This window comes from Ornithodoros turicata, chromosome 3 (genome assembly GCF_037126465.1).
Source record: "Ornithodoros turicata isolate Travis chromosome 3, ASM3712646v1, whole genome shotgun sequence".
Classification (NCBI taxonomy): Eukaryota; Metazoa; Arthropoda; class Arachnida; order Ixodida; family Argasidae; genus Ornithodoros; species Ornithodoros turicata.
Genome location: NC_088203.1, coordinates 10,832,688 through 10,952,634, shown reverse-complemented (window position 1 = coordinate 10,952,634; position 119,947 = coordinate 10,832,688). Strand labels below are relative to the sequence as shown.

General features: G+C 45.8%; 12 protein-coding genes and 1 long non-coding RNA gene across 18 annotated transcripts; 6 read left to right on the top strand and 7 right to left on the bottom strand.

Moving 5' to 3' along the window:
- The first annotated feature begins 24,790 nt into the window (after positions 1-24,790).
- On the top strand, positions 24,791-27,769 carry LOC135389900 (sulfotransferase ssu-1-like). The gene is made up of 2 exons (XM_064619952.1): positions 24,791-24,900; positions 26,755-27,769. The coding sequence occupies exon 2, from the start codon at positions 26,776-26,778 to the stop codon at positions 27,730-27,732; it is 957 nt and encodes a 318-aa protein (XP_064476022.1). The 5' UTR covers positions 24,791-24,900; positions 26,755-26,775; the 3' UTR covers positions 27,733-27,769.
- A 16,118-nt stretch (positions 27,770-43,887) lies between these two features.
- On the bottom strand, positions 43,888-44,547 carry LOC135387735 (ubiquitin-conjugating enzyme E2 J2-like). The gene has a single exon (XM_064616833.1). The coding sequence runs from the start codon at positions 44,545-44,547 to the stop codon at positions 43,888-43,890; it is 660 nt and encodes a 219-aa protein (XP_064472903.1).
- Positions 44,548-46,468: 1,921 nt separating this feature from the next.
- LOC135389899 (ubiquitin-conjugating enzyme E2 J2-like) lies at positions 46,469-48,538 on the bottom strand. The gene is made up of 3 exons (XM_064619951.1): positions 48,512-48,538; positions 47,896-48,062; positions 46,469-47,059 (listed from the first exon to the last, which is right to left on the bottom strand). The coding sequence occupies exons 2-3, from the start codon at positions 48,058-48,060 to the stop codon at positions 46,577-46,579; spliced, it is 648 nt and encodes a 215-aa protein (XP_064476021.1). The 5' UTR covers positions 48,061-48,062; positions 48,512-48,538; the 3' UTR covers positions 46,469-46,576.
- Positions 48,539-48,851: 313 nt separating this feature from the next.
- LOC135389898 (ubiquitin-conjugating enzyme E2 J2-like) lies at positions 48,852-51,343 on the bottom strand. The gene is made up of 2 exons (XM_064619950.1): positions 51,200-51,343; positions 48,852-49,558 (listed from the first exon to the last, which is right to left on the bottom strand). The coding sequence occupies exon 2, from the start codon at positions 49,534-49,536 to the stop codon at positions 48,997-48,999; it is 540 nt and encodes a 179-aa protein (XP_064476020.1). The 5' UTR covers positions 49,537-49,558; positions 51,200-51,343; the 3' UTR covers positions 48,852-48,996.
- A 356-nt stretch (positions 51,344-51,699) lies between these two features.
- Positions 51,700-53,446, top strand: LOC135388064 (probable U3 small nucleolar RNA-associated protein 11). The gene is made up of 8 exons (XM_064617364.1): positions 51,700-51,842; positions 51,986-52,047; positions 52,131-52,233; positions 52,288-52,401; positions 52,479-52,572; positions 52,649-52,776; positions 52,914-53,024; positions 53,335-53,446. The coding sequence occupies exons 1-8, from the start codon at positions 51,783-51,785 to the stop codon at positions 53,422-53,424; spliced, it is 762 nt and encodes a 253-aa protein (XP_064473434.1). The 5' UTR covers positions 51,700-51,782; the 3' UTR covers positions 53,425-53,446.
- Positions 53,023-53,703, bottom strand: LOC135388065 (uncharacterized). The gene is made up of 2 exons (XR_010421280.1): positions 53,508-53,703; positions 53,023-53,397 (listed from the first exon to the last, which is right to left on the bottom strand). It is a non-coding gene; the product is annotated as an uncharacterized LOC135388065 (long non-coding RNA).
- Positions 53,704-53,935: 232 nt separating this feature from the next.
- Positions 53,936-63,408, top strand: LOC135388061 (organic cation transporter protein-like). Its single transcript, XM_064617362.1, has 11 exons — positions 53,936-54,382; positions 54,980-55,208; positions 55,538-55,641; positions 57,729-57,883; positions 58,536-58,704; positions 59,348-59,468; positions 59,546-59,646; positions 60,922-61,136; positions 61,660-61,844; positions 62,463-62,605; positions 62,661-63,408. The coding sequence occupies exons 1-11, from the start codon at positions 54,240-54,242 to the stop codon at positions 62,731-62,733; spliced, it is 1,638 nt and encodes a 545-aa protein (XP_064473432.1). The 5' UTR covers positions 53,936-54,239; the 3' UTR covers positions 62,734-63,408.
- LOC135388063 (peroxisomal targeting signal 2 receptor-like) lies at positions 62,834-66,008 on the bottom strand. Its single transcript, XM_064617363.1, has 10 exons — positions 65,707-66,008; positions 65,449-65,624; positions 65,339-65,374; positions 65,199-65,276; positions 64,877-64,985; positions 64,234-64,340; positions 64,049-64,162; positions 63,461-63,516; positions 63,280-63,379; positions 62,834-63,222 (listed from the first exon to the last, which is right to left on the bottom strand). The coding sequence occupies exons 1-10, from the start codon at positions 65,816-65,818 to the stop codon at positions 63,160-63,162; spliced, it is 951 nt and encodes a 316-aa protein (XP_064473433.1). The 5' UTR covers positions 65,819-66,008; the 3' UTR covers positions 62,834-63,159.
- LOC135388060 (proline-rich protein 36-like) lies at positions 65,939-78,735 on the top strand. Of its 2 annotated transcripts, none has more exons than XM_064617361.1 (15): positions 65,939-66,104; positions 66,671-66,792; positions 67,007-67,180; positions 67,323-67,432; positions 69,577-69,667; positions 69,744-70,606; positions 71,126-71,370; positions 72,230-72,332; positions 72,541-72,714; positions 73,581-73,677; positions 74,120-75,640; positions 77,005-77,112; positions 77,181-77,638; positions 78,452-78,487; positions 78,581-78,735. In XM_064617361.1, the coding sequence occupies exons 2-15, from the start codon at positions 66,750-66,752 to the stop codon at positions 78,683-78,685; spliced, it is 4,128 nt and encodes a 1,375-aa protein (XP_064473431.1). In that variant the 5' UTR covers positions 65,939-66,104; positions 66,671-66,749; the 3' UTR covers positions 78,686-78,735. The 2 variants fall into 2 exon arrangements, with proteins under 2 accessions (XP_064473431.1, XP_064473430.1); XM_064617360.1 differs by having other exon boundaries at positions 66,053-66,190.
- A 1,191-nt stretch (positions 78,736-79,926) lies between these two features.
- LOC135388058 (adenosine 3'-phospho 5'-phosphosulfate transporter 2-like) lies at positions 79,927-84,808 on the top strand. Of its 4 annotated transcripts, XM_064617356.1 has the most exons (9): positions 79,927-80,111; positions 80,222-80,327; positions 80,619-80,740; positions 81,567-81,721; positions 81,830-81,937; positions 82,377-82,474; positions 82,844-82,936; positions 83,010-83,191; positions 84,476-84,808. In XM_064617356.1, the coding sequence occupies exons 1-9, from the start codon at positions 80,065-80,067 to the stop codon at positions 84,588-84,590; spliced, it is 1,026 nt and encodes a 341-aa protein (XP_064473426.1). In that variant the 5' UTR covers positions 79,927-80,064; the 3' UTR covers positions 84,591-84,808. The 4 variants fall into 4 exon arrangements, with proteins under 4 accessions (XP_064473426.1, XP_064473425.1, XP_064473428.1 ...); XM_064617355.1 differs by having other exon boundaries at positions 79,927-80,327; XM_064617358.1 differs by lacking the exon at positions 81,567-81,721 and having other exon boundaries at positions 79,931-80,111.
- Positions 84,496-85,681, bottom strand: LOC135388059 (transmembrane protein 14C-like). Its single transcript, XM_064617359.1, has 5 exons — positions 85,507-85,681; positions 85,338-85,439; positions 85,179-85,266; positions 84,679-84,741; positions 84,496-84,612 (listed from the first exon to the last, which is right to left on the bottom strand). Exons 1-5 carry the CDS (start codon positions 85,586-85,588, stop codon positions 84,579-84,581), a joined length of 369 nt encoding a protein of 122 aa, XP_064473429.1. The 5' UTR covers positions 85,589-85,681; the 3' UTR covers positions 84,496-84,578.
- An 825-nt stretch (positions 85,682-86,506) lies between these two features.
- On the bottom strand, positions 86,507-89,857 carry LOC135389897 (nuclear inhibitor of protein phosphatase 1-like). The gene is made up of 7 exons (XM_064619949.1): positions 89,785-89,857; positions 89,409-89,469; positions 89,146-89,299; positions 88,878-89,086; positions 88,680-88,818; positions 88,504-88,568; positions 86,507-87,150 (listed from the first exon to the last, which is right to left on the bottom strand). The coding sequence occupies exons 1-7, from the start codon at positions 89,811-89,813 to the stop codon at positions 86,824-86,826; spliced, it is 984 nt and encodes a 327-aa protein (XP_064476019.1). The 5' UTR covers positions 89,814-89,857; the 3' UTR covers positions 86,507-86,823.
- Positions 89,858-90,242: 385 nt separating this feature from the next.
- Positions 90,243-119,590, top strand: LOC135388057 (macoilin-1-like). Of its 2 annotated transcripts, XM_064617353.1 has the most exons (13): positions 90,243-90,436; positions 91,275-91,298; positions 94,569-94,710; positions 95,917-96,043; positions 97,472-97,601; positions 97,799-97,865; positions 98,903-99,008; positions 100,763-101,204; positions 114,131-114,289; positions 115,480-115,662; positions 116,100-116,220; positions 116,298-116,472; positions 119,088-119,590. In XM_064617353.1, exons 1-13 carry the CDS (start codon positions 90,357-90,359, stop codon positions 119,324-119,326), a joined length of 1,995 nt encoding a protein of 664 aa, XP_064473423.1. In that variant the 5' UTR covers positions 90,243-90,356; the 3' UTR covers positions 119,327-119,590. The 2 variants fall into 2 exon arrangements, with proteins under 2 accessions (XP_064473423.1, XP_064473424.1); XM_064617354.1 differs by lacking the exon at positions 91,275-91,298.
- The last annotated feature ends 357 nt before the right edge of the window (positions 119,591-119,947 follow it).

Genomic DNA, 119,947 nt, shown 5'->3' with positions numbered 1-119,947 from the left:
TGTTTCTGTTTTAATTTATTTCGGTTTTGCGTACAAGGGAATGAAACTAGTATTGTCGTACACATCTGAAATATACAGCACAAGTACTGAAATAGTTTTTCACTTGTTCCCATCATCATCATCAACAACAACAACAACATGAAGTTGTGAAATACCTTGGTCGACAATACTTGGTCGACAGGCCCATATGAGATCGTAAGGAAGTTTGTGAGGGTTTTTACAGTAACAAGTAAAAAATTAACGATGAAAGATGGAAATCACTGAAAAGGTTAGCCAACTGTAGGACTCGAACCCACATCTTCTGGATTACCGGTCCAGGGCTCTACCAATTGAGCTAAGCAAAGGTAACTTGAGGCCTTGTATGTGAATGTCCCTTCTATGTTGTTCCAGCCTCAGAACATCAGTTCTCTCTTGTTCTCTCAAGTAAAAAATGTTTCAAGTGTCGTGAAGTATAACATATAAAAAGTGTCAATGAAGTAAAGAAGACCAGGTGAAGAGAATATTCGTATTCAACCCCTTTAGTACTCCTTAATACTCAGCTGAAGTTGATACGTTACATAATCTGATCCCTGATAGACGATTTTACAAAGACGCTCGCGCCACCAAGCACGCGGCGCAAAGCAGCATGGGAACTTTGAGGGACACTGCTCTGTCGTCTGCTTCGGTTATGGCATCTCGGCTGACTCTGCTACTGCGCACACCGGGAATGTTGGCGATACAAGGTCTATTAGGTTGGCGATACAAGGTCTATTAGGAAAGATGATGGATTTAGTGTTCGTGGTGCTAACACGGAACCAAAAAAGAATAAAATATTTAGTGTATTACCCCAAATTATTTTGCGCGACCCCACCCGGTTAGAGCTGGCACAAGAAATACGCCGTGTTAGCTGTTAGCTGTTGTGTCTACAAGTGACATGTGAAATTGCTACACTACCTTCTCCCATCATGTTGACCTGCTACTGATTTCGACGTAAGGGCACTTTTCTCTTTCGCATAACGTGCACGTAAATATAAATGTAAGCGTGTCCCAGTAAATGTGACAGTTTCCCAAGTCAAGGACACCGCAACATCTTGTAAAGTCGCGAGGTTGTAATGATGTGTTCCATGCACATTTCACATCGATGGTACGTGCCTATATGTGTGATTGGCTGGCGCACGGTTATAATTAGGGAGTGACTTTTTCGGGTTAAACTCGATTCCGCCCGACTATTCCCCCCCCCCCCCACACACACACACCACCACCATTTTGTGTGCGAATTTAAGTACGCGAATAACAGTAAAATAAAGACAAGATGAAACAAGGTTACGTGATGAGAGGAATAAGCTACGCATGTGGTCCAGGCGGGGCCGTGGGATATCCCACTTCTCCGCGTCTCTCACCGGAGTGTTTTTCTGTCTGGCCACAGTGTGTGTATATTTTTCCTCGCGTATAGAAAGAACCCCCTTTGATGGCTCGAAACAAACCATAAAGTATAGCGCAGTTTGGAGGGGCGCCTTCAAGGAGACTCGCTATAAAGTCTGGTGCAAGACAATCGGGTGAAGTATAGGTGGCTGGGAAATGTCGCGTTTTGGAAGTTTTCTGTAAGAGTGCGTTCTCTACTAAAAAAAAGGGGGGGGGCGAGGGCACACGTTTAGAAATGTCTTCATGTATCTGTTTCGTTCTAGTATATGCGATGGATCACGTGGCACGTACCTATTAGGTTCTCTATAACCTTCAGTCAAAGATCATTTAGCAACGTCGGGCTTCACCACTATCGGTAAAGAGCCTGCGAACTTCTCTTTCTAGCATGTTTTCCCTGTTCTTTCAAACAATACTGCATGTATGTTAGCTGCAATATAGGCCCTTGTCAGGACATTGTGCAACACCGTTGAGGTCTTCAAATGTTTGCGCAGTTCCCGAAAACCACCGGTTTTCTCCAGATGCTTGAAGTGTTGCACTCTGTTTTCCAATGACCATTCGGTGCCATTTTCATTATTTCTCTCTATCTATCTCTCTTCATTTCGTACTCTTTTTGTTCTGTATAGCACTGTCACCCGAGGACCCCTCATTTGTTCCGTGAACCCCAGCGGTGAGACACCCTTTGCCATCATCATCTATTTGTTTTTATTGTTGCCGCTGCACGTAATATTACATCACTTCTGCAACCACGCATATAATTACTTTCCCAGGCGTTGCAGAACAAATCAGGAACGCCTCCTAATTGCAATCACGTCTCTTGCTCCCGCGTTACAGCCAAACGGGAAGAAACGAAACCGTTGTTCGGACTCGACGAGAGCAACAAAAGTTACCGACGTCCCAGCACGTCAAGCTGCAGCCACGCCCCCTCATGGGACTACCGGCCTAACGACCTGTGTGTTCTCACCTACGCAGCGCCACCCGATAAAAAAATAATAAAAAGAAACAGTTGCAGACGACACCCGTATAGGGGTTAAAACCCTGGAGTAAGATTTTGGCAAAGAGCGTCTGTCGCGCAGGTTAGATTATAGGCAGTGAGAACAGTCCACGCTCTTTTTGTGACCCTGTGCTATAATTGCGTCTGGCAACATCCACAGTGTCGTCTGCGTGAATTATTTGTGCGCCCTCCTTGAGGAGGCCGTACGAGCTGGGATTACATCGCGACACGGAATGTGTGATTCGGTGCATGTATACAGAAATGCTCCTATAGTAGGGAAAAACATCGTAGAGTTTATAGGGTGTGTGTGTGTGTGTGGTCATGAAATAGGAACCGTACCTGTGGAGATAGACCCCTTCTTCTCATCATGGACTGCTGGAACGAAAGAGTTTGTTGGAACTGTTGGAAGTTGGAACTGTTGAAGAACTGTTGGAACGAAAGTTTCGCAATCAACCATTCAGGTTGTAATCAGTGTGTGAATGTAGACCAGCGGGTAACGGACTCTCCGATGATGGTGAAGAAGGTAAATAATAAAGAAACACACAAAGCATGCTGTTCCTCTTAAGACCGCCCCCCTCCCCCGTAGAGCAGCATTCGCAGATGATCACCTGCATGTTTACCGGGGTTGGCAAATACACCTCTGTACTGCACACCATCGAAATTATGCGACTGCAACTCCACGGGTCACCTCTGGTGACTGTTTCGGGAATGTAATGATAACAATACATACTTGACAATACGATGTGGCCGGTCTTCCGTTTGATGCCAATACACACAGGAGGAGATCTATCGGAATTTTGGGGTGAGTTAACTGTAAAGCACAGGAGTAAAGCACAAGCGGGATCAATGGTTAGGGAAAGCTTAGGAAGATGAGTACACAATCTTCTGTGGCTCATCTCATAGAGTCAACAATACAAAAAAGCACAGGAGTGTTGATGCTCTTCTGAAGCACACGATACAGCGTTACACTCAAGTGCAAAAGCAATGGGGCAGAGTTTTAGAACTGGCCTCAGTTGTTGACTTGGTTGGGGAAAATAAAGCAAATCAGTAAATTAAGGATATAGGGAGGGGTAGGCTAAAAGATAAGGAAGATGGGCTCACTAACTTTGTGACTCATCTAATCAGTCAACAATACAATACACACAGTTTTCTTCTAACTATATAAATCTGGGAAGATTTTTCCCAGAAAAGTATACCGGGTGTTTCAGTTAAATCCCCGGGCTAAATAATTCGCAAACCGGTGCACCAATCGAATAACTTTCTTTTTTACAAGTATCTGTCCAATACCGCCTACAAGATGCGCACCGCGTGAACGAGCGGGAGGCGCTCATTATTTAAATAAAAGTTCAAATGAGTTTCGTGAAAAAAGCTAATTTCTAAAGCAGGGCGCTGTCGGCATTAAAATGGGTACTACTCCTTTTGGGACCTTCAGTGGACACCTTTTAGAGAAAAATCTGCCACCGAAGCGGGTCATTTATTGCAGTAATTAATTGGTTTCGGTTTACGTGTTTTTGTCGCGGCTGGTCGCGGCGAAGCGCAAAAGGACGTAATTCATTGGTGTAATTCATTGGTGTAAGGACGTAATTCATTGGTGGACATGGGAGTGAAAGAGCGTCCTTTTGCGCTTCACCGCGACCAGCCGCGACAAAAATATGTAAACCGAAACCAATTAATTACTGCAACAAATGACCCGCTTCGGTTGCAGATTTTTCTCTAAAAGGTATCTACTGAAGGTCCCAGAAGGGGTAGTACCCATTTTAATGCCGAGGGCGCCCTGCTTTAGAAGTTATATTTTTTCGCGAAACTCATTTGAATTTTTATTTAAATAATGAGCGCCTCCCGCTCATTCACGCGGTGCGCATCTTGTAGGCGGTATTGGACAGATACTTGTAAAAAGAAAGTTATTCGATTGGTGCACCGGTTCGCGAATTATTTAGCCCGGGGATTTAACTGAAACACCCGGTATAGTCCCCGGGAGTAGTTGTGTGGGATTCCCTGCCTGCCCAATGTAGTCTGCTCTCCGTTTTTAGGGCGAAGGCGTTCCCGGGAAGATTGTTTCTAAAATCGTCGTCTCCTACTTGATGACAACACAGACAAGTATGTCGTCAGCAAGCAATTCCCCTTGGGAGCGTTGTTATCTGTTATGTAAGATAGAGTCGGTGTAAAAGGGTCTACCTCCATAGGAAGTTCCCCTACTTGACGACAACACACATGTATGCAACATTGCTTGCGGTACTGCTCCATGAAAGATTTTTCTCGATTTTCATCGGGAAGTATTGCTTATAGTACTGCTCCTGGAAAAAGTTTTACAGCGATAGCTGTAAAGTGGAGGTATAAAGGGAGGGGGGGGGGTGATTCTGGAGGGGACGGAAGAGTGTCTGAAGCAGGGTTGCGGAGTTGCCACTCCGGGGTTGGAATGATTCCGGAATCATTCCAGATTTATCAGAGCCCGGAATGGAATTGGAAAGGAGTGGCGGAAACTGTCCTAGGAATGGAATGGAATTATAGGCATTTTTTTCGCAGGCGGAATGGAATTGGAATGAACTGGTCTGGGTGCCGTGCCACACGGTCAAGGCCGAAACAACCCTGTCTTTTTGCTTTTTCCATGATGGGTAATGTGAATCTCCTCTATATAGCACTGCTGGGCTGCTCAGCACGGTTATCGGTCCCTTTTCTTATATTGATGGAATTAAAGGGATGGAATGGGGTTGCCAAGCCATTCCAGGAATGAGAATTGGCCATACCTTTTCATTCGGAGGAATTGAAAGGAATGGAATTGTCACAAAACTCCATTCCTCGGAATAGAATTGGAATGGAATGGGTGATCCCATTCCGCAACCCTAGTCTGAAGCACTGTGGTCTGAAGCATCCAGTAAAGCGCTTCAGCCCGTGCCTCTCACAGAGGGCGCCTCAGGCTCAGGTTGTATGTTGTAACGTCTCAGGTCGACCCGACAGCTATCGCTGTTGGTGAAATAGCGCGAAAGATTCGCGTTAGTTCTGCCATAGTTTTTTTCCTGAATCTTCACCTGGGAGCGTTCTTTTCTTCTTAGGGTGAGAGGACTTTCGTTAACGCGGTCTGCCCTGGTGGACCGTGTCTTGGAATACGGCCATACGGTCGTGGGGCAGTATTGCTTGCAGTACTGCTCCTGGAAAGATATTTTCTTAAAATTACATTAGTCTCCTGAGTCTATACCTTCAAATCCGCGAGCGCCATGAATAGGGCAAAAGCCTGCTCTGCTTCTTAAGGCGAGAGAAGAGAACCTCCGTTAACGCGGTCTGCTAGGGTTTCTTGGAATACTTGGAATTTTCTTGGAGTACTGCCGAACAGTCGCGGGACATTATTGCTTGCAGTACTGCACCTGGAAAGCTTTTTCCTAATATGTCCATATGTCTCTCTGGTCCCATCCAACAGGTGGCAATACAAAGGGGCCTACCTCCATAGCTAGGATCCCTACTTGATGACAATAGATACATCTGCTAGCACTGTTGTTCCTGGAAATATTTTTCTTAAATATCCCCTTGTTATGTAAGATTTTTGTGAGGTTTTTGTAACGCGATGTCCTCAAGCATTGCGGCTTGTCCCATCCTCCAAGTACCAATAAAGAGTTGTCGTCGGTGTAAAGGGGTCTACCTCCATAGGTAGTTCGCCAACTTGATGACTAGACGACGATGCGCCATTAAAACTCGAATCATCATCATCATCGATCCCCCTGCTTGATGATAATACACAATGGTATTTGATTAGCATCGACGTCGTCCAGGCGGTAGAGGCATTCATGGAAAGTGGCATCAAAGTAAAACCGCAGTTATCGCAATGGTTAGGGTAAGTCCTGAAGTACAGTATATGTATTGTCATCAAGTCCAGTCCAGTTCATCGGCCATATGGACTAGACTGAGCTATAAACTTAATGATAAGATGATAATTGCTGTTAGTGCACGAACAGTACTATTTTTGCAATGGTCAAACATTGCGTACCCTCCCCCTGCCGATCCCGGCCGGAGTCTGACCAGCCTGAAGATGTTATGAACTCACAAGGCCCTGCCACGCCTCCAGTCGGTGAGGTTGCGCTCAGTTACTTGTGATCGGCACCGCCGTTCCCCATTGAAACGGTATGATTCGTCAGAAGTGTTCCTGGGCAGAGAGAGAGCACCCCTCATTTAATGTCCTTCCCTATAGGGTCCCTTGGGTGTACTGAAGCAAGCAAATACCTAAGTCAACTTCGTCAATGCAGTCAGTGCCATCAGTGAACTTTGCGTGCTACCACATCTCGTCGAAAAAAAGCTGCAAAACTTCGTGGTCTCGGGTTCTCCAAGAGTAAGTGACGTCACCGAGGAAGTCCGTGAATCTCTGTCACCTAGCGACAGTCTCCCCTCTCCTCTCCACGTTGGAAGACTGCCAGTAGTCCTGCGGCGAAGAGACGAAAATCGGCCTTGGAGGAGCAACGTTGCCAGACGCGTGCCGCTTTCTGCAGCTTATGACATATGATACTCCTCGAAATTAGAAATTAATGTCATGATAAATCCACGTCACTAAGAGAAGCAATATTTGGGAGATTGTGTAATTGTATAGTTTGGGGTTTACGCCGCGAGACAACTGGGATCATGAGCGACGCCACAGCGGTCGGTCTGTGGATTGCTTTTGCCCACCTGAGGGTTCTTTAACGTGCGATGAAAGCTCATCACACGGCACCCCGTATCTAACGTCCCTCGCGGAAAATATTTGGGAGAACATAGAACAGAACAGTAGGTGAAAGATATTTTGGGGGTGGCAGGCAATAGAGAAGAGACGAAAAATGTGGGTAGATGAACCCGATAACCCTGTACCACCCGGAGGTATCGCGTCAGTAACGACTGGAAAACAGAAGTGCTCATATCCCTGTGTCGTTCTCTGTTTGGTTACCTGTCGAGAGAGGCCCGCACAAGGGTAATTAACCCTATACAGTCAACCCTCGATTTATGAACACCCTCGGTTCCCCGAAAAATCGTTCATAAATCGAGGGATTCATAAATTGAAAATTCCGTTAAGTGCGTACTATCAAGTAAATGGAACAGTATTTTCGAGTTGATATTGTGTTTATAATGCAATATATTGTGTAATTTTGCTTTGGACCATGGCTTCTGCTGTATCAGTCTCACAAAACACAGATGTTAGCGCATTCACACTCTGTTTATTATGCGATACTAAATAGTTTAATTTTGCTTTGGACCATGCCTTCCGCTGTGTCAATCTTGGAAAGAGGAGATGTCAGCACATTCGCACTCAACTGGTCTCGGATTTCGAGGGGTTAAGAACCGAGGGTGCAATACCTCGAAAATGTTTTGTCTGTTGAGGCGTCATTCATAAGACCACGAATAATCCTCTTGAAGGTTTTTGTTGGCCTCGGAACGATCCGTTGATAAATTGAGGGCAAAAACGCCGGGCAACTCCTAGTTGGTTCCCAGAAATTCCATTCATTATTCGAATATCGAGGTTCATAAAACGAGGGGAAAATGCATGTAAAAAGTTTGGTTCCTCGTGCTAGTGTTCATAAAACGAGGGAATTCACAAATCGAAGGTTCATAAATCGAGGATTGACTGTATTTTCAAAGCAAAACCGCCTCATACGACCTTGTTATATCTACAAACAAACAGGCAACTCTACCAACCAAGACCGATCCCCTTACACATTAGAGAATGAAGGAGACAAAACGTCCCATTTCAAGACACGGGCTGGTCGCCGTACGGGACGATCGACTGGAGGGAAACCTTTCCGACATGCACCCCTCTTCTCCTCTGGAGGAGGGCAGTGGCGACAACGGCGTCTCCGGGACGGGATCGATGCGGGATGGCGCCTCCACGACCACCGTCCCTGTGGGGTCCAAGCATTGATTGCCGTGTCGTCAGCCTTCTCTCGGTAACTGCGGTGATTTTATAGCGCCCTTTATAATGTGCTCTCTTTATTAAGTAATCCTCTTCCGAATTGAATGTGCCTGAATTGTCTCTGCACCGGCGTCTTTTGACTCAACGTCGTCTCATTTGCACGGACGCTGCAGGGCAAATGTCAGCGTTTCCCAGACGGCCCACGAGACACGATGCCCTAGAGCGATAGGCGACCATATCGGCCGACAAGCGGCTCGGCAACAACATGAGCAACATCGCCTTCATACGTTGTACGTGCGCCATACTCCTATGTGCAGTGCGGATTCCGAACGGCTGACCAACCACTATAAAAGAAGTCTTGGCGCAAAATAATTGCATTAATTATAATTAAACATTATTATTTGTTATTACTATTGGAATAATAATGGATTATGTCATTGCTAAAATGGCCATTTGTTATAAGACAAAAGGTCGCGACCGATTGACACTTTTGGTCATAGCGGTTTCTGTCATATTAATGTTCATAGAAGGGCACATTTGTCGTAGTGACTTTCCCCTCCATATGGAGCAACTTCCATGTGTCCCCCTAGAGAGAAGTGTCACCCTACTACATGTCGCTCCACATACGATGACGTGCCAGACGAACGCAATGCACTCTGGGCAAGTCCTGGTCACACTTCATTGCAAATGTCAACACGCCCGTGACTGTCGACAAAACCGTTTGCACAACAACACGATTTCTGTTTTTCTGTTTCTGCGCATCTTTTTCTTCTTAGCCTTTGTAGTCAGCGTAGAGTGTTAGTATGCTAGATTTAGAAGTGTGGCAGTTTGCCGCTGGACTAAAGCAATTAAAAGTTACTCTCTATAAGGAAGAGTAACTAGTTATACAGTTCATCATTATAACTATATTGTGAATACCTAAGTTATTTCCCAAGACACCTCTGGGCGGCGCCAGCCCTGTCGCGCTAAACCATTCGAAAGCTGAAGAACGCCCCCATATCTCGATCTCGCGTCTCGAGAGAAAATGCGTTTATATAGTGTTCGGCACAAAGGAAGCCCCCTTCCGAACGGCGCTCTGATAAGCTTTTCTCGGGCTTAGATTGGCGTGACCTTTGTTGTCGATGTCGATTGCAAGTCTGTGAAACGGCACTTAATCCCTGCTATGGAGTCTGGCAACAATAGAGGAGCTCTTTGGCTCCGCGTTCCCTCGCTTTAGTATGCCAAGATATATTGGATCCCTGCCGAGAAAATAGGGACAGAGGTTGATAGTGAAGGTGTCGACGGAGATTCAAAGAGGAGCCCAGAGGTGGACTTGATTGGAATCTGCCCTTTGAATAGTGCATGTTACACAGCCGGCAGAGCTGGTGCTGGGTTCATGGAGGAGAGCCGTAAATGCCTGCCCTGCGGGGAAATGTCGCCCAAAACGATAAGAAGCCACGACGGTTTAACGGTTGTAACAACGAGGAAGCGCCGCACACGCTAATATAGTCAGTTGAAGTCAGAGAAAAACATAGTAATAGCGACGTCTAAGAGAGCAATAAGTGTCAGCAGTTTCGTACCCAATCCACATCTATGACCTAATCTATGAGCTGATAAATATCGACCGGAGGATGGAATCTATTGCTGACAAGCGTAGATAGTGGTTTCTAGCCGTAAAACGATGTTGGTCTCACACTCTAAGAAAAAAAAAGGAGTAAAACGGTGAGTAATTGCAGCTTCTACTCCCCTAGTCTGCAATTGCTCCCCATTTTAGTCCCCTAACTCAACATTTAGTCCCGACGTATACTCCCCAGGACTGCAAATTGTCACTAAACTTCGCGAATGGTCTCCTGAATGCAAAAGTCTACGTAAATATGTGCCCTTGGTCAATTTGAACGACATAAGGCTGTATAACTCACACAACGTAGCAATTTTCCAGCCACACAGAGTAAGAAATAGTTAGCTTATCTTTCTTCGCAAATTGTGCCCTAGTATGGCGCAAGATTTTATATCACTCGATATATCACGGTTGACGGTTTGCTTCAAAGTATATTCATGCATGCGCACCAATTATGTACCTGGGACTCTTACAACAGCGCGTGAAATGCGGTCTTCAGTCTGTGACATTCATTTACTCCCGTGCATTTACTCCCGAAAGGGACTATTTTTTGTGGCAATGCAATTACTCCCCAAAAGGAGTAAAAGTACTCCTTTTTTTTCTTAGAGTGCAGGAGGGTTGACTCGTAGAGTGCTACGTTTTACGGACGTTTGGAGGCACAGTGCGTGAGGCGGTTACCGTTCCTCGAATCGTTCTCCGAATAATATCTCACGATTACAGTCGAAGGAAGAAAAAAAAGGGAGGAAAATGGGGAGTAAACGCAGCTTCTATAGTCGCCTAGACTGCCCCCACCCCAATACTCCTCATTTTAGTCCCCTAGCCCCGACATTTACTCCCCAGGACTGCAAAATATAGTCACTGAACTTCGCAAACGGTCTGCCGAATGCAACAGTCTATACGTAAATATGTGTTTTTCGTCAATTTGCTGGCATAATGCTGTACACGTGACCCAGCCAACTTAGCAATTTTCCACCCACACAGACTAAGAAACAATTTGCGCTTCTGTCTTCCCAACTTGTGTCCTATGTATGTCGCAAGATTTTATATCACGCGATATATAACGGTTGGCGGTTTGATTCAAAGTATTTTCATGCATGCACACGAATTATATACCAGGGACTCTTTGAACAGAGCATGAAATGCAGTCTTCACTCTGTGACATTTATTGACTCCCACGCATTTATTCTCGAAAGGGACTATTTTTTGTGGCAATGCATTTAGTCCCCAAAATGAGTAAAATTACTCTCTTTTTTTCTTAGAGTGTACCAAAACTCCCTAATGTGGTGTCACAAACAAGGAAAGCATCTTGAGGCATTGTAACTTGTAGCCAGTGGATCAACATGTAGATCAAGACCAACGCATTCACCTTTAAATATTCTCGAGTCACGCTCCTGGGCTCTTGGAGTGCGCGCCGCATCACCACTGCCAATACAAAGCATTCAATACACACAAGCAACCGCCTCGGCGATTTTTGGCCCACGCTTCCACACGGGCACCGCAAAAAAGGCGGAAAAGCGAAAAAAAAAAAAAAAAACTTGGAGTGCTCTCACAAAACAAAGCGCCTCAGTGATATCCCTGTAACGTAATGTCTTCTCTCGTACAGCATAACGTGCACTATGTTACTTTGTTCCTGGAAGAAAGCGTCCATTTACGCGGAGTCACGGCGGTGCAAAGAGGCAGCGCGCGTGACCCATAAATCATCCATATCGAGACATCCACGTACGCGAACAGTGATTCTCCGATAACAGCTGTTGTTTGATCGTCGCCACGATGTGTGGTTCCGAGTCGATAAATCTGGCCGCAAGTACCACAAAGATAAAGATGAATGTTCGGAGACACGCATAGGAAGAAGTCTTACACTCAGAGCCCCCGAATAATCCTGTTGGTCGACTTACACCATCATTTGGATCGGAAGCCTCCCCTCCGAAGGATGCCAGAGGACATCTATATCCATTCGGGAAAGGTACTTAGGAGACGCCTTGACCGTGCTCCCAGGCATGACTGCAGGGAAGGAGAAAAGGAAAAAAAAAAAAAAAAGGAAGGAGACGTCGGAAATCGCACGTTCCGATCGGGTCCTTATATTCGCCCGTATGTGTTTTGTCGGAAGCATTTGCGCAAAGAAATGACGTGAAAGGTCGGTGTCCGACCATGTTTTATTTTCTCTCTTTATCTAAACCCTCACTAGCTGAGAGAAAGACCTCCCGGAAAGACTTCGTGATTTTACAAGTTTTTGGTGCGGCTATTTTTTTTTTTTTTTTTCAGAGTATGAACCTCACACACGATATGTTCCCAGTTCAATAGAAACTTTCTTCATGGTGCTTTTTCACAGGGCATTCGTAGTGCGTTGGAGATTGTTACTATTTAGGGAAAAGATATGTTGTGTGTGTGAAATTGGGTTCTAGCTAAAAACCTGGTACTGCTATCCTATGATTCGATGTCTCGTCTGGTTTATCTCTAGATCGAAGATTATGAAGTTTGTGTCCCCCCCCCCCCCCCCCCCATGTACCTCATAACCTGTCAGTTACCAAAAAAGGAAAAATTGCAAGAGAAACGATTTGAGTTATGTCCAATTTTCGACGCCTAGAATTGCTCCAAAATGGTTCATCCACCTTGGTTACGCTGCCCCTCTTGTTGCGTACCCCAGATAGAGCACCAGCTTCCCTTCGGCTAACCTACCCACATAAGACTTCCTAGGGCAAGACAAACCTGCCTAACAGCTCAAGCACAGACTGTGACAAAGATGGGGACAGGAGTACCTTAGCCATGTACCTTACCGGCAAGTTCACCTACACGAATGAGCATAAAGCCCCCCAACTGCTCATCCGTTCATGTCAGTCTGCATACATTACTCAGCCATGCTGTTAGATATGGACCTTAAATATCGCTTTAATTCTGATATAGAACGCCTAATCTTTCTGCGATGCTGCATCCAATATACTATACATCGCCCAATTTCACCCGCTTTTCACGTTTCTTCTTCCACTTGAGGCAGCGTGGAACGAACTTGAACTTTTTCTTATTCTTCTTCCCCGCATTCTGCGGTCGCTGCGCCTCCTCGTCTGCCATCAGACTTTCTCCCGCACCGCGATCGACAACATCCGCCTGCGCGGTCGCCCGCTCGCTGTCCGGCGACCTCGTGCCAGAACGCGTCTTCAACGAATCATTGGAGTCGTTGCCGTCCAAATTCTCGACCTCGAGTATAACCCACTGGGGAACCGGCACGACCTGGCGCTGATGGTCACTGGAACTTGCAATGGACGCCTCGCTGGCGCCGTTGCTCGAGCTGCGACTCACGGGGCTCCAGATTGAGGTTCTCGGGGCGTTGGTATTCTTCCAATCTTGCTTGTCATCAATTGACGCGTCGGCCGAGACTGTCCTATTCACGTTGGTAGCACTAGCGTCAAGGGCAACGGTCAAGTTAGACGATGGCAGCGGTAGCAGTGGCGACGTCGCGTTAGTTCCCGATGATGGTCCTCCAAGTGATAGCGACCTCGCGTACAGTAAAGAATGGCTAGTTAACGTACTTTTGGAAGTCGATATTCTTAGACTGGGAAGGGTGAATCCTTCCGATGGGTGTCTGTCGAGGCAGACTACATCTTTTTGGTAGATCCTTTCAAGTTCGGCTCCCATCTCGTCGTTGCTCGGTAGATGGAAACTGGCGTCGTCTGTTAGGACCGTTAGCGTCGTATTCAAAAGGTCTTCAGACGCACCGAAATCGTCTTTTAATCCAACTGTAGCCGGCAGAAGACTCGTTTCAAGACTCTCGCCCATAAGTTCGTTTTCAACCGAATCGGGTTTTATCGCCATCCCATGCTGCTCAGTCGTACAAACCCCTTCTTCGACTTTGAGGCCTCCAAACTGGGGGAACGCCAGCGTAACCCTCCGTCCACGACCCGAAGAACTCTTGTAGGCGAAGAGCGCCCGGTTACTAGGCCAAGCATCCCCGAAAACGCTGTAGATAATGGCGTTGTTATAAGTGGGCGACGCGTTCCTGCAACCTTGTCGGCTTTCTTCGAGCTTGTCACCGCCGCTCCTCTTGGGCATCAACCATGGTGGCGGAAGTGCAGACACACTTTCGGGACGCGCCGGAAGCTTCGGGGACGAGGACGAACGTCGAGGGACAGCGTAAAGTCTGGAGCAAAGACAGGGTTCGGAGGTGACGCCTCGTGCGAAGTTGTGGCCCGGCGGATAGACGGTAGACTTCTCTTCGAAGTAGACCGGGGAGTGGGTCTCCATCTTGGGTTCGCATAGCTGGCCGTACGAGACGCGGTACCTGGATTTGTATTGGTCGGCGAGGAGTGTGGACGTCAGAATTCCGACCACGATGAGGAAGCAGAAGAGCGGGTTGACGGTGACTGAGAGGGTGACGGAGGCAGCCAGGAACGCCAAGAAGGTGACCAACCAGATGAGGACGGGAAGCATGGGGTACTTGCGTTGCGACGCTAGATCGATGAACCGCGTAAGGGATGCCATCGTCCTATTTTGCTGACGAATTTTTCAGACGGTGCAATCGGCACCGGATGAGGACATGATGCCTTGAAGTGGCGGTGGGGACGAAGAACGTTAGAATAATGATGACAATGATGATGGGTGATGGAATGAAAGGCGGGAGCGGCTCGCGATTTTGAATGTACCTAACGCTTCTTTTTCTTCCTGACTTTTTGTTTTTCGGTATGTCCAACGACATCTGGTGATCTTAGCGAGTTTAGCGACGAAATATTTCACCTGGCTTGCGTGCGAAATATATCTAACCTGCTTGGCATGCTAAACTTGCGCACACAAAAGGATTGCCAGACGTATTTATGTTCAGGTATACTGTCTCACAATCAACTGACGCCAATGCTATCCTTCAACATGGGGTCTGGAACACACTTTTCTTTAAGTGTTAGAAAGGGAAATTGTGTCAGAAGCGGAAACAGCAGCGCCGCCGCCAGTAGGCTGCTTGCAGTGAAACGCATCTGACGCACCAAGCACCGCTTCGAGCGCACGCTGTTGCTATTGTCCTATTAACTCTTTCAACGCATATCAGCGTTATATCTTATCCACAGCACCCGGCTGAGATCCTCACATACCCCACTTTGACATTGCTCCCCGCAATCGTCCCCAGCTACTGTACTGCACAGTTTCCGCCGAAAGAAGATACAACATCCTTGCCCGTGTTATAAGCACCCTTCCCGTCATCCGTCAGTCCAACACCACGGGCAACTCGCGCGTCACAAAAGAATTCGACCAAAGCCAATGTCCTGCCATATATCAAAGCTGTTTGACACTTCATCTTCTGAACGCATCCCTGTCTCTCCTCTCCTTCTCTCCACTGTTTTCGGAGTCCCCTGTCGCATAATACGGTCGTCGTCCCAGGTCTTAGAAGGATCACGGAGATGGCACCCCGCAAAAATCAGACTCGCGCCCTAAGACTCCCTCTTCCGCTGCCTCCCCCCCCCCCTCATCGATTCGCAAGGGAAGAAGAAGAAGAAGTAATCCTTCCACCATCCTCACTCTCGGGGGTCCTTCCTCCTCACAACGAATAACTTTGTGTGAGAGGCTTATATTATGCTACCGAGGAAAAGTTTCACCCTCTTCTTCTTTACGTAGGCGATGTGGAAGCTCGAAAAGCTTTACACCGCCGAGCAGTATGCAGGAAACGTATGAGAGACAAGACCTTAGTAAAGTTACTCCGGATACCTCCTGGTTTCCAGTTTTTGCGAAGCCGCTTAGTGTGGCCCTGTTTCTTTGTTTTCCTGTTTGTCGCGTCTGAACTACCGAGAGAAAGCGCTCCTTCTGCATGGGACGCGTCGTTGCTCTCGTTGACGTCAACTCCACCACCCTTCGGAGAATATGGAATACTTTTAATGATCTAACCATCGCCTGTTATACCATGTGGCAGTCGTCGAAAAAGCCAGACAGCGGCGGGAGTCGAACCATGCACCTCTCGATTGTCGGTCGAGTGCGATAACCAACTACGCCACGCTGACATCCGCTTTCCGGTGACTTACCACGGGACCCCATTGAACCAACGGGACACGCACTCACTGTCTTCACGTTCCTGCTACATTTCTTCTCATACAACAAACAACTCTATTTTGAGATGCCGGCTGGGGAGTTCTCATATATGTGTATATACATGCTTCTCATTCATGTTCATGTTCTTCGTGAGGCTTATGTTCGTCTGTGTGTTTCAGCCTCAGAACAGTCACTTTCATAACCCTGACACGCAGACACTGAAAAAGCCTTTTCAGAGGAAGACACCTTGCGGAACGGCGTTTGTGCCCACTGACACATGATAACTGCGATTCTCCTTTTAGATTAATGGCCTTTTCGAAAAAAAAAAAAAAACGGAGATCGAGAATCTCCTTTCCGACCGAAAGGGCGTATAGCCTCGATAGCAGAATCCGCCGATGATTAGCAGATCCCGATTATTTAGCGCACAGATACCTATGTTCAACATTTTTATCAGTCGTCAAAATAGTTTCCCAAACTTATAACCCTGCCACACGGCACACTGAATGGCATTCCCAGCGAATGCCAGTCGTACCGAATGTCATTCGCTTGTAATTGCTTCGAGTTACACGGAAAAAACAGAATGTCATTCGCAAATGATGTCACTGTCGATAATTAACTGTCACTGTCAGGGCCGAACAGCATTATACAGGTACATTAGTTATATTTTTATTTCTTTTTCTCGAAACTAGCGAAGCATTAGATTATTTTACAAAAGTGTTGCGTTTTAGACGGCGGTCAGTTGCCATTCGCATGTATTGCCATTTGGTTTCACTGTGTGACACGGAACGAATGTCATTCAGTGCGAATGTCATTTACTGGGAATGGCATTCTATTCAGTACAGGGTATTACAGGAGCCTTTTATCATATATTTTGCGAGTGATAATAAATTCAATAATTTCACGCCCAAAAAGGCCCCCGTGTATACAGTGGCAAGAAAGTTATGGGAAGACAGTTTAGGTGACTGCGTTGACAGAAACATAATGGTGAAGTCTACGCCCGTATCGCCGAGGCATTGAGCAATTCCGGAGCGCGCTGAGTGTTACACTAATGCGACATCGCCACGGTCTTGTGCTAGCGGCGTGAACTCCTTTCCCTAAGGGGTCCTTCAAAGCTGTAAAGGATCCCTATTTCAAAGGAGTTCTAGCCTGCCCGTGAGCCCAGTCAAGATATTCTTGTCTTCTTCTTTTCTAGTCTCTGGTCCTTACAGTCCATGCAGTATTCGACCTGTGCATAACGGCGGTCTAGGGGGAAGATTGGTGGTCCGGATGTCATGAACCCCTCAATTTCTGTCATTACATAGAATTTCCATTGACCTTACGTAGTGTAGTGGGATGCTGTCCAAACCAGGACCCCCCTCAGAAATATCCTGGATCCCGTGTAAGCTATCCATTACACCTACTTCACTTTACCAAAGAATGCAGCAAAAGTTCTGACCAGCACCCTTCGAGGTTTTCCTTCGTATAGCCCACTTCTGCTGAGATGTTCTGGGATTTTAGGACTCAGCAAGTACTAGGTTTTCATTGTCCCCGGTGAATCACGTCTCCATGCGAACACAACAGAGCTCTAGCAAGGCCTCTCTATGCATCTATTACATGGGCATGAGCCCTAATCGCCGGTCCCATAACCGTCACAGAGCTACAAGTCTCTCTCTGTTATCCGATTAGGAGAAGTACAGCCATTTCAGAAACGCTATATACTGCGCTGTGCTACGTTTTCAACCAGGTAACTGCACTGAATATTCAAGAAAAAAAAAGAAAAAAAGTAATTGTATGTCGCTGCGTTTGCTCCCTCGTCAGTGTTACGACAAGTCGTTACGATGATATTCTACTTCACATGGTAAGCTCGTCGCTCTGTGATGTAACTCAGAAATTGCGACTCCTCCGTGTCTGTTTCCGCTTTCGGCAGCGCGTGTACACATACACGCTGCTGTCCATATCGATTCCTCCAAAAGAGGGAACGGAGCATTACATGTAGAAAAGCAGCGGCTTCATGAATATCAAATGAGTTTAGGAGTGACTCCCGCCGGCGACCATTGCACAGTCTTCTTACTTTAACTTCTTTTCCGCCACAGTGAGGTTCCGCGGAAAGCGAGGCTTGATTAGCGTGTTTTAAAAGAGGCTTTCGGGGCAGAAATAAGAGCCTTTTTTCTTCTTTTTTTATACTGCAGGACGGTCGGGGTAATTGGCTATTGATAAGGGGGTGCGAAAATTAAGTTTGCGCTCTTTTTGCATTGTGTGAAGTCGTGGTGTTTAGCATGGAGCGAGCTACTTATCGCGAATTCAGCGACGAAATGAGAATAGTATACGAGTTTCAAGATCCTGCGCCCTCATATACGGAAGTGCTCATAACGTTCGCGCCCACTCTCAGTTGCGCACGAATCGTAAGGAGGGAGGAAGAGGAAAGCCTGGGAGGAAGAGAGATAGAGAGAACAGAGCACAGCAAGACGTTTCTAAGACGCCCTCGCCCAACGTCGTAGTATGGCAATCTCCACGATGAATGAGACCATGTGCTGCAATGCTAGTTCTTTAGGTCAAAGCTAAAGTTAGCGGAATTGAATTCGATAAAATAGCAACATCATTGACCATTCCAGGAATCCTAGGAGTTTTATTCACGAGTCTTGTTTTCCCCCCGAAGCCCGTGCGTGAGCCGTGTTTGCCGGAGTGTCTTGAGGGTGTGCTTGTATTCCTTCTTTTCCATTGTAGGAAGCGTTTTTCACTGAAAAAAAAAAAAAAAAAAAAACTGGTGACGGTGTACAGAAATTCCAGGTGCAATTGCGATAATAGGCAGCTGTAGAATAGGGAACCCAAGCACTCTTGGGGCTCAAAGAAATTTGGAGATGTCACTGGACGACGCGCAAAACAATGTTTCTGTTCAGGACATGCGTCCTGAACAGAAAGACCTCTGAGGTGGTGTGAAGACCTGAGAGGTGAAGACCTCTTATCCCTTCGAGGCCCCAGAGACAGTTTCTACGAAAGGCTTCGATGTTTGAGCATGAGAATGCATGGAGGAAAATAAAGAAGACAAGGTGGCCAGTGTGAATGTGTGTGTGTGTCCATGTTTTCTTGAACGAGGCCGTGGTGTGTTGATGAGAGCGCCATGTCGGCGTAGAAAAAAATGGCAGCGCACCTGACCGGCCATCAGAAATGTGTGACTTCGACTCCCGCAACAAGAGCTCGCGTGTGTCCTTGATCCAATGAAATTTTTCAGCCTCCTTTCGAAGTTACCCAAGCAGCACAATGTACTGAAAGTCGAGTGCAATAGGGGTAGGACGGGTAGTTGGAAGATCTTGAACAGACTCTTGAAACTAAGGAACATTGATAAGACACATACCGTCCACCCCTTTTGCACTCGACTTTCAGTACATTGTGCTGCTTGGGTAGCTCACGCGTACGTCACAGCCATTACAATCAGAGATGGCACCGACTGCACTAGACAACTCCATTATGGCTGTCACCCCATGACACACTATACAATCACCTCGTACAGGCGCGTGCCGTGATATCGCGCTCTTTTCTATTGTGTGCCTATATACTTGACTGCAACTCCGAAGATAACACTCTGATCTTGCCGAACACAGAGCTCGTTATCTTGAGGTGTTTAGGCGATATAGGCTTGTGCAGTAAAGGACATATGTCCTTAGCTTGTTTTCTTCCGATGTTGCTTGTTTCCTGTTTCACTGTGAAGCACATTCAAGGACGCACATTCTAGGACATAAGGTACGTTCGATTAGGCCTGTACTCCCTGAACCAGTTCCGGGCGGTGCAGGGCCAGTTCTGAACTAGCGCAGCACTAGGCCAGCTCCAGTTCAACAGTGCAACACTAGTGCCGCCGCGAAACGAATATCGAAGTGCAGCGCTAGTACAGGCCTTCTGTTCTCCGCGAGTCTTAACACCGCTACGGATTGTAAGAACGCGTGTGACATTTCAATCACATGTGCATTGCTGCTTTTTAATTTCGAACACAATGAACTGTTTAACAATTGTGCAAACAGCCATGGAACTTGTGGATTCTGACAGCGAGGACTAAGAATTCGACGACCTGGTAACCGTGATAGCGTTGAATCTTCTGCGAACTGACAGGAACCGTGTACCAATGTACACCGAAACTGTAGTGAATCGTTATTTCGACTTCGAATTCAAACGTCTCTTCCACGGCTCTCTCGGGATACGTTCGACAATTTACATTAACTATATTATTTGCCTTGTGTCGTCTGCTGCCATTGCCGCCCTTACTCTGCACTACCGTTGAACTGACCCCTGCGGGAGTGCAGAGTTTACTTACACTAGGGCTACACTTGGCGTGCACTGGTTTGAAACGAACGAGACAGTGCAGGGGGCGCTCGGCTGCACTGGCGAAACGAACGGGCGAGTGCAGCGCTACGGGAACTGGTTCAGGCAGTGCAGGCCTAATCGAACGTACTAAGGTGACAACTTGCCCTGATGCAACGCAACAGACTGGAGGCAATTCGCTGATGCAACGCAGAATTCACCAATAAAACATACAGACGTCTGTAAAGTTACAACCTGCTGTGCGACTGAAATGGTTGGTTCCTCTTATATTTTTTACTTCTATGTGGCCCGCGCTTTCGGAGAACAGGGCCGGGCACTTTGAAGATGCCACCCTCGTTCCTAGCATGTATGGTGTCTGGACACTGCTCCTAGAGTTTGGCGCAGAAACACGGAAGATCGGGTTACCATGAGGGGTTCTCCCAATAGTACTGTGTAGCAAACAAGAAGCTATAAATCTCAGGGTTCAAGGATGGTTTGGTCAGCCGAGGGAACGTTTGTACGGGGTGTATTTTTTTTTTTTTTTTTTTCGTCAAGTGTGTAACTTAAGCCGAGCAAAGGGAAGGGCAGCATTGGGGACTGGAAAACAACGCCATGAGCGGAAGAGTTGAAACAAAGAAAAGGTGGACATGGCCTGCGGACTCCGTAGCAAACGAACCTGCTCGGAGGCTCAGGGTGACTTTGCCTTATCATGTAAATTTTGTCCACTTAAAATCTAATGCTGTAAATAAACCTGTTACCAACTATTGAAGATCTGCTGTCGAGTACCTGCAACTCAACCGTCATCATCACCGACAACTGGCCAGCCACGGGGATTACATAGAGATGGAGAAAGAACCACCTTTACTACGTCCCAGGGATGTTCATAAGGCGTTGTGGTTTTGGAACGCCTGCGACGTATTTGGGATCATATCATGGATGTTCCCTGGACGTGCGGACAACATTGCGATATTCCCGATGTTCGCGACCTATCCCTGGCATATTAGTGGTTTGCTGGGATGCTCTTCAGTCAGTTGTCAATTGCTCGCAATGTGCTCCCTTCAATTAAATTTGAGTACAGGTACATTGTGCCCATGTGCATCAAGTACTTGATACACCTCCTCGCGTATAATATGAGGTGATGCTTCTCTTGTTCTACCTCCCGAGAAAAATTATCTCCCGTTAATATGGTAAGCTAGAATGTCCTGGGAGTAACATTGTTGTGCAGCTATATACATTTTAGATGTTATCTTGTGGAAGCAGCAGTTCCAAAAACTAAAAGTACTCTGCCAACGGAATGCCCTGTACCGGAGACTGAGCTCAAGAGCAGCAGCCTGGCAACCTTTTACCGAGACGAGTGCGAAGAGTGGGATATCGGAGGATTGGTTGCCATGGTAACACCGACAGTTAACCGCATAAGTAGAGGGAGATAAAGATCGGATTAAGACGCTGCCACAGATCGGAAAATTAATGGCTATATAATCCGTACTTGCGGGCCGCAGCAAAGACGTGACCGCCGTGCTAGAATTTACCCTGCCCTGCACTTTTTGCTGTTCTTGCCACTTTTCTAATGGCCTGCGCTTGCATCCTGTGCAGCATGAGGCGTTCTTAGTGATTCAGCGTCAACATATTGGCGCCGTTTCTAGCACTCGAGGTGTATATGGCGACGCAAGGGTGTAGCCAACGACCTTCTTCTTCTTCTTCTTCTACCTGGTGTGGCACACAACCAAAGATAATACGCCACGGGTCAATGGGTCGGGGCAAGTGAGGATGAGGGGATGAGATTACTTTAGTTCACCATAAGACTACTTCTGATGAGAATGGGTTAGACTTCTTCCTCTCTATTCTGTTCTCCAAGTACCAGAGCTTCTTCTGCTTTCTATTCTGGTGAAGGTGAAAAGCGGAAGTACGTATGTCGTACAAGCTGTGATCGTTAAGATTAGAGGGAATACACTTTATCTGTTTCGTTTCTGTTTCGTTTCGTTTCTGTTTCGTTTTCCGAAATGTCTCTTATTTCCGGCAGCACGCGTGTTCTGGAGGAGCTTGAGGCTCCGTGAAGTATTTTCCGCGTACCTTTTACATTCCGTCATTGTAATCACTGGGATTGTTTGCCAAAAACAATAACAACAACTTTATTACGGGATGATGGCCGGGGGCGATGCTCTACCCCATTGCTGGTGGTGATGTGGGGAATGAAATAATGAGCCCCTTCACAATAAGCATCGAAGTCCTGTGGTGTCCAGAAAAGGTGAAGAGAGCCTTGAGGGCAGAGCCTTGTTGTGCTGAACGTGGCCAGGGACCAAGCAATGTTGTGAGAGAGAGAGGGGGCGGGAGTCTAGCTCGTTGAGGGATGCGGAGAGTTCGGGAAGGTTGGTAGTGTGAGCAATGGAGAAGAATGTGCTGTATGTCCTCAACAGCGCCGCAGTGGCTGCAGTGGGGAGAGGCAACTTGTCTCAAGCGGTAGCACCACTGTGCTGCGAAGGCCACGTCGACTCGCATTGAATGCTGTGAATGACATTGCCCTCCCAGATGTAAAAGCGACTTCCCACTTGATATTACTTTTTGAGCTAAGGCGGCGAGTGATCGGACACCTGGTGACCCTGGGACCCCTTTCTCGTGGATATCGCGGTTCCTCCACATCTATTGATAGCTATCTTTTCTCCTCTCTCTCTCTCTCACTCTCACACACATACAAACATTACAAACATTTGTGAAAATATACATACTCATTTACTTTCACATACGAGTGCCCTTGAGGCTAGGAGTCAACACCTCCATAGTTTTCTTCTTGTACCTTACCTTACCTCGCCTTATGTCTTGATTCAATGCGTCGATAACTTGCAGAAAAATAAGATCTTGGCAACAAATAGCAAAATTTATTCGGTACTACTATAGGTTCAATTACGAAAATGTTTTCGCACGTTTGGAATGACCGTCAAGCTCCCAGCATTATTGTTTTTTATCCTCTTCTTTCCCGCTTGTTGGTGGTAGCCAAAGTCGTGCTGAAGATTGTGAGGTGGTGGGCTGGAGTCTTACCACCGGCTGTGCATTGCTGAGTTTTTTCCCTGGGTTTTCCGAAGGCTTTCCAGACGAATGTCGGCACAGTTCCCCCTGAAGTCGGCCTAGGACGCATACTAACCCTCCACTCCTTCCTGCTGTCCTCTCTCCATCTGTCCACATCTGAACGCCGCTCATAGCCACAGTCGCTTCGAGGCGCTACCACGGAATAAAAAAAAATCCCCTTCTTCTGGAGCCTCCTCCTGTTGCTTGGGTCATTGGCGCCATCTCCTTTTTCCGCGTTATATTCCGCTGACCCGTGGAACCGAAGATAAAGGCTATGGAGCCTTCTCAGCGAGTCGCTGTACTAGTAAGTCCCACAGTACCGACGCCACACATGTGACAGAACTCTCAAGCCAAGCCCTAAGTATCAAGCTTCCTGAACTCTACCCAAGCAGCACAATGTACTGAAAGTCGAGTGCAATAGGGGTGGACGGCAGGGATGGGCATAAATACATTTTTTGAGTATTTAAATATAAATACAAAATACTTTGTTGAAAGAGGTATTTAAATACTCTGCATAAATACTTTTCAACATGAGTATTTAAATACAAAATATAAATACAGTATTTAAATACCGTAACTACTACCATAAATACTGTGTGGAAAATGTCATCTGGAATTACAGAAATAACGATGATCATAACCACAAATCAGCAGCGAATAATACCATTTATTTGTTAGATTATCATGGCGATTTTAATATTAGAAGTTTCTCGAATACTGCATCTTTTAGGAATCTTCTGTTCGACCGTACAATCAGATACGCAAAGGAGAAGGGCATCTCCACAGGTGCCGATGAACAAGTGCTTGTATTAAATTTGATGAAGATGCTTCGTACAACGAGGGAATTGGCTCGTCACGACCGTTGTCCTCAACAACAGTGAAAAACTTGCCATCTAAAATTTTTTGTCGCATGCGCATGGTAGCGCAAACACAGCATAACTGCGCCCCAAACTCTCTCGTCTTCCCGAAAGGTCAAATGGAGGGCAAGTTTAAGGTATGAGTCAGTATATACTGTATTTAGGAGTATTTTTAAAGTATTTACAAGAATAAATACCCAAAAATTGGTATTTAAATATAATTATAAATACATTTTTCAAGTCTGTATTTAAATACAAAATATAAATACATGTATTTATATTTTAAATAGTATTTTAATTACAATGTATTTAAATACTGCCCATCCCTGGTGGACGGTATGTGTCTTATCAATGTTCTTTAGATTCACGAGTTTGTTCAAGGCCTTCCACCTACCCGTCCACCCCTATTGCACTCGAATTTCAGTACATTGTGCTGCTTGGGATATAGCTTGACTCCTGCACCTGCGAAGGGGAGACGCCCCACGCGAAAAAAGTGGTAATCTTTCCAAACATTGACAAACATTTGTAACATTAACACCTTGAACGCACGTACTCTTCAGGGACGGACCTTGTGCTTTTCCCGTTAAATGAGCCAGCACTATCATCTTACACGCAAACAATGGACTTAAACAAACATCTACACGTTCCATTCCATCCTCGCTGCAGTGGTCAACGCGCAGTAAAGTTATTGCCTATGTCATTGTTTTCGTTGTTAACAATTAACTCGTGTCTCCGTAGCGATAGCGCTCTCGGAAACCGGGGCTGATATGTTATCGGTGTATCACAAGTGGGCTTCACAGTAAAGGCTTGCGTTGGGGCATCCGGCGCCCTGGTCGTTCGGAAAGAAGCGTCGAACTGTGTCGAGGTGAGTGAACGTTGAGTGTGTTCCGCATACCTTCGAGTGTCTATCAATAACATTCCCAAGCAGCAAAATGTACTGAAAGTCGGGTGCAATAGGGGTGGACGGGTAGGTGGAAGGCCTTGAACAGACTCGTGAAACTAAGGAACATCGATAAGACAAATACTGTCCACCCCTATTGCACTCGACTTTCAGTACATTGTGCTGCTGGGGTTCACACGATGTGTTCCAAAAACAGAACTGCGTGGCATAATACGCTATGAGTCATAGGTCGAATGACATGATTGTGTCTCCTGATGTCTTCGGCGTACAGCTCTCTCTGACACTTTGTTGCACTGCTGTCAGGCCTTTCATGTGTACGCCCAACAACCACATATAGATTCAATCACCGCAGTGTGTCGCAAGTGTCGCGTATACATAAACGCGTACAAGCTAATTTCTTAGCAAGTCAAAATCGACATTGGTATCAGTGATTGGCGTGTTGCTGGCCAACATGTGATAGTGAGCCAGCAAAGGATTTTTCCTGGGTTTTCCTCAGACGTTTCAAGACATATGTCGGCACAGTTCCCTTAGAAGTCGGCCATTCATTCCCAGGGCGTTAGTCGTGACGTTGCCCACCACTGTGAGGCCAACAACGGCGAGCCCTTTCACGAGCACCGCCACCACCCTGAGCCAGCAAGATGGCTGGTCATAATCTGGGTTGGACAGGTCTTAAGTTGTTACTAGTAACTGGATACTTGCTATGTGTAACTGCTGTGGGTCTACCTTCTGCGGGTTGCCTGATTCATAAAGCTCCTAAGTGATTTTAAAAACCAGTAACCTGACTTGGTGTAATGGTAATTTCAATGTAAGGTGTTTAAGGATAAATGAACAACAACAGCAGCAGATAAACTAATGATGATGAATGGGGAAATTCGCTACATGAAGGGAGGATAAACGAAAATGGCGCATCGTTGCCCACATTCTTGTTCCTTGCCATGTTCTGTCACATTTTTAAGGTTCCTTGCGGTTATCCTAAATCGTTTCGTGCTGGCGTATGGTTCATAAAAAACAAAAGAACGTTTTTGGTGTACGCCTAGCTTCAGAGCTCGATGCAGAGGCAATAATCCATTAGGAAAACAGCATTACATGCAATAATAAGCGAGCAATAATAATAATACTAAAACTGTCGGTCACTAATAATAAAACTGTCGGTATTGTGCTGGTCACAGGCAAAGCACCTTGTTTCTGTTTACCTATCAATAGCTCAGCGTACTGTTTCTTCGGATTTCAGGACAACAGTCCTACGTCATCATCATATCTACGTTTATGTTAATCAGTATATGGGTGTGCATATTCCTCAGATTTGTCAATCTGTATCTGCTCCTCAGCTTAAAAAATAAACGGAGCAACGAAAACGTCGGCCTCCGTTCGTCAGAATAGGGCAACATATATGGTGGACGTCGGAGAGTTGTGTTCAAGCACCGCTAGGGGAGCTATCGGTGCATAAATCGAAACGATGTCCCACATGGATGCTCATCGGCAGCTCGGGCGCCCTCGTCCGCAGGATCTCCGCCCCCTACGGATGCAGAGCAACGTTCTTGGCGTCAAACGATGGGGAATTTATCCTTCTAACACGTATCAAAATTTCGCGCTTCTAGCCCAACCGGTTCGGGAGGGAGGGTTTGAAAATCGGACCCGGAACATTCATCTTCATCATCACTCACCATCTTCTCCCCCTCAAGCAATGGGATAAGGTACTGCCCCAACGGCGAGACATTCCACTACATCATCATTACTTATTTATTGTTGTTGTTCGACGTGTGTTATTTTTCGTCCTGGTTGTTTCGCAACTAAATAATAATCCGACCGTCGTTACAGGCTTCGTAACATAACAGCACAATGACAGACACAAGACCCGTCCCGGCAACGCACGTCGTCAACGGCGTCCGCCTGCCCATCTTCTTCGACGCCGACACGGCTCGCGCGAGCATGACGTACACACCTAAAGACACCGACGTCTTCATCGCCACGTACCCGAAATGTGGCACGACATGGATGCAGCACATTGTCTACCTTATTCAGAACCACGGGAAGCCACCACAGAAAGCCGGTGATTTTTTCCGCTCAAGCACGTACCTCGAAATGCTCGGCAAGAAAGCTGCGGACGAAGTGACGGTACCAGGAGCCATCAAGACGCACTTGCCATTCGACAAAGTTCCCTTCTCGCCCAAGGCCAAGTACATCTACGTCTATCGGAACCCGTGGGATTGTGTAGTGTCTTACTTTAACCACGTTAAGACTATCCCTCCGTACAAGTTCCAGGGCGGAACGTTCGACGACCTGTTCGAAGCTTTCATGCGAGGCGAGGTTGAAGACGGCGACTACTTCGACCATTTCCTTGGCTGGTACGCGCACAGAAGCGACCAAAATGTATTCCCCGTATCGTACGAAGAAATGCACGTTGATCCAACAACAGCGATACGGCGGGTTGGACAGTTTCTGGGTGAGGAGTACGAAAAATCGTTGCAGGACGACAATGTTCTTCAAGAAGTCTTGAAGTGCAGTAGCCTCGACTACATGAAGGTCCATGCGAACGAGTATATGAGAGACTTTTTTAGGAAGGACATGCGAGATGTTTTGGAAGACCCTGCGTTGACACCGAGCATAAAGAATATTCGGAGGGGTTTCTCGGAAGATGATGTTGATTCGTTCGGGTTGGTGAAGAAAGGTGGGATCGGCAAAGCGGCAGACGTCCTCAAGCCGGACCACGTGCTCAGATTGAGAAAGAAGTTAGAAGAGAAGCTTTCGGGTGTGGAGTTGCCAGATTCGTGGAAGAACTTGCCCTACTTGTTGTGAGATGGTGGTAATAAAAGAAAAAGTGTGTATAAATGCATGTGAAGGACAGATTTCTTTGGCGAAACTTGGAGCTTCTTGCGAGTGGAGTTGTAGTCCGGCGTTAAGGACATACGAAACGTAAGACAGCGTCGACAAATTCTTACCGTGACTACTCGATATGAACAAACCATCATATGAAAAAAAAAAAGGTTGCTATTCGTACGCATGCATTCGTGAGCACTCAGAGTGCAATTCCGTGCATCCGGAGACACAATGTGCAGGACACGTATACGCATTGTTATTACTGACTTTATTCCACCATCACACAACTTCGCCGTTCATAATCGCTTGCACTGCTACTTTCGCATTCTTAAATTCCGTACACCCATTCATGTCAACAAGGTATTTCCTATTTACAGGCAACAAAAAACACAAGAAAAAACACCGTACTATCTGGCAGTTGCTTTAGCGTACCAGAGTCCGTCATCCTTGACACTTCCGTTGGAGCTCAGTAAGAGCGGTTGACTGAAATAGTCTACTCTCCTTGGTTGTACCTCGTCTTCACGGGTCTTCGGAACCGTCACAGCACCGCTGTCTTCCGGTACATCTAGAATGTACCCCAAGCTTTCCAACACAGGTCTCGCCAGTTCGATTTCTTGGTGTGCTGCCGCTTTAGCATCATGCCGCGGCGTTACGTCGGTGTAATATCTTTGTTGCGTTGAACTGTTATGCGGGAGCTGGAAGGCTGGAGTCTTGAAAGGCTTGTCATTGGTGGTGGTTGAGTTACCTTGCTTCCTTGTTTGTTTTTGCCTTCGGCGATGTTTCCTGCCCCTCTCAGCAACATACCTCTGCTGAGAAACCTCAACGGGATTTTTACGACGAATCGTGGGAGCCTCGTAAGTTGAGGTAGCATTGTTTGAGTTACCTTGCTCCCTTGTTTGCTTTTGCCTTCGGCGCTGTTTTCTACCTCCCTCAGCAACAGTACGTAGCTGAGGAACCACAGCGGAGATTTTAAAAAGACCCGGGGGAGCCTCGTAAGTTGAGGTAGCATTGTTTGAGTTACCTTGCTTTCTTGTTTGCTTTTGCCTTCGGCGCTGTTTCCTACCTCCCTCAGCAACAGTACGTAGCTGAGGAACCGCAGCGGAGTTTTTAAGAAGACCCGTGGGAGCCTCGTAAGTTGAGGTAGCATTGTTTCCAAAATTCCACGTCTTTGAACACAATGTTTCATTATGTTGTGCGCTACTGTTAAGATTCACGCAGTTGATCTTGTTATGTCTGCCTTCATTAAGCGAGTTCGTAGGCGCGGTCAGTCCAGTGGCTCCTGGACTTGCCGAGCCTCTTCCAAGGGGTGTTCCACTTAACGTGCTTACGTAAACAATTTTTCGTGATGTCGAAGGCACGACACCTTCTTCGTTCAGCCTTCCACCGAAAGTGCTGAAGAGCAGTTTCGGCTGCACAATGTGCGATGGCCGATGAAGCCTTTCGATGGGAAGACTTTGGACCTGCTGCGATGGTTGTCCTGGGGCGTTCTGCCCGTAGGGCGTGGGCTGAGTCCTGACAGCGTTGGCGTGATAGTTATAACCCGATGTACCTTGTGGTTGCACGTACGTTACGCCTAGACCTCCGAACTGTGCTCTGTACTCGTCTATGGTAAGAGGTCTTCCGTTGATTTCGAGCGGATAAGAGGCAACTTCTTGGTCTATATTCGAGGTAGGCTGCGGCGGTACCCCTTCGTAAGTATATGGCTGCTGTGGTTGCAGTTGAACAGCAGGTATCGTTTGTTGAGGTGCTTGGGCATTATGGCTTGCGGAGAAATCTTGCTGTGCGGGAACATGGTAAGATATCTGGTCATAAGGTCCTTGGTTCGTGTGTCTGCTTCTTTGGACCTGAACAGGAGGCGCACTAAGCGCTGGGTATGGACTCGGCTGCGCAGCAGCATAGTAAAGTCCTTGATCGTTTGGCGTGGTGCCCTCGGCAGGAAGAGGCGGAATGTTTTGCTGATTTAGTTCTGGGTAGTTGCTTGCTACAGGTGACGGACCAGCATTGGGGTGCAGATGCGCCGGCGGAGGTTGGTATCCAACTTCTGTTGAACCTACGCTACCAGCATTGGCCTGATTTACAGCAGGATTGTAATCGGCATCGTTCTCGTTGTACCGTGATTGCGGGTTGTAATAACCCTGGACAGGCCTACTAGAAGGTGGAAGGTCGTTTACATTTCCGGTTGCATCTCGTGCATCGCTGGGACTTGCAGCTAACGTAGACACAGGATTCCCGTACACAGTATGCTGTGGAAGGTTTGCTTGAGGAATACCAAGACGTCCTGGTTCCTGCGTAGAGTATCCTCCCGGATGCCTTGGTCTCTTCGTCTTGACTCGAGCACGAACGACCTTAACGACTTTGTTTTCATGAGGTGATGCCACAGCATTCGTCACTGGACTCTCTGGCACGGCATTCGTAGCCTCAGGGTTGGAACTAGACCCGTGATCTAAAGGCCCATGAGGCGGCGGTGCGTGTGCGGTCGTCTTATCATGACCTGTGCCGTACGCGTAGTGTTCGTCGTATCCATCCTGGCTGTTCTTATGCTGTCTCTCCTGATGCGCTGAGTCATGGACGCCCTTCTCGTAATGCTCTTTAGCATTGGCAACGTCGTGGTGGCCCGCGTGATGGCCGTGGCTTCCGTGAGACTTCACGTGGTGTCCCTGTTCCTTGTTGTCGACACCGTACGCTTTGTCGTGATGCTTGTCTGGAAGAGTTTGAAAGAGGACATATCTGCACATTGCTTTGACTGCAGGAAGAATTTCCATCATCGCTCAATACAATAAATGGGACAAGGACATTGAAGAAGAATTCATTTTAGATTAACAATGGCGAGTACAGTACAGGCATGAGGAGAGTCGCGACGAGGGTGGTGGTGCCTCTGACTTGGCCTTCAAGTTCAGGTAAACAGAGAGGACTCTCGTTTCAAACACAGTCGAGGGAAAAGTGATCGTTAAGGAGCCCAACTTGATAAGCAGTAGTACTGTCTGCGCTAAGGCTACCAACGAAGTCCACCGATAGAAAGACTATGATACCTCTGTCGATGTATTCCTTCTCAGCCACGATCCTGTAACCTCGTTCCCTCCACCCGGCACGGCTGTGACCCTTGTCTTTATCCGTGTAACCCCTGGAACCGCCGTGGTTGTGGTACTCCTGGTGGTCTTCAAAGTCTTTGTGTCCAAAGTTCTTGCTTCCAGCGTCCTGACCGTGAGATCCTCCTCCTGGTTGGACATGACCGTGCGCGTATTGTGGGTGATGACCTGTTCCGACGCCCTGTTGTGGATGCGAGGTGGGACCTCGTGAGTTACAGATAACCCGACACTACATATGGGCGCTTACATGACTGTCTTGCACGTGTCCGCCGAAAGTGTTTTGATGCGAGTCGTGGGAGTGTGCTGAATGGGCTTCCACGTGCTTCACAGCGTCGGTGTCAATCTTGCTTGCGTGAGCTGCCTTGAGCTTGTCGTGTTCGTCATCTTTGAACTTTTCTGTGAAAAACGGAATGTCGCATTGACACTTCCATCAAACCTCCCAGGAAAAAGTGCCCACGTTGCTGAACAGGTCACATTTTTATTCTGCAACAGAGCTTACATGGAGGCAGACAGGTTCAGCAAGTTCACCTCCAGCTTATTTAGCTGCGCAACTCACCTGGGGTCTACACGGCATGATAAGACACGTGACTTTCTCACAGGCATGCAAAAACAGCTCATGAAATTTTTATTGGAAACTATGTGGTAACTATCGTCACTTCTACCATAGGTAAGATTCGCTTTCAATGACAATGTTTAGGTGAGAAAGAAAAATGAACTGGTCAACTGGTCAAGGTCTATTAACTATCCGTACTTTGCATCGAAGTCGCCACGAAGAACAATTTTCATAACAGTGATGCACTTTAAGATTTTGCTAATGTCATGGTGGTACACGTACCCCTTTCGAAGTACTCGATCTCTGTGCGCACTCTGTATTTTCTCTCAGCCTGACCACCGCGGTCGTGTCCTTTGGCGTGGTGCGACTGTGCCTTGGCCTTCTCCTCGTGCTGCCTCTCACCTTCCGAGCCCTCGGTGCCGCTTTGTTCGTTGAACTTTGCCCGAGATCCCTTTGCCCATTTACCATACCGATAACCCTGGCTTTCTTTCCCTGCCGAACTGCCACGGAAAGAAGTGAGTTGACTATGCCGGTGGCTTTTCCGCTGTCAAACCTACTCTAGGTGATGTCCTGATGGAGATATGTACCCATGGATATTTCCTGCCTCTGTCTTCAGGTCATGCGAAGAAGTGTTACCAGGCATGATGTGGTACTCTCGCTGCATTGTAGGCATGGCCTCACCTAGAAGGTAGAACGCGAATAATTTGCCGACATGGTTCAGAACATCTATATGGGACTACGTCATTCCTCCTTCTCTTGTGTTTTGCTATTGACAGCAAGTTCGATTATGTAATCTGGTGAGGTTGTGGTCCCTATAAACATTCCATTTAAATAGGAAGCTCTGAGCTCCTTGCGAGAGTAAAGAGGGTCAAATAAGCGACATCCAGTGTAAGTAGAAAGTGTCAGGCACTGGCCAAAAGAAACAATTGGCATGCCCCGTACTCCAAGTCAGAGACAAGACCTTCGTCCGTCGGACTTGAGGAAGCTACGGGGTGGCTGGCCGGTTGTGCTAAGAGGGTTAGCTATCAGAGCCCTGGTGATATTTCTTGTGGACAGCACACACATATGTAAACCACGACCTGCTAGATTATAACGACCATGTCATGATCGGCAACCCATATGAAGAGCTCGACCGCACGATCCGCTAGGGGCGCTACTCATCGGCCCGCGAGATCTACATCATGACTGGACAATGGAAATTTGAATTTTGAATGCGCAGAAGCGGACGTACAACTACCGTAGCAGACGACAGCAACAGCTCCTATGAAAACGTGTAGAATGATGATGATAATTAACATTAGAAAGAAGCGTCTCTCTTGGGACGTCCACCGCTTGTATAAACATACTAAGATAAGCTGGAGTACAAAGTGTTGCAGAAATTGAGGAAGCAATAACCGGGCCGATGAGTAACGCCACCGAGCTGGGAAGGGGTGCCCACGACCTACTAGATCATAACGACCTACTAGATCATGTCATAGGCACCCCTTCCCAGTGCCGTATTTTTGGAAGGTAGCTGGCGCTACTCATCGTCCCAGTTATTGCTTCCTGAACTTCTGCAATACTTTGTACTTCAGCTTACCTTAGTATTTCTGTACAAGCGGTGGATATCCCACAGATGTATTCTGAGGTTGATTATCATCGTTCTGTTCGTTTTCATAGGAGCTAGGAGCTATTGCGCGTCGTCTGCTACGGTAGTCGTACATCCGCTTCTGCGCGTTCAGAATTCAAATTTCCATCGTCCAAAAGTGATGCAGGTCTCACGTGCCGATCAGTAGCGCCCCTAGCGGATCGTGCGTTATAATCTAGTAGGTCGTGATGTAAACGTAACTCCGTTACTTTCACCAACAAGTGAGTTTAAGTAGGTTGGCTCTTATAGGTTGTAGGAGCCAATAATCTCGATGCCCTTACCTTGCCCTTACGAAGTCCGACCCGGCCCGCGTTCAAGTGCATATCAGCACAGCACTGTGATACGTGGATGTCTAACAGATCTTCAGCGATGACGCTACGCTAATAACGCTTTATAGTTTTCTATTAGTTTCTCACCTCCATTTTCTGGTGAGGCGTATACTGTGACCCGGAGTGTTGCGTTGTCTTGCGCTCCCTTCTTCAGGTCCTCCAGCGTTTCCTTGAGCGCCGGAATTTTGTTGTCCGCGTCTTTCGGGTTCTTTGCTAGGTTCTCTAGCTGTGGCACGTTGTCCAGCTTGTCCAGTAGATGCATGAGGTGCGAAAGTACTAGGCTACTTTCTGTCTCGATTGCTGTTTCATTTGTGTCCGATAACGCTTCAATGACTGGAAGCGTCGTGATGTTTCTGGCGTGATCCGGATGATTTCTAGAGGTCTCTTTTGAAGTGCGTTTTGCTTCAACTGTCATTAACGACTACGGAAGAAATGTCACAATAGATTTATAAGCAGGCCAAGGACGGTAACATCGGTAACCTATGGTCACATTCCGAAGAAGGGCATCATTTCTCTTGTGGTTGTGACTCGGCACCATGAGGATCAACAACATGAACTGGAGCAGGAAGCGGGGGGAGCACTCTCTCAACAACCTCTCCCTAGTATTTTTCTTCATCAACATCAATATCAACTCTCTCAACACTCAAGAACAACAACAACAACACTCCGTAACATCATCATTTATCATTTAACTGTTGTCAACCAAAAGGTGTGCCATAGTACATGATGAAACCCAAACATAAATCCCGGAGAACTGGTTTGCTTTAGTCTACAAAAGAAGAAGCATATGGCGAGGTTTGCCTTCAAGTTGAAAATTGTGGCGAATACTGTACTGACTTCAGCCTCCCTGGAGGTTGTAGTACCAAATTCCGCTCTTGAGTGCCGAAATACTGTTTTCATCGTTACTTTTCTTTCATAACCCTGTTCCTAAAAAACGTATCGATATCCTTATCAGTATCACCTCCGTAATCACCGCCTCAAAACACACGGCCACAGGAACCCAAAGAAGACGCTCCACACACTCGCTAACCACATCCGGTCTAGTGCCAAAACAACTCATCCCGTCTCGCCAGTCAAGCGTACCGTTTTCCAAAAGGTTGACCAGCACAAGTCTTGGACACCTCGCTCTGGCGAAATTTCGTTTCCGGTATACGGCTTTCTTCGTAGTTTATCGGGCATATGAGTTTCCTTCTGCAACGTCCGTTGTCCTCGAACATGGTGACAACGCTTTTTAACCAGCTGCGTGCTCAAGAAAGAGGGAAAAGAAAACGGCCATACAACACGTCAACGACGACAAGTATACTCTATTTGACCGGTAGAGCGAGTCGATGTGCGCCGATGTGTGGCGAGAAAGTCTTCGCCTCCTTATATAGTGTACCTAAGTGGATAAAGATATTGTCGCGCGAATTTGTTTTGAAGTAAGGAATTTAGTGATGCTACTCTTTCAGTTGCGAACGCTGTTGTAGTTCACTACTGAAATACTTTTCGAGTATCGTGTATGTTTCGGCCATAGATGTGCCACCACGTGGACAATCTCGACGCAATTTGTGGCCAACATTAACTATCTCACAAATGTGTATTACTTATATATCTACAGGGAGTCAACTAACATATAAACCAAATCTCTTTACGCGAATAGAACAACTACTGAATGTTGTTTAGGACCTAGCGGTTAGTTTATAATTAGCGGTCAAACATGCCAAGAAATATCGGTCGCATATTTTTTTGGAAATTCTGCATGTTCGGAAAAACTCCGAATTATACTTTCGCAAATAGTATTAGATGCCGAAAATGGCAGTACCCGATTGCACTTTTCTGCCTCCGGAGCATCACATTTTCTTTTTTCCATTACCTCGTTCCCAGGTGGAATGTGGTGAATACCACCCTGCGGAGCTACTAGACTCTATAGTTCGGGGGAACCCTCTGATCAGTGGGTTCAAGTGCACATGGAACACCGAAAGGAATTATTCTTTGCGTTCTCAATGTCGTCCTGCCAAGCTGGTCTCCCTCAACGGTCCTATTCTCCCTATAGTGATTATAGCTGCCGATTTTTCGGCAACTATTTTTGGTGCAAATGTTTAAAACGCCGAAAACATTCGAATTTGACGTAGCATATCAATGCCGAAAAACACCCGCAGAGTCTCCCCGCGAATAAATGCCCCCAAACCCGGAACCCTATCTATAATAGCCCTGCCCTTATTTATCCAGTGGGCAGCATGCGATGAAGCTTATGACACTGCGCTGTCAATGAATACAATCACACGAATTAGAAGACTCACCCAAGCCAGACATGCGGCCTGAACAACCAGTATCCAATGCGTCAGTTTAACCATGCTTGTGCGTGCAGTTTATCACCATCGCAGTGGCACTGTCGCGACGGCTGTCCTCTTCAAGACAGTTCCCATTCTGCGGGAAACAACGCTTACCCAATGCCTTCTCTACGCACAGGAGAGGAGGACAGGTGGACCTATTGGCCCGAGGAGGACATTGAGTAAAAGACGTTGTTTCGAACCAATGAGCACGGAAGAGGTGTCCGACGAGAGATATTGCTTGCCGAACCCTGTTGCAATTGCAAATCCAGACTTTCACGCGACTTCAGCTCACATTATTGTTCATCATACGTCATGTTGTTCATGTTAATTCTAATAAAACGTTCCTACCCGTTTTACCTTCCCTCGGTCCAGTGTAATCACAGTTAATAGAACTTTGGCATTGCTTTATAGTTCGTGTACTTCGTTCGTTGACGCTGCTTCCTTTAATGAAAGGATCGAGGCTTAGAGGATATGCTTGTGGAATCCATTGGCTTCCATCATCTTGTAACCTGTATCACAACAACGTGGCTCTGTGCTTAAGAAGGTGATTACATATCCACCTTCCTTCTCACCCCATCTCATCGTCATCATCAATTGTTGTTGTTGTTCCTTCTCCTTATAGTTCCTAATGGACCATGGTACCAGTACATGGGCTCATAATGACGACTGATGATCTCGAGTACTTGTAAATCTGCTCCCACTTATCTACTTATTATTATTACTATACTACTACTATTATTATTATTATTATTATTATTATTAATGCTGCTGCTGAATTGGTATCCAACACGATATCGTTTTCAAAAAAGGTGTTCCTAAGTTCATTAATTTCACAGATATAAGACGAAAGTCTGTGGCGGGAAGATGACCCGGGTTCGAAACCCGGCACCGGCTATCCTGTTAAGAGTGTTTCTACTGGATTTTCCTCAGATGCTGTAAGGAAAATGTCCGCACAGTTCCTCGTGAAGTGGATCCAGGGCTTACGATCCCTCGAGCAGCATATTGACAGGCGGATATCGCAACCGTCTCCCTCCAACCTTATCAATTTGCTATTCATGACTCTATTTCGTTAATGTGCGTGATACGCTGCACGCAATCAACCTTTTCTACCCGTCCGCGCAAGGTTGGAAGAAGGCCTTTTGTCATCTCCGACATCTCTAATATTCACGGCTGCTATCTCAGTGGACATCAACTGCAAGTCCAGCAGACACTATATTTAGTTTCTATATAAGGACAGAGATCAAGTGGAAATATTTTCCACTTGCCCGGTTGTTAATGTATGTTTCGTCTCTTTTGCAAAGTGCACATCAGATACAAATGAACGGAAAGGATGACACAACAATTTCTGTTTTCCTTCATCACGTGTCTCCAGCGCTTTGACGCTTCTTCGTAGGGATCGAAACGTACCCTACACCGTACGTTGCATCGCAGACCCGAATACAGGGACGTCAAGACGCTAACAGGTGCTAAAATGCGACCATATGTAAAGGTTATGTTATTGTATGTATATGTTAATGTTATTCTTCAGTGCAATATTCAGAAGAGTATTCATCGCCTGTACTTCTGAAATAACTATATTTTTCTTCTGTCATTATGCTCCAGGAGCATTCAACTCCACACCGCGGTACCATGTACTGTGGTATACTATGGACTATGGTACTATACGACTACGGTGCTATGGTACGATGGGCTACACTGTTAGAAGAAAAGGTATAGAAGAGGTGCAACGAAGGTATAAACCAGGACTACACTACCATATTTATACCTCATCACCAACGTCTATACCCCGTTTAAACCATGTGGGAGGTATAAATCGCGGAGGCTATACCTTCCACGCCAGTTGAGGGTATAATAAGGTACTTCTCTCTTGCGTTTATACCTTCTGTATTTTGTATACCTTCAGATATGAACCTGTAGTACCACATTAATTTGTGGTGGAGACAGTATAACATATCATCTAAGCAGTAATTTAATTAGGAAACACAGTCAGCAATACAGTTGCATCGTAATTAATAAGGGGCATGGTTTATAGCAGCGTGATTTTTGTTCCTGAAATGACCAAATCTACGCGTCCTCACTCATATTGTTGCTCGCCGGGCGAATGTGCCCCACATTTTGCGAAGCCGCGACGTATTATCTGTTATATAGCCAGTATCTGTTCTCCACCAAATCCTCCCACGTCGCTTCTTGCGTGGCGAGTAATCTGCATGAGCTCTCCTCTACGTTTTACACATGCACCCTGTGAATATGAGTTTGTGGGTACGTTTGTATGCGTGCGTGTCCAGGTATTTCCTTTCTCTCCTTCCTTCTCGGGGTAGTTGTTGTTATTAAAGCACTTGTCACTCAATATTATTTTGTTCTAATTTTGTTACGTGCTGGATCAGGAAAGTGCAACCCTTATATGGCACTGAAAAAAATCAAATATTCAAATTTTTCAAAATTACACCCGGGTTCGAAAATATACCTTCAAGGGGATATATGTTTATACCATGAGGTGCAAATAATATACCTTCAGGGAGGTATAAAGTTATTATACCTCGAAGGAGGTATATCGTTTATACCTCAAAAGGTATGCGCCCTGGGACAAGCCGTTTATACCTTATAAGGTATAAATTTTTCTAACAGTGTATGGTACCATGTACTACGTGGTAACTATATGTACCCGGTACCACTTCGTATCGTCACCACTGACATCCTCCCTCTAAGTGTCATTGCCCCTGTGCTTTCTCTAGTCATATTTCAACGTGCGCCGAAGAACAATCGAGCACGCCTATATGACGTAAACTAGGCCTCTTCCAGTACACCTATACATGTCTCGCTAGCAGAAACGCTTTTTCTTCCAGAACGCTGAATGTGTACAACTTTCCAGCGGCCTCATATGTACGCACGGTTCTGCACTTCCTGCATCCTAAGCCTAACTGAGCCTCAAATCTTTGCAGACGACAGCTTTCGACGCCAGGCACAAGAGACATCGCCTCATTACTTTGCTCGCCTCCCAGCAGTAGTTCTCACACACCTGACACATTTCCCAAAAGGAGACGAGTATATATGGTTCCCAACAACTTTCCAACTGCCTCGTTTGTCATTGCTTCGGTGAATTCACTTTTTTTCCCCTTTTCGTTTGTTGAATCGTTGTTAGCTCAGCGTCCTCGGCCCTTTTCGACAGGTCAGTAATTATTGTTCGCGGAGTGATGACATTTCCGTGTTTCACTGTCGAGTGCCTAATCAAGCAGCCTTGAGCTGTCTGCTGTTCCGTTGGGGACGGACTTGTGCTGCTATACCGCAGCGTTCAATTTGACGTCTGCCGCGCGTGAAGCGTGCTGTTTTGAGTTTGAGTTTGATTATAGAAGAAAAAAAAAAAAGGAAGACATTGAATTCGTCACCTGACTAATTCTGCAACTCCCACAAATGAAGTGCTGTGCGTGCTGTTTTATTCTTGTTGACCATGTTTACTTATTGTGTGCTGTTCACACGGTCAAGTTGCGCCTGGCAGTGCGGTGGGGGGATAAACGGCACAACTCCTACAAGTGCATCAGCAGTATAGGACACCTGAAGCTGTCTTAATAGTTGTTTTGGGCGTCGCACTATTCGAGGGAGTCTGCGCTTTTGTGTTGTCTATATACCGTCGTAAAAAATTGATTTACTTTGACATCGGGGCACAGATATAGTTACATAGGGAAGCGGACAAGTTTCAGATAAGATTTAAAAAAATATACGTGATATTAACAACAGGCAACTGCTTGGTTACAAAATATTCAAAGTGCGACATAATCACAAAATGGCGCTCTTGAACAGATTAGTGGATGGAACATTGATGTCGAACCACCGGAACGGTGGTTCCAATCAAGGAAGGTACACGAAAAAAAGACAGAGAGAGAGAGAATAATCGACTAAGTATTTAATTGGGCAAGTTGGAATTGGTCCCTTTTTACGATGACAAGTGCGTCTGTGCGTCGTGTGTGGCCAGCAACGGCAAACTATTTCGGCACCGCCCCTGGAGAAGTAATATATGTTATGTGTTTTGATATTTGGTGACTTTATCTGATAGGTGTTATGGGCGTCACATGACCGATGTTGTATAGATGTTTCCATGAGTTTCCAAAGCTATAATGCAAGATAATATGTAGTTATACGTGTCTCTTTGCTGCTTGTCAGCCTTGCAGCAACCTTGGGTCCTTGTTCTATAACCCTGTGCAGCACCGTCAATGTCTGCACTCATTCTATATCTGTTCGTGACGTCTGACGAGTCTGTTTGAACTCCTCTGATGTCAGAGCTTTCGCCATGAATGCGGAGATGAGATCTTCACAGCACTTCATCTCTGGTGGCCGACCGGATGAACTATACTATCCCCATCAGTTATTTGCGTGTGTCATGTGTGTGTGCGAGTGTGTATGACTCATCTTTTTCATCGTCATCCCACTCGTATATTAACCCACATGCACTGAGGTACGGCACCGCAATTGTTGCGGTGAATCACCTCATCCCGTCGTCATTCATGTAGTAGTAGTTGTTGTTGCTCTTTATTGCGGCTTTTACGTTGCTTTGATTGTAAAAGGTCAAAAAGTTATTGACGCAAGTACTTATACAACGCTCAAACAACCGTACAACAATACACTTTATTTACTTATCTATTTATTTGTAAGTATACCCCTCAGGGCAGAGCACTACAGACGGGAGTCGGTTAACACATCGAGCAAAGCAAAGAGGCAACAATAACACAACAAAACCCGTATATGATGAATGATGACGTCAAAGAGGCAACAACACTTAATTCGTCACCTGACCAATTCTGCAACTCCCACAAATGAAATGCTGTGCGTGCTGTTTTATTCTTGTTGAACATGTTTATTGCTGTTCACACGGTCAAGTTGTGCATGGCAGTGCGATGGAGGGATAAACGGCACAACTCCTAATAATAATAATGATACACAATACAATACAATAATGATTACACTTAAATCATGATGATGACGTCATGGGGTCAAAGCAGGCAATAAGATAACTATATGCTGAAGTACAGCATGTGTGTACCGAGTCGATTGACAATGAATTAGTACTATCGGTTATTAATGGAATAGAAACATTACAGGTTACTTACGGAACCTCAACAACAACAACAACAACAACTTTATTGGAGATGATGAATGGGGAGTTTCACCGCGCCAGGGGCGATACTCTACCCCATTATAGTGGTGATGGGGATGAGCCCCTTGACAATAAAGATCGAAGTCCTATGGTATCCAGAAAGGTGAAGAGAGCGTTGAGGGCAGAACGTTGGTGGGCTGGATGTGGCCAGGGACCAAGCAATTTTGTGAGAGAGGGAGGGGGGCGAGAGTACGGTACGGGAAGGTTGGTAGTGTGGGCAATGGAGAAGAATATGCTCTAGATCTTTTAAAGCACCGTAGTGACTGCATTAGGGAGAGTCAACTTGCCTCAAGCGGTAACGCCACTGCGCTGTAAAAGCCACGTCGAGGCGCATTCGATGAACTAATGCGGCATCTTGACGAGAGGTATGTCGAGGCATGCGGAAAGCGATTGCTGGATCAACTCTGCTCAACATGGCTGGGGGCAGAATGTCAGCGGTCCATTGGAGGGAAGCCAGAGGAGTCACGAGACGTCGTAGTACGGAACGACGATCTCCCCTCAGCAGTGCAACACGCGTCCGTGTCCGGGACGAGAGAGCTGCTTCTGCGGCGCTGTCGGCCTGTTCGATCCCTTCGACACCGCAATGGGCTGGAACCCATTGGAGAACCAGCCTGTGCCCTGCTTCATAGACAAGGCTGTAAGCCATTAACACGTCCAACACCAACGGTGCGGATGAGCCTCGGATGCCCGAATTTTCAATAATGCAACAAAGTTCACTACTGAAATACGAGTACTTTTCGAGTATCGTGTATGTTATAGTTAGATGTGCCACCACGTGGGCAAACTCAATGCAATTTGTGGCCAACATTAACTGTCTCACAGATGTGTATTACTTATATATGTCTACAGTGAGTTAACTAACATGTAAACCAGTTCTCTTTACGCGAATAAAACAACTACTGGATGTTGTTCAGCAGCTAGTGGTTAGTTTATAAGTACGATGCCTATGTCCTGTCCGCTTCCTCTCTGTAATTGTCCTCGTCTGCGCCCTTCTTCTCTCGGCTACCGTATATACTGATCAGAGAGCGGACCATTAGAAAAAGCTACTACAACAGGTGCTTCCGCCAGTGATAACAACGCACATTCACGATGACACTATACTTCGAACCACCACCCGGTATGCCTATACTCGTTGTCTAAGAAAAGAACAAAAATCAGACGGAAAATTCTTATACTGTCCTTGTATTAACCCGTTTCGAGATTTGGGGCACTGCAAATGTTATCTATGTGTTCTTCGAAAGTCAAAAGAACAATGACATGCGTCATATTTGATATTGTCTAGACATGAATGATTCACGAGATTGTTTGTCAGAGAAGAACAATATTGACACAATATCAGGAACACAGAAGATCGATAACGTTCAGAGTATTCAGTGTATTTTTAAATTGTTTATTCAGCGAGTCTTGCGTAAGTAACGAATGTCCATTTCATCATCTAGAAACAGGGCACGTGTATTAAACACTGCAGTCGCCAAAAGCATAAAAACTCATCAACACGATTCGCCGTTCTCACAAACGATTTCTCTCTTTGTGTATCTCTGGAGGTTGCTGGGGCATGATAAACAAATGCGATATAGATCTCAAAAGCAGCGGGATAATTTTATTACTTTCCCGCTTTCGGTCACAAGCGACACCGTTATTTTCTTGTCTTTTCGTTGCGTCTTTTTTTTTTTTTTTCATCGGAGATGGCACACCGGGTACCGTGTTCCTCGAGTTACGCTCGTTGCAGATGGCTTTAAGTTGATATTTGCACGCTTTTCGACACCTCAATAACTTCGGAAATATTAGTTTTCCTCCAACAGTTTTCCTCCAGGCACGCAGCCATGGATGAAACAAACTGAACCGGAATTTGTAAGATATCATGTGGGCAGGCATTGCACTTTTCTCATCCTACAGTTGGCTATTCAAAAATTAATGTCCTGCTTTTTTCTTTTTTTTTTTATTAAGTTCTTTTAAGCTTGCATAGATATGCATAGATATGTACAGTGATTCATCGAAGACTGCTTCTTTACATCAATTTAAGCACCGAAAATTCTTATATTAAATAAACGACTGATAAGACGGTGACTATAGGATAAAGAATTCTGTTACTCGTGTCTGACGACACGTTTACGTAAATGCGACAAATCCGTACCGTATCCACTTATCGCGGCGAGTCCTCTCCCACCAGGTTATGTCAACCAATTCGCTGGAGGGGATCGATGTAATGAGATGCGATAACTGGATACGATCCGCTTTTGTCGCATACACTCTTAGAAATGAACTTCACCACATAGCACGCTCCTAGCCAACCATCATACCGAATGACAACGTTCTCGCCTTAGATTTGTTGAAAACGGGAGGAGGAGCCTATTTTGTGCCGTGCATAATGGCACAAAATAGGCTCCTCCTCCCGTTTTCAACAAATCAGGGGCGAGAACGTTGTCATTCGGTATGATGGTTGGCTAGGAGCGTGGTATGTGATGAAGTTCATTTCTAAGAGTGTACGTGCAAACACGGTCTAAGAGTAGAATTTCAAACAAAGGTAAATAAATGCAGACAGCACGAAGCCTCTACACTCTCAGAAATGAACTTCACCGCATAGCACGGTCTTATCCAACCATCATCTCGAATGATATCGTTATCTGCCCTGATTCGTTGAAAACGGGAGGCGTACGCCTTTTTGTGACACTTATGCTGTTCATAATTGTCACAAAAAAGGCGTACGCCTCCCGTTTCCAACAAATCAGGGCAGATAGCGATATCATTCGAGATGATGGTTGGGTAAGACCGTGCTATGCGGTGAAGTTCATTTTTAAGAGTATACGATAGGAAAAGTTTGAAGGACAGCGACTGTCCTTTTTCCCGTTCTCTATCTCCTCTTGGCTATGCCATATAATTCGCTGTCCTCGTTCCCATGACGGCGCATGCAGCCCACCTGGAATTGGTTTTTCGCGCACCAGTTACGATGATGGCGCATGTATAGTAACAGGCCAACATAAAACATCACGAACGACACAACGAAACAGGAATGACAACGAAAGCTCTGCCACATCATATCGCGTCACCTATAGGTAGCACCGACTCTTGAAACATTCAGCGTTATTTCATCAGACAAACAAGTGTTACAACTCCTGTCACGCCGGCCATCAGAAAGAACACGAACACAAAAACCACCATCCCCATATCGTCGCAGCCAATCCTCTCGTCTCCGCTCTTGCCACATCCTTTGCCGACGCTCTTTCTCATCGCCTCCACCTCCTTCGTCCAGCGTTCTTCAATCCGCCTTCTGCAAGACTGAGCCAGATCTGGAAACAGCTCGCAGAAGACCGGGTCCTGAAGGTTAAACCGCAAGCTGTCTTCCGCCAGATGGCGTTTGTGACGATCCGTCGTGAACCACACGCTTCCAATGGTCAGCTCGCCATGAACCATGAACTCTCGGAAGCCGCTCAGAACGGAAGCCACGCTCCAGGCTGGATCCCAAGTGAACCTTTTCAAATGCAGAAGACAGATGGGCATGTTGGTCTTGAAGCGTCCGGTGGGTGTCAGCATCTGAATCTCCGGTGGACCGGACGGGTAGGACGATGGGAAGATAAGCTTGCCCTGATAAAGACCTCCCTGATAAGGAGTTCCTTTGGGACCATCAAGAGCAAATCGCCATTCTAAGATGTTGGTGGAGAGGGGTTCAGCATAGATTCCTGGTTCGGGACATCGAACGATTTGCAAGTATTCTTGACGCAGACGCTGAACGGTCTTCGACATGACTGACGCCGGTAATTAAGTAAGGCAGAATCGCTAATGTTCAGCGCTGCGGTCTTTATAGGTGGGAAATCTAGGGCAGCTTCATGCCGGAAACGATGGAAAATGAGTGTCTGATATCAGTATTCTAACAAGCGAATTGGTGCGAAAGTGAAATTCGATGTAACGTGACCTGGCTTCCGACGATTCAGTCGACTGACAACCTGTCCATCAAATGGATGAGCCGTGCGAAGAGCAAGCAAATGGAGCAAGCAGATGGAGCCTTGCAACGTAATAATCCATAAGCTATATCATGTATCAAGCTGTATCAGCTATTTGTTGTACATACCACAAAGAGGTGTGTGACACGGCAGTAAAGTACTCCCTGCAAGCCCTTACAGTCTTCAGAATTCTATACCGACACTGCATTCTCCTTTCCCTATGTGACATGTCGTAAAACTAATTTCTAATAAACGAGTCATGAAGTGCCCCACCCACACCCCCACCCCCTATATCTACCCACGCGTCTTGTTACACTGCTCTCAGTCGTGGGGTGATGTAGAGAAGAAGGTGCGGTCAGCCTGCTCTGGAGTGGCGGCTCCGACTCGGTGCACCCAGGTGAGGGAGAAGAGGGGATGGTGAAAGAGGGATGGGAGAGATGATGGTGGCACAGGAGAGGGAGAGATATGCTATCCTTCTTGCTCTGGGATTTGAGCAGTCCAAGAGAATCGTATCATAATTGGGTGTTTACGTCGCGAGACAACTGAGATCGTGAGCGACGCCACAGCGGTCGGTCTGAGGATTGCTTTTGCCCACCTGACGGTTCTTTAACGTGCGATGAAAGCTCGTCACACGGCACCCCGTATTTAACGTCCCTCGCGGAAGACGGCGTGTCTAAGCAACTTGTACCCTGCCACCAAGTTGCTGGCGTGTCCAAGAGACATGCGACCCGCCACAAGACCCGCCACAGAAGACATGCGAGCATCCCTCAGCAGTCTTCGTTGGGATGCTCCCGGTACTGCGGGAGCCGCGAGGATTATTAGCGAAGTCACCCCATGACACTGCTCTCCGAATGTGATTTCGCGTCTCCTCCCCACAGCTGCTGGCAGTCTTCCAACGTGGGGCAGAGAGCGGAGACGCGGGCTGTTGCTGGGAGAGACAGACACCAGAGTTTCTGGTGGTGTCACCAGACTCCGAAACTATGAAGTTGTGCTAGTTACTTCGAGAATAGAGGTCCCCGTGTTATGTAAACATTGCAGGGACTGGGAGTCAGAATGCTGGGTGCGGGCCACCCTTGGAACTGTTCGCGTGCTCTGGCGTATATGACTACGTGTGTTTGTTTTGCCCACCAGAGGGCATGTCTCGTGACAGTGACGTAGTTCTGTAGGAACTATATATGCGTGGAAGCGCGCAATGTTCGCTAACGGCATTTATATTTTACGCACTGAGCCTTCGAATGACGTTGATTTATAATACAAATTAAAATAAATATATCATTTGCTAGTCTGTCTGTACTTTGACACTTTATTTTGTAGCTCTGTCTACTTTACGATGAATTCTGAACCTGAATCTGAGCGGTCGGCAACTGACAACAGTGATTAGAGTTCCGGCTGATTTCGAGCTTCCTCGGCGGTGCATGAAACAGTGCTCAGTCGTAGAGCGAGTAACATGTGAATCCAATCCAGATTGACCAATAAAACAAGTCTTCTCCGCCACGGAGCAGAAAAAGAAAAGAAAAGCGCTCCAGTTCATTCATTAATGCCTAATTCTAGAAAAGGCACCAAAGCACACATTCATATACATCGATGTTCACCTAGAGGCAGTGAACTGCCATAACACCGGATATTGAACCCTAAGAACGACCTGTGCGGTGTGCCAGCAGCACCTGGTCCAAGTGTCTTTGTCTTCCTGGACAGATTTGGCAAAAATGACACAGTAATCGGCATCAGCGATTGAGCTTATTTAATAGTACAAAACCTATTAACGCCATTGCATGCGAGAACGTACATTCTGTCACATGACAGCATATCCACATATATGATATAATATCTCTTCACATAAACGACCGTATTATAACAGCGAGGACAGCAATTATACCAGCGATCCCACCATATCCCAGCACCATAAAAATCAGACCCGAGGAATGGTGCTGAGCTTGTGGCACGTCATGTTGCCGCTGGGAGTTTTCGAGCTCCGCTCGCAGCTCTTGCAGACGACGCCGTGACTGTTCTGCCAGAGCGGGAAACATTTCGCAGAAGACAGGATCGTTCGTGTTGAACTGCAGACTGGCTTCGATAAAACGTTTCTGTTCGTAGTCTGTAGCAAACCAGACACGTCCTTCCAGCACATCGTCCCTCACCATGAAGTCTCTAAAGCCGCTGAGGACGTCAGATAAACTCATCGCGGGTTGCCAGGCGTGTTGTTCGAGGTCTTCGATGCATATGTTCTGGTTATCGACGAATCGCCCACCGGTTGGGGTTACCATCTTGATCCGAGGAGCCGTGCAAGGGTAGTTGGTGGGGAAGTTGATGGTACCCTGCAATACCGTGGTGCAAGCGCACTATTTTACAGGTCTGTGATGTGGAGTTATTAGAGGGTGTTTGTAGACCGTTGACAACCTTGTACAGAGCAGCCTTGGAAGTATTACATCTGTCGCATCCAAGGGACAAATAAGATTCTGAGCCACGCACACTAGCATACGGCAGGCACGATCACCTATGTCTGGGCCGGCGTCTACAGGGGGTGCAGGGGGCAATTGCCCCCCCCCCCCCTGAGCCCGCCGAAAGGGGCGCCAAGAATACGGGAGGGGGACGCAAGCTTGCCACTTGTCCCCCTGGAAGCGAAAAGTAGGCGTCGCCTTACTTAACGGTCACGTTACCAGCGGTCTACTAAACCTGCCTGTCAGTACCAAAACAGTACCAAAACTAAAACTGAATGCATGCTCAGGGACAGGAACAGCAGATATCTACAAATATTGTTGTCGGTTATTTGCGTTCAGGTGCAGAAAATGCTGTGTAAAATCGCGTGCCATAATGCAGACAATAACCTCACGTTATGACCACCCTCGTTTCAGGTTATCGGGTGACTGGGTGGTGAGGATTAGCGTATCTCGGCGACTGCTCTTTAATGGTTCATTCACTTAGGTGCACTCCACTTCACTCTAACTTACTGTCCATTCTGGTTTTGCAAGGAACTGCAACGGGCATGCTCCTGTTACCAACTCTCTCTACGTAAACGGCTCCATCAGTAACAGGAACATGTCTGTTGCAGTCCCTTGCAAAACCAGAATGGACAGTGAACTGCACAAGGCTGCCACTCTCTTATATGCTCCCCGCCACAAAGTGCGATGAAGTGAAGTCAATAAAAATGTACCTGGAAGAGCCCTCCTGAAAAGGCGGTTCCCGGAGGTCCCTCTATGACGAACCGCCATTCTCGCATGTCATTGGGGATTGGGTGAGCCCAAATCCCTTGCAGAGGATTCCGTTGAAGCTGCTGATACTCCTGCCGAATTCTTCTTATGGCCAAGTAATCGCTCATTCCTGAAAATAGTGAGAGTTTTGAGAGCCACGTCGGTTGCCGTGGAACAATGTTGTGCTTCTTCTTCTTCTTCTTCTTCGTCCAATGAGATGATGGCCGTGAGCCACTAAGGGAGATTGGCCAGGACGAAAGGGGCAAACGATGTTTGTCTATGTCTATGTCTGTGCAGTAATGGTAGGGACTAAGGCCAGGTCAAACCCAAGTAACTTATGACATATATATGAATTGCGATGACTAATACATGAACAAAAGGGTATGATGCGTATGACGACTATATACATAGCCAAAAGTATGACTGTATGAATGTGTGTGTAGGTGAAAGTGTATGAGAGGAGAAAGGAAGTGCCTAGAAGCGGTTGGAGAGCACGAGTTTCTGACCCCCTCCTTCTTCCTCACAGATACTGGTCACTGGTCGTGATCCTGAACCTGAACACCTGAACCATACCTGTACCTTGTCGTGATCCTCGATATATATGGTTCGCCAAACTCGATAGGGCCGAATACAGAGATCATCTTCGTCGTCGATATAACGCCGTACTCAACACGAGGTTCACGTGCCAACTTCACTAAGCGGCCGGTTCTGTTTCACCGGCATCACGACAAGTTCTATCAACGGGCTCAATATGAGTTAATGAACCGTTAAATGAACGTTAAACAGCCAATCGCGCCAAGAACAGAAAGATTTTCTAAGGAGAAACGGTTTTTTTTTTTTTTTTTTTTTTTTCAGATCAGTTTCACGCATGGCTGAACTGACAGAACTGAAGTACCAGAGAAATGCACCTTAGACGAAGTTCAGTTGCAAATGTACGACATATACAGCATTTATTCGGTTCTGCCAACACATCACCCTCGGCTTGCATCAGCACGGTGCGGGAATGGAACAACCAATACGCAATTTTGTTACACACTAATCGTCACGACCACATAGGGAACACGTCACGGCTTCCTCTCTTTGTCGCCGTTACCCTTGTCCGAAAATAACTTCTCACGAACTTCACAGACGATTTCCGGAAACAACTCGCAGAAGACCTTGTCTTCCAGGTTAAACCTGAGGCTCTCCTTCGCCAGCTTCTGTTTCTGCTCGTCCGTCGTGTCTAGGCTGCCAGAAGTGGGTGCGCTGTCCAGCATAAAACTCAGCAGTCCCGTCAGTATGGACGCCATGGACCAGGAAGGGTTCCAGGTCTCGGGATGAAAGTCGGAGATGCTCAGACACAGACGCTTGTTGCATTCGAAGCGGCCGTTCGGGGTCATGATGTAGATGGACGGTGGCGAGAAGGGAAAGTCTTGAGGGAAGCGTAGCTTGCCGTGATAGACACCGCCTTCGAGGGGAGTCTTTTCGGGCCCTCGGACTACGAAGTGCCACTCGAGGATATCTGCTGGAATTGGCCGGGCTGTGACGTAAGGGATGGGGTCTTCATTGAGCTTGGTGTACTCTCGCCGCAGACGCTGGACAGCTCTGGAGCCGGCGACGTACATGGCTACCGCGGGTTCCTAAGCCCTGGGTGGATTGCCGAACAGCAGGTTAACGTCGAGTAGATCATATAAGCAAAATTGGCGGCCCCTTTGGGAATTGTGCCAAATTATGGTGTCATTGTTGGCGGTAAATCTTTAGGGTACTCCCTTTGTGATTCTGTTATCACCTGGTGGTGCACGTGAGAGGTCACGTGGCCCTATAAAGCCACTGACGCACCTACACGCTGGCCCTATAAGGCTCATGTAAAGTAAGGTGATTCCATTGGTTTGCCCTTGTTCTCGCAAGGGAGCACAAGGTCAGAATACGAAGCTATTATTGGAAAGAAGGGCGCGTGCCTTCGCGATTATAACACAGGTTCCACTTATTTGTAGAAAGCAAACCTGTTCCTGTATGTGTCAAGCTGGGGCAGTGGATGATTTTTTTAAAGTCCTGAACAGCTTGCAACACACACCGCCTAAAGTCAATAGACCTCTACCCGAGAAACGTCATCATGTCGAAGGTAGACAGACTGAAACCGAAACAAGTCGGAAGAGGAGGGCTGGGTTCCACGAATGGGCACTTGTTCGCTGCCTCCTATTGAAAGAAAGGTAGGACCGAAGGTCGCGTCCCTTTCAGAGACCATCGTAATCCCCTCAAGACCGTGGCTTTCGGGCGCGACCTTGTTCGCCCCTAGCTTCGAGCATAGTTCAACTCTACCAAATTGGTGGCGCTTTCGAACACTATGACGTCATTTGTTTACAAACAGGGAGAGGTCTATTGAAGCACGCGGTGACAACAGAAATTGAGGGGGTGTCATTCGTCAGGGCATGTGGACTCCCTAGATCCGTGCCCGGTGTGAAGGTCCAGTGTATTCAAAATGACTCCCAGGGTGTGACTCCCTAGTGAGAAGGAAAAAGATGACAACGGTTGAACTCTGGCGATGCTCGAGAGAATAAAAGACAGTTTAGAATGGGACGATGAGTGGGTTGGCCTATAACGAAGTTTATCCGGATATATACGACCGTGTATGTATGGCATTGAAGAAACCGCGTCGTTTGTGCGACCAGTTCAAGTTGTCGACAGCTGACTAATGCAAAAATGAACAAGAGTTATAAAACAAATTCTTCATTTGCACGGCCGAAAGTTAAAACGCAAAGCGTCTGGAATTCACGAAAGAGAGAACTTTTTGTTTTACGTTTTATCATTTTACTTATTTATTTATTCAGTACTGCTGGCTTCCTGTTGACCATTGGCACCAAAGTGTGAAAATTTTGGTCGGTGCAGTCGCCATTATAATCTACATGGCTGGGCTGGCATTAGTGACCACACTGCTAGTAGTGATAGTACTGTTCGCCTGGTTGATCACTATATATTCAGACCATGCCCTTCGTAGCTTGAGAGGAGAGCTATCGGATGTAGTTCCGCATGGGCACTGGTTGATCTTTAACAGGTACCGATACTACGCAGTACGTACAAACTATGACATTCTGCAAATACCATGTTCCTGGAGCTCCTGGACAACGGTCTCACTAGCTAAACGAAAAATCGGCTGGTTGCGTACTGGCCTCGAGACGTTAATCGGTACTTCACGCAAACTACTACGCGAAAAATTATATGCCAGGCTGAATTGCGACGTGATCTGAGCAACGGTAGTAATTCGTGCAGGGCTATGGACTAAACACGTACCTCTACCTCAGCGTGAAGTGGCTCTGAGGACTTTCCCAAGGCAACCGCTACTTGCACCTCGCGACCCAGTCAGAGTACCCTGAAGAGAACACACCGCTTCATCTTCGTCTCATCGTATGATCTTCAAGGTACCTTGTGATATACGTATAGGTGGCGTGCATATGACGTCACACCATAGCTTTACCCGTGCTTTTTCCCTCTTTGTGGTGAACCGGCGCACCCTGCCTATCTGCTGCCTATACGCGTGCTTCTTTTCACTCTTTCTGGTGATCCGGCTTACGCAAATGCACCCCACCTATAGGTTCAGGTTCGTATAATCGTTAAAAACATAAAAGGGGAAAAAATATGCACGACACCTTACAGATGTGGAGTGAATTTTCTGTTTTATCATGATATTTATTCAGTTGGTTTACATCTCCGTGCCGTTTTGTCGAAGCGCGCACTTGCTTCCTTCCTCCGTGGTTGTTTCGAATTCACATGGGCCGACGCGACAGGAGGAGCGTCCATCGCTACCGACATCACGGATCATGGCGGCGCCCACGGCGTCGTAGCGTGTTTTCGTGTGTTGACAGAAGTATTCGCGATGTCTTCGTTCACAAAAGCTGCAAAAGCGAACCAGCGCGTTCACAAAGAACGGCAGCAGGTAAGGTTGCAGGTGTAGTCATCTGAGGTTCATAAACGTGCTCTGTTTTCTCTGACAACAACGATAACCTTCTTTGACTGCACGCCAAAGACTTGACGTGTTTGAATGAGAATAAAAGAAAAACTCACCTATGTTTGTCGCAGCCTGAAAGTAGGAAGCATTTAGGATACCTTGAAAAGAAAAAGGACTACAAAGTACGAGCGAGGTATGTTACGTTCCCTTTCTTTTTCTTACTAGTTTGTGTCAGTAAACTGATTGTGGTGCGATTGACCTTCTTCTCATCCTCAGAGACTTCCAGAACAAGCAGCAAAAGCTAAAACGTCTGCAGCAACGAGCTCTTTCTAGGAACCCCGATGAATTCTATTTTCACATGATCAACTCCAAGATAAAGGTAAAAGGTTCAGTTGAAGCTAGACATTGTCATTTATCTATTTTTCTGCAACAGGATGGGGAACATCACGAGAGATTGAAAGGAGAAGAATTCACAGACACACAGCTGAAGCTCATGCAGACGCAAGATTTGAATTATATCACTATGAAGCGTAACGCAGAGAGCAAGGTAAGGAGATGTGTTCGTTCACTCTGCAAAGCTCTCTAAGCCATGTGGTTGATGACACATTTTTTACGGCTGTCTAGAAAATAGACAAGTTGCAAGCCAGCTTGCATTTCCTGGAGGCTGACACCGGAGTAAAAAACAAACACACCTTCTTTGTGGACTCAAAGAAAGAAGGTACACGAAGGTTATATTGCAGGAAATAGGTCATAGTTGACATACGGCACTTCATTTCATTATTTTTTTTGCACAGCAAAAAATTTTGACTTTGCAAAGCGTCTGGAAACACATCCTGCTATGCTTGATCGGACGTATAACAGACCAAGGATCGAAACACTCCAGGAGAAACATTTGGGAGAGGTCTCTGATGATGTCCTCAAGGTAAAAAAGACATAATGAACATTAATAATGTTAATATATATATATAATGTCACATTGGCATACGAGGTTGTTTCTATAGCGAGCGTATCTAGGCTTTTGCTGATGTGTAATCCATTAGATCATGTTCACCCTGACAGGAAGCCAGAAGGGAAATGAAGAAGAGCTATCACGAACTCACAAAAAGAATCGGAAGGGAGAAAGAGTTGGCAGTCGTGGAGGCCAAGATGGAGATGAAGAAGCGATTGCTCGTAAGAGATGTTTTATTATTTCCTTTCTTGCTTGCTTAATCATCTGTTGAGTGTCTGTATCTCATGCTGAGATATATAGACTGCTTGAGAAATCCTGACCTGCAAATCCATTTTTTGTATGAGAGTCATTTTACGAAAATCCAAAAGGGCTGCCAGGTACACGTACACTCCCTGGCTCCCCTCTTCGGTACACCAGTTCCCCCCTTTTCTTCTCTCAGTCATTTTATGGTCAGGGAGTATTTAAAGGACCATGTAGTGATATCAGATGTGCTATATGTCTCACACTAATTGCTATTAATATATGTTTCAGGACAGGAAGCAACCTCCTATCAAGAAAGTAAAGGATGGCACAAAAGTGTCAGCACCAATATATCTGTGGAAAAAAGAAAGGAAGCGATAAATAAAGGAACGATACGCTCTCATTGTTGTCGTATTTAGTCTTCTGTTGTAGCTCAACTAGTCAATCAAAGTTAGTTGACATACCAACTGGAGACCATTAGTGCTGCTCTGACCTTGTAGTTGTTTAAAAATCGCGCGCTGTGAGTAGGGTAGTAGGTGCCACGCGCATTATGCCTTCTGGTACAGAGCAGGTCACAGGTGCGAAAAATAATGAAATGTATGCAAACAAAACGCGCGCGCGCACACAGCACAATCTGAAAAGTCAGCTCTCGAAACAAATTGTGAGTTGCACCTTGCAACGGAGTCACAGGCGCGACCTCGCTGGGAACGGAGGTTCCAAATTTCTCTCCAAAGCAGAGTAGAGTAGAGTAGTGAGCACCTAAACCCTTTTGATGCAGGGCAGACCCCTAAGTGGAATCGTGGAATCCTAGGTGCACTGTAAAAAATAACTCTCTCCATTTCCGCTCGATGTCGCCAATGTCGCGGCAGTCGAAAGTGATGTCAGTGATGTTGCTCACGTCAGGCTCACGTGATCAATCCTACGCTTCTCAAACCAGCTCAAACGCTCCGAACCGCGGCATCAGAGTGCAAGAAGTGGTTGAAGCCTTTGAATCTGAATGACAATACCGATATTATCTTTTGAGCACTCAATCCCTGCGGCCTGTTCGAGCCATGTGGTTTCTCTGCGACCCTGACGCACAGTGTCACCTAATATGAAGCAGCTGGATAACACCTACGGAGTACCTGTACCCCCATCGTGCTCCGACTAGCGATTAGCAAACGCGACATTATATCAAACACTCGTGAGGCAGCGCGATGGATACTGACGAAGTCTTTGAACATATAGGGCCGTTTGGCAAATACCAGTTCTATGTGTACGCGCTAGGATGGGTCCCGTCTATCTTGGCCGGTGTTCACCAGCTTGCAAACGTCTTCCTGACAGCAACACCGCACCACAGGTGGGTACGTCAGCTGATCTTTTTGTCACACTGATCCTCAGTTCCGTGAACATTTATTTGCAACGGGTGGTTGATTAGTTGTGAAGGCATGACATAATCGCTGAACGGTTGTGACGTTGTCATGCTTTTCTCATGATGAAGGATGAAAGATGTAAGTCACTGAAAAGGTCAGCCAGCTGTAGGACTCGAAGAGTTTATTTAGCGATAAAGAACCAAAAAGTCATTCATTTCGTGACAGCGGATGCCAGTGTGTTGAAGAACAATAAATGCAGTGTGAACGAAAGATGCAGTGTGAACGAAGAACAATAAATTTATTAATTAAAAAGAATCTATGTAGCGCTCAAAAAAATTTGCAAATCATATCCCGACGAACTAGCATCAGTGGCGCTTATCTCTGGTGGGAGAAAGACTTGTTTGAATGCCAGGACAAAGATAATGTTTTATGAATGCAATCTGTTTTTACCACTCTGCTTCACGCACAAAACGCATGCCTTTGACAAGACAAACTGATAAGATAAAATTTTACAAACTTTCAGGAAGCGCACTTTCCTTGTCCCAAAATATGTGTCTCTGAAAACATTGCTTTCTTTCTTACAGGTGTTACGTAAATGGTTGTGATTCAAAATCATCATCCTACGACAATGCAAGCTGGATCAGTTTTGCACTTCCCGAGCAACCTCCAGGAAAGTTGCAATGCTACGCAAACGACAGGGTCAACAGTACGGGAAATGATACGTGCTTGCCGTCGGACTTCGTGAATTCAACGCATCAGTGCGACCGGTGGGTCTGGGACCAGTCCGAGTTTCACAGCACTGTAGTTAGTGAGGTAACTTTCATCAAGCCTACGACGTCGCCTACGTAAATAATCCACGTTATTGCAGTTTCTTTGTTAGTCGTAGTCTGCGGGATGTTCCGTTCTCTGCCGGTTGCACGTTCAGTGGCTAGCGGATATCACTGCAGACGGGTTGTCTCCTGGAATCATTCCAGGGGTTATGGATCCAGTAATGAACCCGACTCCGAACGAACTGTGTTTCCTGAAAAGAAACTCCGAAATTGATCATAAGATTCTGCTCGGCTCGGAGAATTCAAATGTGTTAGAAATTTATTGTTAGAATTGGTTTATATATATATATGTTTTGTTTTTTTTTCTTTCAGTTTAACCTAGTGTGCAACGATGGTTGGCTGGCGAGTCTGTCACAGTCCGTCCTCATGGTGGGCGTGTTAGTCGCGGCCCTTCTCGTTGGCAACCTCACCGACAAGTATGGTTCTGCAGCTTTCGTAGATTTTCTGTGTTGTTGTAGATTGTGAATTTTCGCGAATACTATATAAGTAGTAATTTTCGTGAGGAACTAATTTTTGCGAAATTCACGAGCAATCTTTTCTTCGCCACGAAATATTCGAACCAATGACAGAAAAATACGCGAACGAAATATGTAAGAAATTTTACCCAGGACCAGGGTGTCGAACCACAAAAAATACGGGTTCGGTTCGGGTTCGTGTTGTTCTGATTTCGTTCCGGTTCTGTTCCGGTTTGGCCACGCCAGAAATCGAACCGGTTCGCAAACCGGTTCGCAGCCCCGAACCGGTTCGCGAACCGGTTCAACGCTTCCGTTTTATATGTTCCATAAAACTGCTTTTATCAGGAAATGCGTGGCTAGTAGCTTACTGCTGTTGCCTGCATTGACGTCTCTAGCGGTGAGGTAGCCCTTTAGCGAGAGAAATGAGGAATGGATGAACACTTTTGCAACTAGAGGCACGCTGTTCACGCTGTTGAAGCGGTGTAGTCCTGCTACTTTCTGTTCCCAAAATCTCTTTTTTCACACTCACAGTGCCAGCAAGATACACTTAAAGGAAGCCTAATAAGATGGACAGCGTAACATAGACGACAGTACTTGCCGGCACACTGCCTTCGCAGCGTGAATCGATCTAAAACCGTACTGAAGCATGTCGAAAATAACCCTGCCAGCCTTACTCTGTACGAGCTCACAGCAGTGTGCTAGTTAATCCACAACACAACGGCAATGTGTCACGACACAACTGCGCTACCAATAAGCATAACCACATTTACTTTTCAAAGCACGACCAATCAAACAGGCACCGTTCTGCGTACGCTCCTTCTCCACTTCTCATGTTTCTGACTTGTTTAATTTGTACTGCTCACGTGTAAAGGGAAATCTTGGGCGCTTATTTGATCACATATTCGTCCTGTAGAGCTATATAACTGGCCTACTCCAGTCGTGTTTCATTCGTCCGCGTGGCACCTCGTCTCTGAAGAGTAGACGCCGCACCGCGTGGGGCGCTAGCCGCGGCGCTCACAAGGACAACTGCGCTTCAACATGTTAAAAAGACGCTGAAAGTATACTTACTATACGTCGTCGTCTGACTGCTAGGTGAACCTTTCTGAAATTCATAGGCGCGTGATGATTATACCAATGTGTTTTCGTTCGGAGGAACTCTTATGCTGACTTCTTTTATGTCCGAACCGTTTTGTTGCGAACCGGTTACCGCTATTATTTTTTACGGTTCTGCTCCGGTTCGGGTTCAACAGTGTCATGAAAATTTCGGTTCGGGTTCGGGTTCGGTTCCGGCAAAAATAGCGGTTCGGGTACGGTTTTCGGTTCGGGTTCGGGTTGGGTTCGACACCCTGCCCAGGACGCTGAGGCAACTTATGTGCACGTTTTTGTTACGCAATTACGCTGCTTTGAATGCCAATCGTATCTGCTCGATGCGGTGAGAGGAATGACGGGAGACAGGGCAATTCGGCAATGACCCTGAGTAAGTAAGTAATTAAGTAAGGACCCTGAGTAAGGACCCCCTAATCTCAGCCCTCTCAGTCAGAAGGGCGCAGAAGGAAGACAAATGCGAAGGGTTATTACCTAGTTGTGATTCCTGTTGTTAACTTCTTCCTGGATTTTCAAAGTGGAGGGCCCCTAAGACGAGTGGTGCAGGGTCAACGCACCGTGGTACTGCGAATTCGAGGTTCCACGAATAATTGCCCGATCCTGGCTACTCACGAATTTGCGAATTATTGAGCCCGTGAATTTAACCTCTTATACAGTATTCGAAAATATATTCCAAAAGCAGGGGAGAGGCATACTTTAAAAGGTCTTTGGAGAGACGCTTACGTTTTCGATGATTCTTTGACTGTTGCGTTAAGCCGAAGAAAAAAAGACCTCTTAAAGTATTTCACGAGTACGCGCATCGTAATTTATCCATAATGTCATAAAAATACTACGGAATATTAGTTTTCTGTAAAACTGTCGCGAGAAAAGGTCGATCATTGTAGGAATATTGAACTGTACAGCATTGTTTTATTTTTTGTGTATTGAAAACTTGTTCTCTTTAGGTACGGCAGACGACTGGCCTTTCTAATCATTCCGCCCCTGTATCTGGCGTCTACGCTTGCCACAGCGTTTTCTCAAAACTATGCCACGTTTGTGGTGCTCCGATTTCTCTCTGCGTTTTGCTCGAGTGCAGTGTTTCAGACGTCATACGTGCTCTGTAAGTCGACAGCAGTTACCGTATTTTCACGCGTATTAGCCGCGGCTTATGCGCGATTTTTTTTTCTCACGGGCGCCCTGCGGCTTATCCACCAGTGCGGCTTATCTGATGACAATTTTTTCCTGGTATTTTCCCCATACGCCGATTTTAACGAAAGGGCCGACAGTGTCTCTGGAACAGCACTGCCCTGCCGATGCACGAACAGTGCGTAACAGGGACGGGTCCACATTCGAGTAGATTGATCTTCCTGGTGCATTCCCCCAAGCAGCTTTAAGGAAAGTGGTGACAGTGATTCACGTCTTCTGGAAGATCACAGACCCATCAGTCCACGAAAAACACCTGACAAGGGCACAATCCGATCTTGGTAGAACTCCAGAACTGACCTCCTCTGTTGTACACTGTGCCGATCCCGGAGTATGGACCACAGGGTTTATGGCCTTCTCTATGGCCTCCTTTGTCGCACAAATCAGTCGTCTCGTATTGCCCGCGGCTTATCTGCGGGTGCGGCTTATCTTCCAGAAAATTTTGAAAACGTCCCAAAAAACGCGTCCTGCGGCTTATCTGCGGTGCGGCTAATACGCGTGAAATTACGGTACATTTTGTCTCTCTTCCTTTCCTTATATTTCTTTTTTTTTTTTTTTTTTTCATTCAGGCATTGAGTTTGTCGCCTCATCTCATCGTTTGTGGGGAGTCCAACTCTACCAGTTGGCGTTCTCGATTGGAGAATCCTTCCTCGCAGTGACCGCATTCTGCATTAGAGACTGGAGGATGCTGGCTGTGGTGCTCTCTGTACCCGTGACCATTATGTTGCCTTTCTATTGGTGAGTACGGATCCATCCCTGAAGAACAGTACGTCTGCAACGTTCAACCACTTTTTTAGGACAAAATTTGCAGTAGAACCTCTTTGTAGTGAAGGTGGCCAGGCCACTAAAAAACTTCACTAAATCAGTATCTTGAATTCATCACTAGTTTATGGGTAGGGTTTCAATAGATTGGGAGTGCAGGTTTACTTCACGATAACCACATGTTCACTATATCTGGGTTTTTGTATATCCAGGTTCACAATATCCAGGTTCACTATATCCAGGTTCACTATATCCAGGTTCACTATATCCAGGTTCACTATATCCAGGTTCACTATATCCAGATTCACTATATCCAGATTCACTATATCCAGATTCACTATATCCAGGTTCACTATATAGGGTCCTACTGTAAAGAAGAAAACTGTAAGAAACCAAAGCAGCTGGAGAACAGTCCCGGTCAAAAATTTACGGAACATGAAAACGGCAACCCTAATCGGAACGCTCCGTTTCCACAAGCTGAACAAACGCATCACACCAGAGCGCGCTTTAGAGGAGTCTGGCTACAAATCGAAGATACCATAGGAGCGTTGAACTGTAACGAAAATCTGTTGCAAAGGCACCATGCTGGTTGATTGCTGCAAGAACCCTTTTCTGACAGGTTACTTCCCGAGAGCCTTTCTTGGTGTCTGGCAAATAACCGACATAGTGAGGCCATGCGAATCATGAAGAAAGTTGCCAGGTGGAACGGAAGATCTCTGCCTGAAGATTTTGTTATCCAAGTGGGTGTAGGTCCATCAAGCACTTCGAAGGTTGCGTAAATCTGTTACACAGAGGGCCTGTGCTTGCTTTTTTTCAGCCCTCCAGTCCGTCCAGCGAAAAGAGGGAACAGTCTTCAATATGCGATCTTTTCAGAACCCCACGCATGAGCTTCCGGTCTGTTAATCTCAGCTTCAACTGGTGAGCTTGGTCTCGGTGTTTATTTATTGATTTGAATGTCCTCCGCAGGCACAAGCAACAATGCCTTAGAAAGCGAGGGAGAGCTCTCCGCCATGATTATACTTAGAGCCTGAAGTTTTCGGGAAATATTTTATTCCAAATTCGGGGGGTAAAAAACTGGTAAATAAATGTGCGCACTAAATTCATGCGAATTTGGGTGAAAAAAGCTTCCATTACGCTAAAATCGGGGGGGGGGGAATCGGGCTCAGTAATTCAAACTAACTGTAGCGGTTTGGTACAAACGGTGATGTGACTGCATTTTTCTGCCAAACAAGTAAGTTGGTGCATTCCTACAGACATCACAGAGAGGGCAATTTGCCTGGTAAAAATCGGGTTTCGCCCAAAAGAGGCAACCTTCAATTCGGGGTGCAAATTCAGGGAAGAATCGGGTAAAACCCTAAAACTTCAGGCTCTAATTATACTGCAGTAGACTCTCGTTGATTCAAACTCCGGCAAACCACAGATTTTTGTTTGAATTACCAGAAAGTTATCAAAATATGTGTCTTAAGACAAAATTATGGGCAGCTGCACATACCGAGAACTTTTTTTTTCCTTTTTGGTACCAAGTTTCAGCATTCTGTGAATGGAGAGCTACGTCAAAGAAACTTATCTGTCGTCGACTGCTTAGTCAGTAGATGGTGAATCCTAGAATTATTTGAATTCCGAGACAACTCTTTGAAAGACATATGTGAGGAGTGTGTTCAGTTCAAAGGCCTGAAGAGATGGCGTTACCAACAGGCAGAAGCCGTTTTGTGCCAGCAGGAACATTTTACGAGGGAACAAAAAGTATGGACTAGGCAGATTCAGCATTTCAATTAAGCGTCTATCCACCCGACATTGAAAACATAGCGAGGTAAACAAAAGTTTAAAATATGTCTATGAATTAACTGTAAGGATGCAATATTCACGAGCTTGAATTAATGAGAGTATACCGTACTTATTATTTATTAGTACACCCAAGTTGTACATTGGTAAATCCCCTAGCTTTCTGCGGTGGAAAGTTAAAGGGGCACTAAACCGATATAAGAGCAATTATGTATCAGTAGGAATATGTCTACGTCTGAAAAGGGAAGCAAAAAAGAGAAACAATGTCAAGGAGCCCGCGATGAGGGAAATCACACACGTAACATGAAAAACGGTTAGAAGCAACTAAGATTTATTTGAACAAGAACTTTCGTGTAAGTGTAACCTGAAGAAGTGCAGTCACAAAGTACACATACGGCGTTCTGCTTTCAGGCTCGTAAACTCCCTCGTTTACTACGGGCTGAGCCTGAGTGCCGGAAGCCTCGCAGGCGACACCTACGTCAACTTTGCAGCCATGTCGCTGGTCGAGATACCCGCAGTGCTGCTCTGCACCACTGCTCTGCACTGGGTGGGCAGAAGAAAAGTGCTCTCAACGCTGTTGCTTCTGGCAGGGACTTTCTGTACAGTCGTCGCCGTCCTTCCAGGACGTGAGAACAGTGTCACCACACAAGGCCTTGCGTTTTATGTCTTTTGAAAACCGCGGAGTAAAAATCTGGGCCCGTTTGCATAAAAGTTGAGTAAGAGTCTCAGACTCAATCTGAATAGCCTTTGGCTGTGCATTGAGCACGCGCTCGCTGCAAAAAGCGCTGCCAAAGCTATTGAGAATGGGTCTGACACTCGTACTCAACTGTTACGCAAACGGGGCCCCGATCTTATTTTAGGAGCCGTAAGACTGGGTAAAATCGGGTGATGTCGGCGGAAAAGCGGATTTCAGAGTGGAAAATTAAAACAAAGAGCACTTGTTGCATTTTAGGTTAACACATGATGCGAAATGGCCGTGCTGAACGTGCCGTGCGTTGCCCGTATTGGTAGCTGAAACGGCACTTTGCCAAGTTAGTTTTCGGGTTTAACCATACAACGCAAGGCCCTATCCTTACAGGACTAGCCATGCTGCTATAATCGCATCACGGTGCGGTCGATGCTTGACACTAAGAATTTTTTTTTTTTCAGATATGCCGGTGTTAAAAACTTCCCTGGCAACAATGGGAAAAAGCAGTATCGCGGGTTCATTCGCCCTCATCTACATGTACTCCGCCGAAATCTACCCGACGTCCCTGCGGAATACCGGCATCGGGTTGGGCAGCATGGCTGCGCGCATAGGGAGCATAGCTGCGCCGTTCGTGGCTTCTGATTTGGTCAGTTACTTTCCCATATATTTTTTTTGCGTGTCTTGCATGGTGATTATGATGCTGTAGATATTGGTGTATATGTTTGATCCGGTTTCAGGGACATAACGTTAAACGGCATTCAAATAAAAAGTATGTGTAATCAGGGTGTCGTACCAAACCCGAAAACCGTACCAGAACCATTATTTTTGCCGGAACTGAACCCGAAACGAAATTTTCGTGACAGTTGAACCCGAATCAAAGCAGCGCTGGAACAAATAATAGCGGTAACCGGTTAGCAACAAAACGGTTCCCATTAGCAACTGGTGCACATACTGAAAACACACGAATATAACCACTGAATATAACGTAGTGCATGAATATAAAAGGTGTAAATAATACGATAAAGAACGCTCCAAATGTGAACATCATGGGGACGTTTGCAAAAGTGTGGTACTGTGAAAAGCCTGGTGACCTTGAGGGTGGTGGTGATGTAAACAAAAAAAAATTGCTATTGTTTTTAGGTTGCAGCCAAAGGTGCCCATAAAAATCTGGCACATTCATTTCAGTTTCAAAAACTACCATACCTGCACAAGCTTTAAAAACATTTATGCTACCTTCTACTCATGTGACACAATTAAACTGCAGGGCAAACTTCATCCGAGATTGCCCATGGTGGTCTTCGGAGGTATGTCTCTGCTGGCTGGGCTGCTCACCTTGGCCCTACCAGAGACAAGAGGAATGAAGTTGCCCCAAACGCTGGAGGACGCAGAGAAGCTCGGAACGTCGAGGTACACAATTGTCTTTCAAAGCTCCGTTGGTCTTAACGTGGTCTTAATATTTCAGTCCGTCTGTCAGCGAGGAGAACGTATGCCTTATCGACGAAGCGGGCGACACCGGCGTGTCGTCTGCAACGTGACTTTTTAGTAACGATTTTTTTTGCATGATTTTTTTTCCTAACTGAGCATACTCAGTAATTTTGTCATAGTCACCTCTTTTTTTAAATGACACAGGGCACAATTCTTCTCTTAATTTAATGACAATGTACTGTTACGACAGTTATGCCATAGTGTATTTTGTGACATTCGCCACAATTTTACGTTCGACACAATATTCCCACTTTCAGTGACGCAAGGTAAATTTTTCTCAATTTCATGACAATGTCGCATTAGTATAATGGTTGTGCCTTACTTCCCCGTGGACAGTATTGCATTTTTTATGTACAGCGTTTATTATATGCAATTTCTAAAAACATATTTACACAATTTGTTTTATAATTATATGTACAACTACTGCTTGTATATATTTTTGCTGTCAAGCTCTGAAACGTCGCCTTTGGCACAACTCAGAAATAGTTGGCAGGCAGGTGCGAGATGCAGACACTCTGGTCCCAACTGCAATCCGCAATCTGCAAAGAATTATCATTCTATAAAGATAACACGGAAGCGAAACGTAGAGAGAATACCTGTCCCCTGACGTGAAGGTTAAAATCTAGCCCGAAGACAAATTCCTTGTGGTTTTGGAGAACCATCAGCGCTTCTGGTGATTTCTTCCAGTCCCATATCCTGAGTTGCAATAAAATTGTTACATTAGAGACATGGAGTACTCATTTGTGCTGTGCTAAGTTAACAGTTCAAAAATCCCACCGTGTTGTGAAGTCGTAAGACACCGACGCCAGGACGGAATCGTTATGCGGAGAAAACTGTGGAGAGAGGGAAGGCCAAAAGCGCAGTTTCAAATTGATTGTTCAAATTAACGAATGAATTGTTTTAGTATTGAAATGGCAGTACTATATGTGTTTTCAGCCTGATCAGATTTATTTATTTATTTTTATAACCTCAGGGCATATGCGTTACAGAGGGGAGTGGGTGACATACAGAATATGCATAACAAAACTGCAAACATGCACAATAGTACATAACTAATTAATTGAATGATTTGAAAGATTGGAATGCTTCCATATTTGCTGTGTATCAAACTAATAGTAATACTATTACTACTCATACTAATATTACTAATACTACTCAAAGTAATACAGGTTTTCCCGGCGATTTTAATCCGAGTTCCAGCTAAACTAATCCATGCCCCATAAAGTTTGCATGGCACGTGGATTAATTTCGATGGCGCTTGGATTAAAATCACCGGGAAAACCTGCTGTACTCAAATGAGTTTGCTCTCCGATAGGCATTATTATTACTAAGCCTTACTTAAAAGCAAGAAGTACCATTATTCACCTTGATCCGCCTTATCGCGTAGTTGTGTCCGCGCAACTCAAATGCGGGGCGCTTAATGTTTCTGATATCCCACCCTCGGATTAAGCCATCTATGCCGCTCGTAGCAATAATGCTCTGAAACGTGAAATAAATAATTCAATTAATAAAATGAAATGTGCAGAATAAAAGTCAAATGTTTAGTGCACCTGGCTGTACTTTGACCAATCGCAGCTAAGCACTTCGCACGGATGTGCTGGAATGGTCGCAACTGGAACAGGTTCGGGCAGGTTCCACAAACGTAGGGTACCATCGCCTAGATTGGAAAAAAGAGGGTATTTATGGGTGCTTAATACCCGCACCACGTGGACAGAATGAATGACATTATCATCTAATGCCATTAGGACCGTGAATGGCATTATTCGCAAAGGTCGTGCCACACGTCAGTCCGTAATGACATTGAACGTCATGATGTCAATGTGGTGCGGTCATGTGTTCTTTTGCATTTGCCAGTGAAAATTTGAAACTCCAGCTTTTCCTGCGTCAACCTCAATTTACAAAATAATCTTGTCATGCACGGTACAAAGCGGTTTTCTCCAAGAATAAAATTGTTACTCTGCGAAGGCAATGGGAGCAAGAGGTAGGCATTTCGTCGGCAAATGAGTTCTGCTGACCTCATTAGGCAGAGACTGTCATTCGGACAAACGTCATTAAATATATCGGTGTAGCACCAGACGTATGACATCAACACGTTAAGGCATTAGGTTCTTCGTCTCATTCTTTATAGCCATATGACCCGTGTGGCCCATTTTTGGGCCCGTATGACTTTAGATCCAGAATACAGTAGAGTACCAGACGTAGAAGCCAGCAGCCTTGGAATGTGGGGTGACCAGGTGGCGCAGTACACTTTGTTGGTGTGGCCTTCATAAGTGTGCAGCAAGCTTCCAGTTTGTGGGTCCCACTAAATTTACAGAGCAAAGTATGAAGAAATGAGGATGCATTAGTCTTCATCATTGGCTGACCACTAACAAGAAATGCCAGTTGCCAAAACCTCACATAGAAACCATCTCGACACTCTTTCAGGCGTGTCGATAAAATCTTGCTAGGCTATTGTACAGTGGTATCATAACCAATGTTATTGTTCAAGAACTTATGCATTACAACTACTACTCACAACTTTGATGAGCTGGTCCCAGGAAGCCGTTGCGAGCAATTGTTCTTGCCGTGTTTGATTCCATTCTATGTTGCTTACCTAGGTTTGTTATTTCTCTGTTAGTATCTTACCTGCGCTGTAAAATTAAACTGTTTCATTACCTCCTTTGTGTGTCCTTTTAGAACCAAACGTGGCGCCTGTCAAATATGAAAGCAATTTATACATGTATCTAAAAAAATTGCAAACTGCGTGTTACACATTCGGTGCTTACATTATGACCAACCAGGTCCAAGAAAATGATGTTGCCATCAGCACCTGCCAGAACCACGACATGATCCTGTATCTCACTCCAGGTGACGTCGTACAAGCCGTCGGGCCACTCAAACGTCTTCACCAACCGGATTGGTTCTCCGTGGACTGATTCCAGGATAAAAAGCGTACCATTTCCTTGAATAAGAGGAATGCCAGCACACGTTTAGTAACTTTGGGGACCACACGCCTCCGTTCGATACGAAAGATCTGGACCCACCTTGCAAACCGTAGTTTTGCGCAGTGGAACATGCTAGCCTTGTCGGATTGAAAGGAGAATACCTCACGGAGTAACCGTGGCGTGAAGTTGTGCGGAACTTCTCTTGCTGCATTGCGACTCGAAGTGATTGGTGAGGCACAAACGCAACATAAAGTTAGCGGACCTTGTCGTCAACCTCCCACAAGTGCATAAAATGTGTCACAGCGAGAAATGCATTATTCAAAACTCCTAAAAAGGGGGTCCACGCGACCCGCAAATGCATACCAAAACAAATGGGCGGAGCGAATATGTAGTTCGAATGCAATCCGAATGAGGGTGCGAAAGCAGACGACGACAAACATCATCATCGCCTGTTCCGGTTCCGGAAAGTTGCAGAAAGTACAATGAGCTAAAAGAAAGTGAGAAACTTTTGTGTCCACCGAAAGTTTTTAACTCCAAGCATGTGAAGAAGCTCCATTTCTGGAACAAAACACCACATTGGAAGGTAGGGTAGTAAGTACAACACACAACAGAACAGCGGTGTTGGTACCTGAGAGATTTTGGTCTGTTTACAGCTGTCGAATGTGGCGGGAAATCTTGCCCCAGAGCAAGTACTGAGACTGTTTTGCTTTTTCTGACGATCTTGTTGCTCTGTGGTTTCCGTATTGGTTAGATCTCGTCCTGCTGTTTAGGAACGACAAAGAGCTGAATAAAGTGTACGAATCCAGAGTTTGCATTCCCATGTTCCTATTTCTCTGGACTTGTTTGGTCGTGGGAAAACAAAACTTGCACATGGCGCTCTCACCTTGAGGTGAAATTAGATCGCTTCCTCGGTCTTTTGTTTTTTCGATTTTTCATCAGTTAGATATGATTGGGTTTGCTGTTACTGCTCTTGACTGTCACTTATAAGTATGTACTTGTTTAAAATGAAATGTCTTGCATACCCCATTGACTGGTGTATCTTTTTTGCCTGTTTTTTGTTTAGGGTCGTCATGGAGATGGATCGCCCAGGAAAGGCATCACCACCGTTCAACCTTTTTAACTACTAAACAAACCCAGAAGACATGGAGAACTTGATGCCATCTGAGGTGGCCCGACTTGTTCTGGGTAAGGCATTTTTATTTTTTACTTTCTTTTTGCCATTTTTACCATCATCATTCGTTGTGGGAGAGAGTGCAAACAACTCTGCCTGTCTGCAATGTTTTGGACATCATTTTGGGATGATTGGGTTCCCGAGAACAGTAGGGACTGGAAAGGCTGAACAGGCATGAAAAAAAAAAAAAAGGTTTGTAGATTGTTGTAAACATTGTTTCTAAATTAGGCTACCTAAAGTCAAGTGGATGCCACGCTTCCTGGGAGACCTTCCTCAAGGAAAGCCCGGACCTGAAAGAATATGCGGAATGTGTACGAAGGGGTCGAGAGTATCCGACTAACATTGCCGGAAGAAATTTATTGCAGTTCCTGGATGCTGGTCACCAGGTACTTCAATGCCAAGGTGAGAATCTTTATAAATGCACAGATCAATTAGCAGTACCTGAAACACAGGGAAGGAATTGGAACACATTTGATCTGACACACTCACTACTGTCTGCAACCCATGTTCTGTGGGTGACGTTGAACAGGGGTTTTGTTTCCAGGCGGAGAACATGGCAATTCTTCCGTGGAGCTGGTGTCCAACCTGGAAAGGGTGGTGAATCAGCTGAAAGGCGTCCTCTCTCAGATACAGCCCTCTCAGACCGAAAGTCAGGTGAGAGGGAAAGGGTGTTACAGTTTTTGGGGGAGTCAAGCTGAAGCGTATGCTTTACCACATTACGTTAAAGGGGTCGTGAAACCATTTCCAAACACTTGAAGAAATACCATTGTAAATATTGATTTACGTAAGCTAAACGTGCACATCAAAATGCTAATTAAGTTTCTGTGATCCTGCTTCACCAAATATTGCACTCTGAAGGTCGCAACTCTTCTCCTTTTCCGTTTTTGGAGTGGCGTTCCATAGTGGAGAAAGGAAGTAAATTCTTTTTCGTTTCTGTGACGACGTAGGCGCTTGTAAGAGGGAGCTGGCCACCGGAGAACTGCCTTCAGTACAGTGACCTTTGGGTACTTTGGGCAACTTCGGGTACTTTGGGTACTTCGGGCAAGCGTGCACTACTGTCACTGTGTCAAACGTCACCTCCGATTTGTCTGCCGACCTCTCAGCGCTGCTCGGCACCACCGTCGGCGGTTGCTTGAAAAAATTGTAGTTTAAAACCCAACAAGTTAAAAAAAACTGTTCAAATGAGGGATCTGGCATTTTGCGTGTCGAATTCATGGCCTACAACGTATGAAACGCAGCCGTATATTTAGTGGGTCGTTTCTCAACCCCTTTAACTCCAACCTATGATTAAGGCCCCCGGTTCTCTGCTGCAGCAAGTTCAAAATTCCGCAGCACCGACTTGTAAATTCCGCGATTTTACGTGGCAAGGAGTCAACAGCTGCTTGAAATGGGAAGCACTTTATTTATTTTTTGTTGGATAATGTGGGAACAGAAAATATTTTATAAATATACAGGTTCAAAGCACTATCGTCGCTCAGCATTACGTATGATATCTTGTGTTCTCATCTGACAATGAATGCCGTCTGTCGCCTGCAATCATTTTATACATTTTATATATATTTTATATACACTTTCAGCATCTATAGAGTTTATAGGAACTGACAAATACTTGATGCCAATAGAGGCTAAATATAAATTTGGAGCAAGCACCCTCATTCCGTTCCAAAACCCAATTACATAATTTGCGACTTTTTCTCCCAACAAAAGTCGGGAAAGTTGAGGGCGCGCAAATTGCGCGGGAATGTTCGTTGCGATATTCACACGGCGCAACATTTTAGTGTGCCCGTCACATAGGCTTTCGGTAGAGTCGATATTGACGTTACCACTGCATTGTGCAAGCGCGAAAGAAGTACCCAAATACCGCCGACGGTCGAGAGGCAAAATGCCGGCCCACTACCGCTCATATACCGGTGAAATACGTTGAAACGCTGCTGCAAGACGCCGCTAGCCGCACTTGACAACCGAAAGCATGCTATATTGGTCAACTTTGTCATGTTGTGATGTAAGGTTTGTCATGGCGTGTTTGTCCACCGTTTCTTTCCGCATTTTGTAGTTCGAGTGACAGTATCGTCCATTGTGTTAGCGGACCATTACCCGAAAGTGTGCACAAATCAAACAAAAGCACAGCAATCTCGTCGGTACACCAGCTCACTGTTTTTTTTTTTTTGCAATTCTTTCATTGGTTTTTTCATGGTAACCAGAGACTCTATATACAGGGTGTCCAGTGAGAAAGTGTCATTAAATTTCTAAAAATAGATTTAACTTCAGAAAATTATGAAACTACTTGGAATACACACACACAGACTTTTGCCACAGATTCAGGCTGTTTGCATTTGCGTCATACATTGATTAAGCTAATTTTGCTAATTGAACTCGAAAATTAGCAAAGCAGAGGTAACGTTTTTCTTTATGGTCGGTAGCACCGACGGCGTTGCGAAAAGCAATCGCCACGATCGTTGAGACGCGCGTCCCAGGTATCCGCACGGGCCTGAGCCCAGCCTTCCTCTGATTTACCCGCCCGGGCCCGGGCCGACATCTCCATACCTGCCCTTGGCCTGGGCTAAGCTCGGCAAGTGTCCGATAAATTTATAGGCTACCCGGCTCGACCCACTGTAGTGGGCTGTAAAGAGTTGACCGTTGCTAACTAACAGTGGGGTAACGCAGGCTCGAGCCTGATCTAAGCCCGGCAATGTATCAGCCTATAATCGGCTCTTGCTTTGGGGTAAGCCTGTGCTGTGCCCCAATAGGGTTTTTCTTTTAATATACGTTCGAATCTAAGTAATCCTAAACCTCCGCAGGGAAGGTCCGGTGATGCATCCTCGTACGTGCTCAACCAGAGCCACGGCACACCTAACGGAGGCGCAGGGCCCACAAACTATTCCCGACCAGGTAGATATGAAACTTTATTCTCTTTGCTGTTCTAGCCGGAGCCGTATTGAATTCAAACGGAAACACCCTCTCTTAGACAGGACCGCGGAAGGATCGTTACGGACGACACCGAATCAATCTGCACCTTCAGCCCCACCATCCTCACGGGCACGCTCCTTTCACCCTAACGGAGACACGGCGACGTACCACCTCCAGGCGATCGTTCCGCCTCTGCACTTCCTCCCGACGTCCACTCCGCTGGACAAATATCCGGAAAAGGCGCGGCTGAAGGACAGCATCCCTCTGGACCCGCCGGAAAAGGATCTCAGTGGCACCTCAGTTCGCAACCCGGCATTGGACCACTCTTCGCCGATGAAAACCCAACTGTCCGAGATATTTCCGTTCGGCAGGCTGTCGGACATCGGCTGCGGGCCGGCGTACGGAGAGAGCAGTTACTACGCCTTCATGAATCCCCTGCCGTGCGGCGCGACGTTGAGGCGGTACGTCACTAACGAGGAGCCCGTCCGAGACACCGGAATGGATTTGCGGAGGAAGCCCAAAGACGGTTGTGCGGCCGACCAGCAAGCCGAATCCGCAGACCGAACGACGCAGGCGTACGACACGAGCTATCTGCCGCGGATGAGCATTCCTCCCGTGCATCCGCTGTGGAGAGAGGACGAAGTGAACAGCCACGAGCCGGAATCGAGAAAGGAGGACGTTACGGAAAAGGAGGTGTCACCGGTGAGCCAAGGGTTTGAGGTTGAGACGGGGACAACGGTGAGCGAGGAAATCGATGTAGACGGGACCTCGCGTGATCCGTCACCCATGGTCGTGATGACGAGTGAAGCTGCGGAAACGCCACCGACGTCCACGCAGAGTTTGATGACGACAGCATCAATGTCCGCGGCGGTGACGTCGGAACATCCAGCGTCAGTTTCATCAAATCACGAGTCGCATCAGGTGAGCTTGAGCCTACACGTTAAATACTCTAGCATAGTTTGGTAGCATTACTCGCATCTACCCACATCAAATTAAACAGCAATTAATTAAAAAAAGTAATTTGTTGTGACATAGTTTTGGTCTCCTACGAAACTACGTAAACTTGCGTACACTTGAGGCACGGCAAGGTGGTGGTAGAGGTCATTGGAAATGTTGAGAGGGCACCCGTCTTTTTAATTTCATCATCATCATCATCGTCAGCTACAGTCGTGGCAATGCCCACAGCTGTGAGGCCAAACAATTGCAAACTGCCTCCAGCACCACCTAACTTTCACAATTTATTGACAAAGGACTGGACAAACTGGCAATTTTTATATAAAATTTTACTGCACGTTGCCTACATCCTTCAGTGAATAATTTAGCTTCCTAAGAGCTTTTTTTTATTATTAATTGTATCATCACACACCTTTTACTTTTATCGACTACGCTTCATCCGACTTCATTTACTCATTATATACTCAACCATTTTTTCCACGAAAGGAGCGGAGTCCTGCACCAGAACGCAACGACAGCATGACTGCACCAACGCCAGCGTCGCTGATCGGGGACGCAGATGTGGAAACGCCGGCAGGAACGGAACCTCCTCCTCTTCCCACCAGGGTGCCCAGCGAGACATCGCCCCGTTGCTTCCTCTCCAACGAGCGCTCCCTAGCACCATCCCTTACGACCCCGATCAAGGAAACGCGCTTTTCGCCCAGCCGATTTTACTCCCCACGGAGGAAGAGGTGAGAAATGTTGAATACGCGAATACAGTCAACCCTCGATTTATGAACCTTCGATTTATGAATTCCCTCGTTTTATGAACACGAGCATGAGGAACCAAACTTTTTACATGCATTCTTTCCTCGTTTTATGAACCTCCATACCTGAATAATGAATGGAATTTCTGGGAACCAACTAGGAGTTGCCCACCGTTTTTGCCCTCAATTTATGAACGGATCGTTCCGAGGTCAACAGAAACCTTCAAAGGGATTATTCCGTGGTCTTATGAATGACGCCTGAATGGACAAAACGTTTTCTAGGTATTGCACCCTCGGTTCTTAACCCCTCGAAATCCGAACAACAAACGGGTTTTCCGGGGGCGCACAAGGGGCGACCGAGTGTTCCTGACCTCAGTTGATGAATAAGGTGGCCGCTGTCACCCGGAAATTTTAATACGTAAACGGATGTTAAAAATCCCGGAGGAAATCCGAGACCAGTCGAGTGCGAATGTGCTGACATCTCTTCTTTCCAAGATAGACACAGCGGAAGGTCCAAAGCAAAATTAAACAATTTTAGTATCGCATAATAAACAGAGTGTGAATGTGCTAAAGTCTGTTCTTTGTGAGATTGATACAGCAGAAGGCGTGGTCGAAAGCAAAATTACACAATATATTACATTATAAACAAAATCCCAACACGGAAATACTGTTCCATTTGCTCGATAGTACTCACTTCGCGGATTTTTCGATTTATGAATTTCTCGATTTATGAACAATTTTTTCGGGGAACCGAGGGTGTTCATAAATCGAGGCTGTTGACTGTATTATATGGGACTCTATAATAAGCCTAAACTAAACAAAAACGCATCACCATTTTCTTCAGTCTGATTCCGAGACGACGTCTCTTAACCGGGAACTCCCCAGCAGCTAAGCAGGGCGAAGATCCGGGCAGTGCCAACGCGTCCGAGGAGCATCGAGAAGTCGGCGTAAGCAACGTTTCCGCAGAATAACCTTGACATGACCTTCGCCATATCTTGCTTTCTACGCTCAAGTTAATCTCTGAATCTTTGTGGACTGTCTTTCGCCACTTTCGTTTTGTGACGCACCTATACTGGTCTGCATGCTGACCCTTGCTGTGTTGGTGAATAGGGGATTTTGTAAATACGTATCTCCCTCCGTTTACTTTGTGCACAGACTGTCCTGGAAGAACTGCTCAGCAACTTTCCTTTCCTGGAGAAGCTAGCCGACAACATAAATCGTGTGGTTAGCACAGAGCCGGCTACACACGGCGAAGAGCGTATGCTAGGACCGATACCCGAAGAGCAAGTCTCGCCCGAGAAACTGGCCTCTACCTCATCTAACTCCCAAGTATGTTCTTTGAAGTAGTAACGTTGCAGTGATGGGTGAAGTACCTTTAAATTCTAGTTGCATCACTGGTACCGTAAGTGCACTATTAAAAAGTGTACCACACAAGTACAAGTAGGTAAAGTACAAACTGCTTGCCAAGGTACTTGAAAGTAACTGCCAAGTACATCGCAGATTCATTTGCATCACTCCATGCTTCACCATTTGCTGATGACCAAAAGTGAGGAAGAAAATATGTTTCGATCTATAATTACAGAACATTTTTTCACAATCATTTTTATATATTTTTCATAGAGCACAGCATTTTGCAATATGAATGGTGGACATGGATTGCATTATCAATGTGTTGTAACCTTTATGTTTTTCAATTTTGTCTTTGCATTATCAACTGGCTACTTCAGTACCCAAACTTAAAGTAAAGTACAAAGTGCTTGCCAAGGTACTTTTAAAGTAGCTGCCAAGTACATTGGAGATTTGTTTGCATCACTTCATGTTTCACCATTTGCTGACGAAAAAAAAAAATGGAGAAAGTAATTATGTTTTGATCTACAATTACACAAAATGTTTTGCAATCATTTCGATATATTTGTCATAGAGCACAGCATTTTGCAATATGGATGGTGGACATGGTGTTACCGATGTGTTGTAACATTTATGTTTTTCAATTTTGTCTTTCCATTATCAACTGGCTACTTCAGTACCCAAACTAATACCCAAAATTCGAGACAAAGTACGCAATTTGAAATGCCCCTGACTAAAGTAAAGCACTCAGAAATGTACTAAAAAGGTACCTAGTACTTTATGTAACCCCATCACGGTAATGTTGATGCATTCATTGACCACGCATTAATTTACGCCACGTACTTCAGGACCTCAACCTCAACTTACCCGAGTCTGTCGTCAAGGACATCATGAGCAGGACAGAAAGTGACCCCGCCTTCGAGGAACTTGTCGCGCAGATGTGTGGTAATAAGGCTTATGCTTGTTCACAGTGAGAGATAATCTGTAGAGCCTGAAGTTTTTGGGAAATATTTTTTTCTAAATTCGGAGGGTAACAATCGGGTAAATAAACATGTGCTCTAAATTCATGCAAATTCGGGTGGAAAAACTTCCAGTACGCTAAATTCGGGGAGAAATCGGGCTCAGTTACTCAAACCAACTGTACTGGTTTGGTATAAACTGCGATGTAACTGCATTTGCTGCTAAACAAGCTAAGTGTGCATTCCTACGGATTTCTCAGCGAGGGCAATTAGCCGGGTAAAAATCGGGTGTCACCCTAAAGAGGCAACCTTCAATTCGGGGTGCAAATTCGGGGAAGAATCCGGTTAAACCCTAAAACTTCAGGCTCTAATAATCAGCTCACGCTGCGCACGTGGGCTTACATGATTCTTGTTGACACGCTTTTCAGACAAAATCGACACAACACCCGGTATAGATGCGGTGCTGGTAACGCCAAAAAGCAAGCACCTATGTCGCACCCCATCCTCACGTCAGAAGCAAGGAACCCCTTTCAAGAGTCCCCTCACGACCCCTCTTCGACCCCCCCTGGCGACGGACACGCCCTCACGACACCGAAGGAGCCCGTACGTCACCTCACCCTTCGACACCTCCCCGTGCTCGTCCGGAATATTTCAGAGGACAAGATCGCGCGCCTCGCCGCGTTCCCTGGACTTTCAAAGCCCCGTAGCTCCGCAATCTCCTCGTGCACAGCGAAAGGGACAATCTAATCCGCCGTCCGTTTCAATGCTGGACAGCTTGACGAATGCGGACTCACATTCAAACGCGTCGTCGCTTGAGTCATCACAGCCGGAGGTGCCCTCGAAGTCACGGTCAAACGGAGAGCCAAATTCAAGCCCCAGGACCGACCGGTCATCCGGTGCGTCGTCGGGGAATGATGCTCTCTCCAGTCCTTCTCGAAATACCCGTCTGTCAAACGGCGCGGCACATAACAAGCAGGTTCAAAACCCATTACAAGGTCAGGAGCCGCAGCTCAAATCCCCGACTCCGACTCCACCGTCGAGTAGAGCACGAAATGCACCATCCGAAGCAGGAGCTGAGCTGGATTCATTTACTAATCCACCGTCAAACAGGTCTCGTAATACGCCATCCCACGTCCCAGCTGAGCTGGCTACGTTCCCTAATCCACCATCGATTGCAACTGTGGCAGACGTACTGCCAAATCGAAACTCCGATTCGGACGAAAGGGGCCAGTCCGAGCCATATTCGAGCCAACCTTCGACAGTGCCACCACAGTGTAATCCTCCTTCAAGTCCACCATCCAGCGAATCTTCTTCAAACGCGCAACACAGTTGTGAAGCTTCCGTTAATCCGTCATCGGATATCGTCCCCAGCCCTGCTCGGATTGTGCCACCACCTCATTGCTCAGAACATGTGCAGAGCCAGTCCAAAGGTTTAGCCCCTCTGCAGCATCAGCATCCAGTCCCATCACCCTTGCCAGTAAATGCCTCCGTGATTCAGATCACAGCTCCCACACAACAGGTTCCCTCCCCGTCGGTAAATCCGAAGAAGTCCCCAGTCAAAATCATCTCGAGGACTACAGAAGGCGGAAACACCGTTACCTGCATCGCGATTCCGGATCCAACTCCGGAGAAGCGGGGCGCGTCGCTCTGCAACTCCTTGGCGGATCTCGTAGACATGGTGCTGACCCCGAAGAGCAAGGCACAGTTGGAAGCCGGGGCGGGAGAATCGAATGGCCCAGCGGTGCAGCACTCTGCGGTGTTGATCACGGAGAATGGAACGCAAGTGATGTACTGCGCGGGCGATACCGTCACGACCCAGCTACAGTCGGGAGCGGGACCTCCGATGCTGGTTTATCCCAGCGGGACGGTGGTCTTGGGAATGAACCCCGGGTGCAGTCCAGCAAAAGTGGCGATGCCCCAAGTGGCCGTTATCACGGACATGTCAGTCGGTAAGCCCCCCCTCAGATGTGAACCTCGTTGTGCTGTTTGTTAGTGCTTATTTTGTGATTTCTATGTTTTACTCGCAACATATGAGATTGTTCCGACTATGTCGTGACAATGGGAAATTTGTGTTCCAATTTTGGATGGCCCAAGCAGGCACGTTGCCATAGCAGACGACAGCAGTGGTATATCTCCCATCAAAGTTTGTAGAATGATGATGATAACGAATTTATAACTTCTCCAAGAACACATACCTCGTGGGCCGTGCACACAAAAATCCGAGTACAAATCTGAACAAAATCCGTACAAAAAAATCTGAGCTTTAGTGCATATTTTAGTGATCAAGGAGAAATAAACGGGCTGATGACCATCTGCTGCTAGTATCCTCCAAACTGTGGCGCAGGGGCAGGATCCAGATGATATGGTCGCTATAATCTGGTACCGTAATACGATTCTGCGCGCGCACAAAACATAGAGCTTCGCGCATTGTGCAGAACCATCAACGCATCTTTTGCGTACGCAAAGCCGATGGCGTACGATGCACTAAAACTCAATCCATTTGGTGGTGGTTCGCGATTCTGACGGGTGCCGGGTGAGGAGGAAATGTCTCCTTTCGTGTTTTTTCTCCCCGTTTTTTTGTTTCACGTTTCACCGGGCTTTCGTTCGGAAACCGTTGGTGTAACGAGACTCCGACACACAACGCGCGCTTGGTGAGTTTCGATGACTTCGCGGAAGTGGACAACATCGTTGTCCGACGTGTCATCATTCCTCTGCTGTCGCTCGCGCTTGAAACGTGCATCTGGAAACTTTGCACACAGAGCTCTCTCTCGCGCTACAACATCGTTGTTGGACGTGACCTGCCCGCACAAGATGGCGGAAGCGAAACTGAAGACGATTTCGCGGAGAGTTCGCAGTGTGCACGCCACACACACTCTGAATGCTCTCGGCGAAATCGTCTTCAGTTTCGCTTCCGCCATCTTGCGCGGGCAGGTCACGTCCGACAACGTTGTTGTAGCGCGAGAGAGAGCTCTGTGTGCAACGTTTCCGGATGCGCGTTTCAAGCGCGAGTGACAGCAGAGGAAAGCCCAAAGGTGGCAATGACCTCTATAATTTTTCCGCCTATTCTTTAATTCGACCTTCGGACAATTCGATCAAATTTCGCGTTCCCGTCAGGGTCGAATTAACGCAAGTTTACTGTACCGCACATTTCTCGGCATGCCGAGATAGAAGACCAGAGGTGGCGATTTAAGAAATCCGGTCCACCTCGCAAAATCCCGGATGCCTAGAAATGAGCAGCAATGCTGTAGGTCATGATAGGCCAAGTCATGGTCGTGACTCAACCAAGTGTTTAATAATCTCTACCTTTTCACAGGACAAGGACACACCGGCTTATTACCGGCGCAAACAAGGCAGTTACCACTCCTGCAACCCAAGGGTCCACTGCCACCGAAACCTCAGTTCACACTCTCTCACGCTACACGTAATAACGTCCAACACTTGAAAACGTGCAGGACATGTACTTCACTCATTCAGCTTCGTTTTTCGCAGAGCCCAGGAGACCTACACCAAGTGCAGTGCAGGCAGATCGCGTCAAGAAATCGAAACGCCAACGAAACGCGTCGTCGTCGTCTGCTCTATCGTCGTCGACCAGTCGCGTGTCAAACGGTGTCCCCCAGCCATCAACATCGGGAAATCAGCAACGCAAGGATCGCAGTCCGCAGCTTAAAAAGTTGATGCAGACCGTGTCTTCTCGACGCAAAAGGTCCGGTGCTCACGTGCGCGCTCTGGATTTTGGTGCTGACGCGAGCACGTCTGGTGGTCGGCGTGAGGAAGAACACCCGGAATCGGACGAGCAGTTTGACTTGTCCAGAACTCTCGAGTCCATCGGAACGTCGCTCACTGGAGTCGTGCAGCGAGTGATGAGGACGTCCACAAGAGACGGTTCTACGCAGGAACGCGTAAAGGGTGCCGCGGAAGATCAAAAAAAGAGGAAAGGAGCACCTCTGGTAAGTCGATTTTTAATTTTAAAGTAATTTTTATTGCATTAACGTAATCTCAAAATGGATTTACCAGATGCTATCCAGAAAGAATATCTTTCTGTTTGATTTCCGTGTTCGGGTAGTTCTGCGGGACTACCCGAACTCCGGGATATCCCGAATCTGAAGCAACACTGAGAAGAGGAAGGGGCGGGTCACGATCCTCTCACGTAGCGTCTTGCGTTAATTTGACGGAGAACTTGGCAATGCTGACATTTTGCGTATTACTGAAACGACGATTTTTGTTTTGTTTCTTATCACCTGTTATCTTATCGTAGGAAGTGTATTTTGTGATGTAATGGAGGTACATCAGACACGTATTTTCTGTTTGTGACAAAAAGAAAATGTTATGCTGGCTTGCAAATTTCGGAGTTCAGTTAGGAAAATTCAGTTTGGCACTACTGGAGTTTTCGGTGTATAACAAGCACCCGTTGATTTTTGCCCTATAGGAAATTTTTTCTTTCGGGGTGTCCCACTGAAAAAGGGACATGGGCTAAAGAAAAACGGAGTGCTCTACACAAATGGAACCAACTGTACGTACTTGGCAGTTGTGTGGTCTATCCAAAAAAATTTTTTTCATCGCCTCTTGTCAATTAATTTGCGGTGATCAATTTTCTAACTTTTTAATTATCACTTTTAGCTCTCAGATGTCAAGTTGTGGTACATGTCGAAAAAGACACAGCTGAAGTGATTTAATCTGTCTTATCATATCTAATCCATTCTCCCCTATCACACTTCAAGTTACCTCAAGCATACACATGTTTCAAACCTTTCTCTGTGCAGGAAAATGGAACAAACCAGAAGAAAAGTCGCTGTGATGTATGTTCTTTGCTCTCTCTCTTTTTCTCCAGCTAGTACGTGCACATTTTCCTTGCTTTGTATTGAATTTCTAAATTTTATTTCTGCTTTTAGGACAGCCTTAAACGGATGGACGTCAGCAAATTTCTGGAAGCAATCCACAATATTTCACATCGTCAAGCAGCTCATCAGTCTGGGTTGACTCAGCCCAAATCATAGCGAATTTCCATGTGCCTCTTGTATATATCAGCCCCATTCTCGCACCAAAATATTGTGCTATGCTCATTTAAAATTTAACCCTTCATATCATTTATATGTACATATATGTGTATCGCTTTCAGAGTACCACATCTTAAGCTGTATCATAAAGATAACATTTTTAAAGTAAATGTCATTTCATAAAAGTGTGTGATATTCTTGCATGATTGGAAATACTGCCTTGCAAGGTCTTGCTTTTGCTCTGTAAACTTGTTTCATTTCCCTAGTCTTTTCATTGATATGTATTTCTTTTTCTTTCTTTTTGTTAAATGTGTCGGCATTTGGATTTTTTGCAGTAACTTCGTATCATTTGAGGACAAATACGATGTGTATGTTTGAATATACAATGTATGGTATGCTGTTACCTCAGGCTGGAACTCTATTTTTATATTCCACTGGCGTTATCAATTGTTATAAATAAATGTGTGCCTAATCAAAAACGTTGCAAATTCTAGCAGGTTTTCGTTTTCTTTTTAATGTCACATTGAGCAGTTTTTTTATCGGCGTGCATGATTGCCGTAAGTTAAAGGTGGTTTTAGAGCTTGTGGTATGTAGGTACGAGATTGTCAGAACGTAATGCCAGAGCAAAACCAAAACTAAAATTCTGCACTGATGGGTAGTAGATGAACTCCTCTTTTATAGGACATTATCAGTTGATACACCTCGTCTATTTTGCGGATTGACCGTCTTGTTTTTATTGTAATAATGTCTTGTTGGTAATGGTAGTCGGATGTTTGCTCTAGTCTAGAGTTGCTCTGTGGTTCTAATGGATTTCGCCAGTCCGCGAGTTTCGTCGGGCAACAATGTGATGTTATGCGAGAGCGGAGATACGGAGTCTACATAACTACATGTTATACTTCAATGCGCGGCCCTAGGAACACCAAGGACATGCCCACTGGAAACAGCGCTTGGTTTTGTTGGTTGCGAGATTGCGGGAAGACCCTGATGTCTTAACAATCAAGGCACCGGTCAAGGCTATGGGCCACCAAGAGCAAACAGCTGCAAAGGAAAGACAGAAGTGCCGGAACAAACACATTAGGGCGCACACGAGCAATTAAAAATTTTAACGAAACGGAGACAAGGAATCCTCAAATCTCACCACGCGACAACAGCGCCACAACATCTGAACGGGCAATTTTGAAAGCACCGGAAGTTGATCTTGGATCTTCAAATACATCGGGCGAAAAAGAACATCCGGGGATAATAAATACGAGTGCACATCAGAAAGGACGAAGAAACATTTAGGATCTCCAATCTACCGGCATATCCGCACTTTCGTGCTGGATCCTCGTTACAAAGAAGCCCACCAGGGGTGCCACTACAATCCATTCATCCAATGCATGAATGTCTTCTGCTTCAGTTTCCACACCGGTGCTGGCGTTGGAAGGTGTGTGCACTTAGTATGATACAAAAATTGCTTTCTGATCGTGGTGACGCACATGAACATTCACGATCAGAATTGTCCAAAGAACGGGCGTCCTCTCATGTTACATCTAGGGTCGTATTCTGCGTCCTCGACATTGGCCAGTTCTCTCAATGCGCGCAAGTTGTATTGTGCACGCTGGGCGTGTTCGTGCTCTTCGTTGTATACGGATACGTACAGGTAAGCACCCCTGTTTGCCATAGTTGCGAGTTTCATCTGACAGACTTGCAGAAACTGTGTCTGAGAAGGGCGATTCTTCACCGCTCTGTAGGCTCCACTTTGGCACTTGTCACGTAACGGCGCATATCTTCGAACACGTTAAATTTTAGAGAAGTCGGGAATAATTGTAAAAGTTGAGGGACAAGACACCATACACCTTGTTATCACGAATCATGGAATGCCCCCGATGGCACCAACGCCCAACTTGCATCTTGTAACATGTTGATGAGACGTGTCATGCTTTATTTTCAGGAGCTCATATTCCAGCTGGATGGCTTCAAGCCTTTCGGATTCTATCTTACACTCATCCAATTTTGTGCCTACGCTTTTCTATCTCACGTCGAGCGCATCGTTCGGGGTGACACCACTCGCAAGTATGCTCTCCACCTGCATGATTAGCTGTGTCACAGCATCTGCGCGTGCCATGATTGCTGCATGGTGCGCGCCCCGTATAAAGCTTCCACTAACACAGCTGAATGCTGAGCACAGCTGAACAAAAACAGCTGTCCTCGTGGCTTTTGAGGACACTGTGGCAAACTAGGTAGCAGAACTGCAAACTGTAGCAGAACTAGGTTCTCCAGATGGGTGTTATACCATCTGCTTCTGAGCACGGCCCAATTGCACAGGAGTGTTATATCATCCCCAGCAGCAGTGCAGCAGTTGACTGTCCTAGTAATGCAATGGATCGTGCACATTGACACACCATTTTGTATTTGCGGATCCAGGATTTTTCTGAGGGGTAGGGTGGGGGTACTACCTTGGACTGCATGCTATTACACCACCAAGGTCAATTGAAACTCTATGTAGCAACTGAAATTGAGGAGGGGGGGGAGGTCAGGACATCCGGACCCCTCCCCCTAAATCCGCCCATGCATCAAGGGGACATCGACAAAAGCAGTAATGCTTATCTGCAGGTGAAATGCGGGTATCCGCTGAGGCGCATGGTTTTATTCGCAGCTTATTGGCGCAGATTTCAAGTCGTTCCATTTCCATCCGCAAAGCGGGATGTTGTAGCGATCCGCAGATACAAACACACCAGTGTATACCTCAAACCATGACTAATAATAATACCTGTAGTAATGACTAATAATGACTAGTAACCAAAGCTTGGACCCCAGGGCTTGTCTACGCTGCCCTAACCGCTCTGGGTATTTACTAACTAACCGTTACTAACAGTGGCCTTTTTTTTTTAATTTCCAGAGCCCCTTTCAAAGTGCACTTGATTCTGTCATTACTCAGTATTGGAACCATGGGATTCTCAAATGCATCATTGGGTTACCTTAACTACCCTACGCAAGTGGTGTTCAAGTGTTGCAAACTAATTCCGGTTCTTCTGGGTGGTATTCTTATTCAAGGTTGCTAACCTTTCCTCTCTACTAATCAGATTGCTTTGTGAACGGGCACAAATCGGGTGTGTCAGTGTGAAAGTCCCGCTTGCATCAGAGTCTCACGTTTTCTTACAGGAAAAAAATATGGTGCCCTCGATTTTCTAGCAGCTGTCTGCATGAGCACAGGGTTGGCAGCTTTCGTTTTGGCTGACAGTCAGATCTCGCCATCGTTTTCGATCCTGGGTAAGAATGGGGAACTGCATGTGATGCGAAAAAGAAAAAGTGTGTCTTCGTGGCGTGATTAATGTTCAATCTCGTAGCAGAAACAAAATTTAAATATAGGATGCACATAGTATGTACAGGTTGGGACAAAAAAAGTTTACGGAACACGCGAGCGACATACTTTTTCTTCGGTGCGACACCCTAGCGGCTGCCGGAAGGGGGGGGTGTTCACCGTTTCAGTGGAGTGGAAGGGTGCACTGTTAGTGACACACAGTGTTTAGTTCCGGTGTCGCTTGGGTGTGTCTGGGAAGTGCAAGCTACCGCTGTGTGTCGCTAACAGGGCACCCTTCCACACCTCTGAAACAGTGGACTCACCCGCTTCCGGCAGCCGCTAGGGTTACAGTTACTTGGTTACCACAAGGCGACACATGACATTAATACTTTTTTCCTGCACGTGTAGGCGTGTGCCTAATTTCATTTGCACTACTAATGGATGCGTGCATAGGAAACGTGCAAGAGAAAGCAATGAAGTCTTATTCTGCATCTGATGTTGAGATTGTGAGTAATTCTTGCTTTTACATAATTTGTAATTGCATTTTGCAATTGTAATTTGTAATTGCATTCTCATGAGGGCAGATGGGGATGACGACACCTTCACCTTGCAGCTGAGGAAAATTTTCTGAAAAAAGGTCGGGGTGAAGAAATTCTTTTAAAACAATCTGAAGCAAGGAGAAATCCCTGGTGGCAAAATTGATACACCCATGTTAGTTAACAAATCATACTTTTTAATTAGGGATGGAGATTCGGAGGGGGGGGGGGGTCCGCTGCAAAAATAAGGAAAAACTTAAGAAACGAAGGTAGCGAGGGCATTTTCCCACCTCGAAAAACATTCCATCACGTCACTGACGCTCTTACTACTTCATTCAGATATTCTTCTCCTATTCGTTCGGAGCCGTATGGTTGCTAACGAGCCTTCTAGTCTCTGGACAACTGTCCTGTGCAGTGAACTTTTGTCATGAGGTAAACCACGACTTCCGTAGTGTTTTAGCGTGGCATTAACTCAAGGGCGCACTTGCGCGATTCACGATTCCAGCACCCTGTGGAAACATACGGCTACGGCTTGGTGTACTCTCTGACGGGGTACTTTGGGGTCCAGCTCGTCCTGACGCTGGTCCACATAGCTGGTGCATTTGTTGCCGCCGTCATAACGACGGGGAGGAAAGTTGTGACGGTCACGCTGTCGTTTGTGCTGTTCAGCAAGCCTTTTTCTATTCAGTAAGTTTGCGATTTACGATTGTTACGTTCAGCAGTTTAACCAGAATCGCGACGGGCACTGCGTCATTATTGCAGTTACGTTAAAGGTACTGTAAAGCGGCACTGATCAAATGTCATTTAGTGTGGCTATTCGATAGTCCAAGCCACCAGGACAAAAACTGTGCAAGTTTCATTCCAATCGACGAAACAATTAATTAGAAAATTATAATTAAAGATTACGGGCAACACTGTACTAGGTATTCGAAATGAATCCGTACTCCTGCCGCATACGGGGGCCAACCACATTGCATGCGTATAACACTGGGCCCGACATAACAATCCACCATAAAATCCGCCCCTGCAATCCACACAACGATCCACATCTGAGGATAGACGGATAAGCGAACTGAAATGAAATGCTGAGCCGTTGAAAAAAATGTGTCAGACGTTCAAGAAGCCAGACAGCGTCGGGACTTGTTTGTTCACAGAGGTTCACAGAGAGAGTTTGTTCGTTCGAAAGGGGCCGCGAACAGAAGGAGCGCGCAGGCGCAGCAGAGAAGTAGGGAGAGCCCCCATCGAAGAGCGGCCAGCACTGGGTTACTTCGCAAAAACAGGGGTTAACAGGTTAAACTGTTAACAGGGGTTTCAGAATGCATAGGTAAACAGGAAAACTAATAATATGGTTACTAAAGTTCCGATGTCATATTGTGTAATACCAATTTTCAGTGTTGCCCGCTGTACAGGGGGTTGTTTGACGCCAGGCGTCGCACCGCTCCACTATGCCGCATCTTTCATGGCAAATTAAAAACATTTATAGCGCGTTGTCGGTCGTGTGGTTATGCATATGGCATTTAGAAGCAACAAAGTCTCTAGACACATCACCAGCATATCATGCTTGTCTACTGCTTTACAGCTGCCACAACTTTAAAGGTACTTACCTTTAAAGTTGTGGCAGCTTTATGTATCATTACCAACACATGTCTAAGGCTGAAATAACAGTGGCCCTCTACCGGTAGGGGGCGCACACAAACATTTAGGGGCGTAGATGAAGGGGGGGGGTTCGGATAAACCACCGGTGACGTTCTATACAGGTTTAACTTTGGTAGTGTCCATTTCATGTAACTTCAATATGACTGTGCACAGAAATCGTCTTAGACTTGAAATGCCTACCACTTTGATTTAACTTTGTCGGCATTCATGCACCTAGCTCATGAACTTTAGGCCCCCATTAGCTTTTAGAATATCTCGCGAATACACTTAGCAGATCTGGATGCGACTGACAAATTGACGTTTCTCTTTCATCAGTTACGTGTGGTCTGGACTGCTTGTGCTCTTGGGTGTTTATCTGCACTCTATACACAAAATGCACTCCAAGAAAAAGCCCGTGCTGGCTTCCACGAAGGGATCTTCAAACGTGTAGCCGCACTTCATCCACGCTCCTCCTGCCAAAGAACATTTAGTCATGTTTCTGAAAAAGTGTTTATTTTTGTGAAAGAAACATCGTTTACTGTTTGACGGGTCCACCAGATGGGCCGTACGCACGACAGAGTATTCTGCAACACATGGCAATGCTGAAAAAAAATGACATATTTTTACAATGTACAACTATGTATAGAAATATATTTACTATTATACTTATACTATACTATTACATTTACTGTTTATATCTATATATCTGCCATTTCACATGCTGTGAACAGTACGGTTGGAACGCATGGTAATAGAAATCTTGGCAATAAGACTACCCCTGATGCATGACGTTTGTAACAACTAGTGGGAACAGAATGGTTGAAATGTTGACCGACAGGAATAAACCGAATCTCTCAATGCGATGTGTGGAAACAATGCCCATCTTTTCCTGGTCAACTCTGTGCATGTCCAGTGTGGGCATCTAAGAAATCAGTGATCAACTACAATAAATCACGTGCCAATTTTGCTGCCTTCTTTCGGTTGGGCTTTGACTTCTGTACATTGCATTGAAGAATTGCCACGGAATCCCATATCTTACCTCAAGACCGCTACCAATCCAGCGGGCATGAGTTTGGACGTCTTTATATACCTGTAGCCCATAAGTCCCGAAAGCAACGCCGACACAGCTGAAAGTTTCACCCAAACAGAATGAATGAACAAGCAACGACAGCACGCGCTTAGTGCGGGTGTAGCTCACCGATTGATAGGAGAAATTTCTTTGGATCGAGAGATGTCTGATAAGCCCCGATTAGAGCAAGGCCGCCGAAAAGGACTCCAGCCAGCAGGGACATCATGCTTCCTTGAAAGCAATATGCCATAGCGTTTTATGTCACGCGTTGGTGGAATGGCGATTATCGCGATGTTACCTGCTTTGACGTAGCCCATAATTCCTCCCAGAACGACAGCAAGGGCATATCCGAATGACCAGTAATCCGTGTCCATGTTCATCGAGGCGAAATAGGAAATTTTGAAACGAGAATTAGGAGTGCTCACTGATTTTGATTAGCGATCACCACGCCCCCTCCATATGTAAACAAAGAACTGCGCATGTTGTTGCCAGACGACTATTCGCTGATGGTCCACGTTTAGCAGTTAAATTTTTCGCACTTTTCATCGTTTCGTAGAGAAGAAATCTGCTTGAATACAAATTCCGGTCTAGGAAATTTTGTTCTTTTTTGTTTTTTAAATACAACAACAACATCCGTTCTGCATGCCACGCTTATAACGATATGCGGATACAGCGATGACGCGCCAAGAACCCCAAGAACGATGTATGTGGATTCATGACCGTCGGTTTGCCAACCGTGTTGAACGGAGCATAATGGAGAGGAGGCTTCTATAGTGAAGTGACTGAACAAACAATAATTTCAACTGTATTCAGGGTTTGATGCCTGTTTCAGGGTTAAACTTTGTTTGATGAGCCAAAAGATAGCTAAAGCAATCCTGTTGCTAAGAGTTCCTTCACAGATTAAGTTTATAAAGCAACTCTCACGAGTAATGCTTTCTCATGAAAGGTTGCTCAGGTGTGTTGGGCAATTTGCCCCTCCTATACCAGATATCCACCGCCCCTCAAAAGCTGGTGGTGATGATGATGATGATTTGATTTTTCTGGCGCAAAAGCAACAAGGACCATAGAGTGCCAAGACTGTTGTTCAAAAGCTGGTGGTGCTGTTGTCTTATAGGGAGGGGGGGTCACCCATATCTGCTGCTTTTATTGCATTTTTTGCCTTTCTGGGCAGTATCTTGGGGATGCTTGCAAGATTATTGGGGGAGTGCTGGGAAAATCCCTGCTCAAATGTATCCTCAAAGATGCAGCTGTATATACACACGCTATGAACAATCTGTACAAAAAAAAGTATGATACACTTAATGTGAAATTGTAATTTATTACAGTGAAATGAAGTCTACATGTGGCACCATTTTGTTTCCAGCAACTTACTATTTCATTTACTTTCTTTGTCGGTACCTTTGCCAGCCACTCTCACAGATCGCTGGTATAGCCAGCACTCAATGCATGTCATGCTTTTATGGAGTAATGTACACGATGGAGAATAGTGTATAGTGGCGCAAAACAACAAGAACATTTTGAACGTCTGCTGACAAAAAAAAAAAAGTAAAGAAAAGAAACAGGTTAAAATAGTACACATAATCACTGCACATGGCACACGTCCCTTTTCGTCCCTTCACATGAGCAGCGAGGGTGCTGGTTTCTTTCCCGGCCAGGCTTCTTTCGCGTATTTCTTTTTCCTCGGCTCGGGCGGAAGGTTCGACTCTATGGAGGGCACCGGGTGAATGACGGGTACTGGGTCCGGAATCGTAGGAACGGCGGACTCGATATCCGGAGCGGGATTGGGCAGGTGCAGTCCGAGCTTGGAGGACAGCGTGGAAGAGAAGATGGTACCCAGGTGAGACACGTGGCCCGAGTCGGGTTTCGTGTGTTGGTGCAAGCTGTTGGACTTCTGTTCTCTGAAGAGGCTGTCCAGCGGATCGCTGTTGTCCAGTCGGGATTTCTGGGGGACGAATGGGTGAAGTTCAAGTGCCTTTCCTTTTGCCCATGATCAGTAAATATTTAAAGGATCCCAGAAAGTCATCCAAAAGATTTTCTGTTTCTGACCAGTTACGAAAGGATGTAACTTGACGTGACAACTAACATAGAAAAAAATTATCTGTACGCAGTATTTTTCTCAGAATGAAACGCCCCCGAACGTCAAAGTGCGCGTTCCCGCTCGACTCGCTCTGCAGGCCGAAACGAGGAGGAGGAGGATTGTGATGTCATCACGGTTACAGGAGTCACCACGTTCCAATCGGGGCCGGCGCTTTTCACAGTTTTTTTTTCTTTTTCGTTTCTGCTCCCAGTTCTCTCTCTGTGTAGCAGACGACGCTTCTCCAAACAAGCAAACCAGTTATCGGGGTGTACCGTGATGACGTCAAAGCGACTCTGGTTGCGATTTTCAAAATCGAGTTCCGAGATATTTATGCGTCTGTCGAGTGAATCACTTCGCATGGTGTATTTTACCAGTCAGGTTAACGGCTTGTTTTGAAAAAATGGTCGTGACTGAAGCGCTTTCTGTGCTCCTTTAAAGGAGGATAAGTGACCCCAAAAATATTTTTGATTTTTTGCTGTGGCGCGTTCTGCAATGAATAAAATGAGCTCCCGCGAAAGAGCGATGAGCGCAGGTGACCTACAGAACCGTTTCTACATCACGCGAGAATCGTCTCTGTCATCCGCGGCTGCTTTCTCAGATTGTTTTTAGAAATTCGATGGCGCAGTGACAATACACCACAGAGCAAAAATATTTTGCACAGTGACTGCTGGTGGACAGCTTTACAGATGAGGCAGGGTTTCAAGCCATGTTAGACGTCACTTTTGTGCTTCTCTAAGAGCCATACCCATATAAAAAAAAGATGTCTTCCAACTTATCGAATATCGGAACGTGATGTTGAGCGCTGCTGATCAGACTGCTGAAGCAATCAAACTTAGATACATTTTTCTTGGATATGATGGTCTGGGTAGCCAATGAGAGGCAGTCTCCTGTTTACAATGCGGTCCAGTACCCTGTAAACATGGACACTTTCTTTTCTTCTTGCATAGCTTCGTGAAAAGCATTTTGACTTAACAGCTTTGAAACTGCGTACATTGATGCATAGCCAATGTATCGAACGAGGGCCATTTTTGTGAACAAGAAAATATTAGACTGTACAGCCGTAGTGGACACTTTGGGCACATTTCATCTTGCATGTGTCTGTGCTTTGCAGATAGTTCATAAAGAGTGGTGTTTAATGGTGTTTGTGCACTTTCCCCTACTGTCCACATTGTTCTCAGCCCTCATACTTTTCAGAAATATAACGTTGAGAGGAATTACCTTACGAGGAACAACAGCCGTATGGACGAGGTTACGAAACCTGCCTATGGATGGATCAACGTCCTCTGAAATAAATACATAATGCAAACCAATTTCAAAATGATACGTAACGAAATGGTTCTACAAATATTCAGGGCACACTTGTAAGGACAATCCTCATTATCTGTCAACAGTACCTGGGTTGATTATGTCTTCTTCTTCGTTGAATTTGACGCTGAGATTTTTTTGTTTCCTATTCGGTGGCTTCAACTCTTCATCCGGTATTCCGAGCATCGTTATCCGTCGATTGTGCGCCGTGTTGTACTCTGTGAGGTTCTGAAAAGACACGGTTTTCTTTAGCTGCAGTCGCACGACCTCCTCTCCGACCATCTTACGTCCAACTCCGTTTCCGTTTCGGGCAGCCCGAGGAGTCCCCCCTCTCCATCCTCCCCCACTTTGTCGTCGTCTCCTCTGGAGATCTTTTGCGGACGCTCTCGGATGACGTAAGACCGGGTGGACGCTCCGAAGTGGAAGATGCTGTCAATTGGTAGCTGCGTCGGCTTGCGGGATTCCAATCGGATCGTGCCAATGAAGGTTCCATGAGCTGCAGGATGACCGCACATTTGAAGAAAACGGTGTGTTGTACGCGTCGGAGAAACTTACTGCTCCCCAGGTCCACTAGGAATGCCCGCTGGAGATGTTTGTGATAGACAAGAGCTGAGTGTACACGTGAACAGGACTGGTGATCGATGACAAAGTCGTTCAAGTCGGGGTTGCGACCAAACAAGTAGCATTTCTTTTCATCTATCATGAGCTTCTGCAAAGGAAATGATGCTGTCGTAAACGTGATAAGTCGCCGTGGAACTCTGATGACTAACTAAGATCTGGAACAATATTCTCTTTATTTTTCCATAAAAATGGCATACCTGAATCATTTTTTCGCCCTTCATAACGTCCAGATGTAGCCCAACAGGCGGCTTGCCTGCCCTGCAGGAAAAAAAAGAAGTGCAGTAGGATTGCAAGGATCGCCTTTAACAAGAGAATCGTTACATAAAAACACAGCAAACTAGCGGTTCTGTGACAGCGTGAGCTACGGATTACTAGGTAAAATATGAAAGGACAGAGCGACACATCACAGATCAGTACTGGAAATGAGATGCGCTCTTTTGTAGTATTTGATGCTCTTTTATGAATCAAGTGATATATTATGACGGTTGATCACCAAATTCACTTTGAAAACAAAGTACACAGTTGTGAGGACTGTAAATACAGAGTTATAAGAGAATTTTATTGTCCGTTTACCAAGAAGGCACTTCGTAGTGATTCGCCATGTTGGTTTACGCGTATTGTTGCCAGCAGGTTTTTTGGTACCGGCTACGGTGTCTAACCGGTCGATCATATTCTAAATTACATACAAAATAGTAATGCTTTGCTCGGCACCACAATCATTCGAAAACACAGTTTGTTCCTAGAATAAACAATTATGTCACCAAAATAATTTCATCCTCAAAACGTCAAAACCGTGCGCTACAGTGCGCTATGTTTCCCGCTTGACGCGCAACTATGCTTCTGCTCCACGTAAATGTTCCACGAGAAGCATTTGCTTGCATTTACCCTATCATTACCTTACCTACAATAATCAGAACCTATATTGCAACACTTCAACGATTTTATAACGGCACTCTGCAGGCTAATTACAATACGACGTCATTATGACGTAGGAAAGCATGCGCAATGGGGGTGTGTTGTGGGAGAACGAAAACAAATAAAACAAAATAAAAAATACTGAAACGGTGTGGTACATCTCCTGTTTTCGTACATATTTCTCTGTGCCAGAGGATATCTAATAGTGAACTGTGCTGGTATACAGAAATATGAAGAGACGAAATGCCGAGTGTGGGAAAATCAGACGGCCTGGTAAACGAGCTAAAATAACAGACGGCATTTACGGCAGGTAAGAACCATTGTCGCAATATAAGCCTAATGGCGGTGCAAATATGGCGCGTTTTCCACATATACAGACGCCGTGGTACCCTTCACCTTTCTCATTAGCGCGAAAAGCTTGCAGCTGTTTTGAAACACAATCAAACAGACGACGCGTAGCTGCTCAGTACTGTGCATCAGCGGGGTCAATAAACCGAAACCAACCGCAGCGTCCTTATCTGGCCATTGCGTGCTTCCGCACACGCCGTGCAAAGTTTGTTTATGGAGTTTTTTCACAACGTCACGGAATTACGTATTGCAATACTGTTGATCTTGTACAGAAATGAATGCCTCGCTTGTTTTGACACGCATGAGGAAGCTAGTGACCGCATGCTCGTGTCATTTTCAATGGGCGCGAAAAGTGTTCAGCTGATGTGAACTTCGGGTAGCGTTCCCGGTTTCTAGCTTTGCGACTATCGGATTCTTGCGTGTTGCTTATTTGCCGTTGAGTCCAGCAGCTGCCCCATATGAGGTATTGCACAACTGAGCTCGCGTGAGCGTCCAAACGTGATATGTAAACAGAGAAACGTGTTTGCAGGGCGCAGGAAGTTCACGTTGCCCGCCTATGCCTTTCGCGCCGGCCAATATCGCACTGTTTTGGCTGCTTTGCGAATGACCTTTTCTGCCATAACACCGCTTCACCGTGTGTTTTTATGCTCCAATAAAGAGTCATGTTACGTATTGACCTTCAGCATGTGCAGAAATGTTAACGCTGGTAATGTGTTATGTATTGTCCTTGTGATGTTGGCAGTGTTGTTGGTTGTGTCATTCGATGCGTTCTCGGCATATAATCATCTGTTTGCGCACAGCTCAACCATCGTTATCAGAAAGTCGTAAGTATACCAATGACCTCAATCTGACATCTCTATCTTATCCAAGAATAGACAATATCGGTTGGTGTGTAGTTTTCGCACCCACTCGCTGTGTTGCATCACAGAAGCGTTCTGTGTGTTGTGTTGCTATTTTTAGCTTTCCAGCATGTCAAGACGACACAGCACGCAGATCAAGTGAAAGTGTCTTCATATGTAATAAGGAGCAAGGTGTTAGTGACAGGTTTATGGAAAGAGAGTGTACTTGCGCATATTCCACGCATAGACAGTGCACAGTGGAGGGAAGGGATGCATTGCAGCTCCAAAAATTTTGTGCTTGTAGCGAGGAGCTGTGATACCTGGCCCCCAAAAAAACCCGCATCAAAATAAACCAAATTATTTTTAAAACTTCACGCTGCAGTGCACTTTTAGTGCAGTATCTTCATGCAAATTTACTCGTGGCGGTAGTAATTGCCCTTGAACTGCATGGTTCTGAAACGGTGTGCTTCTATAACTCTATTGCTCTTAAACTATATGTTGCATGAAAGGAGCTGCCTCCAGCTGTTTCGCTGCAATAAACAAGTCCCCGGAGTGGGATGCCCCATCTTGTAGGTCAGCAGCTGTGCCGTCGGTATATTGCAGGGCGATACACGTGCACAGCCTTTCCATCTACAGCGATAGTAAATTGATGCGTGCTGACGGCAGACGTTGCGAGGGTAGCAATTATGCCTTCTCGTACATTAGTAATCATACATCGTTAGAGTAGGTGGCTGTGGGGAGAGAAGTCTCAGATAGGTCAATTAGAAGAAACATCTCGTGAAGAGAAAAAATAGGACCGTAATTGGCAGCAGGGAATGTGGTATAACGTAGTGGTTTTGCATGAGTAATGCTATAATATTATTATTATAACACCTGCTCAGATGCAGGTGATGCTAGAGGTGTCATATGATCACGTCAAAGGTCAATGCTGATGCTTGTTTATTTGTAAATCCGTTTGTGGTGACTTTCTTTTAATTTTTTGTGTGTCGTATGCTCTTTTTTGTGCATATTGTGAACAGGCACATACAGGGTGGTCCACCAACCATGATAGAAATCCATAGTAAATAACTAGGGTTCCACGTTTTCTGTTGTAATCTGAAAAACAGCGAAAAACATACGCCGGGTAAATTTTCCCTTATCCGGTTTTAATAGAAAAACACTGACTACAGAAGGACGTTCCAGGAACAGTGACAGAGATGCACATGCCCAGCAAGTTGTTGATGCAGACCAGAAAACCATACAGAAGTACGATGGTTGTGAAAAATGTCCGTTTTCTGTCTCGTTAGCCATAAAACGCCAGCACTGCAAACAACGCCATGTTGAATGAGCGTCTTGCGGAAATTACGTTCTGATTTCTATTCGCCGATAACTGTCGGGTAAACTATGTACACGCCAGGAAAAAGATCGAAAAATGCAGATTTCGTGAAAATCAATAAACACCGAAAAACATACGCCGAATCTGCTCAAAAATGAGAACCGAAAACGCGGAACTCTATAAATAACGTAGTCGATGGAGAGACATGCGGTCAAGGGGGATTTTTTTCTGCCAGGAACATTTGCCACATATTTTTACCATTTTTATTTTATTTCAATCGATAGAAATTTAATTTCTTGAATTGAACTCCGAAATTTCCCCAGTGAACCTAACGTTTTCTTTGCGGAAATGCGTTCCTCGTGGTCATCTTACTCACTATAGCACCTGATAAGACACACGTACAGACAACGACGCTAACTGAAATAAATTTGCCAAAAATCTGTGGTAATGAGTTCTTGGCTCCGCCTCTTTTTTGTCGGCTCCAGTTTGAGCGCCAAAATGTGACGCAAGGAGGTTATATTGACACGCCATACGAGAGGGAGAGAGAGAGGGTTAGAATCCCAACTCACAGAGCAGACACCTGCAGTGAGTGCAGGAATCAGTAGAGCTGTCTTATCAGAAACAAGGTCACTTGACATTTTGACAGGCAGGGAAGGAAATCAATTTTTGGCACTCAAACTGGAGCCGACAAAAAAGAGGCGGAGCCAAGGACTCATTTCCGTGGATTTTTGGCAAATTTATTCCAGCAATTACCGATGCGTTACGTGTCTTACCAGGTGCTGTAGTGAGTAAAATGACCACGAGGAACGCATTTCCACAAAGAAAACGTTAGGTTGACTTGGGAAATTTCGAAGTTCAATTTAAGAAGTTAAATTTCAATCAATTGAAATGAAATAAAAATGGTGAAAACATGTGGCAAATGTTCCTGGCAGAAAAAAAATCCTTCGAGCGCACGCCTCTCCATTGTTTACGTTATTTACTGTGAATTTCTATCATGGTTGGTGGACCACCCTGTATGTGTGATATACAGGGTGTATCATGTAAAGTGTCAATAAATTTTATTTAAAGGGAGCAATAAAAGAAAAAATGACCGTTACTTTTCTGCTACTTGAGTTACAACTTTTGATACTTTTGGTGGAACTATCTAACTATCTATCTAACTATTTTGGTGATACTATCAGTGATACCTTTGATGTAGCACCTGCTTGTAACTCAAGTAGCAGAGAAGTAGTGGTCGTTTTACTTTTATTGCTCTCTTCAAATAAAATTTATTGACACATTACGTGAGACACCCTGTATGCAGTTACGTAGGGGTTACACATTGTGAGACTGTACATTTGAAACGGTGTAGGTGCAACTTTTCGTAAAGCAGTTAACAGTAATTGACAACAGTTGAGACTTCGTGTTGTGTCTGTCCTTTCGTGTTCCCTAGTCTCGGGGTTTTACATTATGCATGAGTGATTTTCTTGTGCTGCTGTACTGGTAACCTTTCTGTGAATAATTTAGGCATACCCCCCCCCCCCCCCCTTTACTGTGTAAGTAGTAATTCTCGTGAAGACTTAATTTTCGTGAATTTCACGAATACTATTCTTCCGCGAAATTAAGGTCCCGCGAAGTTAGTGACACCATGAAGAACTCTGCGGCGCAGGATCAACCTGCCGCAAAATTGAGGTCCCATGAAACATTCCCCGGTCGTGCCTCCATTTGAATTTGTGAATTATTAAGACAAGCGAAATTAACCACTTGTACAGTATCCAAATCGTTGATGAGGACAGCATCAACAATGAGGGATAGCATTGTTGAGGAGCGTCGGGACATCCCCGTAATTTTTGCTCCTATATTATGTTATCTCTTTGAATTTGTGTCACTCGTAACAAGCAAACCCTTGCTCAGTATTGCTGCAGGTAATTTTGTGATCGTGAAACATTTCTGCTTGCCAGCACATTCATCTACTTGAAGTTCTTGCTGGTATGGGCACTGGTGCTACTAGCCGACTTCATTCTGGAGCTGCGCTTCGAGTACCTCTGGCCATTCTGGCTTCTTCTACGGAGCGTATATGACTCCTTCAAATACCAAGGATTGGTAAGGGTCACTATACGTGACATGCAGTCCTTGTGTCGTCATTGTTTTCATCATTTCTAGGGCTGTGCGAACATTGGGGTTCTTCGAATACCAAAATGAATAACTGTGTATCTGATTCGAAATTCTGAATCAAATATTGATTTCTCTAGTTGAATTTCAAGTGGAAATAATGTCTCGAATGCATTCGAATGATTCTGACGTGCAGCATGTGCTGTGTAAGTGTTACGTTCGGTTATGTAGGTGTTGGCTTCATGTTGATTCCTGTTATGGAGGGTGTTCCCCATAAATCCCCTGGCTGAATAATTCGCAAACAGGTGGCGCCACCGAAGAACATTTTTTCTGATAAAGATCCTTGAGACATCAGCCAAGATCCGAGCAGTGAGCAACTCATTTGCATATGCTCATTAATTAAATAAAAATCCTGACTTTTACATTTACATTTACATTACTTCGGACGCTTTCGGAACCTGTACTCTACGTGTCAGGACCCTCGGCAAAACATATTCCAGGACAAAACTCGCTTGAACACTTAGTGATTTTTTCGAGCAATGAATTGGTTCCAGTTTACATATTTCTTGCGTGGAGTAACGTAATAATGGGCTCTCTTGCTCAACTATCTGGCACTAGATTATGTGTTCATCCGCATCCGTTCAACCGCTCGAGGGCTCCGATAGGCTTGCGTGTAAGTGTTATCGTGAAAGTACGTTTGTTGTTGGACCTTCTACAAGTAATTCGAGTGTTTGTGTGTCCAAAAGTTTGCACAGCTTGTTCGTATATTTTTGTCTGTCCCTGAAATCAGTCTATAGTTTAGTTGTGTCAAGCCTCTTTTTCTTTGCTGAGCTCTAAGCTTTACAATTGGCAAACCCTTTCAAGTGCAACAGAGGTAATATGGGACAGTGATTTTAGCTAATCATGTCTCCCAACAGTACATAGCAGAATTGTGTCCCATATGCAGAGTTGGCAAAAAACTCTTGCGCGTTTCTGCTACTATAGTCTAGCGTATTTTGTCATATTCGCATATTTTGTTCCGTACCTTTCTTGCTTGGTTTCCTTTACACTTTTTGGTGTTTAATATGGCAATCTCTTATTGCTGCTGTGAATCTGTGCCTATCTTAAACACTTTCATGACTGCCCTACTGTGCCTAACAATCCTACCAAAGTAATGCTGCAGTGGAGTATCTGGTAACATACTTGAATCTTTTTCAGGCATTTTCAGTGTTTTTCGTGTTCATCGCCCTCACATCAGACATGATTTGCTTCCTCTTCATACCGGTTCATTGGCTGTTTTTTGCGGCTAGCACATACGTGTGGGTGCAGTACGTCTGGCATACAGGTATTAACTTCGGCACGTGTCAGAACTTTATTGATTGAATGGTTGACCCAGTGATGTCCTGTGCTCGTATCGCTTCATGTGTTAGTGTACATTCCTCCTCGGGCTGTGGAAATAGTGCATATTTTGGACACAAATGATTGAACTGCTATGCAATTTAATTGAGGCAGCATACGTAACGGGCATATTTTCGTTACCATGCACCCTGAAGTAGCCGTTAAGCAGCAGGGGGTGCTGAGACAGCTGTACACCCGCAGGTCCGTGAGAGCTGTTCCGTTACCGAAAATAGTCACGAAAAGGAAATTGAAAGTCTGGTGTTGGAAACGGACACAGAAATACTTGGATACAAGGAACATGAATGGAAGTTACTCGTCCCCAAGTATTTCTGTTTCCGTTTCTGACACCAGACTTTCAATTTCGTTTTTGTGATTATTTTTGGTAACGGAACAGCTCTTACGGGCCTGCGGGTGTACACAACTTTGAGCTGTCTCAGCACTCCCTCCTGCCTAAGGGGCTGCTTTAGGGTGCATAGTACGTATACACCACATAAGTAATTTTGCTTCTTTAAAACTGTAAATTCAAAGAAAAGATTTAAAGAAAAATCTGTAGAGAGACATCTTCATCCTGTATTGTGCCCCGTGAACACCTAAGAATTAAGTGGACGAGAACGGAACCTCATTACTTCTCTTGCTTGATGCATTTCTGCAACTGCACATATTAGAAATCTGTAACAATGCATTTATTACATTGAGTCGCATTCGAAATAACAATAATATCTGTATTCAAAATGTGAGCTATTTGTACATCCCTTATCTTCGTTTCTTCTTAAAATGGCTGCCGGTCATGCAGACTATGCAGCGTCTGAAAATTTTGCTTTGTCTGCAAAATGTAATTCTCCCTTCGCTCCAAATTTTAACGTGCCTTGTACCGTGATACAGGATTGTTCTCGAGACTTCATCCTGACATGTTTGGTTCAGTGATTGTGTGTGCATCATGTCTGATAAAGTCAGATAGCTACTAATAATGTCCAGTGTGATACGGTAATGAGGCCGAAGATGATGCCACCACTGCTGAACCGGCAACCATTCAACAGTGCGTGGAGAAACGAAGCAGACGACGGCTCTTCTTGCCCTATCCCTGTCACGACGTTCGCGGCAGCGTCGAGAATTCGGACTTGCACGCAAAACTTATTAGTGTTGGTCCCCAAATTTTGGACCACGTTCTTGCAGAGCCATCATGTACAGGTTTTCCCGGCGATTTTAATCCAAGTGCCAGCTAAATTAATCCACGTGCCATGCAAACTTTATGGGGCATGGATTAATTTAGCTGGCACTTGGATTAAAATCACTGGGAAAACCTGTAGAAGCATCGCAAACCATATCCTGTGGACCTTAACGTCTAATGGGGGGCAACCCTGTGCGTCTTTTGCAGAAAGGGGGATATGCCTCCCCACCATTTCACTGTGGCTCCTGTTTGTATATATAGAGGCATCAGTGAGGCTCAAAGAAATAAAGAATATGCCCTTTCATTTAGACCTCTGCAGACCCTTTGCGGCACATTGGTAGGTGCTTCTCTTTCTTGCCCTCTCGAGTGATTGTACCCGCTGCCCCCTTCCGAGGGGTTCATTATATTTGCCTTCTCTCATTTTTCTGCTTGTGTGTCAAGAAACGATTGTCGCATGTAAGAGCCAGAGAGAGAGAGAGCTCTGTGAAATGGAACTGTGCGCATAAACTTGTGTCCTCTGTTTGTGTCTTTCAGCATAGGTTACCCTGTGGTCACATTGGGCTTTGGTTTCAAAAGCTACATTGGTTACAGGATGAGGCTTGTGAGTATGAGAATTAAAAGTAATTGTGGCTGTAAAGTAAGCTGTAAAGTAAGATTGTAAAGTAAGCTGGGTGTCTTTGGCGCTGGAGAATATGCGGGGCAGTGTTTTCAGTGAAACAGTCTAAAGAATACTAGTTTAGATGTTGGCACGAAATTTTTGCAGCAGTGTTCTGTCACAAAGGAACATTTGTTACAGCGACTTTCTTACTTTGATTAGGTAATGGACGTTTTAATTAACCCACATTATATCTAGTACCTGACTGTAAGGTGGGCGCTTATTTACGCTTCCACTAAATGCTGATAAAGTGCAGGCTAAAATGTGATAGTATGTAGAATGTGATAAATATGAGCAGGGGCGGCACAACGTCCTGAACCCAGGGGGACCCCAGATCCCAACCAGCAGCCCCACTTCCGTCCCCCGCCGCCACCGCCAATTCGTGCCCGAGTCCCAAAAATTCGGGGTTTTATTCAGGAAAAGGGTTTACGGCATTTTATTTGCACGCGGCACCTGAGATAACACTTTGACGCCTCTCCTCCGCGGGAATTTTGCGCCCCTTTCACAAATTCAGGGGTCTACAGGTACATGGGAGTACTGATGTTCTGAGGCTGGAACAACATAGAAGGGACAAATACATACAAGGCCTCAGTTTGCCTAAGAAATTATCAATGAAAGATGAAAGTCACTGAAAAGGTTAGCCAGCTGTAAGAGTCGAACCCACATCTTCTGGGTTTCGCCGTTTGCTGGATTGCCGATTGCCTGGATCTTCTGGAAGTCGATGAGAAGGCGTGTTAGCTTAGCTCAATTGGTAGAGCCCTGGACCGGCAATCCAGAAGATGTGGGTTCGACTCCTACAGCTGGCTAACCTTTTCAGTGACTTTCATCTTTCATCGTCTACAGGTACCCCGGTAAAGCCCTGTCTTGTTGAAAGGTGATCCCAGTTCCTGAATGCTGTATTCTGCACTTCATTGTGTGCCTCGCATTAAAGTGGGGTGGAAATAAATCTTGTTTGTTTGTTTGTTTTGCTTCTCTGCCTGCAGAGAAAACAGAAAGAAGTGGCCAAAGAAAACGACTTTTACCAGCACCTCTTACAGCAGGCTTTACCTCCTGAGCCGCCAAGCAGCACAACGAGTGCTTCCGACAAAGGTACCGGCCCTGCTAACATTCCCTCCCCTGGAAGTTCGCAAAAAAGTACAGGAAATTCACAATGTAAACATAGAGATGAGGAGATTCACACAAGGCAGGCTCCGTGGATCATGTTGACTAACTCTCAATGCGGTTCATCCCACTAATGCAGTCTACCATACACAACACAGAGGAACCCTTCTCTCACGATATATTACGCTGGGTAAGAATGCTCACAAGTTTGGAGCAGAACGTCATCGAACGAGCACAACACCGCAAAAAATATTTCACCACGAGGTATTCGAAATTATTCGAATTGGGCCTTCTCTGATTATTCGAATTCGATTCGGCTTCTGAATCAATTATTCGGATTCGATTCGCCTTCTGAAGAAATTATTCGGATTGTTGCTATTCGCACAGCTCTAGTTCTTAGGGGTGAGAGGGAAATCTGGAATACTCCCAACATCCATCGTCTGCTCTTGTCATGTATCCCACCGCATAACAGTCAGCTCGGCCACTGTTTCGTGTGGGTTCTTTCGATACTGTGGTCGGTGGTCCAGGAGTAGAGCTGTGCGAATAGCAAACTTTCCATTGCGAATAGTTTACGAATTTGTGGTTCGAACGAAGTTCGCTTTCACTGGGGATCGAATCCGAATACTGGTTTCTTCAGACGGCGAATCGAATTTGACTAATCAGATAAGGCCCAATTCGAATAATTTCGAATACTTCGTGGTGAAATATTTTTTGGTGTTGTGCTCGTTCAGTGATGTTCTGCTCCAAACTTATGGGCCTTTTCACCAAGCGTAACATACCGTGAGAGAAGGGTCCCTCCGTGTTGTGTATGGTAGACTGCATTAGTGGGGTGAACAGCATTGAGAGTTGGTCAACATGTTCCATGCAGCCTGCTTTGTGTGCATCTCCTCATTTGTATGTTTACATTGTGAATTTCCTGTACTTTTTTAGAAACTGCGCATATTTCCATCTGTTACTGAGCATAACTCTGAAAGTTGGGAGTACATTTCCTGGAACATGCAGTGCCCAAAGTACAGTGCTGACCATGAGCTCGCAAAATGTGTAGACTATAGTGACAGAAAATTGTAAACAGTGTAAAGCGGGCTTCACCTAACACTCGAGTGTAACGAGGTGAAGCCGATTTGCAAAATGGAGGCACACACCAAAAAAACAATGGCGGTAACGTGAAGTGGGCTTCACCTAACTCTTGGATGTAATGAGGCGAAGCCCACTTGCAGAATCGTGATAACGATACCTCGCTTCAGTACTATTCGAAAAACTTTCGAAAATTTCTAATATGCACTGACAATAAGTTGCGAATAGCATACAGATATTCATTTCATGTTAGAAATTTCGAATATTTTCACAGCTCTATCCAGGAGGAATAAAATGACACCATAGTTTCAAAATCGACTGAAACAGATGTGATAGTTCCTTTAAATGTAATCAAATTAATCGAAAAGTCGACTTGCTTGAAGTCAAGTTTCTCAATTTCAAATAGCATTTACTGTCTGTTTTTCACTTCATTTGTGCTGTTCTCTTATGATGTGCCTTCTGCAAACACTTGTGTGCGTTTGTTGCGTCAGGAGGCAATGTAAAAAATTCTACCTTAACGCAGTGAAGATTAACCCCGTATGGCAACTGTGTATTCCAGTAATATCTTGCTAGTTGATCCAATCATGTCGCGAGACTCTGTGCCGTCGGCATAGTACATCACGTGTCCGCACTTGCGAAACGGTGACATACGTCCTCCCCTTTTTCAGCACTGTGTAAAATGAGCGAAGAAACTCCTCCGAGCAACGGAACGTGCGGCGGACGCAAGGCGACCGCGAAGCTCTACGCCGAGGCGGACGCCAAGAATAACGTGACCGTCGCCGCGGCACTCATGGACAAACACGAGTTTCAGTGCGTGGAATCTCCGACGCCTCGCCGATTGTCGAGCGTGAACGACTTTGACGCGACGGAAGAAGTGCACGACAAGACTGCTTTCAAAGTGAACGGCGTGTGCAGTTCACCGACGTCGCGGTCGCCCTCCGTTGCCAAGTGGAACGGCAAGGAGGTGACCGCGGCCAATGGAACCATCAGTTCAGGGGGGGGCGGCGGCAACAAGAAGACGGGAAGTGGCCGCAACATCAATAACAACAATAATTGTGCGACGGCCAACAACCTGGCCGTCAGTCATCCCAAGGATGATCATTATCAACGGTGAGTACCAGTGCCAGCAAAAGTGCAGTTAAGTGTGGATCGTCCTCGGCGTAGGTTACCTGCCTCCAGGCGCACACACACTGACCACACCATGCTTATTGTTAGAGCCTGAAGTTTTAGGGTTTTACCCGATTCTTCCCCGAATTGAAGGTTGCCCATTTAGGGTGAAACCCGATTTTTTACCCGGCAAACTGCCCTCACTGGGACATCTGTAGGAAGGCACTAACTTAATTGTTTGGCAGCAAATGCAGCTACATCACCGTTTGTACCAAACCACTACAGTTAGTCTGAGTAGCTGAGCCCGAGCTCTCCTCGAATTTAGCACACTGGAAGGTTTTCCACACGAATTTGCATGAATTTAGTGCGCACGTTTATTTACCCGGTTTTTACCCCCCGAATTTCGAAAAAAATATTTCCCGAAAACTTCAGGCTCTATTTATCGTGCAATGTGTATCTTGAAGCGTGCAGACATGTGTAAATCGTGGAGATCGTCGGGGGTGCCTGAACTTCACGGGGAAGAGGGAGAACCCCACCACTCCGTACCTTGTAAAAGAGACGAGCGCATTATTTACATCGGGAAGGGAGACGGACTGAGGCGTCGGTGTTAGGATGGTGAGAGCCACCTCTCAAGAAACCTTGCTTCGGGTTTAGGTTACACCGGCTCTCGTTCGAGGACGTTCTTACGAAGGGCGCAGGTGCAACCCGCCAACATAGCCAACAACATTGACTAGCATGTTGTTACAAAAACTCTGATCTTTGCCGCACATGTTAAACAACTATGGTGTAAGCAGTAAGAGGCACGCTGCAACTTAAAAACAACGTCCACAGACGCATGTTGAAGATGGTCATGCACATGTTAAACAACTATGGTGTAAGCAGTAAGAGGCACGTTGCATCTTAAAAACAACGTCCACAGACGCATGTTGAAGATGGTCATGCCGCAGTTCATTGTACAGAAATTTGTTAAAGAACTTACCATGCTGGGATATAAACACAACAGAAATATACGGTGGACTTTCGTTAATTCGAACTCGAGGGGGGGGGGATATTTGTTCAAATAAAGCGGAGTTCGAATAACGGGAGATGCTCTCCTGGAAGGGGGTTTGGGCATAGGGAGCATGTGCGGACGCGTTGCGGCGCAATTCGAGTCGTGTTATACGTTTGCAGTACCAGTGTCACTTTAAGAGGCATTTATACCGGACTAATTCAAATCATTACTGCTGCCGAACTCCGCCACGAACACCATTACGTCCCCGACGCCCAACCGATGTTACGGTGGAGAAAACTGCCAGAGCGTCGTGGCCGTTACGACTTTGAAGGAAGTACAGGACTTATGTGTTCACGAAAATTCACTTACAGAAATTATGAAGCAAGTTGGAGTTGAAAGCAGCCAGTAATTGGCTCTCAGTTTGGATGCAAGTTCGAGCCCTGTGTCCGCATTTTCCTCAGAAGAAAAAATACCGCACTGTCATATCGAGCGCCGATGCTACATTAGATGCACTTGGTAAAGGCACTAGTTCGCTGCTTGGGTCATTCGAATTACTGGGAGTTTCTCCCCATTTAAATACGTACGGCTTAGAAGGGACCCAGACGAGAGCCTGAAGTGTGAGGAGGTTCGAATTAAGCGATTTCGAATTAACGAGATCCTACTGTAGTAAGAAACGAGGCAAGTTGGCTTATGCTGAAATGTTTGTCAAGCCTAGTTACAAAGAAACATTGTACGGTAGAAATTCACAATTTAATGGAATAGTTCACATTCCCTGTCGAGGCCACACTTGGGAACAATGCGTTTGCCTCCTCTAGAAAGAGAGTTGAACTGGTATCTCGATACAACGAAAGAAAAGCTCCCAAGACAGCATTTACTCCATCCCTAACACATGCATGAAGGCCAAAGAAACAAGCAAAGGGTGCAAGCACGTACACATACTATTTTTGAGTTGCTTATAAGCGCGGACCCCATAACAAGCGACACGCTGCAGAATTTGTCGCTGTCGCATCTGCTCATGGGCGCGACTTTCCGGTCCACTTGAGCAGCGACATTTCGTCGCCGAGAAATGATGTTTTTGGTGAAGCAATGCCTATTTTATTCGAGCAAAGTTGTAAATTGACATAAATATATCAAAAATAGCATTTCATTCGTCAAAACGTGGAGAACTTGTAACGAAGGCGCCACGTAATTTTCCCTGAAACGCAGCGGCGCTGCGGATTGCAGTTCCCAACGCCCCGCCCACTTCTTCGTCCGCTACTTTTGTTGGTTGCCCCCCTCCACCCTTTCCCTTGCCCACGCGTTCAGTTCTTGTTTCACGCCTACCAATTCTAGCTGGTTTTGTCCAACAACGGGCAACGAACGCGGCGACATGCTACAAATATCTACTGGGAGTAGATGAAGAAATATTCAGCCGTGACAAAGCAATTTTTTGACGCTCGTGTGGCGGCAGTGACGTCGATTTTGTCGCTTCTAGCGTGTGTCTGCCGGGTGTCGCTTGTTATGGGATTCGGGCTTTGTTCCGTCTCTCTTCAACCGTTCTTTGTCGGCAAGGCAAAATATCACTGCCCGGTCGCAACCAATAGGACCGCCGATTTGTGAAGTGCCGTTTCTGGCGCAAGCGCGAGTGATGCACACAACCTACGCTGCAGCTTGGTTGTTCGTATCATTCATAGTGGCCCAGAAAAGCGTTTGTACTGCTCATCTTGAAACATAGCACGTTACGTACAGGGCACCACCCACGGCGAGACTCTAAAAAAATTTTTGTGACCATGTAATTGGGATTCTACCGCATATACACATTTACGTTGCTTGCCTCCTCACAACTTGCGGTGTAAATCTTTTCAAATTTCATCAGTTTGGATGCGGTGAAAGAAATCGCGATACTCGTAAATTTTGTAAAACGGTAAGACCCCGTTAATTTGGATCTCGCGGGGGACTCACAAAAATGTCCGAATGTTGAGTTATTGGCCACATAAAAAGGGCGTATTTGCCATTATGAAGACACCTTTAATTTAAGAAAAACTGTGATTAATATAGCAGTTTTTCTTTTGAGAGCTCATTTGCGCCGTTAGAAGTTCCCGGAGCTCGAACGTCGTCCACATCTTCATCCGCAAGAGACCACAGGAATGGCTGTTGTCCTCTTCGGCAGTCGTGCACCCCATTGCAGACAAAGTCCTGCGATCGCGTAATACCTCTGTCAGACGGGCACATATACGGCCTTAACGGTCACGGCTGTAAATGCATACTGTCATTAACTTCCTACCAGACGGTCAGCAATAAGGCCTTTGCGACAAAACTGACGTAGAAGGGCAACGGCGTTCCCGCAAGACAGTCTACGGCATTCCATCGAAACTGCCCAAGCCTCGTTACCAAGCACACCATAAACAGGATTTAGCACATTTAATTCAATTCAAAATAAAATGCTTTTTACCCGACGTAATGTTATCTTTTTTTTTTGTGTGTGTTTTTCTAGCGTTTTTGCACTTTGCTTCGCTTTTATCCCATCTGTACAAGTGTTACGTTTGTAGGCACACCCTCGAACCACTGCACGCGGCATCGCACCGTGTCGTCTGCATCCAAAAAGTCGGACGCCACTCAAAAAAATGTCCAAAGCACTTAAAAGCAAATATAGTTTGCTGTTGTCTTTTGAAAATACCAACAAAACGTTGTTTTCGTGTACTTTCAGTAAGAAAAAGTGTGATTTCACTACATTACATTCAACGTTCACAGACTTGTTTATCGACGTGGACATCATCGACAAAATGCCTTCACGGATACCGTCTGGCAGCTCCCAGAGCTTAGGGCCGTATGTAACTTACGGCCATTTCTTAATGCCTTAATTTTAAGGGCTGTATGTGCCCGTCTGACAGAGGTATAAAACTGCAATGAAGAAAGCAGTTTGCGTTTTTTTTTTTCGAAGTCGCTATGGCAGCTTGGTGTGCAGTGCCGAAACGAGAGTGTGAGACACGTGGTTGCTTCGCAGATGCTTGAAGGGAGAGAGACGACGTCACAGCGCTGATAACCATAGCGAGTACACCTGTTCGTGGTTGTAGAGTGGCGCCACACTTTGCCTTCTTTGCCCGTGTGATCGTTTGGGGGTTCGGGCGTACGCTGTTTACGGAGGTTCGCCACAATGTTGTGCCGTCCAAATTATGTGGTGGGCGCGCAACTGCTTCCGAATAAACGAGTGTTACTTACCATAGACTTATGTAGGCATCTGTCAGGACCGCACGAGTAGTCGGAATTTCTTAATTAATGGGGGGTCGAATTATCGAGGTTTAGCTGTAGTAGATTGCCTCGAGTCATCTTTAGGTTTCAGACTAGTATTCATCAGTTTTCAGGAGATTTGATTTGGCCTTTAGTAGCATAGGCAATGGTATTATAATGCAATTATTCCAATGTTAAAAAAAAAGTTTACGCCTTTGTCGACTGGTACCTCATGTGCCGCAATCGGCTGCACCAATTGTAAAACATGGAACAGATAGAAATGAGAACAAAATCAGTGGACATAATGTCGGCAGTATAAATGAAAGCAATACACACTTTTCCTGGAGCACGTTTCGCTGAGGCATTCTGTAGTCAGTAGAAAAGCGAACTTAGGACGACATTGTTCCTTTCTCTCACCCTTGTTAAAAATAATCTTGGCACTGAATGAACTGGTCAAATCTTTTTCTGACATTGAGTGTATGTTACGGAAATGGTTCAGTACATCGGGGAATGCTCTCTCTGATGAGAGTGCAGTGTAAACAACCTGTAAAGTTGAGCTTCTTCTTTTACTAGGGTACTTTTATAGGGTTGCACAGGCATAGAATTATGTCATCACGTTGTGCTCAATTGACCTCAGGTATTGTATTTAGCATGCTTTCCGAGGCTGGACCCCCTCCTCAGAAAAATCCTGGATCTGCCTCTAAATTTACATATTACAAAGACACCAAATTTTGTTCAGTGCTTGTCATTTGCTCAGTATGGCTCAGTAACTTTAGTGCAGTATATATGGTTTAGACATGCTTTGGAGCTGACGTGAGAGGTTTCATAGTGTACGTCACAGTCTTAGTGGGCGTTGTGTGGAAAAAATGGCCACCGACAAGGGGGAGTACCATGGAACACTCGCAAAACTGTGACGCTGCCTTAATGGATCAGTAGCAATGGTGCCTTTGTCTACGGACCTTTTCCCACATGCACGTCATGTCCTAGTGGCTGTCCAGTGAACCATGTTCGGCGCGCGCCAAAACAAATCCACGTGGGTGGTACAAACGTCCAAAACCAGTCCAGACCGTGAATGATGAGCTCACGCCGTTCGTGCAATCTCCCCATTGGTCCCTGCTTCTGTCGTCCCCATACCGGGCCATCTTGTGAAGACAAAGATAACCCTCTCTGGCACCTAAAAGTCACATGCATGCACATAGGCCGTTGTAAAAAAAGGTCAATTAAAGCATCTTGCTAGTTTATGTCTGGAGAGCACTGCAATATCATTCTCATGAACATTTGTGTAACATATGGGTAGGGAGTGACTTTTTCGGGTTAAACCCGATTCCGCCCGGTTATTCCCCCCCCGCCGAACTGACCTCCGACCAATTCAAGTTAAACCCGATTTCTCCCCGAATTCTAGTCACTATGACATCCTCAAGTGACGTTTCCACTGAAGACGAACAAAGGTCGCCACGTGTAACACATGTAAGAACGGGTCACTTACGTTCCCAGCAATACACCCATGTGTGTCAACACTGTCCATGCCTTCGGGGATTACCGCTGGTAGGTCACGATTCCGCAAAGAAACAAAAAACAGAGATTAGGGAAGGACTTAATAGACAAGAGGAGAAACAAAAACACCAGATAACACCTGAAGGCGCAATTATCGCCCGATTTCTCCCCGAATTACATATTTAAAAATAGCGCCCGATTTTTACCCCCCCCCCCTCCCCCCCGAATCTGAGAAAGGCATTTAACCCGAAAAAGTCACTCCCTACATATGGGGCATGCAGGACGCTTTGCATCACACAACATTTTATTCACAGTTCAGTGGTAGTCTTTTTTTTTTTTTGTTTTTTTTCTTTCTTTCTTTCGGCATCAGTATTATGTTTCTGTGTGTGCACATTCTCTTGAACCCCTTTCAGTTCCATGTGGGTCTTTCATATAGATGGTTGGAAGAGGTGTATCGTGATATTTCCTATTTGTGCGTTGTGCTTAGCAGTCATAATTAAGGCCTCTAGTTTTGCTGCTGCGGCAAATTAAAAATTCTGCGGCACTGACTCGTAAATTCTGCGATTTTCCGTGGCAAGGAGTCAATGGCTGCTTGAAACAGGGAACACTTTATTTTCTCGGATAATGTGGGAACAAAAAGTACTTTATAAACTTACAGATTCAAAGCACTGTTGTGGCTCAGCGTTACATGACATCTTGTGTTCTCCTCTGACAGCGAATGCCGTCTGTCGCCTACAATCATTTTATACCTGCCGACAGATCTTTCAGCACCTACAGAGTTTATAGGAATTGACAGATACACTTGATCGTACATGACAAGTACTTGATCGCAATAGACGCTAAATTCGGAGCAAGCACCCTCATTCCATCAGTGGTCACATGTACCATGGAGCAGTCGGGAGTGTGCACAGCACGCGCTTTTATTCGACGCTCTTTTTGCGTGGGCGTGCAATACTTCTCCTGAGACGTTGCATGTTGTAGTAACCAACATTCATAGAGTAGGTCAGCTTCACAGCTCCCTATACACAAAAACGCGATTCAAGGAATGGGCACCGCCATTAGTGCTGTCACCCCCGTGGTAGTCACAGGAACTTCCTTCATTTTCCCACGTGTGTTTTTGTTCATTTTCGTTTCCGTTCGTGTTCATTTTGTGCCGGTTCATTTTCTCCCGCTTGGGAACCGGTGTAGAACAGATATCGCGTCGGCCAGCACTTCTCACGTGAACAACTGTGCATATCGCACGCGGAAGCAAGCAATCTTCTTTTTCTTTGATCTTTGAAACGTTGATACGCTACTCAGATTAGAGCACTGCACGGGCCTAATTTTCGGGCCCGTGCCCTTCCCAGGCCCGGCTGCTACGGCCAGCACCCGGCCCGAGCCCGACGTCTTCTATTGATTTCCAGCCTGGGCCCGGCCCAGGCCCAGCCTGTACCCGACTGTTTCCATGCTCAGGCCCAGTCCCAGCCCACATCTGCTCTATGCGTTCTTGAGGCCCGGAGGTGTATTTAGATTTTGGTAAAGAGCACAGCGCAGCGAGGAAAAGGATGCAGGTAATTGAATTGGTGGAGAATGAGGAGGTACACTCACTGTGAGGAGGCTGTGTTTTTCTGCAGGCAAGCCGCTCTGTGCTTGGTGGAATATATTTAGTCAGCTATCGAGGATTTATACCTTCTCCGTCAGAACATTCGACCAGCAGCCCACAAAAACGGCATCTGTGCTGATTTCATAGCTTTTTTAGTAAAATCAGAAAACGTCATTGCAAACTTTTCTACTATTACCAACATGGTCCGCTATTGTATCCTTTGCATGTTGCAATAGAATCTGAATGTTTGTATGGCCACTAAATCTCTTTCTGCTTTCTCTGCTCTCTCTGGTCTCCCTCTCTGCTGCTCTCACTCTCTGCTGCTCTCGCTCTCTGCTGCTCTCGCTCTCTGCTGTTTACCATCAACCCTGAGTTAAGTTGCCATGCCCCTCAGTCTATTCCGCATTCCATGGAGTGCCTTATCCACCAGCTGTGCCTGAATGTTCCCTATACTGCTTGGCTGCTTCACAAGATACGGAAGGCAGACTCGCCCCCCCCAACTGCTCTGTTCTCTTTTCTTTTTCATTTACTTCGCATTAAACATATTCCCCCCCAACTGCTCTGACTGTGGTGTCCTCGAAGATTCAGAGCATATACTGGTGTTGTGCACACGATACTCTGATGCTCAATCTAAACTTCAGCGCTCGCTTGGGGCCCTAGACAGTCGCCCTTTTGGGTTACCTAGAGCTTTTGGTGCCCGACCCCCGCATGAAAGTCAGTTTGTACTCTGTGCCTTGGTCTCCCCAATCGAAAAATCCATCAGAGCCAATCCTAATGGAACCATTAGGCCAATAGGCCTATCGTAATTTGGGACATCTCCAATAGGACTAACGGTTTAGCGGTTTGATGGAACCACTAGGACCTAAGGGTCTAATGGCCTGATGGGAGCTGTACAAATGTACAAAAATATACAACTTGTTTCTTTCTTTCTTTTCCAACTCCTGTCATGACAGAATTTAGTTTCTCTTGCTTCAATTCCTACATTTGTTTCCAAGACATTTCAAAATGTACAACGCGCGCAGCATTTCAAGAAGTGAACAGAAAAAGTGAAAAATAAAATAAAATGAACACTCTCCAGAACTGAATGACCAAAACCTCACTTAGAATGGCAGCGTCCATTTCCTTCGATGCATTGTCATCAAAATGGAAGTGGATGCAGACAGCACAGATACTATACTTATAGCTTGTCTTCCGGGATTGTCCTGGGATTGTCCCGGGATTCTTAGATAGCTTGTCTTCCGGGATTTGACGAGTCCGACAGCCCAGTTTGCTGCCGCAGTTAAACAGAAGAGGTGAGGTGTCTGAATTTATTTAATTTACTCACACACGCAACATTGACGCGAGGAACGGCTTGGGGTATGCACTCAAGGCTACCCCAATGTCTGTGTTTCTTACTCATTTTGGTTTACACATTCTGTAGATCCATCGAGAATCGTTCTTCTGCAGTGCAATCGTTTTTTTTTTTTCTCTCTCTTGCAACACTCCGTTCCATCAGAGAATTCCGTCAGGACTAGGAAAATTTTTGAAACTGCTGACACGCGACATCCGGCGGATGTACGGAAAGCGACGTCGACCTGTGAAGCTCCCAGTCATTTTGTGGATGCTTATGGTACTCGAGCATGGTTAAAAATTGGTTAAAAAATTGTTAAAAATTGGGCTGTTCGGTATTTCAAACTTTACAAGTGATAAAAAAAAACGTGCCGGGCAACAAACAAAAAGGACGACACAACCCACAGCACAGACGGACGAATAAGATTGTTATTGACAAACCTGTCTCTTAAATAACCTGAGAGAGCAACGCCCTCTTCTGCGGGGTTGCCCCTTTTACTCACTCAAGCATGCCTAGTGCCCTAATCTTTTCGAAAGTACAGGACTTAAAAGTTGCTAACAGGAGGGACTCTTGATAAGTATTGTGCTTTTCGAAAAGATAAAGTTACTTGGCAGGCTTGAGGTAGTACAAAAGGGTAACCTTGCCCAAACACTCAAACAGGTGTCTTCTGTGAGTGTACCTCATTACTTAGTGTAATCAACTTAATTGAGCTCAAGAATTTCCACGAAAAAGTAACGTTTTTTGCGTGAATTAGAAAGCCCGTGCCACAACACACCATTTCAGTCACAAATACAGGATCTTTCACAATATGTTTCCACAAAAAGTTGACACCTGAAAAACACCAAAGCAACCACACACCAAAAAAAGAGGCTCATCAGAGGGAGTCGCTCATCAAGGCGCGCTCGTTCAAGTTTTCTTGCTAAGGTATGGGGTCAAGGAAGGACGACATAGCAGTATACAAACAAACAAACAGACAAACAAACAAACAAACAGACAAACATCCAATATCATGATTATCAGATGCCCGCGAACAGATAACCTTGCGAAGACAAAATGCGTGATTGGGTCGGTCCCACTTCTGCCCCCTTTTTCTCTTTTTTCCGTGATGTTTTAATGCGCAGTGGGATCTTGGGAGCGCTGCCAATCCCAAGTAGGAAAGTGCGCTTGCAGACGTGGCATTTTTACGGGTGTCAAATAATTGGGGAATAATATACAGGGTGTTTGTTTCACCAAGAGCGATAAAAATTCTAACTTGCGACGTACTCGCCTGAGGATGGTTGGGCCTTTCGGCAATTGCCTTCTGGAAACTTTGGTCACCATTAAGGAAGGCGTTGGACATTTTTTAATTTGGGAAATTTATTTTTGCCCATTCAGTTAACTTTGAAAATTGCCAAGCGAAGCTCACTTTTCTTTACGGCAATATGAAGTCCCCCACGGATAACCAAAGCCCCAACAAAACTATGCACAGTATCGCCGCAGACATATTCGGGAAAAAAATCAGGAAAATTTCCGCTTTGGCCCCGCCTGCTCGATTGTCGCAAAGGAGAGTACACGGGAGGTGCGGGGTGAGGAGGATGTGTTTCCGAATCTTTATTTTAGGTTTTGCATCCCCGCTTCGACCTTGAAGCTGGTGACAATTCTATTTTATCACAAAGAAGGCAAAAGGCACGGACATTTTCTCCTCTAGACGCATATTTGGCGTGCACTCCTTTGTGACAATCAAGCAGGCGGGACTACAGCAGAATTTTTACTAATTTGCTTACTATTTCTGTTGCGTAGTTTTGTTGGGTCTGTTTGTTTTCTGTTGGGGCAATTGTTTGGGTGGCAAAAACCTTTAAGAGTGTCATATGCAAACTCACAGATTTTTATCAAGTGTAGTTCTTTATGGAAATTTAATGACACACTGGACACCGGCGCACTAAAAAAAAGTTGTTCTTGCACGACATGCAAATGGAGTGTACGGGATCTTAAGCGTATAATTCGGCCCAATTACATTAGCATATAATCAGCATACAGACTGGTTCATATCCACCAAATCAATCTGATAGCAGAGTCACACAATCTGTATGCGGGTATTGGATAATCCTAATGGAGTACTGAGCGGTTGTATGTGCCGCCAGCGTTTCCTAATGGCTCCTAGTGGACCGTTAGATGCCCGTAAGCGACCGTTAGGTTGTCCTGGTGGAGAGCCCGTTCCCACCAGGGCCCATCAAAAGGCCATCTGTCGGTCCGCTAGCATGTCTGCTAGGAGCTAGGTAGTCCGCTAAGCATGCCAGGCTGTTAGGTGCCTCTAATGGTCCCTCAAGCTCCCTTGGCGGTCCGCTCAGGGGCCATTAGGGTCCGCTAAGGAACCGTCAAGAATTCCTGGCGGACCCTTAAAACCCTTAGGAATTCCTGATGGAGTTCTGTCCGATTTTTCAAGCGGGTCGTTTCTGTGTGAAATTGGTGCCGATGATAAGTTTTGACTTTTGTGCCTCTGTTTCCGTTTCTGTTCTTTTATTTTATTATGTATGTATTTATTAATTTTTTTACTGTTGTGACTTTGTATGACTCTTCGTATCTGAGTGTTTACACTCCAAGTGTCTAGTACGTTCATGTGTTCAGAGTTGTTTACATGGTATGGAGCAGCTGGCTTCCACATTGGTGGTGCCAATTTTCTCCTTTTCCTTTTTTTTTTCATTCACACACTAACTCACCACTGAATCTGGTTTGAGTGCATTTGCTCCTGGCCTGCTGCACCTGGTGTCCTTGTACATGTCGTGCTGTAGTGTCAAGTTCTTCTAGGACAGAATCAGTGCTTATGTCAGAATCCCCTACTCAGTTAATGTAGCTTCAAATGCGACAGGTATGAACTTTTTTTGGAAACATCTATCCAGGGAAGTAATATGTCTTTACGATGCAAGAGCTGGATGGGGTGCACCAAACAGTGTACTAATCAGTGTCGAATCATGTTGTAATGAGCACTATGCCTACACATTTATGGTATATTGATGGGGATTTATGGTCCTGATGCAACTCTTTCGCACACCAGCATATTCTGTCGCCTGCTGTCACTATGAGACACCTCACTGCCCCTCGTAAAAAGAGGCGACCCACGTTTTCAGTTTAGGAGTGTTCGGTCCACTTCCTGATCTGTGTACTTATTTACCTGCCTTGTGTTATTGTGTCAGTGTATTGTAAGATTTAAGGGATGGTTTCCACAGCACTGTAAGCAACACGTCACTAAGATGCGTCATTAATAACCAGTTAAGAGCTCCATGATGAAGGTGGCTGAGCAATGGGCAGAAGACAGAGAAAACACAACACAAAACTCATTAAGAGAGAAGCTTTTCTTGGGGGAGTTTTCATATTCCTTCTTATTACATGTACCAAACGATGTCGCAATGCGAATTGACCAACACCCGTGCAGTGCAGCTGTAATGTTTTTTGTTTCTTTAGTGTACAGTGACAGTATGTGATTGTCTTTGTTATTGTATATTATCCCACACACAAGCCACACGAAGAAAATGGCTCAGTACTGCCGAAAAAGGTACGGAAATGACGAAAGCTACGGATAACGAAGCGTCTCGAAGCAGTTTTGATTAGTAACAATTTCATCAGACTTCATCTGACACTACACGAAAGCTTGTCGTTTGTTAAAACTGTTTTGAGGTGCTCTATATTTTGTAGCTTTTGTTGTTTCGATATCCCGCACGCAGTTCGAGGCAAACATTCAGCGCAGTAATGTTAGCGGAGGTAGAACAACGTGATCGTACCCTTTTATCAATCAATCAATCAATCAATCAATCACTTTATTTTCCATCATGTGATGAAAGGAGGACCGAGAAAAAGCTGTAATATACAACTTGACGAGCCCGGGCCCCCGTTTTACACTACCTGCGACAACATCACATTTACAGAGCTCAAGACTACAGTGATAAGGGCATTCACTCATGCAATATTAGGACCAAAAATTTCAAATGAGCTAGGCAAATAACATACATGTTTCGACATGGGCATCGAACATCACATACAGTCATTCAGCGAGGCACACATAATGATACCGCGAAATTCACGGATTGACGTATTAGACAGAGAAACTGCTTTAGAATTCACCATATTTAATAATTTAGGTAGTAGGAAATTTATGGATTGTTTTCCATAATTTGTTCTTAACTCGTGGGACTTTCCAGGGATCGGAATGACGTATGTAATATGACAATTCCCTTGATTTTTCTCTTTATGCAGAGTAATGCACGGAAATTCCTTTTACAGCGAGATATATAGCATGTTTTGATTCGTTTTTGTGTGGGAATAACATCCGGTGGGACCCATGTCGCTAACAGGTTAGAAGCAGACATCAAGCGGTTGAAGGCAGACCTTCAGGCAAGCCGGCAGGTCGAACAGGACTTGCGGACACAGTTGCACAGCATCACAGCGGGGGAGCGGTCGGTGAAGAATGAGCTCTCCCAGCTGCAGCTCGATAACGAGAACCTACAAAACAAGTGAGTTTTACTTCTTTTGGGCTACAATCGTAGCCACTCCGGCATGTGTGCTTCCCAGGGACCGTACGTGACAGCAGGTCCCCCAAGGTCGCCATTTTCGCATGTATTTGTTCCTATCCCGATGCGTGCAACGCCGGAGGCCGCCCTTAGATACCCCACTGTTACCAGACGTTGGCTTGCGTTGGATTGTTGCACGCTAAAGATCCAGTTGAAGCATAATCCAAGCCAGGCCAAGTCACAGAAGGAGAAATGGACGACTGCGCCTGCGGCGCCTGGTACGACAGGTCCGCTATGTGATGCACGCAGCCGTGCACTAGATCCTTCCGATCGCTCAACACATTTAAAAACGGGACCAAAAAGTGAAACACGACACAGAAAGTTGTTATACGCGTTTTATTTGGACATATAAAGACTAGATTCATTCGCAGAAACAACAAAAACATTTTGCCGCTAAACTTAGCGCGCTGAAGTGATCCGGAACGGCAACAGTGGGGTATCTAGTGGCGGCCTTCTTTGTTGCACGTTTTTCCGAGGTGAGTTTGGGGGACCTGCGTGACAGGTCATGTTCGAACAGTAGTGCGTGGTTTTGCATACGGATATTTTAGGTATGCTGTAGAGTGTTGCAGAATACATTCCAAATGCTTTGCTTGTGGCAAGAAAACCACCTCATTTCTAATTGCGAAATTTGTTCTCCAGGCAACATGTTCTTTATCTGCATCGCACAAACACTCTGACGTTAGGGATTAGGCAGCTGATTGGAGATTCACTTAGCCTAGTGCTCATTTAAAGAAGTGCTTACCGTTAAAGGAGCAGTGAAGGCCCCCCCCCCCCCCCCCCCCCCCCCCATAATGTTGCGCAAGAAGAATGATTGTAACCGACCACAAGCCTTTGAGAGAGAGGCAGGAAGTGAATTAGTGACGCTGCCATAGGTTCGTGGTTTGTAAATTTAACACTAACTGTGCAGATTCATTGTTGCAGTAATTAATTTAATGCAGCAAAAATATTGTGCAAGGTGGCTCCTGATATGCTGCTTGATGAACGAAGCTGGATTTTGAGCAGTGCTACATGTCACTTCCTTGCTCGTCCTTTAAAAACTCGCGCATTTATCAAAATTTGGATTTCCGTAGAGGCCATTATAAGTTTGTACGTTGGCCCAGCCTGCTATAAATCCCTCTCTGCAACGTTCCCAGGCTGCACAACTTGGTGACTGCTCGACAGCAGGACAAAGGTAGCCTATCGCAGCTGCAGAAAACACTGCAGGACGAGAGAAAGACACGGTCACAGCTTGAGGCCCAGCTGACGCAGGAGCGTAGGGCCAAGAAGGCTGAGGAAGCCGCGGCCGCTCGGGCTGCCGTCGCCATGGCTGCTGCCAGGTACAGAAACACCACCTTCCCTGTACAAAACAGTTTCCATGTATTCGCACGAGCGACATTCTGCAGAATACTCCGTCGGAAGATGTGCAGAATGTTGTAGCTTTCCACTACTACGTGAACTGCGAACACTTAACGCCATGTCTACTCATACTCCTCTAACCATTGAGAATGTCCTGCGGCTCAGCCACAAGACGTTCCGTAGCAGACGACAGGGCCAATGGCGTCGTCTGCCGCGTGCGCCGTACGCCACTCCTGATATTCTGGCGCCGGGCAAATGCTCAACGTTAGACACGGTGGAACTTCCGCCCCGTGAGCTTTTCTTTTTTTCCTTCTTCTATTTTCTTCCGACAGAATATTCCATTGGGATATCGCTCGTGCGAAAATACATGGTTTAAGACAGTGCTGGGCATAACATGTTTTCGGGAATTTGGAACCAGGAGCGAATGCACCGAAAGCTGCAAGGCAAGGCGGCGAGATCTCGAAAACGATGTCCGGCAACTGCGGAGGGACATCAAAATGCGAGAAGAGCAGCTTCGAGCCGTCGAACGGGAAGCACAGGTGGGGGACATATTCCTCAGAGAGAGCTCCCTGTGACATTAAATGATGGGATTGTGACAAGAAACTTGTATTTTCAGTCTTTACGTCAATACAAGGACTCGATGGGGGACACGGAGGTGCTGATGTCGGCGTTGTCGGCCATGCAAGACAAAAACACCCACTTAGAGAACTCCCTCAGTGCGGAGACTCGCCTCAAACTCGACCTCTTCTCTGCCCTTGGGGAAGCAAAAAGGCAGCTCGAGATCAGCCAGGGTACGTCTGTTATCCGCTCGGAGATGATGAGCAAAAGTACAGTTGCTGACTGATTTTTCAGACCCGTAGTAGCCTCGAAATCGGTCCCAAATATTGTGCAGTCTAGTTTTTTGAGTGAACGGCGTACGTCCACTTTATTTCAAAAGCCTTCACTCAGAACGTTCAAAGTGGCTTACAAAGTATCGATACATGTCTGCTTCGCAGCACAAATGCGGAATAACGTATTGCAGTGAATTTAAAGGAGGGAAGAACTCCTATCTGCAGGTATCTAGTTACCGGTGTAATAGGTGTAATATTGTTCTTCTAGGCTTCGTAATTCTATTTACAATTTATTGTTACAATTTGTTGTTGTACTTCTCCTTCATAACGTGTGCAGCGTTAATACAAAATCACACTTTTTTCGGATACGAGCGAGTAGACATACCTCTATCCATTGTTACGTCATTTGAAGAATTGTAGCACCGAATCAGACGCCAACGGGGAGGTACACACAACGTTCTGCTCTACACTCTTAAAAATGAACTTTACCACATAGCACGCTCCTAGCCAACCATCATCCAGAATGACAACGTTCTCGTCCCTGATTTGTTGAAAGCGGGAGACGGAGCCTATTTTGTAGCCATAATGCCGTACATAATGTATGCATAATAGGCTCCGCCTCCCGTTATCAACAAATCAGGAGCGAGAACGTTGTCATTGGGGATGATGGTTGGCTAGCAGCGTGCTATATTTATTTATTTATTTATTTATTTCAAAAAACCCCAAGGGTCCGGAGGACACCAAGGGTCCGGAGGACATATGTGTGTGAAGATATGGGACTATCAGATTCATCAATACAAAAGGTGTCACAGCCAACAAGTTAAAATCGCAGTTTGGAGCCGACACAGTCGGCGGGCTAGCTTGGTAGAGTTTATAACCCCTTTGACCACATGTAGTACTATCACTGTACGCGTTGATCAGTGTAGTCACCGCAGCAATGTCCTTCTCACAGCAGCATCTGTGTCGCTGCCGTCGTTTCCTTTACCCTTTTTTTATCTTGTCGGTTAGGAAGACTACGTTGATACTAGCGTTGCTGAAGCGTCAAACGGAGACGTCACATTAGTCTCGATCATGAATTTATTCGCGTCTTCGCCTCTACTCAACGTGTCCATTGCAGTAACATATCGACGTTCCTCACAGGCAGTTGAGGACACGATTTCAGTTTATTTCGGATACTCAGAGATGCTAGTAGACGAAGGCACGTATATTGAAAGACTAGCTCTTGCAACACATCTGAAGCAGAGCATACGGTTTCAGCATACGGGCATGGGTCCCAAAAACCATGCAGGTTTGAAGCGAGATGAGTACGAACAATCAGGAACGTCTCCCGAGGTACAGTCCTAATTCTTGGACATGAAAATACATTGGTTCTATGGAACGTTTCATGTGGTGTAGTGGATGATCTCAATCACATATATTGCTAGAGTGTAGACGGTTTATTTCGGAGAGGGAATTGCCCCTGGGTGGTGTTCTGCGCGTGACAGACCACCCTGCGTCTCTCGCACAGCTCTTGGGTCCCCGGGATAACCCCAGCAATCAAAGACGGTCGCCCTCTCTTCTAGTTGCCTTCTTGAACCAGTCTGGACTCAGCCGTGAAATGTGAAGAGCGAAAATGAACTGCCCTTGCGCCGTTTCCGTATACAGACTGTAGGACATCTGTCAGTGTATTTTTCTTCTATGTTCTCGTATTTTTCGTTCTAGTCTCGAAGTTTTCTGCGGTTACGCATCCCTGGCAATGGAGCAGGTAGCGCCTTTAATGGCTGCTGAACATTCCAAGTTTTAGTTTACTTTTTTTTTTCTTTCCTAACCTATATCTATCTATCTATCTATCTATCTGTCTGGTGCCAAAAGTGAAGTCCGAAAAGTTGGAGAGCCCGAGTTTTTTTAGTTTTAATTATCGGTCGGCGACTGTAATTTGTGGTCTTTGTGGGTAGTTAAAGCAGAGCCAGATGTTTTTGGGTCTAACCTCTTTCTAAATTGGGATGGGTTTAAAAATTCTGTGCTAGCATAGGAGAAAGAAAGCCTGGTAAAATCAACTGGAATAGCTTCTTCAGCACAAAATAATGACCTCCAGTACCTGTTGGCCAGTGCTTCCTATTTTGCAACTCTTCTCAAAATCAGCAGCAGAGTACTCTCTGCTAAGCTGTTTCCTCACAATACTGTTATTGATTTTTAGAAACGTCATTGCAATAGAACTTATAAAAATATCAATTAATGATATTTATATTGTAATTAATAATTATGTAATAATATAATTATAATAATAGTACATAATATAATATATAATGTAACCTTGAGAGAGCTGAGAGAACCGCGGCTAGCTGCTGGAGGTCCAGAGCATAGTAAAACCCCGAGCGTGAAGGAACACAAAGATCTATAACACGGCACGAAGGCTCTGAGCCTTCGTGTCATGTCGTCCTTCTTTGTGTCCCCTCAAGCTCGGGGTTTTACTATGCTATTGATATAATGTAATATTATTAATTATGCATAATTAATAATTAAATTAGTATTTAATTTAATAATACTTGTTAGTGAAAGAGTGAATTATTATTAATTACTCGCTATCCCATGTGCAGCCATGTTGAGCCATCGAGAGAAAGAGGTGGAAGAGCTCAAGTCTAAAATAGCAGAGGTGATGGCAGTCATGCCGGCGGCATACCCAGCGGTGAGCCTAGACTCTGGCCTGGTGTCTTCCCTGCTGTACGGTGGCGGCCCCGGTGGCAAGTTTGGCCAGGAGGAAAAGGTGACCAAGTCCAACCTGGACCCCAACGCATCCGTCTACACCCCCAAGATGGTGGTGCCCCCCGACCACTGAGAGACGACTCTACGGCATGGCCAACTGTCTTCACCGCCCCCTCCCCCACCTTCCCCCACGAAAAAGAGAAGAACTTCCCTCCCCCGTCGTCGGTGTGTGCGTGTCTCGCACCACTGCGCCCGCCGCTCGCTCGCTCACCCCCCACAGCGTCTTTTTGCCTGCCCTTTATTTTTTTTTCTTTAATTCATTTCTTTTTTTTTTGTCAGTCCACCCATCTCATTTTAACTGAACTGGAGACAGGAAGAGAAAATGTCTTTCACACAGTTGAACTTCTTCAGCCTTCTTTCTGTCTTTCTCTGCTCGTTTGGCAGATGGGCGAAAAAATAGGGGTGTTTTACGTACCTTACATACGTACCGGCTGTCTTTCTCTCAGTTTTTTTTTTCTTCTTTTTTTGACACAAGAACATGGTACTCGTAGTGGAAAGGAGCCTCGCAGGCTGCACTGTGACCGGCCATACCTCCTCTGCACGCGAGAAGCTGCGGTACATCCCGCGGAGTTTTCTTCCGCGCAGTTCGGTCGCCGATGACCGTAGTTTGCAGACTGCGTAGAGTATCGAGACACGAGAATACAAGTGGATGTCTCTCGCCGTTGTGGATCCCATGGTTCTAAATCGGGGATTC

Excerpts from the sequence above, each read along its gene's own strand:
- LOC135389900 (XM_064619952.1), top strand. The coding sequence starts at position 26,776 with ATGACAGACACAAGACCCGTCCCGGCAACGCACGTCGTCAACGGCGTC.
- LOC135387735 (XM_064616833.1), bottom strand. The coding sequence starts at position 44,547 with ATGTCGAAGACCGTTCAGCGTCTGCGTCAAGAATACTTGCAAATCGTT.
- LOC135389899 (XM_064619951.1), bottom strand. The coding sequence starts at position 48,060 with ATGAGCGATTACTTGGCCATAAGAAGAATTCGGCAGGAGTATCAGCAG. Across the intron at positions 47,060-47,895 it reads TTTCAGGAGGGCTCTTCCAG|GGTACCATCAACTTCCCCAC; the intron begins GTACATTTTTAT and ends ACGGTATTGCAG.
- LOC135389898 (XM_064619950.1), bottom strand. The coding sequence starts at position 49,536 with ATGTACGTCGCCGGCTCCAGAGCTGTCCAGCGTCTGCGGCGAGAGTAC.
- LOC135388064 (XM_064617364.1), top strand. The coding sequence starts at position 51,783 with ATGTCTTCGTTCACAAAAGCTGCAAAAGCGAACCAGCGCGTTCACAAA. Across the intron at positions 51,843-51,985 it reads TTCACAAAGAACGGCAGCAG|CCTGAAAGTAGGAAGCATTT; the intron begins GTAAGGTTGCAG and ends TGTTTGTCGCAG. Across the intron at positions 52,234-52,287 it reads TGATCAACTCCAAGATAAAG|GATGGGGAACATCACGAGAG; the intron begins GTAAAAGGTTCA and ends TTTCTGCAACAG.
- LOC135388061 (XM_064617362.1), top strand. The coding sequence starts at position 54,240 with ATGGATACTGACGAAGTCTTTGAACATATAGGGCCGTTTGGCAAATAC. Across the intron at positions 55,642-57,728 it reads GTTGGCAACCTCACCGACAA|GTACGGCAGACGACTGGCCT; the intron begins GTATGGTTCTGC and ends TGTTCTCTTTAG. Across the intron at positions 59,469-59,545 it reads CTGAAGATTTTGTTATCCAA|CCCTCCAGTCCGTCCAGCGA; the intron begins GTGGGTGTAGGT and ends GCTTTTTTTCAG.
- LOC135388063 (XM_064617363.1), bottom strand. The coding sequence starts at position 65,818 with ATGCAGCAAGAGAAGTTCCGCACAACTTCACGCCACGGTTACTCCGTG. Across the intron at positions 65,375-65,448 it reads TGGACCTGGTTGGTCATAAT|GCGCCACGTTTGGTTCTAAA; the intron begins GTAAGCACCGAA and ends CATATTTGACAG. Across the intron at positions 63,380-63,460 it reads TCTTACGACTTCACAACACG|GATATGGGACTGGAAGAAAT; the intron begins GTGGGATTTTTG and ends ATTGCAACTCAG.
- LOC135388060 (XM_064617361.1), top strand. The coding sequence starts at position 66,750 with ATGGAGAACTTGATGCCATCTGAGGTGGCCCGACTTGTTCTGG. Across the intron at positions 71,371-72,229 it reads TACTCCCCACGGAGGAAGAG|TCTGATTCCGAGACGACGTC; the intron begins GTGAGAAATGTT and ends CATTTTCTTCAG. Across the intron at positions 78,488-78,580 it reads AGAAGAAAAGTCGCTGTGAT|GACAGCCTTAAACGGATGGA; the intron begins GTATGTTCTTTG and ends TTCTGCTTTTAG.
- LOC135388058 (XM_064617355.1), top strand. The coding sequence starts at position 80,061 with ATGCATGAATGTCTTCTGCTTCAGTTTCCACACCGGTGCTGGCGTTGG. Across the intron at positions 80,741-81,566 it reads CGGGGTGACACCACTCGCAA|AGCCCCTTTCAAAGTGCACT; the intron begins GTATGCTCTCCA and ends TTTAATTTCCAG. Across the intron at positions 83,192-84,475 it reads AGCAAGCCTTTTTCTATTCA|TTACGTGTGGTCTGGACTGC; the intron begins GTAAGTTTGCGA and ends CTCTTTCATCAG.
- LOC135388059 (XM_064617359.1), bottom strand. The coding sequence starts at position 85,588 with ATGAACATGGACACGGATTACTGGTCATTCGGATATGCCCTTGCTGTC. Across the intron at positions 85,267-85,337 it reads GAAATTTCTCCTATCAATCG|CTGTGTCGGCGTTGCTTTCG; the intron begins GTGAGCTACACC and ends TGAAACTTTCAG. Across the intron at positions 84,613-84,678 it reads TCTGGTGGACCCGTCAAACA|GAGGAGCGTGGATGAAGTGC; the intron begins GTAAACGATGTT and ends GTTCTTTGGCAG.
- LOC135389897 (XM_064619949.1), bottom strand. The coding sequence starts at position 89,813 with ATGGCGAATCACTACGAAGTGCCTTCTTG. Across the intron at positions 88,569-88,679 it reads AGAAGACATAATCAACCCAG|AGGACGTTGATCCATCCATA; the intron begins GTACTGTTGACA and ends TATTTATTTCAG. Across the intron at positions 87,151-88,503 it reads CGGCTGTTGTTCCTCGTAAG|AAATCCCGACTGGACAACAG; the intron begins GTAATTCCTCTC and ends TTCGTCCCCCAG.
- LOC135388057 (XM_064617353.1), top strand. The coding sequence starts at position 90,357 with ATGAAGAGACGAAATGCCGAGTGTGGGAAAATCAGACGGCCTGGTAAA. Across the intron at positions 90,437-91,274 it reads ACAGACGGCATTTACGGCAG|CTCAACCATCGTTATCAGAA; the intron begins GTAAGAACCATT and ends GTTTGCGCACAG. Across the intron at positions 97,866-98,902 it reads TTGGTTACAGGATGAGGCTT|AGAAAACAGAAAGAAGTGGC; the intron begins GTGAGTATGAGA and ends CTCTGCCTGCAG.